This window comes from Boleophthalmus pectinirostris, unplaced genomic scaffold (genome assembly GCF_026225935.1).
Source record: "Boleophthalmus pectinirostris isolate CB_2022bp ecotype Guang Dong unplaced genomic scaffold, ASM2622593v1 HiC_scaffold_13, whole genome shotgun sequence".
In the NCBI taxonomy this organism is placed as follows: Eukaryota; Metazoa; Chordata; class Actinopteri; order Gobiiformes; family Gobiidae; genus Boleophthalmus; species Boleophthalmus pectinirostris.
In genome coordinates, this window is record NW_026571036.1 from 26,535,361 (window position 1) to 26,657,256 (window position 121,896).

The 121,896-nt window shown below is 39.4% G+C and overlaps 1 protein-coding gene across 1 annotated transcript; it reads left to right on the plus strand.

Annotated features, from left to right (window-relative positions):
* The first annotated feature begins 10,411 nt into the window (after positions 1-10,411).
* Positions 10,412-121,165, plus strand: opn8b (opsin 8, group member b). Its single transcript, XM_020918492.2, has 4 exons — positions 10,412-10,481; positions 95,816-96,109; positions 118,825-119,153; positions 120,809-121,165. Exons 1-4 carry the CDS (start codon positions 10,412-10,414, stop codon positions 121,163-121,165), a joined length of 1,050 nt encoding a protein of 349 aa, XP_020774151.2.
* Positions 121,166-121,896: the final 731 nt, after the last annotated feature.

Genomic DNA, 121,896 nt, shown 5'->3' on the forward strand with positions numbered 1-121,896 from the left:
AACTGGACTCTCAGACACTGGATGGCGAGCTAAGGCCTAGAGCTCGAATCAAACTCAGAGTGCAAGCATCTGCCGGTGCGGTAGAAGGCGTAGCAGCCGCTCAACCCCACACACACTCGCATACCCACTGGGCCCTTATTGACTCTGCTAGAAATCACCCACCGTACCATAACCTTCTCCGGAACTCTCTTTTTTTTTTGCCTTTCACATGACCTCCGTGTGGATTATATTAACTTTTGCTGCTGCTCATTAGTGCTTGGACTAAGGACTATAACACATTGAATCCCTCATAGACTCTGAACTTAATCACACAACTGTGCACATCTGTAAATATTGTAAATACTGTCTGTTGGTACACTGTAAATAATAACACCACAACTAAGCACTACAATCTTGTGTAAGTGTTTTCATTAAACACCTCACTTCCCTTCAAGCCGAACCCTGTCTTCTGATCTAGCCCATTACTATTGTTATTATTACTACTACTGCTATACTTTCTATTGTGGCATTGTATAAGTGCTACACAAACATCTAGGAAAGTTACATAGTGTACCATAATTTTTTTTTTTTTTACTGTAAATTATTAATCCATTAGATAAACAAAATATACTTGTTTCTTCCTAGAATATGACTGCATTATATAAAAGAAGTGCAATGACCTCAAAAGAATCAATAGTAATATTTTTTGGTGAATTATATGACTTTGTTCCCACTGCTGAGCGCACACACACAAACCCTGAGCACACACACACAAACCCTGAGCACACACACACAAACCCTGAGCACACACACACACAAACCCTGAGCACACACACACACAAACCCTGAGCGCACACACACAAACCCTGAGCGCACACACACAAACCCTGAGCGCACACACACAAACCCTGAGCGCACACACACAAACCCTGAGCGCACACACACAAACCCTGAGCGCACACACACAAAGCCTGAGCGCACACACACAAACCCTGAGCGCACACACACAAACCCTGAGCGCACACACACAAAGCCTGAGCGCACACACACAAACCCTGAGCGCGCACACACACAAACCCTGGGGCTGATACAGGATACAAGGCTCAGCCTCAGTGTTTATTTGCAGAAAACACCACCAGTCTTTTGCAAACCAAAATCTACATCTCACTCACTATAGTAACACACACACACACACACACACACACACAGCAGAGGGTATTTTTATATCTTTGTTGACTACTTCACTCAGGGCCCGTCATTTTCCAGTGGCTATAAAACTTCTGCATCTGTATTACCTGTTACAAGAACGGCTTGTGCAGTTTTGGGAAGTAAACACATGAACTGAAATAGATATTCTGAATTTACATTTGGAGTAACTGTAATCTACTGGATAGATTATTGCAAAAACGATCATCTCCACCTAAAACCAAAGTAGTATTAGTATTTAATCAGGTAATTTAAACTTTAAATTGCAACACAGTGAGAAAAACAGATGACTGTGCTCCTGTGGTGAGGCATGTGTGATTTTTCCATCTCCAGTTGGTGATAGAAAATGCTTTCAAAGTAGTGAAACACGCATAAAGCGTTTTTTAATCCCATGTCACGTTTTTTACAATTGATTTTATTTATTTATCTTAAATGCAAGTCGACGTAAAAACTACTGCAGGAGCTTTTCCACTTCACAAAGTCATTTCAGTGACGGAAAGGTAAATAATGAGCCAAGGTGGTTGTACGCATTTTGTTTTTTAATATTTGCTTGGTGTGTGAAACTGAAGGAGATGGCCATGATCTCACTGGCAGCAGCAAGATCTGACGCAAGTATTTGTGGAAAACTGTCAAATTTCCTACCAAAGTAAGCTTTAATGGTGTTGGTAATGTGTGTTTTGTAAGACTAGTATTTTTCAATTTGAGACTCTGTGTGTAAAAGTAAATGAACGTGTCATTCATCTTGGTGAGGGCTGTGACTGACTGACTTGCCCTTTATCTCAATAACACGGTATTTAATAGTTCTAAGCAAACAAAGTGTGATTTTGTTTCAAACAGTTAAGCCTGTAATTTGGAGTACAATATGGGCCTATAGCCACACAAAATATTGCAAAAAACAACTCTGTTCTACTGTGGAAGAACATTCTATCAGGAGAGTAACCTTGTAGAACTACTGTATTTTTGGACTATAAAACACATCGGATTATAAGGCGCAATGTCAATAATGCTGAATTCTCTCGTCTGTTTTCATACATAAGGTGCACCGGATTATAAGGAGCATTAAACAAAACAAACGGACGACACTTGAGTCTGATCCTTAGTCCAGGCGTTCATGATCCATCTGCAGATCGTGGTGTAATTTCCCCGGCGTTGTCTCTGTGAAGGTGGATTATGAATGTGAATGTGGCTGGGTCATTTAAATTTGTTTTTTATTTCCTACGAGGATGACTCAAATAAACATTGAGTAATAATGTGTTTAATGCAGCTTTGTGCACATTTGTTTACGTTTTACAAAAATGAAACTTAAAACCACATGGCTCATTTGCATAAACTATGAGCACTGAAAAAAACAGCTCGCTCCTTGTGCCCTGATGTGGTTCAGCTTCTGTCAGACTAAAGGACACGACTCAGTGGAATATGAGTGTTCTTTCTGTGACAGAAGATGTGCTGCTGATGGTGAGTCTGTTCTGTGCTTCTGTCGCATTGGAGATGGTTCATGTGAAACTTTTCAGGGATTAAAAATCTGCACATCATATGCATAGACTGTATATATGTATGGACGTATATTCTCTGTAGAATTTCTCTAATTTCATAAATGCCGATGCAGAGCTATACTTTGCCCTTTATTCTGCGAGGCTCCTGACTACAGTAGTGATAATGCTCCGACTCCGAATCCATCAAGCGGTGCGGCTTTGTAGCTTACCAAAGTCATACTAAAACATTTTGATTGACATTATAACAGATTTTTGAGCACTGTGTACCACATAAAATCAATATATAATCCACATAAAATACGGTATATACAGAGAGCAGCCCATAGAAAGCGTGGCACGACTGGAGGAGAGGCTGAAATCCTGAAGTTTGGACAAAGTAAAACAACCGCTGTGTGGAGAAAAGTAAATAGAAAGGCACTGTAACTCCATCCATCTAGAGTTTGAGAAAAGACTTTGCAAAGTAAAGCTGTGTGTGCATCCTCACAGCAGCTCCTCACAGGGGACTTTGTTTTCATTTTCCAGCAGTAGAAAACTGAAACATTAATCTGTCCACATGACCCCCATGACCTCCATGATTCCACCTTAAAATGACATCAATACATTTATTTTACTGTTCTTTGTTTAAATCTGGACATACACTGAAGAGAGGCAAGAGCAGACTATTTTACAGAGCTCATGATGTCATTAATTTACACCGGAGTTCACTGACCTAGTGCTGAGTATTTTTGTAATATTATCCTGTGGCCGTAGTGAGGCTGGACCGGGCTGACTCTGGTCAGTGTCGGCGGCAAGGGGGGGGCATTTGAGGGCTGTGCCCCCCCTAGTGGCCACTGGTGCCCCACCCCCCAGCACAGGCCATTATTATTACCATTTTAAAATGATTTTGATTGGCGCATTTTACTTCGGGCTCAGGGCACAAACTTTACTGTGACATCAATGATATCACAGTCTCTTTATTTAGTGTAGTGTGATTGGACAACTGTCCTGTCACTCACGTCACGTCACGTCAACCTGCTGCGTCAACTCGTAGCTGCTTCACGATTAGCGGCAGCTGCTACTTTAGCCTAAAGCTCAGACTCAGGACAGAGTCAAAGAGCGACACACTGACAGACCCGCCGCCGGGACCCGGGACTGTCGCTACCGCTGCTGGCCCCGGTGTAGAGTTTTCAAACTACCCCCTTCAAAAATTAGTTAGGGTTAGGGGTTGGGGTTAGGGTTAAGGGGGGTAGCTTGAAACCGTTTCAAATTACCGGGGGGTAACCAGTTTCATCTCTTCATATTGGACAATAAACTTTTGGAAACAGAACCAATGAGAGGAAACATTCTGCTTCAGTCTCTGGAGAAGGTAAGAGGCTGGTTTTCATTAATTTGCGGCAAATCTAAACTTGGAGCCTCACAGGTAAAGAGTGTTACAGTGTTAATAGTTAATAGTGCGTAAATGAGCTGGTGTATATGATGGAGCTGCTCTGGTTGTTCTGTCGTGTGCTGTAGGAGCGGCATCTGTGTTCATGTCTCTTATTGTAGTTTTGCTGACGTTGTTGGGTCTGGGTGTGAGCAGCGTGTTACGTTGTGTTGTTGCGTAAAGTTTGCGCTTGGCTGTTCATTGTGCTCTGATCGATATTGTTCAGCCAATAGTAACCAAAATGTCTGTTTTTGGTATTTGTTATAATACTAAAGCCTATATATATATTACATATATTATTCATAATATATATTAATAATTTTGGCCTTGGTGCCCCTCCCAAAAATTATACCATCAGCCGCCACTGGTCCTGGTTTAGTCCTGGTTTAGTCCCGGTCCCTCAAGTCTCAGGTCTCTATAGGACAGGACAGGACAGGATGGTGTTACCCTCGCGTACCTCGCTCACTACAGCCCTGGTGCTGTCCGATGCGTGGCTGTTTCTAGTTCAGAGGTGTTTTTGACGAGAGGCTGTTGTTTAATGTTTACAACCAGTGGCCTTATTGTTTTTTACTAAACCTCAACCTTTTATTATTGTCTTGTGTGCGTATCGTCTGCCACACAGCCTCAACAACTATTGCAGCTAATAATAATAATAATTTTAATATAATAATGATAATAATAACAACAACACATAATTAGCCTAATACTGTTAAAGAAAAACGTGTTTGATAGCATGTCTGCTGTGTATGACTCCATCGCGTTAAAATATTTCTCAAATGGCAGTGCCCCCCCTGCTGGTGACACCGGCAAGGAAAACATCCCAGCAGCAGTGTTTGTTAAGTTTAATACTCCTTGATACTTTGAGGGTGTTCATAAGCAGATACATTTTTACTAATACTGAAAGTCTTTGTTAAACCTCTTCTTGTAGAAAGTTCATATGAAACACAAACATTTTAATCATCAAAACTGAGAAATGTCAAATGTGTCACATAAAGGAGTTGCCTTCCTCCAAACAAGCAACAAAACTGTAGCACTGAAACAATAATTTAGTAAAATATACCAAAAAATCCTCTTGATATATCGATACTGTATCATCACATTAAATGATATGATATTTTGATATTTTCTGCACACCCCTACAGCTCATTGTGTTTGTGTCAGTTCCTCTCTCCTGTTCTGACGTGTGTGTGTGTGTGTGCAGGTCAGTGTTGAGAGAGGAGACAGTGTGTGGATGTTCCTTCTCCAGCTCTACACCAAACCAGTGACAGACTGCAGCTGCCCGACCTCGACAACATGTGCGGGTACAGCGGCTGAGTCTCTCCTGCTCAGTGACTGTACAGATCTGTGTGTGGTGGCTCTGATGTTCAGGTCTGCAGGTTTGTATGTGGCAGCTCTTATGTTCTGGTGTGTTCAGGTCTGCAGGTTTGTGTGAAGAATCTCTCAGTCGTCCAGGTAGAATCAATGACAAAAGGAGAAGTTCAATTTGTCAACTTGACAAAGGTTTATTTTGGTCAAATATGTTTCACAGCTCGTCCAAGCTGCTTCAGGAGATCAGTTCAGACGCTGGAGGACAATCCAATACCAATAGGCCAAACTAACAAACACAAACTGTAAACAAGTAGGAGTGTTAGTTTCAGAGTAGTTTCAGTGTAGTTAGCTCCTCCCTTCAGACAGATGTAAGACAGTGTCCAGCAGCTTCTGACCAGAACTGAAGAAGCAGCTTGGATGAGCTGAGAAACATATTCAATAAAAAAAACAAAAACTTTTGACCAGTTGATAAACTGAATTTCTCCTGTTGCCTGCAGGTTTTTTAAAGAATTTGTCTCTGTTCCACACTGGGTTCATCTCAATATCACCAGAGTAATGAGCAACAAAGACGAGGTTCCATGTTTAAAGCTGCGCTGTGCAACTTTTTGGTTGAGGGTTCTTGTTTCTATGGATATCTCATTGTTCTGCCTGGAATGTTCCACAGTGTGACTTTAAACTGCTCTACTTTATATTCATTCAATTACAGGTGGTTTTATAGCTCAAAAATACCAAGAAGAACAGATATTTTTACTGTGAGTGGGTCACCTCTCCACAGATCTGACCTGTAACGTGGTCTGGTTTGGTCTCCATGAAGAAAGATTTAATACCATACTGAGAAACATTCACTGCTTGAGACAAAGCAATAACACCTCCATGAAGAAAAACATCAGATCGACCCTTCACCAGAAAAGTTACAACATCACAATGCATCTTAAAGAAAAGTATTCTGTAGACCAACTCATACTTTGGTGCAGTTTGCAGCTTGTTTGGCTCAGGGTGGTTGTGTAAATTGATTTCTTTTTGGAGATAATAACAACAACAATAAAGACCTTTACACAGACTGTTCCAAAAGCGCGAGACATTTTTTCAGACCCTTCTTGGCTACTAGCACAACTCCTAATAACCCAATGTGTGTATTGTGACTGGCCCAAATACCTGAACAGAACACTTTGCTTATGAGATAAAGGAATTCAAATTCTTTACCCAGTAGAAAGGACAGTTCAATTCTAAAGAACAGAATGTGGAAGATCCAGATTTGTACATTCACTGCTCCCTTTACTCTCAGTAACTCAAAGAAACTGCACAGGAAGTTGTTGACTGCCTTTTTAACTTTCAGAGAATATTTTTCATGAATTTGTTGTGTGAATGTTGGAGATATGAGCTTACCGTGCACTAACTGAAAATTCCACTAATATCTATATTCTATAAGAGCCAATATTTCGCTGTTTTTCGCTCTGTTTATGTAGTTTCCTCATCAAAAACAGACCTGAAGTTGCGTTTTGTTTCATTCACACATTTAACACAAAAACCCTGCAGATTTAGGCTGTTCTTCTCTCAAATGATAAACACTCTGTTCCGCCTTGTGATGTCATGTGGTAATACAGGAAGTGCGCCACTGTGTTTTTAAACTCCACACACCATCACGAGAATCATTTACATGATTTCAGCCCTAGAATTACTCATCTCTACCCAATTTAAGGTAAAAGGTCTGTTACCTTTTGCCTTTAGTTCAGTTTAGTTAAAAATACAAACTACCTCTTCCTGATGTCACGAGGTGTAACAGAGCATTTTGAGCTTTTGAGATTGTAAGAATTTATCTTTCATGTACATCTCATAGATTCACACTGACTCACAGTAGCTATAGTAACACGATCATCTTCCCTTGGCATACCATTGGGATTCCATTACCTAAACTGTAGCATATTGCTGACTAAATGCTGCTTACTGGCCTTCTTAGTCTCAAATTGTTGACTACTTGGTCCCAATGGTCTTCATAGTCTCTAAATGCTGTCTAACTGGTGTCTACTATCCTTCATAGTCTCTAAATGCTGTCTAACTTGTGTCTACTGACCTTCATAGTCTCTAAATGCTGTCTAACTGGTGTCTACTATCCTTCATAGTCTCTAAATGCTGTCTAACTGGTGTCTACTATCCTTCATAGTCTCTAAATGCTGTCTAACTGGTGTCTACTATCTTTCATAGTCTCTAAATACTGTCTAACTTGTGTCTACTGACCTTCATAGTCTCCCCACACTTACTTTATAAACCTCCTCCCTTGAAAGCAGAGTCAAAGGGCTTGAACACTCAAAGTTCAGACTATGTTCACGTTTGAAATCATACTATGCTGACTTTTTGCATCCCCCCTGGCCCGTATTGTTGATGGTAAATAAACTTCTCCTGCTTAAGACATCTCATTGGTCTTCAACCTTTTACTTCCACCCTTTCTTGGAGAAGATGAAAACTTCAACAACATAAATGTAGACAGATGATAAAGGGTAATAATAAAGGGTTACTCAACCATGTGTGAATGAAACAAAACTTAAAAACTCCAGGTCTATTTTTGATGAGGTAACATTAGAACATGACTTAATGCCTACAAGAGTTTGTTTTGTGCAATATAAGACCTTTAAACTCAGCTATGCATTTTCATGTACTGCCTCACATCTGTTTTCTGTGGGGGCATTATGTGCGTGAATGAGATGCTGCTTGCTCTCCTGTGTAAAGTATAGGTGCCATTATAGATGCGATGACACGGCCGCTGTGTTGACGTGGAGCCTTGGATCAGCTCTTGTACACGATCTGCAGGGCTGCTTCTCCAGGTTTAAGCCATGTGTGAGTATAATCAGCGATACTTTAGCCTTGGAGCAGAGCGTTTATATTCAGATGTACTCTGTGGTGGATGAAGTACTCAACGTTGTGACTTAAGTAAAAGTAAAGTAGAGATACAGGGCCAAAAGATAACTCAAGTAAAAGTAAAAGTAGCAAAGGAGAAATTCATTTCTGTCAACTGGACAAAAGTTTTAAGGTTTTTTTGTCTGTTTGTTTTTTGATCGAATATATTGCTTCTTCAGTTCTGGTCAGATTTCTGGTGGATACTGCCTTATATCTACCTGAAGGGAAGAGCTAACTACACTGAAACTACTCTGAAACTAAAAGTAAAGTAAAAGTATCACATGAAAAAATCTACTTAAGTAAAACTCTTGAAGTGCAAGTTTAAAAATGCACTTTAAGAGTAAATGTAAAAGTATTTTACAGAGATTTTTTAGCACAGTTTAAGCTTTGAATGTAGTGATTTTGATCTGGAGCTGTGGAGCTAAGTCTCAAGTCCGAGTCAAGTCCCAAGTCAAATACAGGAAAGTCCAAGTTGAGTCTTGAGTCACTGGCCCATAAGTCCAAATCAAGTCCATGTCGTCTGCTTTGAGCTTCAAGTCACTTCAAGTCTTTAAACCAAAGTACCAGATTTTTGCAATTTATCTACATTTTAAACTAAACTGTTCTTTAAAAAGTCGTGTGTCCATACCGGTTTATCAAAACCTGATCCCTGATCCCAGAAGTTCAGCGGGGTCGGGTCTGGTCAGAACTTGGATGGAGACCACTGGGAAAATCAGGAGCCACAGGGGGGCGCAAGTCACAAAAACTGTCACTGTGTCCTTAGGCAAAACACTTCACCCGCATTACCTAATATGAAAGTGGAGTGTGTGTAAGTGTTGGTGGTGATCGGAGGAGCCTATGGCACAGATCGGTGGCCTCATTTCCATCATTTCCAGCTGTGGCTACAGTAGTATCTTCTTATCACCACTGAGTGTGGAGAGAATGAATAATGCTCTGTAAAGCGTCTTTGTGTGTCCAGAAAAGCGCTGTATAAAACTGATGCTTTATTAAGTAACTTTTTTTTTTTTTTTTTCTATAGTACTTTTCACAGACATTTGTCATAAAGCTGGTTTACAGAGCATTAGTATATAATTAATATTACTATTGTAGCCACAGCTGCCCTGGGGCAGACTGACTGAAGTGTGATTATTATTATTACTATTATGGTATATTTATATTTATATAGGAGTATTTATATAAGAGTTGTAGAAATGCAAATTTTTCCTTTTGAAATACCTTTTGAAATGTCTTGACAAGATCTTAGAGTGAATCATTACGGTCACAACAGACAGAATTCAGATTTAAAAGTGCTAAATAAGTTATTTTATCTGCACTGAAATGAGAGGATCGTCTTCTACATAGTTCACTCTGTTTTACTGTATTGTATTGTGTATTACTGTAGTATATTTGAGGACACCATCTGACAGTACTTCATTTACATCCAAAGTAACAAACAGAGAAGTTGGAGGGACATGTTCCAGCTTGTTCCTGTAAAATTAAGCATTGCATTTATCAACTGTAAAGAGAAAAGTATTTTCTAAAAACATATCCTTTTTTAGGAGAAGCAGCAAGACTTCATTTTATGAAATTAAGTTTCAAGTCCTAAAAATTGTGACTCAAGTCTGACTCGAGTCCAAGTCACGACCTGCAGGTCCCCACCTCTGACCAATAGTAACACATTTCATTCTTTTAACCTTAACCTAACCTTTAAAGGTGAGTTGTAATGTAGTGTGATGCAACCTGCTTGTCTCCCTTGTGATTTAATCTATACTGTGGAACATTCTAGGCAAAGCAATAACATTTCAAAGGAGACAAGCAGGTGGCGGACCCTCCACTTGTTACGCAGTGCAACTTCATATCCCAAAAAATAAAATAAAATTAAATTAAATAACTGATTCTCTTCCAGTAAATCCAGCCGAGGCCCCCTAGCGGTCTGTCGGGGCCGGTCTACGCGCAAAGGCTGCCAGAAGCGCGCCTGTGCCCGCGTGCGTCCAGAGGAGCACGCGCGTGTGTGTGTGCCTCCGCGTGCCTCTCCCCCTCCGCGTGAAGACTCCGGCGCGAGCATGTGGATCTGACAGAGGAGCGCCACACTTGTGTCACATCTCAGGAAGAAATCGCACTTTTGGCCGCTCGGTTACGCAGCGCACGTACAATGGACATCTACGTCTCCTCTTTGTCTCCGGGGTTGGATATCGGTACGGGATGCTTTCTGCTTGTTGTCGGTGAGTCAAAAGTGAAATCCCGTTTATTTTTTTCCCACTTTACAAACGATAGTAAAAGATGGAAAGAAATTACGCGCTTTGGCACACGCGTCCAATGTTGCGTGTGCGTAAAGATGGCACAATTATACAAGTTAGCACCTGGAATTCAACTTATTATGAAATATATTTACAATAACTCTACTAAATGTGCAATTATTGAGCTTTTCTTTTAGATTTGTGATTCCTGTATTCACGTAGTTTTTGTCATTTTGATTTATTTTGTAGTTTTGTATTCAGTTTGAAAAGCAACAACACTGACACGTTTTAATTGACTCTGGTGATGATTAATTGTCCGTGGACTTATTTCATTCTGTTTGGACGTGTAGGATAGTAGCAGGCGTATCAAGAGATAAGAGTTGATGTATGGTGAGCGCGTTTGGATCAGCTGAGCGTGAAATTGAACGGTAGCTCGGTTTTTTTGGTTGCGGAGTGGAAACGGTTCGGTCAGGTGTAACCAAGTCCGTGTTGACATGCTGCTCACGCGTGGATCTTCTCGTGTTTGTGTGTTTTGGGGCTTTTTTTCCCATTAGAGAAGCGGCGTGTGTTCCGTACGTGGAGGGACTTGGAGCTCTTATCGCTTTTGTCGTGTTTTAACCTCTGGAAGTCAATGAACAGACGCGTTATTTTTATTGGGACAGGGCATAAAAAAAGGCTAACCGTGGGAAACTGTAGGGAAAACGAATGTCAGAGTGGATGTGGTAAGGCATGGAGGGACGGACTAGAGAATGCTCATCTGTAAACTCTTACAACTGCAAAAATTAGTTTTTACGCAAAATTGACTCTGGTGAGCTTGAAGTCACGTTCTAATGTTGTTCCCTCCTCAAAAACAGACCTGGACTTGTTTCATTCACACATGTTTGAGTAACTCTTTATTATGAGTCTGTCTACATCTCCAAAGCTCAAAATGCTCTGTTCAACCTTGTGATGTCATGAAGTGGTAGTTTTCAAGTTACACTGCCAAAAACCAAAAAGTTGAAAAGACTTGAATTAAGAGAGTTTCTTCATAATTTGAGTAAACTTCACTTGGCAAGTCCAATGAAATAAGAGCTTTTGGACTTAAAATATGAAAATGCATCGTGCTACATTTAAAATAAGAAAAACAACAACTTTTTGCACTTAAAATAAGAAACTAAATCTAACGTTTCTTAAATTAAGAAAAACACCCTCATTCCATTGGTAGATCATTTGAATCGACTCAAATAAAGTCAAATGTTCTTAATTTAAGTAGGGATGTAACGATATCCAATTCTCAAGATACAATATCATCACGGTACGATATTTTTTGTGATATCGTGGGAAAGCTCACGATATGGTGGTGAGGCTCACGATTAGGGATGTAACGATATCCAAATCTGTCGTTACAACATTTTCACAATATACTGTACATCTCACGATACAATATTTATTGCGATATTTTGTGGAGGCTAAACAACTAAAAATGCCTTGACAAGACTTAATCCAAAGAACTAAGACTTAAAAGTGTTAGAACTGTTATTTCTTCTTGTAATATGCACTGAAATGGAGCAAAGGATCATGGTCTATGTAGTTCCCTCTGTCTTTTTTGAGTTATTGCTGCACCATAACTCTTCATTTAAGAAAAGAGACTTGTGATTCGATATATTGTGATGGTCCATGATATTATTGTGAGAACTTTTGACGATACAATATCACGATATTTCAGTTATTGTTACATACCTAAATTTAAGTCATTTTTAACTTACCTAGATGTTGTTTTTCGTTCATTAGAAATTGGCAATTCCAGGGCTGAAATGATCCAAATGATTCTAGTGAAGGTGTGTGGAGTTTAAAAGCACAGTGGAGCACTTCCTGTATTACCACATGACATCACAAGTTGGAACACAAGGAGCGTTTTCTGCTTAAGAGAAGAACTCAGCCTAAATCTGCAGCATTTGTGTTAAACATTTGTGAAAGAAACAAAACACAACTCAAGGTCTGTTCGTGATGTGGAAACAACATTCGAACAAAAATATGATCGTGTATCTCACTTTTTAATATTTCAAGCATCAATGAAATAGTGAGACAATCTCTAAAAGGAGAGAAAAATTAAAAAAGGAACAGGTAATTGCCGTAGTATCAAAACATTTGTGACAATCTGTGACAAAATGACAATATCAAATGTATTATTTAAAGGTGCATTGTGTAACTTTTCGGGTGGAGGGTTCATCAAATGCTTTTCTCCATGGAGATGTTATTGCTTTGTCTTGAAATTTTTAACAGTCCAGACCAAACTAGACCATGTTACAGGTCAGATCTGTGGAGAGGCGACCCCGCTCACAGTCACAATGTCTGTTTTGTAGGTATTTTTGAGCTCTAAAACCACCTGTAATTGAAGAAATGTAAAGTAGAGCTGTTTAATGTCACACTGTGGAACATTTCAGACAGAGGAACAACATCTTCACGGAGAAAAAACATTTGACAAAGTTACGCAATGCACCTTTTAATTAAAACTATTAAAAATGACCTAAAGATTTGAGTGACAATTGATTAGATTAGATTTATTTATTGTCATTATATGAAATACAGCAAAACTTCGACAGAGCAAATCTGTAGCAGGAAAAATGAACAAACATAGACACATCCTCACATCCATACCAATAAAAAAAACATTTAATAAATAAAATAAATAAATTATTGCACTGAGTCCCTTCAGGCCTTGATGTTATTGTCTTTTTCCGTCTGTCTTTTTTTTTTTTTGTGTGTGTGTAGTTTTGTGTAGTGTGTGTGTGGCATCAGGGTTTTGTTTTGGTTTTGTAAAATTTCAAATAAAAAAAAAAAAGAGAAAAAAAGGGAAGGAAAGAAAATAGTCTTCCTCCAAAAACAACTAGTCTCCCAAACAAGAGTAGCTTCGAAAATGATTTGTCTAACTTCTGTGGTACATTTTATTTCAATTCAATTTTATGTCAATTCACGTTTTTTTTAAATATTTGATCCACAACCAACACATTTACATACACATTTTAAGACATTTTTTAAGCATTTTTTTTAAAAATATCATCTAATTGTGTTATAATGCAAAAAAAAAAAATAAAATAATATGCGATGAGATATGAGAAATGAGATGCATTTTTGTCTAAATCAACCACTCCTATTAAAGATGCACTGTGTAACTTTAGGGCTGAGGGACTGTCACCTTCTTGTTTCTATGGAGATGCCATTTCTTTGTCTGGAATGTTCCACAGTGTGACATTAAACAGCTCTACTTTACATTTATTCAATTCCAGGTGGTTTTAGAGCTCAAATATACATTGAAATACAGACATTCTGACTGTGAGTGGGGTCGCCTCTCCACAGATCTGACCTGCAACTTGATCTGGTTTGGTCTCGATTTAATACCATACTGTGAAACATTCCAGACAAAGCAACAACATCTCCATGGAGAAAAATATTTGACGGACCTTCCACCAGAAAAGTTACACCTTAAGTTGCAGCTTAAACTCTGACGATCGTGTTTTTGTAGCTCATCTTTCTTTGTCTCTTTCTTTGTTATTTCTGAACTCTGCCGTGTACTCTTGAATTATGAACCTCTATATTTTCACAGTGAACACGCAAGAAAAACAACAGTCTGTACAGTAGCCTTCTGAACTCTTCTGTCTCATCTCTCCAGTTTATTTGCGCTGACACTGAATTCATAGTGTTGGCACAGAATCTTCACTGTAACCAAATCAGACACTGAGTTACATTTTTGTATTGTGTGGTTAGTTTTGTGTATGCAAAAATACGCCAAGCACCAACTGAAATTATTCCTATATTCTAATGTTGTTTCTGAATAATGGCATTTGTTTATTAAAATATGCTCTTATGTAAGGACCAGTCTCAAAGTTTACTGGAGAAGTGAATGTTCCACAGTCTGGCATGAAACCTTTATATCTTGCATTTATTAAAGGTCCTGTATGGCACAAAAGGGGCCCATCTCATGCAAAATCAACTTTTCAGAGCTTTCTACCTTCTAAGAATGATGTGTGGGCCTTGTATTTGTCGCCCAAGTGGTTTTTAGATTGATTCTGCTTTTTTTTTAAACAAATTGCGGAGTATTTCTGCCACCCTCCCACGTGACAACGAACTAAAGCTGCTACAACGATGACGCTGCAGATACACCTATGATACGTTTGATGTAGCAGAAAACACTTCACACTCAGACCCACTCAGACACAGGGAGAACATGCAAACTCCACACAGAAAGGCCTAATGGACCCAGGGATTGAACCCAGAAACTTCTTGCTGTGCGCATGAGCCACCTTACCGCCAATGTGGTCGTACCGGTTTGTCAAAGTCTGATCCCGTCAGATCTCAGAAGCTCAGTGGGGCAGGGCCTGGTTAGTACTTGGATGGAAGACACTGGGAAAATCAGATGCCACAGGGGGGCGCCAGTCGAAAAAAAAAAACAAAAAACTGTTATTGTGTCCTTAAGCAAGACACTTCACCCACATTGCCTAGTATGAAAGTGGTGTGTGTGAGAGTGATGGTGGTGGTCGGAGGGACCGCTGATTGACATGGCAGCCGCGCTTCTGTCAGTCTGTCTCAGGGCAGCTGTGGCTACAATAGTAGTTTACCGTCACCGGGTGTGGAGAAAAAGAATAATGAATCTATAAATGCTCTGTAAAGCATCTTTTTGACACACGTCTGTGAAAAGCACTATGTAAATAAAGACTTACTTAGTTACTTACAATGTAACGTTATAGTTTTCACGTTAACAACCTATTTTACCTTTTCTTCAGAGATTGGCAATTTAAGATAAGATAAGATAAGATAAGATATGCCTTTATTAGTCCCACAGTGGGGAAATTCCAGTGTTGCAACGCACAATTTCAGAACAGCAGGAAAAGGTAACACAGATAATAAATAATAGCTTAAAATAATTTAAAAATAGACTTAAAAATAATTGCACATGGTTATGATTGACTGGTACATGTTCAGTGTTAACAGTGTTTGTTGTAAAGTCTGACAGCAGCAGGAAGGAAAGACCTGCGAAACCTCTCCTTCACACAGCGAGGGTGAATCAGTTTCAGGTCTGAAATGATTCAGATGATTCTAGTGAAGGTGTGTGGAGTTTAAAAATATGATGGAGCACTTCCTGTATGTGTGTTAAACATGTGAATAAAACTCCATTGTATGTTTGTGATGAGGAACAGTATAACAACATAGAAATCAGTGTAATATTGTCCATTTGAATACATGTATAATATCAAAATCATGCATTTACACTGCGAGTGGGATCGCTTTACCACAGACAAAGGCTGTAACTTGACCAGCTGCCATCACCTTCTTGTCCCCATGGAGATAAAAGCCATACTGCAGAACATTCCAGGCAAAGCGATAAAAAGCATCTCCAGAGAGACGAGCACTTGACTTTACCATGACATTGTTTTTGTGAGAAAGGCTGGCTCTTATTGTTGTTGATGGCCCAAAGCTCGTCCCCGGACACTCACACGACACTGGCTTCTGTTTGGTTTCCACAGTGCCAGAATTTACCCGAAATCTGACGTGTGAGTTGGTGAAAGGTTTCGATTAAAGTATTAAAGGTCCCATATTTCGAAATGTTCTGATCTGTTCTAATGTTTTTTTCCTGATCACGAACAAATCTGGAGTTGTGTTTTGTTTCATTCACACATCACATGCACAAATCCTGCATATTTAGGCTGAGTTCTTCTCTCAAACTGAAAACACTTTGTTCCACCTTGTGATGTCATGTGGTAATACAGGAAGTGCTCCATTGTGTTTTTAAACTCCATACAATTTCACTAGAATCATTTGGATGATTTAGGTCGGATACCTGCAAATAGTTGCTGAAACGGGCAGGTTTTAACGTTCTGTAATTTTGCGGCGGGTAGTGATTACACACGGGCGGGTCAGCTGAATCAAATGAACGACGAACCAGAGAAAATACTTAACGCTCGTCCAGGGCGTCCGTTGCCCTGGAAACAAGTGACATTTCTCGCTCTTTTCCTGGAAAGATGGACCAGGCTGAGAGAGACTTAGAGTGTATTTACTACATAAAACCATCAGCGGAGTTTAGACCTGGTGTAGACCTGGTTGAATCCTGGTTTAGACCTGGTTTAATCCTGGTTGAATCCTGGTTTAGACCTGGTTTAATCCTGGTTGAATCCTGGTTTAGACCTGGTTTAATCCTGATTTAGACCTGGTTTAGTCCTGGTTTAGTCCTGAATTAGACCTGGTTTAGACCTGGTTTAATCCTGGTTTAATCCTGGTTTAGACCTGGTTTAGACCTGGTTTAATCCTGATTTAGACCTGGTTTAATCCTGGTTTAGACCTGGTTTAGACCTGGTTTAGACCTGATTTAGACTCCTGGTTTAGACCTGGTTCAGTCCTGGTTTAGACCTGGTTCAGTCCTGGTTTAGACCTGGTTTAGTCCTGGTTTAGACCTGGTTTAGACCTGGTCCTTAGACCTGGTTCAGTCCTGGTTTAGACCTGGTTTAGACCTGGTTTAGACCTGGATCCTGGTTTAGACCTGGTTTAGACCTGATTTAGACCTGGCTTAGACCTGGTTCAGTCCTGGTTTAGACCAGTCCTGGTTTAGTCCTGGTTTAGACCTAGTTTAGACCTGGTTTAGACCTGGTTCAGTCCTGGTTTAGACCAAGTTTAGACCTGGTTTAGACCTGGTTTAGACCTGGTTCAGTCCTGGTTTAGACCTGGTTCAGTCCTGGTTCAGACCTGGTTTAGACCTGGTCCAGTCCTGGTTTAGACCTGGTCCAGTCCTGGTTTAGACCTGGTCCAGTCCTGGTTTAGACCTGGTCAGTCCTGGTTTAGACCTGGTCCAGTCCTGGTTTAGACCTGGTCCAGTCCTGGTTTAGACCTGGTCCAGTCCTGGTGTAGCCTTGGCAATCAGCTCAGCAGTTGCAGCGTGTATATATTTATGCTAACGACACTGGTTCAGTCCTGGCAATCGGCTCTGTGGTTTGCGGCATGTTTATATTTATAATCCGCCAATGAAACGGTGTAGGTTCAGTCCTGGTTCAGTCCTGGTTTAGTCCTGGTTTAGTCCTGGTTTAGACCTGGTTTAGACCTAGTTTAGACCTGGTTTAGTCCTGGACTATTTGGCTGTCGGACTAATGGGCTGATCCCGATTTATCACAGGCACGGGTAATAATGTTGAAATGTTAACAGGTCCATCAAAGGGCAGTCAAGTCAAAGGGAGCTGTTAACTTGAAAACTATTGTTTCATGACATCACAAGGTGGAACAGAGCATTTTGAACTTTGGAGATGTAGACAGACTAATAATAAAAGTGTTACTTAAACATGTGTGAATGAAACAAAACACAAGTCCAGGTCTGTTTTTGAGGAGGGAACAACATTCTAACACAACTTAAAGCTCACAAGAGTCTATTTTGTATAATATTAGACCTTTAAATATTATTCCGTTTTTTAGAGTTGTAACATTCTTTTGTTGTTGAAAATAGAAAGAGCAACAGTGGTCATTTCTGTGTCTTTTCTCATTCACGTGTTTGCTCGGGGCACTCCAAAATTTCTTCATTAAATAACAGTGTGAATCAGTTTTAATCAAATTGGATTTTGTTTTTCTTTCATGGAACACTTCTTAATCCCAAAAGCCCTCTCGTGTTCCTTTGTACTTTGAATACTCTGAAAATGTGTTTGGTTAGAGAATACTGAATTTAAATATATTTTGTAACATGTTCTGATATATGGTCCTGTGCTCTGAATACTTCGAATACTTTTACACAGAGTTGCGTTTAAATTATAGTGTAAAGACGCAACGTAGTATTAAAAACAGCTTTGTATTTGTTTTATTTTAAAGCATTTCTGATCACTAAATGAAGAAGGAAAAAAATTACATACACAATAAGAGCAGTGTTGTCTATTCTTTCTCATTAATTCTACACAGTTTGAAGTTACTTGACTAAATACTAATGATGGAACAACATCTCGTGAGACTAAGACTGAAGATCTTAATGCTCAATTTGGATTTTTTTGTGAAATCCGAAATTTTTGCGAGGTCGTTCACATTTCCAATTAAATGCGACTTGTATGTGATCTCCAGTGTGAACTTTAAACGCCTAAAAGTGTCCCGCATGTGCATTTGAGGACACGGCGAAATCACACACAGCGAGCGTGCTCAGTGTTTACAGAAGTCGCCTAAACTCTGGGCTTGTCTCCCAAAATCCGGTCCAGTTGTTGGTAAAAATGGACAGGTTACACGTCCACGGCCGCTTCGTTTGTTTGAGTCTTTGGCCTCCTTTGTCTTTGGCTCTTCATTTTTTCATTGACATTGGAGCCAGGACCGTCTGTAGCCACGCTCGGACATTTCTTTGGCATCATTTCAGAAACTGCCCGGTTCTGATAAGACTCCTCCAATTTGGCCTGAATACAGCGATTCCCCCCAAATATGAATTAACTCGCTAACCTCACTTTCCCTCCATTGACAAGACTCTGAGCCTGACGTGTAAGTGGGATGAATGTGACCTGACTGTTCAGAGTGAAGTCGCATGTCAAAAGATTAGATATGTATCTGTTTTAGGAGCACATATCCAAGTTTAAAATCTAATTTGGTCCACTTCAGGCTGCAGTCTGAAGTGTCTTGGTCTAGCCAAAATTGCCACAAAATCGTGAACACAAGAGAAAAACTGTCTTTTTAAATTTTTTCCAAGGTGTTCACATTTGAATTGGACAATTAAAGGGTTACATGTTGGTGAGTTACATCTCTTACAGTTCAAAAAAGCTGTACTAAAATGAAAACAAAAACCTTGTCTAGTCTCATTGTCGTGGACTCTGTCTCGTATCTCGTCTCGTCTTGTGGAAACTGTCTCGTCTCATCCTTATCAAATATTGTAAAGTACTCCTTGTATTTTAGAATACAGCGTTCCAATCACCACCAAATGAAAAAGTAACTGTACCAGAACAGTTACACAAAATTGCTATTCTGAACATGTTTTTTCAGTGCATGTGTTCAATTACTTCCCATCACTGTCCTTATCTCACAGGATGAAAATCAATGGTGTCTGTAATCCTGAAGACAATCCACTGGGGCTTTTGTTACGTCAGCCCATAGTGACGCATAGACCCCCCCCCCCCCCCCCGAGGTCCCCCCAGGCCCATACCAGTCTTTGGCCCCCGAGGTCAGGGATGAGGAGACTGTGCTGCCTATCACATATAATGAAGAGTAAACAGAGAAGATGCTGGAACGATACAGACTCAAGGTGATTGTGTGTGAGTCTGAGTCCACAATGATCTCTTTTGTTTTTTGAACACAGGGACATTAAAAGGCCTCTCATAATAACAAGAATTTGAAGTATGATATATTGATAAAGAAAAATATCTGGATAGGTAATAGAGATAATAGAGAATAAACCGTTCTCTGTGTGACTTATATAAACCTAAATGTACAGTACAGTTCAGTATTTCAGTAGTATTCAGCAGATATGTCAAACTCAGGCCCAGGGGCCAAATTTGGCCCGCGATACAATCATATTTGGTTTGCGAGATCATATCAAATATGTCTTAGAGCTGCCCCCCTCTGCAGCTAGACTGTAGAGACATTATTTATTTAAAATGTTGTTATTATTTTATATTCTGCTTGTTCTGGATTCAATGTTTAAGCAAAACTATTATTAAACATGTATTTGAATAAGAAAAGGTTTAACATTACATATCTCGAAAGAAGAAAAAGCATGCAGATGTTGTTAAAATTTTTCAATAAATATTTAGTTTGGCCCACGACTTAGTCCCAGTTTTTTATTTTGGCACCTCTGTAGCAGAGAGTTTGCCATCTGTTTTTGTCTCCATGGAGATGTTATTTTTTTCCCTGGAATGTTCCATGATATGACATTAAACATATCCATGTAGCGTTTATTCATTACCCAAGACTCAGGACACGCTGGAGGGACTATGACTGGACAGGCCTGGGAACTGCACCTTGGGGTCCCCCTGGAGGAGCTGGAGGAAGTCTGTTATTCCCTGCTTAGACCGCTGCCCCTGCAAACTGGCCCCGCAATGGATGGATTTATTCATTACGGGTGTTTCTGTTGTTTAAAAATACAATAATTCCTTCTGTGAATAGGGGCAACTCTGCACAGATCTGATCTGTAATGTAGCGTAGTGCTGTAAGCTGCTTATCTCCCTTGTTTTTGAAAGATAGAGAGCTCTGGAATGAATCAATTATGCTTTGAATTTTAGTTTGTTTTAATTAATATTTTGTCTCTTATCTTTACAGTAAGTCATGAGTGAAATTATAAACACAAACTTGCTGATCATACTCTGCTTTCCTTCATGGAATTCTGTCATTGTTTAATAGGGTTTGGTGTTAGAAGTACTTTTTACTTCAGTCTAAACTCTTTCAGTCATGATCCATGGGGTTGTAGTCTGTTTTGTTTTGTTTTGTTTTGTTTTGTAGTGCTGCAGAATGACTGAATAAACTACTACTACTTAGGCTTAGGTTACGTTTACACTGAAACAAATCACCGTATCATGGTATCGGAAGCGATCTGCGTCCAAACACGCCGTTTCTGTGTCTGTTTCTGTTCAAGCCTGTTCTATCCACACAGCTTTGAGCATATTTGTTTATGTTTTACAGAAACGAAACTTAAAACTGCATGGCTCATTTGCATAAACTGAGCCTAAAAAAAAAACAGCTCACTATTGTGCGCTGATGTGGTTCAGCTTCTGTCGGATTAAAAAGGATACTTTCTGTGACAGAGGGGTGTTCTGCTGATGGTGAGTCTGTTCTGTGCTTCTATCATGTTGGAGATGGTTCATGTTAAACGTTACAGAGATTATACATTTGCAGGTCGTACACATAGACCCGTAGAACTATACTTCTCCCTTTAACATGAAACCGTCTAAAACGCAGCAGCTGATTTCGAGCCGAGGAAGATGGCAAGTGTAAAAACAGCCAGTAGTTCTAGCTACACTGTTTCCCGTTTGTCTCTGGTTTGTTTAAACTGTTTTTCGCAGTAGCGTCACATGACCAATGTCACGAACCCAGCGAATCAGGAAGGAGCAAGTCACAGTGACGTCAGCGTATCAAAAACTGCACGTTATAGTGCGCTGATGCGGTTCAGTTTCTGTCGGACTAAAGGACACGACTCAGTGGAATATGAGTGTTCTTTCTGTGACAGAGGGATGTTCTGCTGACGGTGAGTCTGTTCTGTGTTTCTGTCGTGTTGGAGATGGATGTGAAACTTTTCAGAGATTATACATCAGGGTCTGGTCAAGTGGTAACGGATTGAAACAGATTTGATTTTTTGAGCTCTTATTCAGAAACTAGAGGGACTATTGAAATAAGTAAAGTATCAGAATGTAGGAAAGAGTTACACTCCAACAGGGTCAAGTTAAACCTGTGATATTCTTTCAAGTTGTTGACAAAAAATTAAAAAACAAATGTCAATAACGGAGGGAATGAAATATGCAGCACTTTTTGGGCAATAAATCCAAACAGTGATAACTAGCGGTTCTCACTTACATATCCTTAACAAACTGGTTTGAATATTTGCTTCATATAGTTTTCTACCATATGGTACAAGATTAGGTTGAAAAACCTCTTACTTTTTGACTAATGAGATTTTTTATTAAGAAAGGTCATGGTAACGGAGGGAAAAGTAATGGAGGGAATATTGTGCAAACAAGTAGAAGGTGCATGATTTTGCATAATTTGTCAACTTTTTTCTTCCGAATACTTTAATATTACTTCAAAATGAAAGGAAACTATTTCTATAAAATATGTCAGTCCTTCCAAGCAAATTTTTATCATTTAAAAAAAATTTTTTTGGGGGGAAAAATCATGTACCTTCATCAACAGTTCAAAGATGGAATAACACAAGATAAGATGAAATACATCCATTTATTTACATGATTTGCAGGTCTTTGAAATTTGGGAAATAATTTTTGTTCCATGTTTCATACATGGTCTGTTTAAAACATATGGAACTTTAGAACCAAAAATGGTACAGAAAAAAGGTCAACAGTTTCATAAACTAGACTACATATGTATCTGTTGAATACATTTTTATATCAGATGCATTAACTTGAATTTTTGGCCTTGTGTTTACTTCTGCTTGACCGGGCCCATCAGCAGGTCGTGAATGAAGACATGAATGGACATATATTCTAGCCTCTTAACATTTTGGCCATGAATGACTTTGCGGCGCACAGACCTACATCAGCATATCAGTGTTTTCAGGCGTCCACACAGTGCTGGATCAGATCTGTACTCAGATGAATTCGCGGGAGCTGGAGGCACCAGATCGTTCCATCTCTGGACCCATTTTCCATCGGATTAGTGTGAACGAACACTGCATCCACAACGAAAACCACTCGAATACCAACTAGTGTGGACGGAACATTAATCTATACATAGCATACAATAACATTTCCATTACATGCAGGTGGTGCACCCTCCACTCCAAATTTGATGTAGAACACAGAAACACATTCTCTGCCAGAGCAAAGAAAAAGTTCACTCAATAAGTTGATTAAGAGGAATTATCGTGACAGCCCTGTATTAGTCAGACTCATTTATTTCAGTGATCCATCTCATCATTTCGACAAAAATCTGATTTCTCTCACCTCAGATTTAATGCTTCGCTCATTGATTCTACTTTCTTCACAACTTCTCAAGTCTCACCTTTTCTTCATATACACATTGTGTCCTCACTTGTTGTATTACTTTCTTTATTGTGAAGTGTCTTTGTGTTACTGTGAAAAGAGATATATATAATCGATGTATTGTTATAATCATTATGGCCTGATGTGGTGTTGTACAAATCCACACTGTCCGTTCAAACTGGACTGAGTTGTTCAATGCGCTGTTACCACGGCTACAAATGGAAATGTGTCACTTGTGAATGTGAAAAGCCTGTTCATTGTTTGTAAATGTCCAAAATATCAGTTATTTCAGTGTTTTAAATGAAGTTAGTCCCTATATTCTACTCAGAGCATTTGTTTATTCGTTGCTATGGTGATGTTATGGTGATGGCCAAAGAGCAGTGATATTGAACAGTGACTGGGCTGTGGCCGGACTACTTCTGCGTTATGGAGTATGAACACATGGCACTTAGGCCCCATCCACACTAGTACGTATACGAGTCGTTTTTGTTGTGGATGCAGTGTTAGTTCACACTAATCTGATTGAAAATGGCTCCAGAGACGGAACGATCTGGTGCCTCCAGCTCCCACAAATTCATCTGAGTACAGATCTGATCTGTCACTGTCCACTGTGTGGACGCCTGAAAATGCAAATACACTGATGTAGGTCTGTAATTCACGGCCAAAACACTAAGAGGCTAGAATATATGTTCATTCATATAAGCGTGTGTCTGTGTACGACCTGCAGATGTATAATCTCTGAAAAATTTAACATGAATCATCTCCAACACGACAGAAACACAGAACAGACTCACCATCAGCAGAACACCCCTCTGTCACAGAAAGAACACTCATATTCCACTGAGTCGTGTCCTTTAGTCTGACAGAAACTGAACTGCACCAGTGCACAATAGTGAGCTGTTTTTTGAGCTCATAGTTTATGTAAATGAGCCATGTGGTTTTAAGTTTTGTTTCTGTAAACCGTAAACAAATATGCTCAAAGTTGTGTGGATAGGTAAAGATTGTGGACACAGAAACAACGTGTCTGGACTCAGATCATTTCCGATACGTTGATACGGTGATTCATTTCAGTGTAAACGTAGCTTTAACCACTGAAGTTCTCACTGACCATGATATAACATATGACATAATAAAATCTGAGTTTAGATTCTGAGTTTTGCTGCTTCGCTCATTGATTCTGAAATCCATGATCTTTTCCCCTGTGATATTTTTTTCCTTTTTTTTCACCTCGTGATCAAATTAGTTTGATTTGATTTGGCAGCCCATGCATGTCCCTGATTGGCTAATCCACCTGTCAATCATCTGAACTCAAAGGAGATTCAGAGGTGATTCCTGGAAACTGTGACGAGGGAGAAGGTTGTAGTCCTCCGGGAGCCACATCTCATAACCCGGGTTTATATCAGGCTCAAAGTTAAGCCCCTCTCCTCCTCACCGTGTTCCTGGTTCATAGAGTCGCCAAATCAACACAGATTTCTAGAAACCCTTGGAAAGATCAATTCTGATGTGACACAGCAAATATCCATGAACAGGACTGAAAAATAAATCACAATGAAATCAAGAACAGCACAGTTACATTTCCTGCACCTTTAAAATCAACAATAATTTAATACTTTAATTTCTCTCCTCTTCCTCCCTCCCTTTCTCCTCCTCCTCTAGTCTTTCTTTCTTCTCCTCTGCCCCCCCCGCTCTCTCTCTCTCGCTTTCTCCTCCTCTCCTCTCTCTCTCATTCTCTCCCTCCTCTCCCTTCCTCCTCTCTCGTCCTCCTCTTCTCTGTCGTCTTTCCTCTCTTTCATCCTCCTCATCGCTCTCATCTTTCCTCTCTCTCATTCTCTCTTTTCCTCCTCCTCCCTTCTCTCTTCTCCTCCTCTCCTCTGCCTCATCATCTTCATCTCTCATCTTTCCTCTCTCTCATCCTCTCCTCTCTCTTATCCCCCTCATCTCTCTCGTCCTCTTCTCTGTCGTCTTTCCTCTCTCTCATCCTCCTCCTCTCCTCTCTCTTATCCTCCTCATATCTCTCATCCTTCCTCTCTCCCTTCCTCCTCATCTCCTCTCATGCATCCTCCTCATCTCTCTCATCTTTCCTCTCTCTCATTCTCTCCCTTCCTCCTCCTCTCTCGACCTCCTCATCTCTGTCGTCTTTCCTCTCTCCCTTCCTCCTCCTCTCCTCTCTTATCCTCCTCATCTCTCTCATCTTTCCTCTCTCTCCCTCCTCTCCCTTTCTCCTCCTCCTTTTATTTTTGTATCTTTGAAACCTGCTCCTCTCCACACAGGCTCATTCCAGTAGTTAGTTTGTATTTCATTAAACCGACTGACGAAACTGACGTCAAAAATCCATTTACATATTTCCCCAAAGTCTCCGAACACGTCCAAAGAAACTACAGAGGCTCTGAGCTGCGCTTGGAAAGACCCGAGACAAAATACATAAAAAATATTGCACCGTTCATGTCCTCACAAGGCTGGTTTTATTTCTTATCTCTGGCAACAGTGATGAAGACGAAGTATTCAGACCGTCCACTCAGATCATATGAATCCTCAGAAATTGGTCTTAAAAATATGAACCACACAAATTCAGACAAATGTGATTAATTGAAGCTTTGTTTCCTCAAATTGGCAATAAAAAAACACAACGTTCACATTTAGAAGCCGTCATTGAGCAGAGTAAAGGTACAGTTGCCACGTTTATATGAGAGCTTTAACACAGAATAAAAAGAATTTGATTATAAATAAAAATGAATTCTGCTTAAAGAAAGACCATTTAATTGCTGATGAAGTTTGGATTGTGCTTGTGTCCATGGCGTAATGACAAACCGAGATGACAGAAAAGCCGGTAGCAGCTGAAGTGTGTGTTTTCTTCCGATCGATGTAAATACATTGGTGTCTCTGTCCAATCAGAACCTTCCCCACCCCCAGACACTGAGCCCAATTACATAAAGACGATTTAACGTGTTTTCCATGTAAACCTCAATTCAGAATTATTTTTTCCATGTGAACTCCAAGGAGAATATTTGAATTCTGAACTATTTAATTCAGAACAATGACTTCAGAATTAAAAAAACATCATGTAAACGTGGCTGCTACAGCCCCAGGCCTTGGATTGTCATTTGTTCTGTGTGTTCTAAATTCCTGCTGTGGGAGTCCTCGTTTGTGATTGGTGGAGCAGGTTGACGCCCACCTCACCTGCAGCCACCTCCCCCTATTTAAGGAGATTGCCCGCACCTGTTCGGGGCTGCTGGCCTTGGAGGCCAGTCTGCCATTTTGTGTTCATGTGTGTAGTTTCGTTTAGTTCTGTTTTGTGTGTTTTTTTTTTATTTGGTCACTCGATTCTGTTTGTGGGCTTATGTGGTTTATTCTGGGGAACTTGTGTTTAGTTTAGTGTGTGTCCCTAAATTTTACCCCTCGTTTTGTGTAAGCCTGCGTGACCCCTTTTGTGGCACAAAACTCTGTTTATTCTGTTGTTCTGTTTCTTAGTTTAGGTTGTTTTCTGTATATTTTAGTCTGTCTTGTTAATTTACCTTTACATTCCTGTTAATTAAACATTATTTAATTTATTCCATTTTCCATCTTGGTTTTAATTTTGTTACTTCCCTCACCCAAACGAGCTGGGTCGTAACAGTGGCCATTATGTAACTTTCTGGAAGTAGTAAGTCACCTGATGATTCCATGCAAATGGAAAGTTCAAAACATACTTACAAATACTCTTCATGAAGATAAGACATGTTTCAGGGATGCACCTTTCCACGTTTTTCTTTTCCAATGTCGATACTTCAGTTTTAAGTATCTGCCAATACCTGACATCAGGGCAGGGAATGAAAATGGAATTAATTTCCTTTAAACTCAAACACCATAAGGTAAAAATTTAACCAAATGTGTTTTTTTAATTACAGAACAGATTTGTTTAATATTATGAGATGTTTTGGGCCAACATGTCCAGTAAATCACATTACACCAATTTATGAACCAAAATAGGATATGGACACATATGATTAACAGATTCTTTGACCAATATTGTCGGTCTTATTTGACACCAAATAAGAGGATTGTGGAGATGTGAGCCCACTCACTGTAAGAACGCATGTTTTGTTTTTTTGTTTTTTTGTTTTTTTTATTTATTTAAAAGGGACAGTGCATATTCATGAACATACACTTGTAAATACTCCAGAATTAGCCCGAAGGCGACTTTTCATCTGCAGTCCCTGGCAGGTCAGAGACAGAGACATAAGAACATAAAACACGACACAATAGACAAACACAGAAGCATGACATACGACACTGACATTTACACAGGAGCAGAACATTAGTGGTTACAGATCTGGTTTCTCTTAAGCCGTTGTTTCAGATTAGTTTTAAATGATCTGAATGTGGTGGAGTCTCTCATAGCAGCTGGGATGTTGTTCCAGATTTCTGTTCCTTGACTGATAACACCTGCTGACTGAAAGTTGTTCGTCTATAAGATATAAGATTGCACAGTCGCCTCTGGTCGAGGCTCTTGTTCCCCGACCACTAGTGCTGGACTTGGGCTTAATGAACTCACCCAGAGCTGGTGGAGCAAGTCCATTTAAGACTTTGTATACTGAGCAGGTGAGTTTAAATTTTAGAAAATTTCCAAAACATAAGCTATTATACTTCTGTAGTATGAGACAATGATGAAAAGATAAAGATTTCCTATCAAATATCTTTAATGTTTTATTTTAGAATATATTTTGGCTAAAAACGTACATACTTTAATCTCAAGCTACAATAGAAATAATAATTTCACTTAGAAAAATTGAACTGTGAAATTAAAAATTTAAAGTGAAATATTAAAATTATTATTAGTGGCAAAATGCACTCCCATTTACCATGCGACCAGGACCAAAAGAAAAAAAAGATCATTATGTAAATCACTGCACTGTGCTTTTTGGTGAGTCGGTTCTTGAGTGATCTCTGCCCGCACAGTGACCGAAACTCACTTAACATTTGTGGGGAAAAATTTTTACATCCTGTTGCTTTTTACTAAAACAACTGAATAAATCTGAATATTTTTTTTATTGTTGCCATGGACATAGTGGACCTTCGGATTTGTTGATCTCTGTTCTGAAGTGTGAAGTACTGCCCTTTGCGTAGCGACTAAAAATAGTCACTTAACATTTGAACAAACCGTGCGTGACGTAAACGCAATGTTGGCTTCCTGTTGCTTTTTACTGAATTGACTGAATAATACTGAGTCACTTCTTTTCTTTTTATTAATTTTTTTTTATTGTTGCATGGGCACTCAGTTTTCAGCTTTGTGTTTTCAATATAGTTTTTTGGCATGAGGTTCATCAGGGGACAAACTTAAAATGTTTCACTGTTTTTCTAAACTTGTGAACTTCCTCTGACACTTGAGAGTTCTTAGAGGAACACTGTTGTCTATTAAACTGTATTGGAACCATGTGTTATATTTTTATTAGATTACAGCCACTGGTCTGAGAATCAAAGAACTGATCAGAGCTACAGACTAAAACAAAGAGGTATTGTCAGATTTACAGAGATTTACAGAAACTTTTCATCAAAATGGCATCGGGTGCAACAAATTACGCGAAACAGATTCTTGTGAGATCGAAACTATGTTAGAATGTTGTTACTTCATCAGAAACAGACCTCGAGTTGTGTTTTGTTTCATTCCCACATGTTTGATTAACTCTTTATTATTAGTCTGTTTGCATCTGCAAAGCTTAAAATCCTCTGTTCCAACTTGTGATGTCATCAAGAGGTAGTTTTCAAGTCAACAGCTCCTTTTACATTTAGGTCAGTAGAGATTTGTGATTCCAGGGCTGAAATGATCCAAATGATTCTAGTGAAGGTGTGTTGAGTTTAAAAGTACTTTTGTCAGTGTTGAGTGTAATGTAAATACTTTTTATAGGTGCAAATACTGTAACGAGGTACTACTGAAAACTTGGTAACGAAATGTAGTTCCTTTTTCAATTCAGCGCAACGTTACTTTTCTGCATACGTGGGCTGGTCCGTTGTCACCCGGGAGGAGAGGGCGCAGTGGACACTCAAGGTCCTGGCGGGAGGAGCTGCACCGCCTCAGAGAAAGTGTGGGCCAGCAACACCCGGGGAGATGTCCCTCGAGGGGGATCTGCCTGCACTGAGCCGTCCCTCGCCCACTGAGTTGAAGCCCACCCATTTACCTCTTAATGGTTTTACTTCTCTTGAACTCTCTCTTCAAATAGAAATTTTTTTGTCTTTTGGGGGATGTTGAGGGTGATATCTAACAGCAGGAAGGCAGCAAGCCCCAGAATATTTTTCAGGATACACCATGTAAAATTTTAGGGTTATTTGACCATGTATGCAGTTACAGTACCTTAATATTTACAGTTGTATCCATCCATCCATCCATTTTCTTCCGCTTATCCTGGGTCGGGTCACGGGGGCAGCAGTCTAAGAAGGGCCTCCCAGACTTCCCTCTCCAAACACACTTCCTCCAGCTCTTCCGGGGGGATCTCGAGACATTCCCTGGCCAGCCGAGAGACATAGTCCCTTCAGCTTGTCCTGGGTCTTCCCCGGGGCCTCCTCCCGGTGGGACATGTCCGGAACACCTCTGCAGGGAGACGTCCAGGAGGCATCCGGAACAGATGCCTGAGCCACCTCAACTGGCTCACCTTGACGTGAAGGAGCAGCAGCTCTACTCCAAGCTCCTCCCGTGTGACTGAGCTCCTCACCCTGTCTCTAAGGGAGCTCCCAGCCACCCTGTGAAGGAAACTCATTTCAAGCACTTGTATCTGCGATCTTGTCCTTTCGGTCATTACCCAGAGCAGGTGAGGGGAGGAATGTGACAGTAAATTGAGAGCTTCGTCTTTCGACTCAGCTCCCTCTTCACCACAACGGTCCGATACAGCGACTGCATCACTGCACCGATCTGTCCTCCCCTCACTCGTGAACAAGACCCCGAGATACTTGAACTCCTCCACTTGAGGCAGAGACTCTCCACCCACCAGAGAGGGCAAACCACCTTTTTCCAGTCGAGAACCATGGCCTTGGATTTTGAGGATCTGATCTTCATCCCAGCAGCTTCACATTCGGCTGCAAACCACCCCAGTGCATGTTGAACGTCCTGGTTTGATAAAGTCAACAGGACAACATCATCTGCGAACAGCAGAGATGAAACCCTGTGGTCCCCAAACCAGACCCCCTCCGACCCCTGACTGCGCTCTAGGCTATCCATAAATACAATGAACAGAACCGGTGACATAGTTACATAATTTCGCAAATAGCTTTTCTTAAAAAGGGTGTTTTTTGGGCCCTGAGACCAAACGGGGCCAACTTGGGGTTGGTCCCTATCAACTTGTGATGGCCCAAGATATAAGAGAACAGGAAATAATAGTGAAAAAAAGGTAGCAAAAAACATCCTGCAGGGTGGACCTGGCTCCCGGCCTAAAAGTTCTTTCAACTTTCCCTTACAGTTCTTGTCGACTATTGGTCTTGTGCAGTATTTAGCCTTAGATGGAGTTTAACACCAAAAAGTAATGACTAACATTAAGAGTTACTTTCCATTGAGGGTAACTAAGTAAAGTAAGGGAGAAGTAACTACTACACTACTTAAAAAAATAACTTCCCCTACACTGCTTGCTGTATCACCACATGACATCACAAGGTGGGGCAGTGTTTTCCGTTTGAGAGAAGAACTCAGCCCAAATCTGCAGAGTTTGTGTGTTAAACTTGAGTGAATGAAACAAACCACAACTCCAGCTCTGTTTGTGATGAGAAAACAACATTACATAATAAAGATCAGAAAATAGCCTAATATTGGCTCTTAAAACAAATGAGCAGAATAGAAAAGGACAGTTGGAAATACAGGACGTGTTACCAAATTTGCCAGGAGCTACAAACCAAACGTCGTTACTGTGAGACTCAAACAAAATAATGCTTTCATTGTCCCAAATCATCAAAATTGAATTATCTCAAATTGTATGAACATAACAGGAAACAGAACATTTTGAAAAAGCTTCTTAATGAATTCATTTCCTTTTTTCATGTGAATCACACACTCAACTCTGACGAAACTATACAAATAAAACATTGCTCGCTCCAAACACTGAATTAACAATAACAACTTGGAAAAACAGTCCACTTTTGTTATGGTTTTTGTCTTGGTTTAGTCCAAAAGTAGGGCTCAAAATAATACCATGGACCATCACAATATACTGAGTTACAACTTTCTCTGTTTAAAAGCATTTTTTAAGTTAAGAACTACATGTACCATGATCCTTTGCTCTGTTTTAGTCCTTATACTGTTTACTCATTTTGTATCCAGTCAAAGGTTTAAGCAGTGAATGTAAAGTTATACAGAGGATCCATAGATGTTCCAGAGTGTGGCATTAAACGTATCAATTAATCCGTCTCCATGGAAACAAGCAGGTGACACCACTGGGCCAAGTTACAGGTCATATCTGTCGAATCTCTAGATGCATCAGTTCATAGTAAGAATGGATGGTTCATTTGATTTATTTTCCTGCATTTTTCAGTTTAATTAATGCCATAATGTGGAATGTTCCTGGTGAAGCAATTACATCTCCATGGAAACTAGCAGGAGGCAGAGACTCCACAAGAAAAGTTACGTAGTACACTTTTAATACATGGTTTAAAATCTTAGAAACAAACAAATAAAGAGGAAACAAAACTGATGTATCAGGGTCCGGTCAAGTGGTAACGGAGGGAAACGGGCAGATTTTTGACATTCAAATGTCTCTTATTCAGAAACTAGAGGGACTATTGAAACAAGTAAAGTATCAGAATGTAGGAAAGAGTTACACTCCAACAGGGTCAAGTTAAACCTGTGATATTCTTTCAAGTTGTTGACAAAAAATTTAAAAATTCATGTCGGTAACGGAGGGAATGAAATATGCAGCACTTTTTGGGCAATAAATCCAAACAGTGATAACTAGCGGTTCTCACTTACATATCCTTAACAAACTGGTTTGAATATTTGCTTCATATAGTTTTCTACCATATGGTACAAGATTAGGTTGAAAAACCTCTTACTTTTTGACTAATGAGATTTTTTATTAAGAAAGGTCATGGTAACGGAGGGAAAAGTAACGGAGGGAAAATTGTGCAAACAAGTAGAAGGTGCAGGATTTTGCATCATTTGTCAACTTTTTTCTTCTGAATACTTTAATATTACTTCAAAATGAAAGGAAACTATTTCTATAAAATATATCAGTCCTTCCAAGCAAATTTTTATCATTTTAAATACTTTTTTTTTTTAATCATGTACCTTCATCAACAGTTCAAAGATGGAATAACACAAGATATGATGAAATACATCTATTTATTGACATGATTTGCAGGTCTTTGAAATTTGGGAAATAATTTTTGTTGGTCTGTTTAAAATGTATGAAACTTTAGAACCAAAAATTGTACAGAAAAAAGGTAAACAGTTTCATAAACTAGAGTACATGCATAATTTTTGGCCTTGCTGTTTACTTCTGCTTGACTGAGCCCATCTAGAAGTTGTCATTTCTATGGAGATGTCATTGTTCTGCCTGGAATGTTCCACAATGTGACTTTAAACAGCTCTACTTTACTTTTATTCAATCACAGGTGGTTTTATTGATCAAAAATACCAAAACAGACATTCTGACTGTGAGTGGGGTCTCCTCTCCACAAATCTGACCTGTAACTTGGTCTGGTTTGGTCTCCATGAAGATAGAAAAGTTTAATGTCATACTGTGAAACATTACAGACAAAGCAATAACATCTATGAAGAAAAGTATTAAAGTATAAGATCCTCCACCAGAAAAGTTACACAATGCACCTTTAAAACTTGTCATTCTTTAGTCTATAATTTAAGATCTTAGTGGTGTATTGTGTTTATAACCAACACTGTGCACTGTTTTACTTCCACAGTTTTTAGTATTTCAGTATTTGTAAAAAGTATGCGGTTCAAACTCCTTGAAATGAAAGGTTCCGTACTACACAAAACTGACTTCAGGAGAGATTGTCAATTCCAGGGATGAAATGATCCAAATGATTCTAGTGAAGGTGTGTGGAGTTTAAAAACACAGTGGAGCACTTCCTGTATTACCACATGACATCACAAGGTGGAACAGACTGTTTTCTCCAGGTCTGTTTGTGATGAGGAAACAACATTAGAACACAGATCATAAAACAGTGTGATATGAGTCCTTTAAATGTGCTGCGTGACATGAAGTGCAAACTAATATTGTGCATTTTGATCTTGAAACTGGTTACAGAACCAAACTTAAAACGCTTTCCTTTTTCTTCTCCACCTTTTGACATGAATCGTACAAGGCAGCAGTGGGATCAAATTGTTGTTTTGCGAGTCTCAAGTAAGTCTCAAGTCTTTGACCTCAAGTCCAAGTCAAGTCTCAAGTCAAATACAGGCAAGTCCAAGTCGAGTATTGAGTCACTGGGCCATAAGTCCAAGTCAAGCCCAAGTCGTCTGCTTTGAGCTTCAAGTCATTTCAAGTCTTTAAACCAAAAAAGTACCAAATATAGCTTTGATTTTTGCAATTTATTTGAATTTTAAACTAAACTGTGCTTAAAACTCTGGTATATTTATATAGTTGTAGAAATGCACATATTTCCTTTTGAAATGAAATGTCTTGACAAGATCTAAGTGTGAATCATTACTGTCAGAATAGAAAGAATTCAGATTTAAAAGTGTTAAATAACAGGTTTTTTTTGTTTTTTGTTTTGTTTTTTTGTCTGCACTGAAATGGAAGGATCATGTTCTACGTAGTTCCCTCTGTTGTACTATGTTGTATTGTATATTACTGTAGTACTGTTTGAGGATACCATATCACACTACTTCAGTTACATTCAAAGTAACAAACAGAGAAGTGTTAGTGACATGTTCCAGTTTGTTCCTGTAAAATTAAGCACCACATTCATCAACTGAAAAGAGAAAAGTATTTTCTAAAATCACATTTTTTTAGGAGAAGCATTAAGTCTTAAGTCACAGACCTCAAGTCCAAGTCAAGTCCCAAGTCTTAGTCCATTTTATTAAGTCAAGTCACAAGTTCTAAAAATAGTGACTCAAGTCTGACTCTAGTCCAAGTCCCGACCGCTCGAGGCAAATCCTCAGTGAGTGAACGTGATATTGCTCTGACTACAGCTGCTGTGATGGTTTTATCTAAGGGACTGAAGCTAATGATCCAAACGGGACTGAGAATGAGTTTTTGTTGACATGTTCATACACCGGGCTCAGTGGAGATTACAGATTATCGGCAGGTTTGCAATTACACAGACAGAGGACAGACTGAGCGTCACAGGCTCTGACTCCACTGGGACCTGCATTAAAGAGCCATATGACACTGTTTTCTGATCTGTGTTATAATGTTTTCTCATTACACCTGGAGTTGTGTTTTTGTTCGTTCACACATTAACACACAAACCCTGCAGATTTAGGATGAGTTCTTCTCTCAAACTGAAAACACTCTGCACCACCTTGTGATGTCATGTGGTGATACACTGTGTTTTTAAACTCCACTCACTAGAATCATTTGGATCATTTCAGCTCTGGAATTGCCAATCTGTACAAAAGGTTAAAGGAGCTGTTATCATAAAAAAAAAAACCACTACATGACATCACAGGGTGGAGCAGAGCATTTTGAGTTTTGGAGATACAGACTCATAATAAAGTATCCCTCAAACATGTGTGAATGAAACAAACACAACTCCAGATCTGTTTTCAATTCATTTCTTTTTTTTTTTTTTTTTTTTCATTTTCATTTCATTTCTTTAAATTTCTTTCTTTCATGAAAGATGAACATAAAATAATCATGTTTCATACTTCTATGTGAATGAAAAGGAGCAGAGAAAAGTATAGACTGTAATCTCCTTTTCACACAAAGTAAAACATTTCTAACACTTCAGCGGTTCCAACTACATTTATAAGCAACTTATTTACGTGACATACACAATCTGAAATACCTGGTAATGAACACAGAAGGACAGTTCATACTTTTTAGCTCATCATGTTTGACATTTGAATAGATTCGGTAACAACATTTTGTGGAATATAGGACTTTTCTACCTGCTTGTCTCCATGGAGATGTTATTACTTTCCCTTGTTTTACTGCCATGATTTTGATTTACTTTTCATTTTAATTCCTGAATAATATTTAATGTGCACATAAGAGAAGATATGTGCTTTTATTTTGGTAGTCAGCAGGCAGGAACTGTTGTTGTTTTGTTCGGTTCCGCTGGACCCCTTGATAGAGATGCAAGCCTGGTTGAGAAGCAGTAATGTGGCGGCAAACTAAGTCATTTAAAGTTAAAATAAAGTGAATAAACTTATGTTAAAAGGTCATTCTACCTCTAAAGTATGGGTCAGCCAGCGAGGTATGTTTTTCGTAATTGTTCATGTCTTTATTTTGTGTCTTTTATATTATACTTTTCTCATTGTCATTTATGTTAATTATTTTAGTTCGACGGTGGCGTTGGTGATATTGGTGGCATCAGAGACATCCTATAAGTCTCAAGATTGTACAAGCCACAATAAAGATTAATCAAGCCATCAGTAAAAAGAATTCTTTACTGACTATACGAGGAGGTGGTGTGATACCTTGAATGTTCCATGCACTCCAAAAAACAATAGTTAAAATTACCTAAATTAAGAAAATTAGATTTAATTTGAGTCGATTCAACTTGACAAGTAAAATGATCTACCAATTGAATAAGTGCTTTTTTCTTCATTCAAGCAACATTCGATTTCATTTCTTATTTTAAGTGCATAAATGTGTTTTGTTTTTTTTTTTTTTCTCATTGTAAGTGTAGCAAGATGTATTTTCATATTTTAAGTACAAAAAGTCTTACTCTACTGGTAGATAATTTTACTTGCCAAGTGAAATTTGCTTAAATCATGATAAAACTTTCTTAATTCAAATCATCTTAACTTGGCTAGATTCTGTGAATAGGGGCGCCTTTCCACAGATCTGAACTGTAATGTAGTGTAGTGCTGTAGCCTGCTTGTCCCCCTCTTGATAGATACATTTAAGACAAGCAGGTAGCAAACCCTTCACTAGAAATGTTACACAGTGCATCTTTAAGGCTACACCACGTCTCCATTGGTCGTTCTTAGAGTCTGTGTGTTGATATTATTGTTGAAAGGGCGACTGAGCCATGTATTTTAGTAGGCTCTTAGATTTTATGGTATTTTTACAAGAAGTTGCCAAATATTTCCACGTCTGCTGCGAAGTTATTTAACCACAGAAGAATGTAGCCACGTAGAGCGAAGGTTTAATATTGCGCTAGAGGACAGGTTAGAACACTGGGGTGGAACTTACTGTTTAAAGGTTAGAACACGGAAAAGTTTTAAGCGCGTTATAGTGATGTTTCCTCCTCAAAAACAGACCTGGAGTGATGTTTCGTTTCATTCGCACATTGGAGTAATCCTTTAAACACGTGTGGATGAAACAAAACATAACTCCAGGTCTGTTTTTGATGAGGAAACAACATTCTAACGCAGCGAGACACTCACAATGTCAATATTGTGTAATACTGGACCTTTAAAGTCTGACATTAATCTTGCAGGTTTGCGGAGCCAATTCCAAACAAATAAAGATAAGGTTCGACGTTTGTGGATCGTAACTTTGGAGATTTCTTCCAAAAACAATAAAAGTCCCATGGAGTTATAGGCTCTGGCCCTCCGTCTGAGTTTATGACATTAAGAAATTCTAGAGAAATTCGTGAGCATAAACTAGTGAATCTTCTGACACACTGCTGTGAATGATGGAGTCTGGTTTATGCGGCGCCACACGATACTCAAAACACTCTGAACTGACTCCGGTCTCTGCCATCAGCCCCTCAGTTCCAATTTAGATCCATGTTTAATTCCAAGTTTCAGTTCAAAGTGTTACTACTATGTAACTTTTCTGGTGGAATGTCTGCAACCTGCTAGTCTCCATGGAATTGTTATTGTTACTTTCTTGATTATCGCATTTTCCGGACTATAAGTTGCTCTGGAGTATATGCATTTTCTGAGTGGTGCGACTTAATCAAGAAGAAAAAAACATATAGAAGTGGCACTTTTGGGGGGAAATTTATTTGATAAAATCAGAGACCAGGAACCGACATTTCCTGTTGAAAGTGAAGTTCTAGTAATAAGATTATAAAACAAAACAACAGACTGTTAACGTCACACATGAACAGTTCTTCAGATAAACTATAACATAAACAACAGAACAGAACAAGTTTAACAAACTCTCCATCTCACTCCAAATCACTAAATCCATTCAATTCTTCATCCTCGGTGTCACTTCTGAGCAACTCGGCCTCGACCTCCGGAGGTAAACAGAGCTTCTCTTCCTCTTCTGTGTCGCTGTCGTCAGACTAAGCATCAGTTCCAGTTAGAATTATTCGGGTCTTTCTGAATCCCGACAGGATGGTTTTCGGTGTCACTGAAGTCCAGGCTTTGTCCATCCATCCAGTGACTTCAGGAAAGTTTCATGGTGCATCCTCCCGGTGTCACAAGTTTCTCTCTCACTCTAAACTTTCTTTCTGCTGCTCGATTATCTTTTTCAGCTGCAGATTTCACGACTTGCAGTTTGTAATCTGCAAAATATTGATTTTCTTTTAGGGGACATTTGTGTTCAGTCTTCTCAGTCGTCTTTATAAGTTTGTTTAAATGTTAAATTGTTCAGTGGTGCAGAAGTAATGTTGTGATCGACTGACATGATACAGACAGGACAGAGGCTCTTTCTGCAGGAGACATGTGCAGTAGAGTGAAGTGACAGTGGTACAGGAGGAACAGGAGCAGCAGATACTCACACACAAGACTAGAACCTCTCCACGCTTCAGTGTCAACACTTATATATATATATAAGTTGCACTGGATTATAAGTCGCAGGAAACACCCAAACCATGAAAAAAAGTGTGACTTATAGTCTAAAAAAGTATTCCACAGTATAGAAATAAACTTACACTGCAGAAAGCAATATCTACATAAGTTAAAATGACTCAAATGAAGAACGTTTTACTTTTTTTTGAGTCGATTCAACTTGAAAAGTAAAATTATCTGGAATAAGTGGAATAAGTGTGTTTTTCTTACTTCAAGCATTATAATCGTATTATTACAAGCAGGATGTATATTAATTTTTTAAGTACAAAAAGTCTGGCAGATTGATTTGACTTGTCAAGTGAAATTGACTCAAATCATGATAAAACTTTCTTAATTCAAGTCATCTGAACTTGGATAGATTTTCATTTTTTCAGTGTGGTTATCACAACGGAGACAGGTTAGTGGTCAGATCTATGCAGAAGTAAGCCCAATTCATGTTTTTCAAGGTAATTTTTGACAACTGCAAGGGTCAAAGATATGTTTAATGCCCTACTGTGGAACATTCCAGGCAAAGAAATAACATCTCCATGGAGACAAGCAAATAATGGACTCTCCAGATTCATTGTTACATAGAGCACCTTTAAGTTTCAATGTAGACTAGACAAGGGAAATTACTTAGAGACTCAAAAAATGTAGCTGGTAACTTAAACTACCACTACATGACATCACAAGGTGGAACAGAGCATTTTGAGCTTTGGAGGTGTAGACAGACTAATAATAAAAGCTTACTCCAACATGAATGAAACAAAACACAACTCCAGGTCTGTTTTGGAGCAAGTAACAGCATTATAGCATGTCTCAAAGCACAAGAGTCAATTTTGTGTTTTATTGGACCTTTAAAAAAAAAATTGAACCTCATTTGTAGGTAATTGTAGCTCCTGTCCATCACATCTGCATGAAATGACCTTGAAATCTGGCAACCCATTGTTAACAGCGTATGGGGCCATTATAGAAGAAAAAGAAAATGTGAAAAGGCGGGAGTTCAATAGGGACATGTACAATCTATGGTCATGGTGTTTTGTGTGAAGGTACAAACAGGTCACTATGACATCAGTGCTACAGATGAGGACACGTATTCAGAAGTAGTATCAAAAATCAGATACAAAAATTAATATCGAAACAAATTTGAGCAGGTATCGATACTAAAAAAAGTCACATTGACAGGACAGACATAAACCTTTCCTGAATACCAGTGAGGTTCATTTGGTCTTTTGATAATTTATGTTTTTAGGTTCGTTTTTCAGACCGAGAGTTTGTTTTCATTCCTGACAGTTTGTTCTGCTCCCTGCGCTCTTCCTTCAGAGTCTCGTGATGTTGCTGTGATGTGTCGATAAGCTTATTTAAACAGGTTTTGTCTTTCTACCCGTGGAGGCAGGACGGCAGCGCCACCTGCAGTCTCACTTCCTCAGAACAGTATCCCAGGTGTGTGAGAGTAAAAAAGCCTCTTGTCCTGGTTTATCGTCCCGTTGGCACGTTTCCATATTTCGATTGCTGCTTTAATCCAGTCCAATCCTAGCCAGACTGGAGTCACCTAGGCTACGTTCAGACTGCAGGAATTAACACTCTATTTGGATTTTTTTGTGAACTCCGATGTTTTTGCGAGGTCGTTCACATTTCCAATTAAATGTGACTCCAGTGTGAACAGTAAATGGCACAAAAGTGTCCTGCATGTGCACTGACGACGTCAACCGCAGCGAGCGTGCTCTGTGTTTATGGAAGTTGGCCAAACATGGACGCGAGCATTGAGCACCTGGAGATTTTAAAGTTCCTCTCGTACCGGAGCCAGAACATGAACATCTTACTTGTTGTTTGGCTGTGGCGTTTTGTGGGACAGTCCATTGAAAGGAACGTGTGGATGTGGAGATGTAGCCAAGAGTGGTGAGTGGTGATGTGCTTTGCTTCAGTGACACAGAGTTCATTAACAATTTTCTCCTACTTCAGCGCAGAATAGTGACGTTTGTGGTTTGTTGGTAACGTGTAGGTGGATGAATGCACTTTGGCCGTTCACACTGAAGTCGCATGTCAAAAGATCGGATATGTATCGCTTTTAGGAGCACATATCCAAGTGGCCTGGGTCGCATTTGAAAAAAATCATTAAAAGATCAGGTGCAGGTCACATAAGGGCCAAAAAATCGGATTTGGGTCACTTCAGGCTGCAGTGTGAACGTAGCCCTAGGGCCTCCGCTCAATTTCATTTTCCTCCAGCAACTAGGTCAGGAATCAGAATACACTAGACAGTTCGCAAAAAACGCGGAAGTTCGAGTTCGGGCACCAACCAATCAGCGAAGAGTCATTCATTCTGTGTTGACAATGATTCCTGAGATCGAAGATTTAAAGCCGGCGCAAAGAAAATGTCTGGTGAATTTTATCAAGGTTAAAGTCGTTATTGCCCTTCTTGCTATAGGGTTTGGGAACCCACCCCGTTAGCGGTGCATTACATACGTCACGACCAAATAGCAGCGATTGGTTAAATAAAAAAAGTACCTGTCTATTGCGAACGAATCCTAACACTGCGAGGTTAGACGGTCTTTACAAAGTGAATCAGGCTAGTCCAATCCATCACTTGGACAGAGGATGACAAACATCATCACTGGATTAAAGCAGCAATCGAAATACGGAAACGTGCCCATGGGACTGTGAACCGGGATGAAGGGGCTTTTTTACTCTCACGCACCTGGGATACTGTCCTGAGGAAGTGGGACTGCAGGTGGCGCTGTCGTCCTGCCTCCACCGATAGAAAAACAACGCCAAAACCTGTTTAAATCGGCTGAGCGACACGTCACATCAACATCACGAGATTCTGAGGAAGAACACAAGGAGCAGAACAAACTTTCCTGAATAGCTTTAGAAATAAGTAAGTAAAGTTTATTTATCAGAGCTTTTCACAGACAAAGTGGAGGTCACAAAGTGCTTCACATACAGAAGATCAAAACATCAGAAGATACATTCATAATCAAATCAGTCATAGCAGCTCTAAACCTGATGAGGCGGAAATGCTTGTTCAGAGAGAAATGTTTTTAGTTGTTTTAGTGTCTAGAGAGCGCAGGTGAGGAGGCAGTTCTTTCCAGAGTTTAGAGGAGACGCTTGAAAGAATCTGTCACCTCACATTTTAAAGCTTGTCCGCGGGACCATAAGCAGATTTTGGCTGGAGGACCTCAGGATACGGGCCGAGTTGTACGACATTATCAGATCTGAGATATCAGCAGGAGTTTGGACCCAAAGGTCAGCTCCAGGATCTTAAAGTGGACACAAAAAAGAACATCGTGCCACTGTGAGGATTTTAAAATATGAGTGATATGCACTGGTGCGGGTCAGAAGCCTTGTGGGAGATTAACACTTTAAAATGATTTTGAGCTGGATCGGAACAAGTATAAGAGCACACAGAGTAGAGCAGTACACATGGAGCACTGTCGAACCTACTGGACCACTGAGGATTACATACATAAAACACACATGGAAACAGAAAAGAAAGTACTGTGATTTAATGTTGAAAATCACATTCTGTTGTCTAAATAAAGAGTGTTTTTATTATCATCATGGTATTGGAAGCAGTAGCAGTATTGTGTATCAAAATCAAGGTTGTAATTTTAGTATTGTGAAAACAGTATGAAAAAGCGAGATCCTTTCAGTTCACAAGCAGGAACATTTGTACATGTATTTCTATTTATTGTTCTGCTACTGCTGCTGCTGCTGCTACTGCTACTACTGCTACTACTGCTACTACTACTACTGCTACTACTACTACTACTACTACTACTACTACTACTACTACTACTACTAATGCTACTACTACTACTACTACTACTACTACTACTACTACTACTACTACTACTACAACTTCAACTACTAATGCTATTACTACTACTACTACTACTACAACTTCAACTACTAATGCTATTACTACTACTACTACAACTTCAACTACTAATGCTATTATACTACTACTACTACTACTACTACTACTACTACTACAACTACAACTACTAATGCTACTACTACTACTACAACAACTACAACTACTAATGCTACTACTACTACTACTACAACAACTACAACTACTAATGCTACTACTACTACTACTACTACAACTACAACTACTAATGCTATTACTACTACTACTACTACTACAACTACTAATGCTATACTACTACTACTACTACAACTTACTACTATGCTACTACTACTACTCAACTACTAATGCTATTACTACTACTACTACTACAACTTCAACTACTAATGCTATTACTACTACTACTACTACTACTACAACTTCAACTACTAATGCTATTACTACTACTACTACTACTACTACTACAACTACAACTACTAATGCTATTACTACTACTACTACTACTACTACTACAACTACAACTACTAATGCTATTACTACTACTACTACTACTACTACTACAACTACAACTACTAATGCTATTACAACTACTACTACTAATGCTATTACTACTACTACTACAACTACTAATGCTATTACTACTACTACTACTACTACTATGCTACTACTACTACTACTACTACAACTACAACTACTAATGCTATTACTACTACTACAACTACTAATGCTATTACTACTACTACTACTACTACTACTACAACTACTAATGCTATACTACTACTACTACTACTACTACTACTACTACTACTACAACTACTACTAATGCTATTACTACTACTACTACTACTACTACTACTACTACTAATGCTACTATACTACTACTACTACTACTACTACAACTACTAATGCTATTACTACTACTACTACAACTACTAAGGCTATTACTACTACTAATGCTACTGCTACTGCTATTACTCCTACTACTATGAGTACCTTTAACCCAGTCTACTGACACTATTACTACTGCTACTACTACTACTACTACTACTACTGCTACTACTACTGCTACTGCTACTACTACTGCTGCTACTACTGATGCTACTACTGCTACTAATACTACTACTACTATACTAGGGTGACCAAACGTCCGTTTTTCCCCGGACATGTCCGTATTTTGCATCCTGTCCTGGGCAAATGTCCGGGTTTTCAGTACCGCTCATTAACCTGAGCATCTCTCGTAGTTCTCTGTGACTCAGAAGGAGCGAGACACAAACAGTCGGTCAGCCTGCAAGATATCGAAACACAAAAGCGCATTTAACAATGACTTGTACAAGAAATTCTCCGTTTTCCATCCCAGTCGGGACAAGTGTGAGTCCATGTGCACAGGTTGGGAGGTGAGAGGACAGTGTCCCTCATTTATTGTGGGGGTTACGTGAAATCCGCGAAGTAGTTAACTTTATATTTTACAATTATTATATCTGTGTTAAGGCTGTAAAACCCCTCACCACACACTTTATACACTTTTCTCAGACACCATGGACTGAACCAAGACTAAACCAGGACTAACCCAGGACTGATTCCAGGACTGAAGAGGAGGACTAATCCATGACTGAACTAGGACTAAAACAGGACTAAACCAGGACTAAACCAGAACTGAAACAGGACTCACTGTCAGGACAGGCTCGGAGGTGACGCAGGAGAATGGACCGGCTCAGCTCCACACTTCAGAGGTAAACGCGGCAATTGCCCTATCGCGCTTTGCGGCCAAACTGCTCGGCGTTCTCTCTCTTAAATCCAAGATTAGTCCTGGATTAACCCCCCCAAGGTGTTCGGGTTTTCACAAATGGAAATATGGTCACCCTATACTATACTACTACTATTGCTACTACTGCTGCTGCTACAACTACTACTACGAGTACCTTTAACCCTGTCTACTCAATCTATTACTACTACTGCTGCTGCTGCTACTGCTACTACTACTACTACTACCAGTACTACTGCTACTACTACTACTACTGCTATTAGTACCGCTACTACTGCTACTACTACTAGTGCTACTACTACTACTACTACTACTACTTCTACTGCCTATTTATTATTATTAGATTATATAATGACTGGACAGTTTGTTCAATTACTGTGTTTTAGTTGTTGTCGCTACTTAATATTAAGTCCTAACAACAGCTTAAAGGTCCTGCATTACTGAAACAAAACACAACTCCAGGTCTGTTTTTGAGGAACATCTAACATGGCTTACAGAGAGTATTTTTGTGTAGTATAGGACCTTTAAATCCTAACGCTTTATCAGTCTGAAAATACAAAAAAATACAATATGTGATAATTAACATTTGCATAGCTTATAATTCTGTAATTGTTCAATTTTTAAAGACACATTATCGTCACTTAATTAGAATAACTGTTTTACATTTTTCTTGAAGGTTTTTGTAAGGACATTTTTCCATTGAAAATCAGTTATATTTTAATTTGCATAATTGCAAAATTGAGGACATAGCCTGAAACTGATGAATAATGGACATATATAAAAAAAAATGTACACAATGACAATAGTTTATCTATGTCCATTGATTTAGTATTTGGTTTTAAAGGTCATGTATTGATTCTTGTGAGCTTTAACCCTTCAAGACCTAAGGGCAGTTTTAGTACATTTGTCCTCACTTGTATTTTTTAATTTTTTAATTTTGCTGTTAAAACTCCCTTTTACCCCCTAATGAAGTATTATACATCCTTTTTTTTTTCAGTGCAACCTGTTATTTCACAATCTGCTGCTGTAGTTGTGTCAAATGATTGCAATAAAACATACAGGACCAGAAATACAATTGAAAAAAACTGAAAATAAAATTCACACTCTTTCATACAAAGCTCACAGCAAACATGTATAAACAACTTTTGGACATAAAAAAACAAACAAAAAAAAGCTTAATTTATTGCCTTAGCTACAAAAAAAAAAAAAAAAAAAAAAAAAAGACTTTCCTGGTGTCAATCATGGAAACAGCTGGTGTCAGGTCCAGGACACAGAGCCACATCACTTCTTGCATTTCCATGAAGTTTATTACTTTTGGATTTGGACCTTTGGACTGAAATAAACATTTCAAATAAAAATAGCAATGGATGTGCAATTACACAGACCAAGATGTGTAAGTTGTCATTTATTTGAGAAAAAAACTGCACTTAGAGCGACTTTTTCAATTGTTACGAACACAGACGCTCAGAGCATCGACCATTTTGACTCACTACACTCTTTGACAAAGTTTGGCCCAATTAAAATGGACGGAGAGTATCAGTTTAGTGGAAAACAAAGTTCCTATTGGACACTGTTTTTCCCTACATCATCATGCAGCGTGTGACGTAGGATAATGACGGAAATATGGCGTCAGTTTGTAAAAAAAAAAAAAAAAAAACAAGCTTCTTTCTTTGATGATTGGAAAGTTATGCACAGTTATATAAAACATATTCCCAGGTATCGTATATGACACCGTCGATTTGAAAGGGTTAAATCATGCTACAATGCTGTCACCTCCTCAAAAACATAATTGGAGCTCAAAATGCTTTGTTCCACCTTATGATGTCATGAAGTGATAGTTTCTAAGTGAACAACTAGAACTGAAATCATCCAGATGATTCTAGTGAAGATGTATGGAGTTTAAAAACACAGTGGAGCACTTCCTGTATTACCACTAGGGATGGGTATCATTCAGGAGTTGCCGATACGATACATACCTCGATATGTAGGCCACGATATGATACATATCCTGATACAGTGAGCTTACAATTCGATACGATATATTTCAAATTGATTCGATACGGTAAAAAATAAACAAAAACTTCTTGTTACAAAGTGAATATGAAACACAAACATTTTAATCATCAAAAATTGTGAAAATGTCAAATGTGTCGCATAAACGAGTTTTTTGACTCTGAACAAACAACAAAACTGTAGCTGTAACAAAATTATTTTGTAAAATAAACCAAAAAATACTCTTGGTGATATATCAACACAACAGCCCACGATATCGATACTGTATCATCACATTAAATGATACAATACATTTTGTCGATTTTGATATTTTTTGCACACCCCAATTTCCACATGATGACATCATAAGGTGGAACAGAGTGTTTTCAGTTTGAGAGAAAAACTCTAAATGTGCAGGGTTTGTGTGTTTGAATTTGAATGAAACAAAACACAACTCCAGGTCTGTTTGTGATGAGGAAGCTACATTCTAGAGTAATATGTTCCTTTAAAGTCCATTTGTCGCATTATTTTACTGTATCTCCATTGATGTAAGCATTAGATTTAAGTGCTGATTCTTCGTGCACATTTACCAAAAGGTTATCCATGGTGTCGCATTGATCGGGGATTGGAGAAACCACTTCAGATCATGAGCAGTGGAGCGGAGACCGAGGTCACAGAGAGAGAGAGAGGGGGGAGATTCACAGTCTGTGCTCAGATTAAGAGCTGCTATTGAGTGACTTCATTTGACATGCCTGAAGAAATGTCCCCTCCTTCAGAGAACACATTTTCATTTGGTTCAGAACAGTTGGAACAAATTGACCAAAATGGGCCCCAATAAAAAGTTTTAGCGAGATCAGATTATTGGATAAGGTCACGAATCTCTCCACAAAAGCACAAAATAAAAGTTTCAGTATCATTTTGTCCAAATATAATAATAACCATAATCATAAGACTTAATAAAGCAGGAAAAAGACTTATCATCATGAACTAACAGGTGACCAACAATCATTCAGGGTGAGCAATGTAAAGCCTGTAACTTTGTTAAAAAAATAAAATAAAATAAACATTTTGCATGACATTTACAGGTAATGTGCATGATAAACTACATTTTCTTTGTATGTTCCATGTAACGTTTGTATTCTTTAATTATATGTTGCAGTTAAAAAAACAAAAAAACTAAATCTGAGTCAGAAGGAGGATATGAACCCAGGATATGAATCCTTATGCAAGTCCAGTGACTTACCTGTTGAGCTAACCAGCTGTTACCTGTGAATGGAACAATAGGAGATGTTGAGGGCAGTTACAAGTACGTTGGTACTTGAAGAGGCAACAAGGAAAGTAGCTACAGGATTTTGCAGAGTAAAACTCTTTTCACATCATGTATGGTCACTGTGATATCAGTGGAAGAGTGGTATGTCTTATTACTGTGTTTACCCCCATGCTGCCCAACACACACACACGTACACACACACGCACGCACACACACACGCACACACTGTGATAATTTTCTCTCACTCTCATATACACACAACACAGCAATCGAGTTTAAGGAAACAAACATTTCACTTGTTTTTCTATGATTCTGTGGTAAAAATGATTTTTCTCCAACACTTGTAAGGATATTGTTTGTGGGATTAGTGTCATATTGCCGGTTACACAGTTTTATATGTTTCATGCTGCACATATTTACCAAAGATCTTGCACCTGTTTTCACTGTCATATACAAATCTTTAAGATTCAGATAAAACATGTTAAAATGGTGTATGATTTGTCTATATCTTTTCCATATGGGTAAACCTGAATCATTGTAGTTGTTGGTTGGTTTTAGGATAATTATGCTGATATCATTCTCCCAAAGCAGGGGAAAGAGACAGATTTTTCTCTTGATTACATTGTGCTTTGGCCTGTGTTACGGCCCTTTGCCTTTAACTTTAGCTTTTGTTTGTAATTTTGTTAAACTTGTCTGTGTGCCAGCAATTTTCAATCTTCCCCATGCACTCGTCCTGTGAGTCCTTACTCCTGATTGGAGGACTGGTTGCTCGTCTCTACCTGGGGGTTTGCTGCTTGCTGGTTTCTGATTGGTGGGGAAGCTTTACACCTGGTCAATCCCGCCTCACCTGAAGCCGCATCGCCCTGTTTAAGGAGACACTTTTATCCTGTTTGGGGCTGTGGGCCTTTGTGGCCTTTGTGTGATTTTGTGTGTTTGTGTGTCTTTGTTAAGTCTCTGCTCTTGACTTTGGAAAAGAGGCACTAGTTTATTATTTAATGTGTCTCTCGTTTCTGTTTCTGTTGTGACTCTGTGTTCTGAGATGCTCGTTTGTCTGTACTGACTTTGTTTGTTTTGTTAAGTCCTGTATTATATAATTAGTTTTCTCAGTTAACCTTGACCTTTGTAAGTCTTTTGTCTAAAACCTTATAAATTACTTTTTCTTTATATATTTTTTCTTTGAATTTACCTTGTACGTTCCTGTTAAGTAAATTACTTCTTGAATTTTTCCACCTTGGATTGGATTACTTCCCTCACCCTAACCGTAACAGCATGAAATATCCAAAAGGTAAATTCATAAATGTGAATTAAGATTGGACCATAAAATGTTGTAATGTCATCTGAAATCCAGCCAGTTTCCTGCTAACATCACTTCCTGTGTATTGTTTCTGCTTCCGTGCTGTATATAGATCACACACACACACACACACACACCTGTACATTCTATCACAATACTATGGCCTTGGACAGCCTTCAAAAAGATGCCAACTGAATGTGAATATAGACGAGGTTAGTGAGTATCTTTAAAGGTGCATTGTGCAAGTCTGTGGAGATGTTTTTGCTTTCTCTGGAATGTTTCACAGTATGGCATTAAACCTTTCTATTTTCATGGAGACCAAACCAGACCAAGTTACAGGTCAGATCTGTGGAGAGGCGACCCCACTCACAGTCACACTGTCTGTTTTTCTAGGGATTTTTGAACTATAAAACCACCTGTAACTGAATAAATATAAAGTAGAGCTGTTTAAAGTCACACTGTGGAACATTCCAGGCAGAGCAATGATATATCAAAATCTAAACCTAAACATGAACAGTTCTATTCAAGTCCTCCATAGTCTTGAATATACTGTCAGAAGAACATATTTTAAAGAGGAATATTATGAAAACAAAGACAATGTATTGACCCTAAAGCAAAAATCATTCATAAATGTACAATATTATAAAAGGGCCCATATTAGGCTATTTTCTGATCTACGTTCTAATGTTTCTTCATCACAAACAGACCTGGAGTTGTTTTGTTTCATTCACACAAACCCTGCATATTTAGGCTGAGTTCTTCTTTCGAACTGGAAACATTCTGTTCAATCCTGTGCTCCAGTTGCTTCGTGTACGTGCTGCTGAGAGCTTTAATTCTGAAGTAAGTGGGTGGTTTATTGTGATTTAAAAGCTAAATTCATTTATTCCTTGATCATGTAAATGTTTATTGTTGTTAAAAATATCCCGGTGGTTCAGTTCATGCTCATTGTGTCGTCCTTCTGACGCGATCCGGACGATCCGGCTCCACCAGTCCTGGCGTGGGACTTTCATCCACGTCTCTTTGGATTTGTGAGCGGGATGCGGGAGTGGGCTGAGGTAGAGCAGCCTCACCGGTGTCGGCGGCAAGGGGGGGCATTTGAGGGCCGTGCCCCCCCTAGCGGGCATTGGTGCCCCCCCCAGCACAAGCCGGAAAAAAATCCCTTTTAGTTATTATTATTATTATTAATGTATTAATATTTGAATATTAATATTTTAATAATGCATGTACAAACTGTAATTTCAATAAAATAAAACGGGGAGATGTATAATTTTGTTTGCGTTTGCATAACACGTTAGATTCCGTCAATGCTCATTTGGTCACTGAGTAAACTTGTTACATTTGATTTGAGTGTTTGTTGAGCTGCAGCGCGCGAACACGCAGACAGTTTGAATCAAAAATAGACTACTTGACTGTGTGTTGCTCATTTACTCAGTTTTTCACTTTCGCCAAAAAATGGATTTACGAAAATGGCTTAGACCTCCTCCGGTCACCACCACCAGTAAAGCGATGGATAGCCGAGATCGAGATGACTCTTCTGTGAATGCTAGCTCCCGACAACCACCTACGGAGATAGCCAGCGCAGCACCGGAGCAGCGACCTTCAAGCCCCTCAAGCCAGCAGCGAACAGTGGTGGTCGATGATCTCGGGACTGACAGGCCTGTCCAAACTGTATTAAATCACTATCCTGTAACAGTTTACAATGGCAAAGGGCGATCATTTGTTGGTAAATGGTTTCACAACAGAGAGTGGTTGGAGTACAGTGTGAAGGCAGACGCAGCATTTTGTTTTTGCTGTCGGTTGTTCAGGAGCACAAGAAAATCTGGATCATTGGATGCCTTTGCGAGTGTGGGCTATAGTAACTGGAAACAGGCTATTGCTAAAGACCGTGGATTTCATCAACATGAAACTTCAAAAGACCACATATCTTGCTATGCAATGTGGAAGGAGAGGGAGATGCGTCGCAATACTGGGAGTGAGGTATCAACCCTTGTAAATACAGATCAACTTAACAGAAACCGCTATTATGTGGGCTCACTAATAGACGTGATTGTGTTCTTGGCTGAAAACCAATTGCCACTACGGGGGAAGCTTGACGCTTTTGATGATATGTCGGAGGGGGGGTCTGGACTTTTCCTTTCCATGCTTGATTACACCATCAAAAAGGATCCTGAATTAGCTAATGTGACCAAGACTATCCCTCGCAATGCCACTTACACCTGTCATGACATGCAAAATGAACTTATAAGAACACTGAGTGATGTGGTGACAGAGGCTATAGTGGAGGAAGTTGGTGAATCCTATTACACTTTGTTTGACGGAACACATGACCCCACAGGACGCGAAAACATTTCGATTGTGTTACGATTTGTGAACGAGTATTACGGAATTACAGAGCGTTTACTGTGCATCGCTACGGCCCAAAAAGGTGACGCACAGACATTAACTGACACCGTTCTGTCCGAGCTTAACAAGGTTGGCCTGGATTGCTCCAAAATTCTGAGCCAGGTATATGATGGAGCCTCTGTTATGTCAGGGAGACGTGGTGGTGTTCAGCAAATTCTTCAGGAAAGAGTTGGACGTGAGATACCGTATGTGCACTGCCTCAACCACCAGTTGCATTTGGTTGTAGTTTCATGTCATGTCTGCAGAGCCCGCGGTTTCGGATTTTTTTGAGGTGTGCAATTCCCTCTACAAATTCTGTAGGAAGCCAACAGTTGCTTTGCATTATAAAGGGGCACACCTGAAACGTCTTTTAGAGCAGAGATGGACAGGGCATCTTGCCACTGTTTCAGTTATTCTTAAGTCATTTGATGACATAAAATCAGTTCTGACCGATGCTGACACTGTGCTGGACTATGGCGCAGAGACGAGAATGGAAGCTGCAGGACTGCTGCGCGAAGTATCAGAGCCAAGCTTCATGTTCCTTGCCAACTTCACCCACAAAGTCCTGGCTCTTTTGGACCCACCAAACAAGCTTCTCCAGAGAGAAGACACTGATCTCCTGACAGGTTTAAGTGTTGTGGCGAGTGCAACAGTATGTATTAAAAAACTCCGTTGTGATGAAGAATTTAGGAAGATGTTGGATACTGTTACGGGCACCAAGGAGACACCCAGGCTCAAACGGGGACTCACAGAGAGCACACGGATGGATGGTTTCATCGTTATGGAGCCTACAGGAGTACACCGAGCCACAAGTAATGATGACTTGAAAACTGAATTTAGGAGACTTTACTACAACACTATTGATTTGGTGGTTGGGGAAATGGAGCGTAGATTCAGCGAGCGCAACTCTCAACTGGCAAGCGCACTTGCCGCACTTAATCCAGAGGCCGACAACTTCCTTGATGTGAAAGCTGTGAGGCATATTCTCGACCTGTCACAATCGACTGTAACCGACGCTGAGTTCGAAGTTGCTAAAGAGTTTTTAATGTCACAGAAGCAAGCAACAGGGGGAAACTGGACCATACAGCACATCATCTCAACGTTCCACATCCAACTGAGTGGCATGCCCAGTGTGCTGACTGCTTTCAAACATGCATTAATGTTTGGCGCATCAACAGCAATGTGCGAGAATTCATTCTCCACTATGAGAAATGTGTTTTCGGAACACAGACGCACAATGCTACACGAGAGAAAGGCCAGGTTGGTGCAGCTTGCATTTGAGAAAGACTTGACACGCAAATGCGCAAACGAATGGAAGGACAAAGTACTCAGACGTTTCAGCACTATGCCTTCTCGTCGCCTGCAACTCTTCTGACTGTAAGCCCTTTGTTTATTTTACTTCTTGCCAGCCCTGGTTTTCAATATAAGACCTACTAAGGAGATAAATTGTTGATTGACGTTTGCTGGGTCTTGCATTTATGTTTTGTAGTAGGCTATGTGACTGTCTGAATGGCCATGTGCCAGTGCTGCCCAGTGTGTAGTTGGGATTTTTTAAGTGGGCGTACATGATTTTTATCTGAACCAGGAGGACTAAACCAGGAGGACTAAACCAGGAGGACTAAACCAGGACTAAACCAGGTCTAAACCGGGTCTAAACCGGGTCTAAACCAGGACTACACCAGGATTACACCATTCCTACACCAGATCTAAATCAGGACTAACACAGTACTAATCTTGGACTTCAGAGAGCGAGAGCGAGCGAGCGAGCGAGACAGACTGAACCCCAGCTGGCACCCTGCTCCGCTTTGCTCCGTGAGGCGCGGAGCTCTGCGCTGGTTCTTTCTGCTGCGGTCACCCAAAGGTCTACGCGGGCGCACCTCTGGGCCCGACAGTCAGTCCTGGTTTAGTTCTGATTTAGATCTGGTTTAGTCCTGTTTTAGTCCTGCTTTAGTCCTGGTTTAATCCTGGTTTGGTCCTGGTCCAGTCCTGGTCCCTCATGTCTCAGATCACTATAGGGCAGTAGTGCAGATATCATGAGCCTATGCAGGTTGTTTTCACCATTGCCAATAACTCCGGTTTGACATTTAAGTTGTAGCTATTTTATATTTGTTATTTTTTATATCTCACGTCGGTAGAAGTTGGTAGACAGCATACCCCCGCGTACCACGCCCACTACAGCATGGCTACTTCTTGCCCGATTGCGTGCTTGTTCGTCTACCACACAGCCTCAACAACTATTGTAGCTAATAATAATAATAATAATAATAATAATAATATCAACACATAATTAGTCTAATTCTATTAAAGAAAAACATAATTAGCCTAATCCTATTAAAGAAAAAACGAGTTTGATAGCATTTTTGCTGTGTATGACTTCCACCGTTAAAATATTTCTCAAATGGCAGTGCCCCCCCTGCTGGTGACCCATGCCCCTCCAGTAGACGTGCTCTGACGCCGACTCTGAGCCTCACACTCAGTTTGGCTTCTTCCTCTTTTCTCTGACACTCTTTCCTTCTCCTCCTCAGCTGACAGACGTAAAGCGTGATGAGAAAATTCTCCAGCTGCTGCACAATTATCATCGAAACCACTGCGGAAAAAGTTTGGATCATGTTTGTGTCCGTGGAGTAACGACAAACTGAGATGACAGAAAAGCTGGTAGCAGCTGAAGTGTGTGTTTTCTTCCGGTCGACGTAAATACATTGGTGTCCCTGTCCAATCAGAACCCTTCAGATGCTGAGCGGAATTAAATAAAGATGATTTAATGTGTAAACCTCAATTTGGAATTATTATATCCATGTAAACTCAAAGGATAATATTTTAATTCAGAACTATTAATTCAGAATTAAAAACATCATGTGAACATGGCCAGTGTGTTTCTAAACTCCATACACCTTCACTAGAATCATTTAGATCATTTCAGCCCTGGAACTGCCTGTCAAAATGCATTGCTAGGCTACGTTCAAACTGCAGCCTGACCCAAATCCGATTTTTTGGCCCCTATGTTCCTGTATCTGATCTTTTAATGACAGTCTGAACAACACAGATCCGATTTTTTCAAATGCAACCCAGACCACTTCGACATGTGGTCCTGAAACCGATACATATCTGATCTTTTGACATGTGACTTCAGTGTGAACGGCCAAAGCGCATTCATCCACCTACACGTTATCAATAAGCCACAAACATCAATATTCTGCACTGAAGTAGGTGAAAATTGTTAATGAACTCCGTGTCACTGAAGTGAAGCACATCACCACTCAACACTCAAACCCACAAAACGCCACGACCAAAAACCTCGTCCTTCTCCTTCTCAATCTCCTCCTTAAAACAAGTAAGTTGTTCATGTTCTGGCTCCGGTACGAGAGGAACTTTAAAATCGCCAGGTGCTCAATGCTCGCATCCATCTTTGGACAACTTCTGTAAACACAGAGCACGCTCGCTGCGGTTGACATCATCATGTCCTCCAGTGCACATGCGGGACACTTTTGGGCAGTTTAATGTTCACACTGGAGTCACATACAAGTCACATTTAATGGAAAATGTGAACGACCTCGCAAAAACATCGGGTTACACAAAAAAATCTGAATTGAGCGTCAAGTCCTGCAGTCTGAGCGTAGCTTTAGTTTCTGTTTAATGCCATATTGTGGACATGCTCTGCGATGCAATATTGTCTCCATGGAAACAAGCTGGTGGTGGACTGTGCATTAGAAAATGTACAGCTTTAAGTGCAGCTTTATAGAAGATAAAGTTAAATACTGAAGAATCCTTAATTATGCTGCCATCATCTAAAACTTCTTCTGTCCATTTAATCGAATATAGCGCCCCCTAGCTGACCTCTGCTACTCCTTCAAGTGAACTCATACATTACATTAAAGCATTTAGACTCTTACAGTGCAGAACGTGAAGATGATGAGCGGCTAATATATGCAAATTCTTAAAATGGGAACAAATAAGCGACACTAAAAGCAATTTCCAGCCTTTTGTTCATAATCCACTTTAGTCTCAAGAAGAGTTTAACATGGCCTGATTATATTAAATCAACTGCCAAGTCATCACTTTTATAATGTCATTTTATAAAAGACGTGCAAGTCTGATGCCAACCTGGTCCTGGTCCTATGTATTTCGTAAAAATGTATTCTTGTAAACTTAAAACTTGTGAACTTTGTTTGAGTAATCCTTTATTATTAGTCTGTTTACATCTCCAAAGCTCAAAATGCTCTGTTCCACCTTGTGATGTCATGTAGTTTCCAAGTGAACAGCTCCTTTTAACTTTAGTTCAGTAGAGATCGCCTGTAGCTGGGTTTCACGTGACGTCACAGGGCTACGTTTGTCAGCACGCAAAATCAAATGGAGGGCAGGAAGTGAACTGACTGGAGGAAAATGCCGATGTGTTGTGTAGTTTACGGCTGTGCCAATTGTTCTAACCAAGAGAAGGAAAAGCGATTTTTTTTAGAGTACCGAATATAGTCGTCCACAAAGGTCAGAAATGGGAAAAGCCGACAGAACAACACCGTAAAAAGTGGATTACAAACCTGTTTGCGGTCGGGACGAGCAGAATTCGCTAATTCTCGTGTCTGCAGTGACACTCTGACAAAGGTTTGTTACAAAGCTAAATTGTTTTTTTGTGGTTTAACTAAACATAAACGAATCATTAACGACTAACGGCTAAAGACGTTTGTTGACATTAAATAGTTCAGATAGAGGTTACTGCCGATACACTGCAGTTTTTCCCATAATACACATAAAATAAGAGAAACACTCACCCCGGCCAAGACCAAACGATGATCATCACGCAGGCGTTTTGCACCAAGGTTGAGGACCCATCCACTGACAAAAAAAGTTCTATGCCTCCAAACTTTTGTACGCCTTCATCTGTTGTCTGGTGTAGAACGATGTCTGAAGAGCTAAATAGTTGGTGATCTCCTCTGCCTCGATTGTCTGCAAATCTTTTACTTCGGTTGAAAATTCTCTCATTTTCAATAAGATGGGGTCACGCCCAATATATTTGTCGACTAACTGCTCGTACTTTTGCATTGCTAAATCCTTACAATAAGAACTCTTCTCCATATCTGTGTTCTACAGAGCCGTGTTTGTCGTATTTGTCTTCACTTCCTGCCCTCCGCCTGAAATTCACACATCATCGTGATCACGTGACTGAAACCCTCCTATTCCTGGTCTGAAATCATCCAAATGTTTCTAGTGAAGATGTGTGGAGTTTAAAAACCACAGTAGAGCACTTCCTGTATTACCACATGACATCACAAGGTGGAACAGAGTGTTTAAACTTGTGTGAATGAAACAAAACACAATACCAGATCAATGAAGATAAAAAATATTATAACAAAGCTCAAAAATAAATGTATTATGGGGATACTTTTTTAAGGACTTATTTCTGATCTATGACATCACAAGGTGGAACAGAGCATTTCAAGCTTTGGAGATGTAGACAAACTAATGATGCAGAGCTACTCAAACAAACTCCAGGTCTGTTTTTGATGAGGTAACAGTATTCTAACATGACTTAAAGCTCACAAGAGTCAGTTTTGCGTGATATAGGATCTTTAAATCTTCACATTCATTCACGCCATCTCAAATAAACATCAGATTTTGTTTAGAAAGATCATTCCTTTCAGGTCTCACCATAAAAATGTGAAAGTTATACTGCGGTAACCTCGGGCAGGTACACTTTGACTTTCATTTTTATTGTACCTTTTGCAATTTTGAGCAGTGATGTGTAACTCTGAAATGAAACGGTGTCTGTTTCTGTGCCGGTTTCATTATTTCAATATTGTGGCATTTCGTGAATAAATTCTTGCATTAAGTTTCAGGAAGAGCATAAAAATATTCTTTATCTATCTTGCAGGCTTTTTCCAAGTACAGTTTTTATGAAAATGAATCATACCTACGAATTTTAAGTTCTAATTTTCTCTGTAACTTTTCTGATGGATGGCCTGCAACTTGCTCGTCTCCATGGAGATGCTATTGCTCTGTCTTGAAGGTTCCACAGTGGCAAAGTTTACATGATGTTTTTTCATTCCAACTTAATTAAATAGTTCAGAATTGAAATATTCTGTACGTCGAGTTTACATGGAAGTAATAATTCTGAATTGAGGTTTACAGGGAAAACACTTTTAATGTATTTTTGAACATAAAACACACCTATAATTGCACAAATCCATACTGTGGAACATTCAAGACAAAGCAATTACAAACAAATGGTGGACCCTCTACCAAAAAAGTTACAGAGTGAATCTTTAAGTGGAGACGGGGGCCAGATTAGATTTTTTAACCGGGTTTATGCTTCATATCTTTGTAATTACCAGACCTATCCACATGAAACAAAAACTGGCACAAAGTTCAACATCTTCTCTCAGATTAGATTTTGTGTGTGTGTGTGTGTGTGTGGGTGTGCGTGTGTGTGTGTGGGTGTGTAAATGGTGTCTTTATTGAATCACAAATGCTTTAATGTTGTCAGATCTCAGAGGCTAAGCAGGGTTGGGCCTGGTTAGTACTTGTTTGGAAGACTGCCGGGAATACAGTGGCAGTGGTACTGTTGCTGTGTCCTTAGGCAAGACACTTCACCCACCTTACCTAGTATAAATGTGGTGTGGTGCAAAGATTGGAAGCCTCACTTCTCGCTTCCTCAAACTAGAGGTCTGCTCGGGACAGAATTTTGAGTCCCGCTCCCGCACTGTAGAGTACCGCGCCCGCCCACTCCCGCAAAGAATTGTAATTTTCAGTCCCGGTCCCGCCCACATCTGCAATATTTTGTCCCACTCCTGCCCGCAAGTCCCGCAGGATGGGAACCTTTGCTTTCTTAAACTCTATCAAACACGGAGAAGCAAGAGAAATTGGGCTGCGTATGAGAGGAGGCGCGGTGGGCGATCCGGCGGCATGGTTAAGTCCTGGCTAAATCCTGTTTTAGTCCTGGTTTTAGAGCTGTTTTTAGACTTGGTTTAGTCCTGGTTTAGTACTGGTTGAGTTCTGGTTTTGTTGCACAGGCAGCACAACGTACGGAAGGAGGGACTGTTCGCACGCTGTACGGAAGGAAGGACTGTCTGTGCGGCGTAAGGGACACGGGGGGACTGTCCGCGCGGCGTAAGAGATGCGGGGGGACTGCGTACGGGAAGGGGGACGGTCTGCTGCTTAAAATGTTTTTATTAATGCCAAATAAAATCTCCAGCACAAATTATGCATGATATTCTTACATTCATCTTTTTTATATTTAACTTTATACTCATATCTAGTTTGCAGGACTGCAGTTTATCATCCTTCCCGCCCACTCCAGCGTTGTTTAGCCCCACTCCCGCCCGCGCCCGCAGCGAGCTTTCAAAATGTGTCCTGCATCGCAGTGGTTTGCGTCGGGTCCCACGGGTCTGCAGGGCTCTACCTTTAGATGAGATGAGTTTAGATGAATGAATGAACGAAAAATACATTTAAGTACTTTGCATTCAGGGAAGTAGACATGGGGAGGACAAAGGGCTCTGCTGTCCCGGGCTTCAGGGTTTTAGGGGCCTGGAATTGAACCCTCTTTCTATTTATTTATATTAAAGGTGGGGCCATGTGAGACTTCTTGCCCCAGGCCCCCAAAATTCTGTCAACGGGCCTGTTTGCAGGTCTTGGAAAAAGGTCTAAAGGTGCATCTGTCACCTTCTTGTTTCTATGGATACATCATTGCTCTGCCTGAAATGTTCCACAGTGTGATATTAAACAGCTCTACTTTACATTTATTCAGTTACAGGTGGTTTTATAGCTCAAAAATATAGAAAAACAGACATTCTGACTGTGAGTGGGGTCGCCTCTCCACAGATCTGACCTGTAAGTTGGTTTGGGCTCCATCAAGATAGAAAGGTTTAATGCCATACTGTGAAACATTCCAGACAAAGCAATAACAACACCATGAAGACAAGCATATGACGCATCCTCTACCAGAAAAGGTACACAATGCACCTTTAAGATTTGTGAATTTTCAGTCGGATGTTTTTTTTTTCTTTTAAACTCACGGTATCACAGAGGAGTGAAGAGGGGAGAAAATGCCAGACTGGCATCAAAACACAGGGCATGAGCAGGAACAGTCTGCAGGGCGTGTGTTTATCTGGAGTCAAGACAAAGCTCTGAAAATATAAACTCACCCAAACATCCAAACATCCAAACAAACTCTGAGCTGGAGGTCAGCTGCTCCGCTCAGGTCAGACTCTCTGTCTTCACTAAGAACAGGACAGCACTGATGTTTGTGCTAACTGGACAACTTCACTTTAAACTCTGCAGAATATAAAGAAAACATCCAGGCTTTTTCTGTTGTCTGCCTATAGGTTCAATAAAGGCTTTTGCAGATCTGCCTCCTCATGACATCACAAGGTGGAACAGAGCATTTTAGAGGGCAAAATAACTCTTTTCACATTGTATCTTCTGCACATTAACAAGCACAATTTGGGTTTTGGAACATCCATTACACAATAGTTCTGAAATCTTACTGATTTCTTGGAGACAGTCACAGACCAGGAACTATGAAAGGCCGACTATTGCTCATCCCCCCGCCCGTCCTGAGAAAGCACAGGCTCCGCCCTCCAAACGTGACGTAGGCGACGAGTGAGCCGCCCTTCCTCCGCCCATCTCAGGGAGGGAGGGGGAGACAGAAGCAGAACTGGGCAAACTTGAATTCTATAATAATGTTTGATCAAATGAGGAGGTCATAATCTGTACAGGCGACACTAAACATCAGTGGTCGTAATGACTGAGGTGTAATCGCCATCTTGTTATCGTGCAGAAGCATTGAAGACAACTCACTAGAATAAAATGATGCCCAAGTCTGTTGTTAGTATCAATGTCATGTCGTAGGACTACGTAATATTGGTCAAACTGAAACAGGTAGAACAAGGGAGATGACATGTAGATTGAAATTATATGTCGGAATAATCTTCAAAAATAAACGATGCAGTTTGCTTTTAGTTCTCTTCAGCGGTTTACTAGAAACTTACAGATCAGGATCGCCATCACTGGACCCTGGTATTGTGGGAACAGCATCCTTTTCCAAAGTGTCGCTTCTGCTTCATTGTAAATCCAGTTTTAAAATAGTCATAGTTCTCAAAACAGTCTTCGGTGAAGTGTCGCCCGCAAACAAAAATATTCTTGGGGACCTTTTTGTCTGTGTTCCCAGAAATAAATTCCAGCCACTTAGCACGCCTTGCTTCTTCTGTCAGCATGACAAATAATTTCGACTTGCCATCGCATCCAAATACGCACTTTCTCCACGAGGACATGGTTACAAAAAAAAAAAAAAGAAAAGATAAATAACACAGCAGGACAGTGTGTGAGTGGATGGAGGTGGTGGGTCGGGGGAGGGAGGTGGGTGTGAAGTGCTTTCTGCTACTTCAAACGCGTCATAGGTGTATCTGCCGCGTCATCGTTGTAGCAGCTTATTTCGTTGTCACGTGGGAGGGTGGCAGAAATACTCAGCAATTTGTTTAAAAAATGCCGAATCAATCTAAAAACCACTTTGGTGACAAATACAAGGCCCACACATCACTCTTAGAAGGTAGAAAGCTCTGAAAAGTTGATTTTGCATGAGATGGGCCCTTTAACCTTTGGAGATGTACACAGACTAATAATAAAGGGTGTAAACGGTGTGTGAATGAAACAAAACAACTCCACATCTGTTTTTCAGGAGGTAACAACATTCTAACATGACTTAAAGCTCACAAGAGTCTATTTTTGCGTAATATAGGATCTGTAAATGTAATACTCTTTTCTCTTGTTTTATGTGGAACAAATTGCTGTCAGACGTTTTTACTCACTGCAAACCAATACTGTTTATGAGGACAATAAATCACTGTACTACAAACAAAATACGCAGTTTTGAGCTGAATGAAGTGGGCTTGAAAGGTTCTTTATTAAGTCATGTTAGAATGTTGTTACCTCCTCAAAAACAGATCTGGAGTTGTGTTTTCTAAAAGTAAAGCCCAATTCATATTTCATAAGAACATAAGAAATTTGTTCTTGTTTTTGAGGTGATAAGAACAAGAACAAAGTTTGTTTAGGCTCTGACATTTCATAATTCTAAAGATATTCTGCTGCCAAACTGCCCGGCCCCCTCGCTCTGCATCTCCCCCTCACTTTGCCCCGCCCTCTTGCTTTGCCTCGCCCCCTCACTCTGCCCCGCCCCCTCACTCTGCCTTTTGGCTTTCGCAAACTTGTCATGGAGATTGCACCAGACTTTTGTACACTCCACGTGTACACTTCTACGTCCAAGATTAAAATGTTGGCAATCTCCCACCATGAATTTCTTGCCATTTGATGTCTTTATTTTCAATAAGCGTCGTGTCTTGCAGATGTTTGTATTTTCTCAACAGTTCCTCCAGATGTGACTCTAAATCACCTTTTTTTTTTCTTGCTCTGCACCGGTGAGGAAACAGATAAACCATATAAATAATCAATCGGAGTGAAGATGTCGGACAGCGCTGTCAAACTGCCAAACAAAGTTCTGTTCACCTGAAGTGTCGACAACAAGTTGCAAGAACTGTCCAGCAGGAGCTGGACCTGCCCTGGGTGCAAGAATAAAGTTCTTATGTTCTTATGAAGTTTGAATAGGCCTTATTAGTCTGTCTACATCTCCAAATCTCAAAATGCTCTGTTCCACCTTGTGATGTCATGTAGTGGTAGTTTTCAAGTTAACGGCTACCGTTTCACTTTAGTTCAGTAGAGATTGGCGATTCTCTCTTTGATTGATTACTTCAGTGGGTCAGGGAAGGAGAATATTTTCTTAATTATTCAGCCAATTCATTGTTTTAAAGGCTCCATATTACACTATTTTCTGATCAATGTTGTAATTTTGTTTCCTCATCACAAACAGACCTGGAGTTTTGTTGTGTTTCAACTTGTGATGTCATGGCGTCATACAGGAAGCGCTCCACTGTGTTTTTAAACTCCATACACCTTCACTATATATATATATATATATATATATATATATATATATATATAATATATATATATATATATATATATATATATATATATATATATATATATATATATATATATATATATAGGCTGAGAGATAGAGATAAAAAAGAGAGAGATATGGGAGACCTCCCTGAACAGAATCCAGTCACCATCACAGTGGCAGACATCCAGGGAAGAGTCTCAGGTATGAAAAACTGGACCGCACCGGGCCCGGACATGATCCATGCGTACTGGCTAAAGAAGCTCACTGCCCTCCACGAGCGCCTGGCAGCACAAATGAACCAGCTGCTAAGGGATGGGACTCACCCTGAATGGTTAACCCAAGGGCGTACGATCCTGATCCTAAAGGATCCTTCAAAGGGTGCAGTCCCATCCAACTATCGGCCAATAAACCTGTCTCTCCACAACATGGAAGCTCATGTCAGGCATCATTGCGGCTAAGATAAGTGGGCACATGAATCAATACATGAGTGCAGCACAGAAGGGTATCGGCAAAAACACCAGGGGAGCCAAACACCAACTCCTGGTTGACCGAAACAGTCGCCCGCGACTGCAGAACCCGTAAGACCAACCTGTGCACTGCCTGGATTGATTACAAGAAAGCCTATGACTCAATGCCACACACATGGATCACTGAGTGCTTGAAGCTGTACAATATCAACAGGACTCTAAGGGCGTTCATTGCGAACTCGATGCGGTTGTGGAAAACCACCCTTGAAGCCAAGGGGAAGCCACTTGCACATGTGTCCATCAAATGTGGCATATACCAAGGAGACTCACTGTCCCCACTACTGTTCTGCATAGGCCTGAACCCTCTCAGCCAAATAATCGACCGCACTGACTATGGATACCGACTCAGAAACGGGGCCACCATCAGTCACCTCCTCTACATGGATGACATCAAGCTGTACGCTAAGGGTGAGCGAGACATCGACTCACTGATCCACACCACAAGGATCTACAGTACAGACATTGGGATGTCATTCGGGCTTGAGAAATGTAGCAGGATGGTGACAAAGAGAGGGAAGGTAGTCCACACAGAGGGGTGTCACTCCCAGAGGGAACAATAGCAGACGTTGAGAACAGTTACAAGTACCTTGGTATCCCACAAGCAAGTGGCAACCTCGAAGAGGCAACAAGGAAAGCGGCTACGGCCAAATACCTGCAAAGAGTGAGGCAAGTCCTTAGAAGCCAGCTCAATGGCAAGAACAAGGTGCAGGCAATCAACAGCTACGCCCTGCCAGTGATCAGATACCCTGCAGGGATTGTAAGCTGGCCAAAGGAGGAGATACAGACCACAGATGTTAAGACACGAAAGCTCCTGACCATGCATGGAGGGTTCCATCCCAAATCCAGCACCCTGAGACTGTACGCAGGCTGGAAGGAAGGGAGCCGAGGACTAGTGAGTGTGGGAACCACTGTCCAGGATGAAACATCCAAGCTCCTTGAGTACATCAAGGACAAGGCCCCGGCAGATGAGGTGCTCAGAGAATGTCTCAGACAGTGGGGTCCAGAGGAAGAGGTGCTGGAGGGACCATCATGGCAGGACAAACCCCTACATGGGGCGTACCACCGGAACATAACTGAAGTGGCTGATATCAAGAAATCCTACCAATGGCTTGAGAGGGCTGGTCTGAAGGACAGCACAGAGGCACTGATCCTGGCTGCTCAGGAGCAGGCCCTGGGCACTCGAGCAATAGAGGCCCAGATCTACCACACCAGACAAGACCCACGGTGTAGACTGTGCAAAGAGGCTCCTGAGACAGGTCCAGCACATAACTGCGGGGTGTAAGATGCTGGCAGGGAAAGCATACATGGAGCGACATAACCAAGTGGCGGGCATAGTGTACAGAAACATCTGTGCAGAGTACGGGCTGGAAACCCCAGGATCAAGGTGGGAAACACCTCCAAAGGTTGTGGAGAATGACCGAGCCAAGATCCTGTGGGACTTCCAGATACAGACTGACAGAATGGTGATGGCGAACCAACCAGACATAGTGGTGGTGGATAAGAAACAGAGCAGAGCCGTGGTGGTTGACATCGCAATACCAAGCGATGGTAATATCAGGAAAAAGGAACACGAGAAGCTAGAGAAATACCAGGGGCTCAAGGAAGAGCTGGAGAGAGCCTGGAAAGTAAAGGCATCAGTGGTGCCTGTGGTGATCGGAGCACTCGGGGCTGTAACCCCCAAACTGGAAGAGTGGCTACAACAGATACCGGGAAAAACAACGGACATCTCAGTCCAGAAAAGTGCAGTACTGGGAACAGCAAAGATACTGCGCAGAACTCTCAAGCTCCCAGGCCTCTGGTAGAGGACCCGAGCTGAATGAGGGTGAGAGACCAACCACCGTGGAAGGTGAGAAACACATTTTTATTTATATATATATATATATATATATATATATATATATATATATATATATATATATATATATATATATATGTATCACACAGTGTTGGGGAGTAACGGATTACATGTACCACCGTTACGTAATCAGAGTACAAATTATGAGTAACTGTATTCCGTTACAGTTACTGTTTCAATGAGTGGTAATTGGATTACAGTTACTTTGCTGAAATAAGTGGATTACAAGGCGGTATTTTCCTGTTTTCACATTTTGTGCTACATCCCATTTATTTATTTTTTTATTTCGGTAATTCCACTCATTGCCGGAAACCCAAACAGAACGTGCGCAATAAGAGCGACGTAAACGTCATGTTAAAGTTGGCGGTGTCAGTCACACAGTGGAAGCAGCAGTGCATTGGTAAAAATGCATTTGTGTCTTGGAAATTCTTCTCCTGATGTGAGATATATATATAAAAAAACAAATATAAAATCACCTACAACTTAAATGTGAAACAGGAGCTACTGGCACTGGTGAAAACAACCTGCATAGACTCATAATATCTGCACTACTGTCCTATAGTGACCTGCGACATGAGTGGACACACACACACAAACACACACAAACACACACAAACACACACCTTCATCATCGTCATCAACCTGAGAACCCGCGGACCACGTCTCCTTCCGTAGTTACTGCGCGGACACCGCCGTCTCATGCGCCGCGTGTGGACCGTGTTTTCTCGCGTAAACCGCGCTTCCTCCTGTGCGCCTCTAAACCAGAACTAACACCAGGACTAAACCAGAACTAAACCAGGACTAAAGCAGGACTGAACCAGGTTTAAACTAGGACTAAACCACGACTAAACCAGAACTAAAGACCTGGTCTAGACCTGGTCTAAACCAGGTCTAAAAATCAGGACTAAACCAGGACTAAACCAGGTCTAAACAACATGACACCTAACAGTAGGTTGACATAATTTAAGGTGATCTCATATAAAAAATAATTTCTCTATCAATAATATTTTTTTAATATGGTGAAGGAAAGACTGATCTTGTTACTGTCTTTTAACAGACAAAACCTCTTATATTAAGATATCGTGGTCTTTGTTTCTCTACAGCAAACAGTTGCTTATTCATGGAGACTTGGGCTCAGACAATTTGAAGACAACAAACAGAATGTGGTTGCTACATTCATGTTGTTTAAAAAAACATGACAATATCAAGTAATCCAAAGTAATCAGATTACGTTACTCACTTTAAATAATTTAATGGATTACGTTACAAACTACATTTTGGGGTGTGTAATCTGTAATCTGTAGGGGATTACATTTTAAAAGTAACCTTCCCAACACTGTATATATATATATATATATATATATATATATATATATATATATATATATATATATATAATTCAGTAAAATCTACCAAAAAATACTCTTGGCAATATATTACAGCAGCCTACAATATCGATACTGTATCATCACATTAAACTATACGATATATTGATATTTCAATATTTTTGCACACCCAAGGGATCAATACATGTGTAAGTTTTTCTTTAGAGATGCAAATGGTTTTATAATGCTCTCCTTCGTGATTTGACTGTTCTGTATTGACTGTTGCTGTTAGCTCGGCCCGGTCTCTCTTGAAAAAGCGATTCTGAAGCTCAGTGGGTCCTCCTGGTTAAACAAAGGTTAAATAAAAACTAAAAAATTGCTATTCTTTTTGTCAGACGGGAGAGTTTGTTTACCTGTTTTACGTATTTCAATTCCTTCCTGTGGTCTTCGTCAAAAGTGTTACGTGACGGTGTAGTGACGTGTTTTGTGGGCTGCTTGACATAGTTTTGCGAGACAGAAGAGGAAGTGCACGCTCCCTACTGTCTGACTGTGTGATATAAGGTTTAAGCTCCTCCTCGATATTTGCTCCTTGGACCTGGTTTGATCTCGAGGGCCTCTCTGATCCCGCCACGGTGCTTGTTGTTTGTTTCTTTCATTTCATTCTTCCAGGCCATAATGTGGTTTCGTCTGGAGAATCCAGAGCAGCTGATCGTGATGAAATCTGTTGATATTTTTAGGCCAATATCAGACACCAGGGTCAGATTTTTGATTATTTCCCCCAAATGATGTAGTTTCAATGTATTATTTTTTTGACTACCTTTTATTTACCTCAAGCTTTGTAGTCACTTTCTTTGTTCAGATTATTTTGACTTCACTTTTTTTTTTTTCGTTCAGAAGCGTTACGTAATAGTGTACTGACGTGTTTCGAGGGTTGGCACTTGGTTTTGTAAGGGGAAGTGCACGCCCCCTACTGTCTGACGGCGTCCCATTTGTGTGATCTAAGGTTCAGGCTCCTCCTCAGTTTTCGCTCCTTGGACTTTGTTTTTACGTCTTGAACCTGGCTTGATCTCGATGGGCGCTCTGGGGTGGTATTTTTGCTTTTGGCACGGACGAGCTTGGCATTGTTCCTGCTCTACTTGTTCTTTTATTGCTCTGGTTTGTTTAACGGCCGTTTCCTTTTCGCACTCTTTGAAGTTCTTTTTCCGTGTCCAAGGTCACAGGAAAGAGTCAAAACATGTAAATCAGGTAAAGCGATTCTCCTGTCTGACATAATCACCAATTCTGTTTTCTTTTGCTTATCTGGGGCCTGATCGTGGGGGCAGCAGTTTTTAAACAGGGACTCCCAGACTTCAATCACCCCAGACACTTCCTGCAGCTCCTCCGGTGGGACCCCAAGGCGTTCCCAGGCCAGCCCAAAGACAGGCTGTGTCCGAATGTCCACACTATTTTCTACTTGGGGCTTAAAGTAGGGGTCGTGGCATTGTAAAGAGTGTCTGAATGTCCACTGAGTGAAAATGTAGTGCACTCAAAATTTCCCACAATGCACCTTGAAAAGTAATGTGGTCAATATAGACTACAATGCATTGCGAGCGTCGGAAAAACAATGGCGTCGAGTAGTAGTGTAGTATTTGAGACTGATCTTGATCTTGAGACCGGCCTCGAGACCAATTTTTTACGGTCTTGGTCTCGTCTCGGACTGAAGCACATTTGAACTCGGTCTTGTCTCGGTCTTGATGGCGCTTGGACTTGGTCTTTTCTCGGTCTTGATGGTGCTTGGACTTGGTCTTGTCTCGGTCTTGTCTCAGTCTTAATGGCGCTTGGTCTCGGTCTTGTCTCGGTCTTGTCTCAGTCTTGATGGCACATGCTCTCAGTTTTATCTCGGTCTTGAAAGCGCTTGGACTCGGTCTCTTCTCGGACTCCAAGTCTGACACTCGACAAGCACGATCATATTTTACTTATTTATAAAAGCTTTGATGTATATGTGCCAAAAGAACTGTAAAATACAAATAAATGTAGGAAATGACAAAGATGGTCTCGATTTGGTCTCGATCTTGACCTTTAAAAGTCTCGGTTTTGTCTTGATCTCGACCTTTAAAAGTCTCGGTCTTGTCTCGATCTCGACCTTTAAAAGTCTCGGTCTTGTCTCGATCTCGACCTTTGAAAGTCTCGGTCTTGTCTCGATCTCGACCTTTGAAAGTCTCGGTCTTGTCTCGATCTCGACCTTTGAAAGTCTCGGTCTTGTCTCGATCTCGACCTTGAAAGTCTCGGTCTTGTCTCGATCTCGACCTTTGAAAGTCTCGGTCTTGTCTCGATCTCGACCTTTGAAAGTCTCGGTCTTGTCTCGATCTCGACCTTTGAAAGTCTCGGTCTTGTCTCGATCTCGACCTTTGAAAGTCTCGGTCTTGTCTCGATCTCGACCTTTGAAAGTCTCGGTCTTGTCTCGATCTCGACCTTTGAAAGTCTCGGTCTTGTCTCGATCTCGACCTTTGAAAGTCTCGGTCTTGTTTCAATCTCGACCTTTAAAAGTCTCGGTCTTGTCCTGGTCTCGGGACCCTGTGGTCTTGGACTGGTCTTGGTCTCAATTATTGCAGTCTTGACTACAACACCAGCGTCGAGCAACAGATGTTTAACTGGACTCAACACGACTGAATGAAAGTAGACAGGAGCTCTGGTTATTGGACTGCAGATCCTCTTCCTGAATAAAACCCTCTTAAATAAACCTTTATGGCAGTGTTAGTGTTATCTGCTTTTGCTCCAGCTGTTAATAGATCGATTATTACCATTTCCATTTCAGACAAAAAGGAAATAATCCAGTCTGTTTATGTGAAATCCAAAAACTTGTATGATTATTATTAGTCTATAATACTTGTGTCAGTCTGATCTGATCATTATTTATGACACAATTTAAGTTTTAGCAGAGTTTAGCCTTTAGACTTTTTATCCACCCAGATGTCGGAGTCACGTGACCTGAATGTAGCGAGCTGTGTGTGTGAATCTCTGTGAACGAGTGCACTATAGAGCATTGTTTCCCAAAGACATGCTATTATATCGTTAAACAGTTTAAAGGACCTTTATTATTCTGAAATGATCCAAATGATTCTAGTGAAGTTGTATGGAGTTTAAAAACACAGTGGAGCACATGACATCACAAGGTGTTTATATCAATGGTTGCAATTCTGATAAAGCTGATTTATAGTGTGGAGTTCCTCAGGGTTCCATATTAGGTCCTTTATTATTTTTATTGTACATAAATGATTTATCTTATATATCTCAAGATCTTACCCCAATAATGTTTGCTGATGATACAACTTTATTTATATCCAATTCAAACATTAACTTTCTAATAAACCAAACTAATGTTGCATTATCTGCTTATAACAAATGGTTCAAATTAACTAATTATCTCTGAATGTCAAAAAAACTAATTATATGATATTTTGTGGTAAAAAAAACATTTCCAACTAACCCTAAAATCAAAATTGATTCAATTGAAATAACTCGTGTCTCATCCATCAAATTTTTGGGCGCCATTATTGATGATAATCTAAACTGGAAAGAGCATGCTGACCAGAAAAATTAACAAATCTCTTGGTATTATAAGAAAAGTTTGTAAATTTCTGGACTCAAAGTCTATACTTACATTATACTAAAGTTTAATTTATCCCTATCTGTGATATTGTAATATAGTCTGGGCAAGCACTTTCTCTACTACTCTTAACAAAATATTATTGGTGCAAAAACATTTAGTTTGAATTGCAACTCATTCTATGCCACTAATATTGTCTGCTCATTTATTCACCAAACTTAACATTCTTAATATTTATGGGATTCATATTTATCAAATTTGTATTTTTATGTATAATTCTTTACAATTCAACAACGATATCTGAACATTTCACATTTTATTTTAAAACCAATGAAGAGATTAGATACAAAACTCGTCAAATTCATAATTTTCATGTTCCATTTGTCACATCAAGAGCTCAGTTTTGTCTACGATACAGAGGCTGTAAATTCTGGAGCAGTTTTCACATCTGGTTAGTGACGGCAGATCAGAGGCGTTGTTTAAAAAGAGTTTGAGGAAATGTTTGATATTTCATGCTAATGTTTCATAATCCTTCAATGATGGATGTTTTATTGTCTTTTAATCCATGTTTGAATCAAAAGAATTTTATCCATGGTGTTTAAATGTCATTTATATATATATATATATATATATATATATATATATATATATATATATATATATATATATATATATATATATATATATATATATATATATATATATATATATATTTATTTATTTATTTATTTATTTATGCACAATTATAATGCCAAATTTATAATGTATTCATATATCTATAGTGTGTTTCTTTTTATTGTCATGTTATATGTGCAAAATAAATAAATAAGGTGGAATGGAGTATTTTTAGATTTTTTTTTTTTATCAGAACACGCCTAAACCTGCAGGGTTTATGTTAAACATGTGAATGAAACAAAACACAACTCCAGGTCTGTCTGTGATGAGGAAACAACATGATAACAAATATTTTTAAAATCTTGTAATATTGGCTCTTTAAATATCATTGTGGTTTGAAATTGTTTGAAGTGTTGAGCCTTATCACTGATGTATTTCGTGAGCCAGAAGAAATATAACTCAGGGCCTTTACTGAGTAGTTGATACTTACAAGCCAATAACACATCTCAGAAAGAGGCTTTTTCTGCAGTTTTTCAATAGTCAGATTTTCCATCTCTTCACTGTACAAACAGAACACAATGTCACCATTTCTCTCCTGAAAAAAGTCCAAAATACTATTATTATGTCATAAAAGCACCTGTTATTTTCCACCATGATACGGACAAGGGACAAACAATTATATCTACTTTTTACAATTATTTCTCCAATAAAAATGTGCAAATCTGTATCTTTAAAGAGCAAATTTTTTCGCTTTTTTTTTGTTTTTTTTTTTTGGTTTCTGTTGTGCTATTAATGTTTCAGACCTGGAGTTGTGTTGTTGTTTCATTCACACACCTGCATATTTAGGCTGAGTTCTTCTCTCAAAGTGAAAACCCCGTTCCACCTTGTGATGTCATGTGGTGATACAGGAAGTGCACCACTGCGTTTTTAAACTCCACATACCTTCACTAGAATCATTTGGCTAATTAATTTCAGCCCCGGAACTGCTGATCTCTACTGAATTGATGATAAAAAGTTGCTGTTAATTTGAAAACTAACACCAAATGACATCACAAAGTGGAACAGAGCATTTTGAGCTTTGGAGATCTACTTTAAATTACAGTTGATCTGAACAAGAACTAAACCAAGACTAAACCAGGTCTGAACTCGGACTGTTCCTGCACTTGTAGACCTCAGAGCGTCTGTATCGGCGCTGGTACGTGGGCCGCAGTTTGAAAACTTCTCCAGTATAATGTGTGTATACATGAGAATGAAGTACTTTTCTCTCTTGTGTTCTTCTCTCTTGTTTGTACTCCTGACCTCACTATTTTCAGCCCACACAAAGAAATGTGCTGATAATTACATCAACAGTACAACATGTTTGGAACAGGACACAAAATATCACACACTATTAATAATGAACAATGGAACTATTATTTTTAACACAGAAATAATTGGTACATTGGGGACTTACTACTACTACTACTACTACTACTACTATTACTACAACTACTACTACTACTACTACTACTACTACTATTACTACAAGTACAACTACTACTACTGCAACTACTACTACTACTACAACTACTACTACTATTACTACAACTACAACTACTACTACTACTACTACTACATCTACTATTACTACTACTACTATTACTACTACTACTACTATTACTACAACTGTTACTACTGCTATTACTACTACTACATCTACGGCTACTGCTGCTACTATTACTACTACTGCCACTGTTGCTCTTACTACTGCTACTACTACTACTACTACTACTACTCCACTGCTGCTACTACTACTGCCACTGCTACTGCTACTACTACTACTACTGCCACTGCTGCCGCTGCTGCTACTACTACTACTACTACTACTACTACTACTGCCACTGTTGCTCTTACTACTGCTACTACTACTACTACTACTACTACTACTACTGCTGCTACTACTACTGCCACTGCTACTGCTACTACTACTACTACTACTACTACTACTACTGCCACTGCTGCCGCTGCTGCTACTACTACTACTACTACTACTACTACTACTACTACTGCTACTACTACTACTACTACTACTACTACTACTACTACTACTACTACTACTACTACTGCTACTACTGCTACTACTACTGCTACTACTACTACTACTACTACTACTACTACTACTACTACTACTGCTGCTACTATTACTACAACTACTACTACTGCTACTAGTACTACTACTACTAATACTGCTACTTCTAGTACTACTACTACTGCTACTAATACTGCTACTACTGCTACTTCTAGTACTACTACTACTAATATTGCTACTACTGCTACTTCTAGTACTACTACTAGTGCTACTACTACTACTACTACTACTACTACTACTACTACCCCTACTACTAGTAATAGTCGTAGTAGTGCTGCTGCTGCTGCTGCTGCTACTGCTACTACTATGGCTAATACTACTACTACGACTACTGGTTCTATTATTTCATTTGTTTCTGTGTCAGAAGTAAACCAGGATTAATTCGTAGTTGTTTTTTTTTTTGTTTTTGTTTTTTTGACTTTTGGTGGTTTGGGGCTCCATTCATAGCCTGGCTTGTTTATTTGTGTATGGCGTGTGGAGTTTGCACGCTCTCCCTGTGTCTGAGTGAGCTGCCTCTGGGTATAGTAGTTACTGAGTTTTCTTCATCAAACTAAAAAGAATGTAGTTTTTAAAAGTATCTGCCCTTTGCTTTGATCACTGCTCCTGCCGTTTCTTCACTCTGTTAAACTGTCAACTGAATGGAGATGTTACTGCTTTGTCTGGAATGTTTCACAAAACACCTTTTTATCATCATGGAAACCAAACCAGACCAAGTTACAGGTCAGATCTGTGGAGAGGCGACCCACTCACAGTCTGACTGTCTGTTTTTCGAGGTATTTTTGAGCTATAAAACCACTTGTAATTGAATAAATGTAAAGTAGAGCTGTTTAAAGTCATACTGCGGAACATTCCAGGCAGAGCAATAACATCTCCATAGAAACAAAGAGGTGACAGACCCGCAAACAAAACAACAACTTTTTTTGCTACATAATTCTATAGCTGGCATCATTTATTTCATGTTTTCCGGTGTTTAAAATGTAGAGATTCTTACGTTTCCTATGCAGAGTTGAGCTTCCTGTATGCCTAAAAAGTACTAAACATAAAGAAAAATAACATTAAATAAGGAGATGCACCCACATTTTGGACTGGTAGTGTATTTTATTTGATTTATTCCAATATTAAAGACCATTTTCCATGTGTTTAATTCCAGCCTGCAGGCAGACCATTCCGAGGGGCTTAAAGAGCACATGACACACAGGATTCATGTTTTTCAAATTATGACTTGGTTTGTTGGGATCCGATCTGCACTAAATATTTTCATCAGTTTGTGGAAAACAGTAAAAAAAAAAATTACAAGAAATAGGCCCACTCCTTCCAAAATGCAGGGAGTAATTTACGCACAAGGAACAAAATAATAAATAAAAAAATAAATAAAGATCCTCTGCTGTGGTGTCATTTAGACAAGCTTTGGGTTTGTTTGTCTGGTTTCTAGATAACACTTCTGTGGAATTACCTAAATTATGCTCATAGTTAAACCGCTAGCTGCCACGTTTCAAACAGGGAGTGAACATGGGGACGCTTTCGGCTCCATCCACTCTGGCTCCAATTGACACACACACATTGAAAAATTGTCGCCTCTCTCTGTAACTCAGGGGTGCTCACACTTTTTCAGCATGCGAGCTACTTACAAAATGACCAAGTCAAAATGATCTACCTAATACAAAGCCAAGCAAACTGCACTGAAACACTCTGTGCCCCTTTTTGGACCCTCACCCACAGTTTGAGAACCCCTTCTTTAAGAGAACTTCCTCTGGCACTTTACACAAAACTGTGAAAAAAGTGAAGGAAGATTTTTAAACCTGTTTTTTTAAACGTTCCAAACTGGAGTTGCATTCTTTTCTGGTTTTGCAGTGATATTTACCAGCCTCTGCACGTTTACCAAACCAAACGCACATCGTGACAGAGATGCATTTGTGCACTTTTGTTAGACAAACTTCAGCCAAATGTGGCAGTAGGTCTGTTCTGTAGATCCGCTCTATGCTGTAGACCTGCTTTGTGCCAACACTGGAACACAAATTTAGACTGGTTTTTGCTTCACGTTTGGTCTTGCTCTTCTAATCAGCCGCACTGTGGGAGGGGCTTGTGTTCGCTGTACGCAGGAAGGAGCGAGAGCGTGAAAAGGCGAGGGGCGGCGTGCTGACGTGAGGCAGATGGACAGGTAGGATGTTTAGGAAGTTGAACCTGCCCTGTGATGCACGCTGGTACACGAGGGCACACGCTGTCGCAGACGAGCCGTGCATAGGGAGCGTGTGTGTTTGTGATGTGCCGTAGAGTCTCCGCGGGTTTCAAATGAGCGCACAGGCTGCACTGAGACGCCCCACACGCTCCTGCACCCGCTACAAGTTTATTACCAACAGCAGCGGCCGTAATGAAATATGATCACACTTGTTGAGTGTCAGACCTCGAGTGAGAGACAAGACCGAGTCCAAACGCGATCGAGTCTGAGACGAGTATTAAGATACTCGACTGGTAGATCAGGATCGACGTATTGAGCACCCCTGCTGTAACTGCTGCTGTGAGCCATTTCCCTATTGGTTACAATGTACTTTCCCATGAAATATCTAAAAGGTAAACCCACAAATGCTGAACTTGGTATTTTCAATTAGTGACTAGAGAACTCACTGTATTACAACAGAAATGAGCATTTTAACAATATTAATTTTAGCTGCACCTCATCTATATTAATTAACAGTGTTGGGAAGGTGACTTTTAAAATGTATTCCCCTACAGATTACAGATTACATACACCAAAATGTAGTTTGTAACATAATCCATTAAGTTACTTAAAGTGAGTAATGTAATCTGAAAACTTTGGATTACTTGATATTGTCATGCTTTTTAAAACTACATGAATGAAGCAACCACATCCTGAAAATTCATGTTTGTTCAGTATTTACTTAACCAGATTAAAAATATTATTGATAGAGAAATGATTTTTATATGAGATCACTGCTGTCTTAAATTATGTCCACCTACTGTTAGTGTCATATTGTATTAGTTTGGTCTTAGTTCAGTCCTGGTTTAGTCCTGCTTTAGTCCTGTTTTAGTCCTGGTTTTAGTTCTGGTTTTAGTCCTGGTTTAGTCCGGGTTTTAGTTCTGGTTTTAGTCCTGGTTTTGTCCGGGTATAGTCCTGGTTTAGTACTGGTTTAGACCTGGTTTAGTCCTGGTTTAGTTCTGCTTTAGTCCTGGTTTTGCCCTGGTTTTAGTTCTGGTTTTAGTCCTAGTTTAGTCCTGGATTTAGTTCTGTTTTTTGTCCTGGTTTAGTCCTGGTTTTAGTCCTGGTTTAGTCTTAGTTTAGTCCTGGTTTAGTCCTAGTTTAGCCCAAGAAGTAAAACAGGAAAATATCGCCGTGTAATCCATTTATTTCAACAAAGTAACTGTAATTTGTACTCTGATTACGTAACTCTGGTACATGTAACCTGTTACTCCCCAACACTGATAATTAATACTGTCCTCTAGAACACTGTGATGTCATCTGAATTACAAAATAAACATATGCTGCATTGCTTTTATTTTACAGGTGTTTTTTTAAGTGACATTTTTGACACTTTTCATTGCTTAGTCATAACATAAACTCTTACTAGTCTGACCAGCTCATCAAAACAATGCTATTTACAGATTTTTATTTTTATTTTTTTTTTGTACAGAAATACTATTAATAATTTGCAGAATTTAGTTCAGTATTTTGGCCTCCACAATATTTTCTGTTTCTCATGTGGCCCCATGGAAAAAAGAACTGCTTACCCTTAGTAACTGTACCTGTATGGTTTACTGTATGGTTGCTAGGTAACAGTTGTATGGACCTGCCCCCACAATAGAACTAGAATCATATCTGAAAGATGAACCCAAGATGGCGTTGTATTGTTTTCAGTGGTCTGTGCTCAATATTGTATGGGCCCTAAAAGGTTTACTCTTCGTCAATATGGGAGAGTTCCTCCCACCCATGTGACGTCTGAAGCACGATGTGGAGTGTTTGGACCAATCAGAGCTAGAGTGGGGCTAAGCTAAGTCACTTTTAGGTGCTTTGAGGATAGCGTGACCATTTGTCCGGATTTTGGCCAGACAGTCCGGTTTTAGAGCCTTCTGTCTGGACCTCCATTTTGCGTCCTCATTTTTGACATTTTGTCCTCATTTCGGACCTTCCATTGCCACCGTTGCACGTATCACCACAAATCCCCGCCCATATTGCACCTGCGATGCTGTGATAGTCAGTGTTGGGAAGGTTACTTTTAAAATGTATTCCCCTACAGATTACAGATTACATACCCCAAAATGTAGTTTGTAAGGGAATCCATTAAGTTACTTAAAGTGAGAAACGTAATCTGAATACTTTGGATGACTTGATTTTCTGTAGAGAAGCAAAGACTCGGATATCTTCAGATAAGATGTTTTATCTGTTTAAAGAAAATAAAAAGCCCAGTTTTTACTTAACCGTATTAAAAATATTATTGATAGAAGAGGAGGTGACACGCAGCATGATTTAGTCCTGTTAAATCCTGTTTTAGTCCTGGTTTAGATCTACTGTAGACCTGGTTTTAGACCTGGTTTAGTCCTGGTTTACACCTGGTTTAGATCTACTGTAGACCTGGTTTTAGTCCTGGTTTAGACCTGGGATCAGTCCTGGTTCAATCCTGATTTAGTTCTGGTTTAGTGTCTGGCAATGAGTGTAATTACTAAAAAAAAAAAAAAGGGATATAGCCCAAAATGTGAAAACAGGAAAATACCACCGTGTAATCCATTTATTTCAACAAAGTAACTGTAATCCAATTACCACTCACTGAAACAGTAACTGTAACCGAATACAGTTACTCATAATTTGTACTCTGATTACGTAACTCTGGTACATGTAATCTGTTACTCCCCAACACTGGCGATAGTAAGGTTGGAAACTGTTTACTGTTCAACAAAAGCAAACACCAAAAAAGAAGACATCCTTCAAACATACATGGTGCTCAGAGCATCGTTCAGAGCAGTAAGTCAGAGCAATACAAAAGCCGATGTGATACATAATCATCTTGCTTGTTTCGAATAATAATAATAATAATAATAATAAATATAGCCGCAAGCGGCGATGATCGGCCCTCGCGTGCGCTCACGCCGCGCCCCGCAAACGCCGCGCCCGCAAACGCCGCGCAAACGCCGCGCAAACGCCGCGCCCCGCAAACCCGCCCCCCAAACGCCGCGCCCCCGCAAACGCCCCGCCCCCGCAAACGCCGCGCCCCGCAAACGCTGCGTCCCCGCAAACGGCGCGCACACACTGACCCTACTAATCCTAAACTTAAACCTTACCCTAATCATAATCCTAACCATAGCCCCAACCCTAAACCTAAAAATCTGAAATTGAATTTTCTGCAATTTTCAAAATATGGCCAAAAAAAAAAAAAATCCAAGATGGCGGACTTCCGGTTTGTAAAGGGGCGTGGTCACAATATACATTTTTGTTCTTATTGGCATGATGCATGTGGAGACCAAATTTGGTTTGGCTATGCCAACGTTTGTGTAAGGACGTCCCATTGGCAAGGATACAATTTTGGCTTTTTGCCATGGCAACACAATGTAAATGGGATGTGAGCATCATTGAGTTTTTTAATCGAGACCATGTCGCAAATGTGGATACCAAATTTTGTATATCTGTGACAAATAAAACCTTATTTTTACATACAAATGTTCTAGGGGGCGCTATTGCACCCATTTTTGTATTTTCTTACATCAATCTGTTCAGGGTTGAGGTGTGAACTCATGATTCAAATTTGAGTGAAATCGGCCAAAGTTTGTGCAAATTATCAGTCGTTGAAGTTTGATGGTGAGCCCCAAAAACAAACCTGAAATTTGCACCGTTGCCACGGCAACACCGTGTGACCTTTTAAAAAGCTTTTAACAACTTCTAATGTCCCACTTGTCTAGATGATACAGAATGATTCTGTCTGGGTCAAACGCCCAAGGACAAGTTGGTTCAAGTACGAGGACAGGTCACACGATCAATCCAATATGGCCGACTTCCTGTTGGTTACCTAGCAACCGTGTAATATACTTTTTTGTTCCTATTCCCATGATGCATCTGTGTACCAAATTTGGTTTGGCTACGCCAAAGTTTTTGTCGGGCCTATTGGCAAGGGCAGATGTTTGGCCTGTCGCCATGGCAACACGATGGGAAATGGCATGGGGTCGTCATTGACTTTTTTGATCAAGACCATGTCATGAATCTGTGTACCAAATTTTATATGTCTCCAACAAAGTAAATGTTTGCACTACCATGCAATTTCCCTAGGGGACGCTACTGCGCCCATCTGAGATTTTCTTATAAAAATGTGTTAAGGGTCGGGGTGTCAATCAACGATTCAAATTTGAGTGGAATCGGCCAAAGTTTTGTGCCAGAATTTGTAGATTTTACCAATGGAGAGTTTATGCCATCGCTATGGCAACGCCAAAAAAAATATGACATGGATGTCACTGACTTTTGGATCAGGATGCCAAAAGGGAATTTTGTGCAAAATTTCAGAAATTTTTGAGCAACTATTTGGGAACAAATGAATTTTTTCTATATTAAATTTTGTTTCAATCTATAGGGGGCGCTAATGCACCAAATTAATAATTTTCACATGAAGTAGCTTCAGGGCAGAGAGTTTAACAAATGTTTCAAATTTCATTGAAATCGGAGTTCGTTTGAGCAAATGGGAGCAATTTGTAAATGTCCAAAATTGTGTGCATTTTTTGTTGCTTCACTGCTCAGAGATCGTAAGACGTGTGTGAACAATTTGGATAACTTTTATTGTTCTACGTCTTGAGATGATGTGGACCAAATTTGAGCTCGTTCGGGTGAACGCCCTCGGAGGAGTTCGTAACAGCTTAGCAAATTTTAAGCTAATATTGCTGCCCCCTAGTGGAGCACACGGTGTTGGTGTAATAATATTTTTTCCTTGTCTTGACATGATCGACTTCTGTGTCCAATTTCATGATTGTACGTGCAAGTTTTTTTTTGTGTCATTCGTATTCCCTAATGCATTTTTGAGTCGTTTGGTGGCGCTGACGAGCCATTTTATTTATTTTTGTAAAATGGAAATAGCCAAAACGTAGGGAAGCACGAGTTTTACTAGATGGCCAAATTTCAGGACTTTTCGTCATTGTTTAGTGGGTGAAAAATGGGTGAGTTGGTTAGGAGGAAAATAATAAGAAAGAAAGAAAGAAAGAAAGAAGGAAAGAAAGAAAGAAAGAATAATATTCCGGTACGAGAACAATGTTCCGCTTTTTTTTGGCCGACAAACTATACATTTTCGGAAACCTCAGGCGCATTGCTACGTGATGGCGAGGGTCCCTGCTCACTACGGGCGAGTCACGTCGCGCCATTCCATTTTTCGGCCACTTGGAGTTTCGCTATGCGAAACTAATAGCCCCTTCGCCGGCCTTCGGCGCTCGGCCTAATAATAATAATAATAATAATAATAATAATAATAATAAACGGGTGTATAGGGCTGTTTTTAGCCATTTTGTAGTTGAGCTCAGTTCTGGTAGTGTCCTCACTTTTGGGCTTAAGTGTCCTAATTTTCAGAGTCATGCTGGTGGTCACCCTACAGTATTTGAGAATTTAGACATTTTGTTAAGTTGTAATGTAATATAATTAAAGGGATAGTTCGAGATTTTTGACATGAATCTGTATGGCATCCCTTGTGAGCAGTGTCGTGCATCCACACTGACTTACCCCCGACAGCGTCTGGGATGAGCCGAGATACTGGCCATTTTCGGTGCTGACGAAAGTAATCCGGCAAGTTGGCTGGGGACAGTTTGTGTCTTGTTGATAACGTGTAGGTCGGATGAATGCGTTTTGACCGTTCAGACTGAAGTCGCATGTCAAAAGATCAGATATGTATCCGTTTTAGGAGCACATATCCAAGTGTCCTGGGTCACATTTGAAAAAATCGTATCTGTGTCGTTCAGACTGTCATTAAAAGATCAGATACAGGAACATAGGGGCCAAAAAAATCGGATTTGGGTCACTTCAGGCTGCAGTCGTAAATGAAGTCCTCATTAACTCTATTGTACAGCTGTAACATAACATTGGTGCACCTTTAATTAAGAAACACTTGCTTTACTTCGCTGGATTCTCTGTACTCTGTGTGTATTAGTGTCTGCTTCTCTAACCCCTGAGCCCCCTGCTGTGACCATCTATCTGCAGCTCCCTCAAGGACCTTCTTCATAATAACTGCTCCACGCTCTCTCGCTGTGCGCTTTCAGATTCAAAGCCATGCATTAAACTCCCTTTTAACATCATTAGCCATGCTTTTCAGTCCTGGGGTGAGCGCTTTACCACATATTTCACCATTTTCTCCTATATTTTTCTAATTGTACGGAGAAATACGAGACACATTGAATAATATGAGCAGCTGTGAGGCCGTATGATGTAACCTTACAGATTTAGAGTCAGGTCAGGTGCATTGTGTAACATTTTGTGTAACCGTCAAATGCTTTTCTCCATGGAGTTGTTATTGCTTTGTCTGGAATGTTTCACAGTATGGCATTAAACCTTTCTATCTTCATGGAGACTAAACCAGACCAAGTTACAGGTCAGATGTGTGGAGAGGAGACCCCCCTCACAGTCAGAATGTCTGTTCTATTATTCATGACCCGAACTAATGTTATGGTCATGAATAAAACAGAAGGAACTTGTTCATTCAGACTGATTATAGAAATAAAATTAAAAATGGATTTCATGATGTAGATATTAACATAGACAGAGAGATTTGTGGAGTATAAATGTTAGAAATGTAATCTGTCAACATCTGTAACATTCGAACTGCACAAATCTCTCTGTCTTGTTAATATCTACATCATGAAATCCATTTTTAATTTTTATTCTACAGTCGATCTGAGTGAACAAGTTACTTATTAATGAATTAGTTACTACTTATGTTTTATTCATGACCATTATATTAGTTTAGTTCAGTATGTCACTAATGCGTCGTCATCGTTGTTTCCTTTAAGTTTTCGTCTTTCTTCCTTTGATAGTTGTGGATAAATTCTTCATGTTAGAATGTTTATCCTTTGTGAACCTTGTTGGTTGAAGATTTGGTGATGGGGCAGATTGGAAAATACGGCAGACATTTACACAGATATTTTGCAATAGAAAAGAATTAACCGCAAGTTACGTTTACCCTACATCCCGCCATTGTGAAAAAGATCTATTATATTATATCAACTTTTTTTTTCTTGTTAACTTTGAACCTAAGCACCAATAATTGGAGGGTCTGCTCTGTAAATATCGTGAAAATTTTTTTGGACATTTTAGTGTATGTACCCTTCATTTTTTGATAGAAAAATTTTGAAGATTGAAACATTTCTTGAAGTCTTCAGTGGGTTGGGTAAGCTATCAATTAATGTATTCCAGATGCAAAGAACACATGTGGTGACAACATTCAGTGAAAAAATCATTCTTAAAACACATTTTTGTATGATTTTGGAACAATTTAATGCAAAAAATAAGGCATTTACTCACTTTTTCCAATATTTTCAGCTTTACCTCATTGATAATCAACTATTTCCCTAAGTTGTGATGACATCAGCCAATATGCCATTCTTTTCACCAAACAGTATACTCATTCCACAGAAAAAATTATAAAAATAGCTTGACAGAACACCGATTAGCTGAGACTGCTACAGACTTGCAGTGTTTTGAAGCTTGGAAATGTTAGTTCATGAGTTCAAGAGGACAGAGGGTGGAAGCTCCTCTGCTGTTACTCTGATGGAGCGTCTGTGTTTACTGCTGCACACATCGATCGTAGACGCACTGAGGGGAGGTCTCACTCTTTGACCAAGAGTTCAAAACATCAGACGCTGTTTGAGATCAGTCACAAATGGACTTTGGTCCCAAGAAGGATCAGTCCAAGAAGTCATCGTCCAAACTTTTTTCATCAGGAGCCACATATCACTCAGACGAAGCAGAGGCTGATGGAGAGACAGAGACTGGTGCTCAGGACAGTAAATAATTAATGGATAGTGAATAGTGAAGTACAAGGATTTATAAATATTAGAATGACACACCAGATCTTCATTCAATCTTAGCTCCTCAAAAGCACACGATACATTTTTAATACCAGTGTCACTGAGCTGGATTTTCAAAAAGATAAACTTGCAGTAAAAAGTATTGTTAAGATCATTTGACCGATCCACCTGGAAGCCTGAGGGACAAAAAAAAATTGGTCTGAGCAACACATTTGGACCCTGGGCCACAGTTCGAACATGTCTAATCTCATTTCACAGTGCAGTGTCGTAACAGTGTTCATCAGCTCACTCAGACATGTACTTCAACTGATTCATCCATTTCTGAGGAATACTGGACTGCATCTGAGTGCATTATTTATTTTATTTGCATTGCATGGTGCCATCCTCTGCATTACGCTCCCTCAGATCTGCTGACCAGGCTCTGCTCTCGTTCCTCAGTCCAAGAGGAAGCTCAGAGGAGACAGAGCGTTTCTGTTGTTGGACCTAAATTATGAAATGAGTTGCCTATTCACATAAGACAAGCTGACTCTCTTCTTGTTTTTAAATCACTTCTTTTCTTTGGCTTTTACCTAGTTTTGAGGTCTATACTGTTCAATAACTGTTGTATATATTTTTTCATTGTATTATACATTATATTTTTATCTTTGTGTACAGCACTTTGGTCAAGGACAGTGCACAGACAACACTGATCTCAAAGAGAAAAGATGCTCTGTGCTAGAGTCTTGTTTTAACGTTCTGGAATTTTACGGGTGGGTATTGCGGGCGAGTAGTGATTACACACAGACGGGTCAGGACTAAATCAGGACTAAACCAGGACTAAATCAGGACTACACCGGGACTACACCAGGACTAATCTTGGACTTAAGAGAGAGAGAGAACCCCGAGCCGTGGAGCAGGGTTTCCGCAAAGCGCGATCAGGCGACGGCTGCACTTATCTTCATGGGACACGGAGTTCTGCACCGGTCCTTTCACCTGTAGTCACCCAACAGTCTACACAGGTGCACCGCTGAGCCCGTCCCAACAGTGAGTCCTGGTTCAGCTCTGGTTTAGTCCTGTTTTAGTCCTAGTTCAGTCCTGGTTTAGTCCTCCTGCTTCAGTCCTGGAATCAATCCTGGGTTAGTCCTGGTTCAGTCCGTCGCGTTTGCGGCACAGAAGTCCGGCATCTTTGTTTCTTCTGCTCAGTGAAGCCTGTGAAGTGATGACAGTTGTGGCGTCTGTGAATTTGTATTCGTACTGAAGAAAGTGTAACTGTTTAATTTCATTTTGTGATTGTAATTCTTGAAGTCGTAACTTTTCAAGTCATATTCTGATGGATGCTTCAATTAGAATTATTTTAATTTGTGTGTGATTTATCTCGGGTCTGGATGGGTGTGGGTTTAACTGTGACATAATTATGGGTTAATGGGCAAAATGGACCCCTGCAAGACTGTACTTTGTGCCAGATTAAGTTACTCAAACTAAAATCAAGCTGTTTTCACCTATCCCCTATCCCAGCCCACATACCTGTACTTGGTTGTAACAGCAATTACATGAACAGTTAAGATTTGTTAATCGATTGTTAATGTTGTGATTGCAATGGTGAAATACTTCAGTTTGATCAGAAAGTCAATTAGGTCATTTTTAAAAGGCCTCATACACTATTTTCTATATTTTGGTTCTTCTCTCAAACAGAAAACAGTCTGTTCCACCTTGTGATGTTATGTGTTTTTAATCTCCACACACCTTCAATAGAATCATTTGGATGATTCAACATGTATTCTCTGGAACTGCCAATCTCTACTGACCTAAAGGCTGCAAACATCACAAGATGGAACAGAACATTTTGACCTTTGGAGATGCAGACAGACTAATATAAAAGAATTACTCAAATGTCTGAATGAAACAAAACACAACTCCGGGCCTGTTTTTGAGGAGGGAACAACATTCTAACATGACTTAAAGCTCACAAAAGTCCATTTTGCGTAATACAGGACCTTTAAATCAAGTTGTTTAGATCTATTCACCATATTCCAAAAGTTTCAGTGTGTGACGCCAGCATTATTCAGGTTGTATTATTTTGTATGGGGCCGATCTTTACAGCCAACAGTTCAATACGGAAGATAAAGCTGTTTTAAAGCCTCCAGAGAATCAGTGAGGTGTTTACTTGTTGGTGCACATGAACATTTAACATTGTAAACAAATGAACCAATTTTATGTCATATTTAAGATGCAAAACGTTTCCCAGATTCTCCATTGACAGGATTCCCGTTTAACTGGAAGTGCCACCACAAAAAAGCGCTGTTTAGGAGTATTTAGAGACAAAATGGGCAGAATAAGGTGAATACTGCAATTCACAAAATGTAAAATGTTGATCTAATTACGATTAATATAGATAAATAGTGTAACATGTCTTTCTCAGTCTTTGCTCCTGTCTCACTGTGAGATCTGGAACCAGGTTTTGAGCAACAACACAAGTGTTCCCCCAGGTCAGATATCTTCCTTGGCAGACAGATGACATTGTGCAGTGGATATGCAGCTTAAAGGATTCCAGACACAACCTCACTTTATTAAACCTGAGCCTAAACAGTTGGTTTACTGACAAAAAACTCTTATCCGTGACGAAATAAGAGCTACCATTACAGTGAAAAGAATCCACCTTAAAGTTCACAAAATTGACTCTTGTGAGCTTTTAGTTATGTTATAATGTTACGGCATCAAAAACAGACCTGGAATTGTTTCTTGTTTTATTCACACATGTTTGAGTAACCCTTTATTATTAGTCTGTCTACATCTCCAAAGCTCAAAATGCTTTTTTCAACCTTGTGGCAGTTTCAAGTCATCAGCTCCTTTACCTTTAGTTCATCAGAAATTTTGTCGTTGTTTTTAACACAAAAAGTGTTATTTTAACTATTTGAAAGTGAAATGGGGGTTGGAGTTGGGGTTATTTGCCAGAGTTGATATGGCTGAAGATAATTCAACTTCCCTTAGAGTTAATTCAACTTCCCTTAGAGTTAATTCAACTTCCCTTAGAGTTAATTCAACTTCCCCTTAGAGTTAATTCAACTTCCCTTAGAGTTAATTCAACTTCCCCTAGTGTTAATTTAACTTCCCTTAGTGTTAATTCAACTTCCCCTAGTCTTAATTTAACTTCCCTTAGAGTTAATTCAACTTCCCTTAGTGTTAATTTGGCTCCTCCCACCCACCACTTCAAACTCCCACAAGAGATGACCAGTTTGAACCAGTTTTGTTCATAATTTCATCTTAAATTAACTCAAATAAAGTGTAAAAATAAAACATCTCTGTGTGTAGTTTAAGTTAAATCAGGATAACTTTACAAAGTGTTATCCGTTTACTCTCAAAACATTAATATAACTCTATAACTTTGGTCCAGTTTTACTTAATTAACATTTCCAAATATGTTAAATTAACTCTAGAACAGATTGTAACACTCCACTTTTTGCTCCGGCGAGGGCATCCGGTGTAAACAAATGCCAAACAAAAAGAACATAGAGACATTACACACTGCACATTATCAGAGAAATGCAGAAATGACAAGTTATCTGTGAAGACACTGGAGGCTGTGCTTTAATTTAAAATGTGACTGAACCACACGCTTAAGACAGAACATAAAGGCTGCTTGTTATTTTTAAACAAAGTCGTCTTTCATTGAATTCATTAATCTTGAGGACTTTTCTGGGTGTCATGCAAGCAATTTAAGTGTTATAATTGGATTTTTTGGCAAATTAACATGGGATTTTCTCATCTTTAAAAGCACAAAATATTATGCATTAGTATAAAACATCCATTCACGGTGATAAGTATCGAGACTATACTACTGTCCAACTATTGTCAGATATTATTGTCTGTTTTCTGATCTGTTGTAATGTTTCCTCATCACAAACACAAATTTAGACTGAGTTCTTCTTTCAAACAAAAAAACGCTCTGTTCCACCTTGTGATGTCATGTGCTAATGCAGGAAGTGCTCCACTGTCTTTTATACTCCATACATCTTTACTACACAGCAACAACTGGAGGCTTAAAATGTCAGGGTCAAATATTTCAGAGTTGTTTTTAACATGTTTAAAATGTGTTATTTTAACTATTTGAAAATTAAATGGGGGTTGGAGTTGGGGTTATTTGCCAGAGTTGATGTGGTTGTGTTAATTTAACATCCCCTCGTGTTAATTCAACTTCCCCTAGTGTTAATTCAACTTCCCCTAGTGTTAATTTGGCTCCTCCCACCCACCACTTCAAACTCCCATGAGAGAAGACCAGTTTGAACCAGTTTTGTTCATCATTTCATCTTAAATTAACTCAAAGTGTCAAAATAAAACACCTCCGTGTGTTGTTTCACTAAGTCAGGATAACTCTACAAAGTCTTATCTGTTTACTCTCAAAATGTTAATATAACTCTTGATTTTGGGGTTAAACAGAAACTTTGGTCCAGTGTTACTTAATGAACATTTCCAAAAATGTTAAATTAACTCTAGAACAGATTGGACTCATAAACTTTGAGAAAATGTTTAAATTGGTTCTGTCAGAGTCAATTTTATCATCACACTTTTTGCTGTGAAATCATTTGGATAATTTCAGCCTTGGAATTGCTAAATCTACTAAACAAACGGTAAAAAGTAGCTGTTAAAACATCACAAGGTAAAACAGAGCATTTTGAGGTTTGGAGATGTGGACAGACTAATAATAAAGAGTTACTCAAACGTGTGTGAATGAAACAAAAGGTCTGTTTTTGAGGAAGTAACACCATAAGAACATGGCTTTGAGCTCACAAGAGTCCATTTTGTGTAATATCTATCTTATATTAAATGTATTTGCTGGGTTTCAGATGACATCACAACATTATAGGTCAATATTATTTATTACAGATGGGGGACAGCTAAAATCAATATTGTCCAAATGCAGATTTTTGTTGTAATACAGCACGTCTTGGGTCTAGTCACTGATACAAATGATCAGATTCCATATTTGAGAATTAACCTTTCATGACAAAATACAATGTTATTAAGGTCTCATCCACACTAGTATGTATTCAAGTCATATTTGATGTGGATGCAGTGTTCGTCCACACTAATTTGAGAGACTGAACGATCTGGTGCCTCCATCTCCCGCAAATTAATCTGAGTACAGATCTGATCTGACACTGTGTGGATGCCTGTAAACTGATACTCTGATGTAGGTCTGTGCGTCGTGAAGTAATTGATCGCCAAAACACTAAGAGGTGAGAATATATGTCCATTCATATAAACGGTCTGTGTGTACAACCTGCAGATGTATAATCTCTGAAAAGTTTAACATGAACCATCTCCAACACGACAGAAACACAGAACAGACTCACCATCAGCAGAACACCCCTCTGTCACAGAAAGAACACTCATATTCCACTGAGTCGTGTCCTTTAGTCCAACAGAAGCTGAACCACATCAGCGCACAATAGTGAGCAGTTTTTTTGAGCATTTAGTTTATGCAGATGAGCCATGTGGTTTTAAGTTTTGTTTCTGTAAAATGTAAACAAATATGCTCAAAGCTGTGTGGAGAGGGAAGACTTGCGGACACAGAAATGACGTGTATGGACACAACTCATTTCCAATACAGTGAAATGCGGATTTGTTTCAGTGTAAACGTAGTCTAATAGGAGAAACAGGCTCTGGCTCAGAGAGTGTGACATCATCACATTCTACATGTTTTTTTAAATGGAATTTTCACTGATTCTGTTTCTCACTAATCCATAGACTGTCTTCTGCAGTTCACAGTTAAAACCACTTACCATCCACCCGCCCGCCGGCGGGCGATTTTCCCCAAAAAAATGTTCACTCTGTATTTTCACCTTCATTATTGTTTTCACTACTGGCATGCCATACATCGTTTGAAAGCTTAATTTCTCAATAAAACAACCATATCATTTATTTTATGCCATACAACGAGCCCAAAACGCTATAACTTAAAAATTCACATCATAATCAAAGAATAAAATACGTGTTTCTTTTGAGCCGGTTCTGTCGGTCCAAAACGCGTTCAATCCATGAAAAGTTGTACTCAATAAGTCCATAATAATCCACAGAAAAAGAATATCAAGTTGTTTTTTCCATAAAATAATTCCATGTGGGGAAATAATCCAAAAAACCCTCGTCCGTATGAATCGATGGATACAATGATATGAAAAAAAGTTTCTCTTCTCTCCCTTCTTCCACTGCGTTTCTAGCAGGTTTGCTAGCACTGTTGGGTACGCTTGTTTTCCTCACACTCTTAGCTTCAAAATGAGACCCTCCCCGCTGTTGTCGGTGCCGTGGTTTAGCTGGGACAAGCCGCTGAATAAGCTAACGCACCCATCTACTTCCTGACTTTACGCACGCGTCATCAGTTTATTTACGGGAAATCTCTTCAGTCATTGGATCTTCCAGAAAGTGATTGACATATTGTTTTAGCCTATCACTAGAGCTTTCAAACGGTGGGTGGGACATTCAGATAGTATTTGAAACGGACGCGCGGTGTTTACAGGCGTTACAGAGAGGGCACAAGAAGCGGTGCGGGAGGGGCCATATTGGGCAGATCTTTGCACTTGGAGGACAATTTTGGCTACTTTTAGGTTTTTTTCTTGAGAAAACATGCCTAAAGCTCAGAAGGAATTAGTATTATAATAATAACAATTATTATTATTATTATTATTATTATTATTATTTTGGCACAAATTTGGCAATCTTGTGCCGAATTGTCATTTTGTTTACACAAAGGCTCACAGCATCAAAACCCTTTGTCTGAAATTCTACACAGTTGTTGCCAACAACTTGAACAATGAGTGTAGTGAGTCACAAATGCCTAGCATGAAGTATGCCCAAGCTAAGGCCTTTATTTTTTTCTTTTTTTTTTTTTTTTTTCAAAGCAAAAAAATAAAAATTTTTTTTTCAATTTTAATTGACTGTACTGTAGGTTAGGCAGCACTTACAGTCTTCATGTACAGATCTACAGAAACTAGAAGGCCTACGCTTTAAAATGGTGCCTCACACAAGCATGTGGGTTCTAAGGTTTTCTTTTAATAAGCTATGGCATTTGGGTATGTAGTGCTATTGTGCACACACCAAAATGAGGTGGGTGGTAACAGGTTAATCAAGTCCCTACAGTTAGTTCCGGTTGACTCAAAGGTCTGCTGTAATGATATCTCTGTGGAGTTTTGAAGTGTGAAGAAATGTTAAAGGCACAGACCTGATTTTTACAGTCTTAAAGGGTCAAGATTACTCTACTTTCGGATGTATTTCTTGTTCTGATGTTGTTTCTTCATCATCGGTGTATCATTCGTTCATTCATTTTTCAAAATAAAACCAAAAGAACAACAATTTTCTTCATTATTTGTCTCCAAAACCAAAATGGAAAGACAGATAATGATTAGTTTTTTTCAGTTTTCGATTTTGTGTTTAAAGGAATAATAGAAAAAAATAGATAACAACGATTTCCTGTTTCTGTGACTTAAACTGTGATGCCGGACTGAACCAGGACTAAACCAGGACTGAACCAGGACTAAACCAGGACTGAACCAGGACTAAACCAGGACTGAACCAGTACAGAGTGTAGGGACAGGCCCGGAGGTGCACCCTCGTACATTAACAGGAGATCAGGACTGACACCAGGACCAGACCGGGACTAGGACCAGATCAGGACTCAGACCGAGACCAGACCAGGACCAGAGCAGGACTGAGACAGGGACCAGACTGGGACCAGGACTGAACCCGGACTGAGACAAGGACCAGAGACCAGGACTGAGACCGGGACCACATCGTGATTGAGACTGGGACTAAGACCAGGACCAGACCAGGACTGAGACCGGGACCACATCGTGATTGAGACTGGGACTAAGACCAGGACCAGACCAGGACTGAGACTGGGACCAGCCAGGACTGAGACCAGGACTAAGACCAGGACCAGACCAGGGCTGAGACCGGTTTAGTCCTAGTTCAGTCCTGGTTTAGTCCTGGTTCAGTCCAGCGTCGCAGTTTAAGTCACAGAAATGGGAAATGGTCATTATCTATTTTTTTTCCATTATACATTTAAAGACAAAAACGAAAACTGAAAAAATTCATCTTTATAAATTTCTTTCATTTTGGTTTTGGAAACATATAATAAAGAAAATTGTTTTTTTTTTTCTATTTTCATATTTTTGGTTTTATTTTGAAAAACGAATGAACGAATGATACACGGACACAAACAGACCTGGAGAACAAAACACAACTCCAGATCTGTTTTTGATGAGGTAAAAACATTTTAACATGGCTAAAATCTCTTAAGAGTCACTTTAAGGTTATATAGGACCTTTAAGAATTGGACTCTTCCATTTTATTTTCCAGTGGGCTTGATAATATGGAGTTCTGTGGTCTGAGGCGCTGTATGAACAGACGTTACATAGAAAAATAAAATCATTGACCTGTGACGACCGAGATGTCCTGAGGTCCTACCACTGACTCTGACCCAAGTCAAAAATAACTGCTCTAGAGTTTACACGTAATCTGCTTTCTTGGTCAGGTGGAGGGTCAAGCTGTCCTCCAGGGAAATGCATGTTGTAGCATAGGCCTCAGGTTTCGTAAATGTAAATTGTGTAGAGAATAACAAAAATACAAAAATATAAAACTGCTAGAGAGGATGGAGATAAGTCTATGTAAATCTTTTGTGGCTTTTGGTTATGCCCATATATGACTGTATAAAGTAGTAAAAAGAAGTCACAATGCAAGCAGTTATAGGCGAGTTTCAGCTGACGTCATTGTTATTAAAAGCCCGCTTTGCATGCTGGGAAATATTTTGGTCGGAGGCAAGAAACACGGTAGCGGTCAAACACAGTGCGTAACCTCGTGTAATTTATCCCCGATAATGGTAAATTTCAAATAGAAGCACGGAAGAAGGAAAATGTCTTTTTCGTATTCTGAGTGAAAAGAACCGCTAACGGTGAATTAAATGGCTTTCAAACATTCGCAGAGCAAATGTAGAAGATCCTAGCAAACCGTGGACTCCAACAAGTTCAACAACACATCAAGACTCTTAGGCTGCGTTCAGACTGCAGCCTGAAGTGACCCAAATCCGATTTTTTGGCTTCTATGTGACCTGTATCCGATCTTTTAATAACAGTCTGAACGGCACAGATCCGAATTTTTCAAATGCGACCCAGGCCACTTGGATATGTGGTCCTGAATCCGATACATATCCGATCTTTTGACATGCGACTTCAGTGTGAACGGCCAAAGCGCATCCATCCGACCTACACGTCATTAACAAGCGACAAACGTCACTATTCTGCGCTGAAGCAGGCGGAAACCGGAACTGTAAAATCGCCAGGTGCTCAATGCTCGCGACCATATTTGGACAACTTCCGTAAACACAGAGCACGCTCACTGCGGTTGACGCATGGGGTTGACGTCATCGTGTCCTCCAGTGCGCATGCAGGACACTTTCGGGCCGTTTACCGTTCACACTGAAGTCACAGACAAGTCGCATTTAATTGGAAATGTGAACGACCTCGCAAAAACATCGGATTTCACAAAAAAATCGGAATTGAGCATTAAGCCCTGCAGTCTGAACGTAGCCTTAGAGGTTTTCATCTTTTCTGCTGTGAATGGCCCAGGAGTTTCCACCAAGTCATTGTGGATATCGCTGAAGTGAAGATTTGACCAGGTAGTTGGCGATTCAGACCAGAAATTTGGTTTGGTCCACCTTTTGTCGGGGTTGAAAAGGGTGATTTGTCGTCCATCGATGCTTATGACCAATTTCTGGTCAAGTCGTCTTGGGTCCTCTGCCGTTAGAGTGGATAAATAACCGGGATCAATATTCTTTACGTGCTTTCTCACTCCGTCCGTCATGTTGAATTAGTGTTTCTTGCCGCCGACCAAAATAATTCCCAGCATGCAACGCGCGCATTTGTCATCATTGAATTTATTTTATTTATTTGAATCATTGTCATCATTTGTCAACAATGAAACTCGCCTATAGGAGCGACTTTGGAGCCAGTTCCGTATAAGGAATTTATTTACGGACAAAGTAGTGAAAATAAAAACTCAGAATCATGTATCATCACCGGAGCATCAGGTGACAAATTCTCAACTGTTTTGAAAATGGGACTAGCTGCATTTAAAACACAGAAATAACTGATATTTGAGACATTTACAGATAGTGACCAGGCTTTTCAGACATAACATGGGGGAAAAAAGTACTGCAAAAAAAATGTTTCATAACCAATATTCTCAATCATGGGTAACAGTTTTTGTGTATAAAAATATTCAAAGCCAGTGGTGTCAAACTCCAATTCACAAAGGGCCAAAATTAAAAACTGGGAATAAGTCGTAACCAAACTAAATATTTATTTATTTTAACATCTGCATGTTTTCTCTTCTTTCCAGATATGTAATGTTAAATTTTTCTTATCAACATAAATGTTTAATAATAGTTTTGCTTTAACACTGAATCCAGAACAAGCAAAATATAAAATAATAACAACATTTTAAATAAATAATGTTTCTATAGTCTATCTGTGGCTGTGGGCAGCTCTAATACATATTTGATATGATCTCGCGGGCCAAATATAATTATATCGTGAGGCAAGTTTAGCCCCTGGGCCTGAGTTTGTCTGCTCTAAGCAAATATAAGAGAAAAGTCAATGTAAATCTTTCATGGTTTTCGGTTATACCCTAAAACTGTATAATTTGAAAATATTCTGCAGTGTCTATTCATTGTCTTTGTCATTTGGAATATGGAGCAGTGGGTTTCTCTTTGGTCTTGGTCATCTTGGTTATTGTGCAGTTCATAGTGTCTCAAAATATGCATTCTCCCAGTAAGTATCGTTTTTTTCCCAAAGGGCTCATATTATACTAGTTTCTGATCTGTTATTTTTGTATTTGTATTTGTTTGTTTCATTCATAAAGTATAAAAAGACATTAACAGTATCATAACATTAAACACACAAGAGATGAATGAAAAGAAGCAGAAAGAAGAGTCGCGTTATGGTATCTGCCCTGTGGTAGAAATTTAGATTGTGGAAAGATTTCTTTCAATCTGTCTTTGTGTAAATGAATGTGATTTCTACATGAAACCCAGACCAGTCATTAACATGTGAAAAGGTTCATCAGACACAACTGTCTCCTCCTTCAGGAAGTCCTCTGTTGTCCTCAACTGTATGTTCATTTAGCACCAGCCTCTGAAACCAAAGTCACTCTGCTTTGATATATGGGTCAAGCAGAAGTAAACAGCAAAGCCAAAAATTCAAGTTAATGCATCTGATATAAAAATGTATTCAACAGATACATATGTACTCTAGTTTATGAAACTGTTTCCCTTTTTTCTGTACCATTTTTGGTTCTAAAGTTACATATGTTTTAAACAGACCATGTATGAAACATGGAACAACAATTATTTCCCAAATTTCAAAGACCTGCAAATCATGTAAATAAATGTATGTATTTCATCATATCTTGTGTTATTTGATCTTTGAACTGTTGATGAAGATACATGATTTTTAAAAAAAAATGTATTTAAAATGATAAACAATTAGCTTGGAAGGACTGAGATATTTTATAGAAACAGTTTCCTTTCGGACCCATGTATGTAACTTGTATTTCTGTATAAATATTCAGAGCTCAAATGCTCTGGGGCAGATACTGGGGAGAGACTCTGGAAGAATGGGGTTGGGACATGCTGCTGGTGGAGAGAAGCTGTTGGGCTGTGGCCAGGGCAGGACTAGGCACTGTCCATATTTGCTGTAACAAGAATAAACTTTGGTCTATATTCCAAAAACTTATTGGGCTTCGCAAATGGATTCATTATTTATCTTCAAGACATATATAATTTTCTGCCACAACATGCCCCTTTTCCCTTTTCCAGACAAAACATCAACAATGAGAGTTACTTTACTATATGTCATCAATATTTTTCATTTCAATTACTATTATTAATTAAATGCAAACAGAGATCATCACTTTTATGCGCAACAACTTTCTTTTTCATACATACACACTGCACTGGATTTTATGTGTGTGTTTTTTTTAATGCCATCAATGTACTTGATATTTTGATTTCTTTGTTAAGACTTTTCCATAAATGAACTCCTTTCACAGCGATGCTTCACTCCATAACCTTGGTTCTTAATCTGTTTTTTTTTTTTTTTTTTAACTTTTTCATGTCTGTTCCTTTTAAATTGTAGTGCTTATTCTCATTTCAAACTGTTCTTGAATATTTATAGGTAACGCTCTGCACTTTGCTTTATACATGACTTTGAGAATACTTAAGTCAACAATATCAAACATTTTCAACACTTTAGGTTGAACAAATAAAGTGTTGGCTGGTTCTCTATAAAGACTCTTGATGATCATTCTCAAGGCCCTTTTCTGTAAAATAAATAATATAGTGTCCTCATCACAAACTGTACCTGGAGTTGTGTTTTGTTTCATTCATTGGGTAAAATGTAGGGACTAGCTTCAAACAAAACTTGTGGAGAATCTCGGCCTCAAGTGGAGGAGTTTAAGTATCTCGGGGTCTTGTTCTCGAGTGAGGGGAGGACGGAGCGTGAGATTGACAGGTGGATCGGTGCAGCGTCTGCAGTGATGTGGTCGCTGTATCAGACTGTTGTGGTGAAGAGAGACCTGAGCTGAAAGACAAAGCTTTCGATTTACCGTCAGTCTACGTTCGTCTCCTCACCTCTGGTCCTGACCTCAACAAGATCACGGATACAATGTTAAAAATGAGTTTCCTTCGCAGGTTGACTGGGCGCTGCCCCTGTGACCCGGCCCCAGATAAGAGGAAGAAAATGGATGGATGTTTAATAATTTCTTTGTATATATGCAATAAAAATGAAAAAAATATATATCAAAAACAACAAAAAAAGCTTCCTGTAAAACACAAAAGTAACAGAAAGAGACAGTGAACAGGTTTTTCAGACTCACAGGTGAGACATAACAGTTTGGAGCTGTGAAATAAGTGCATTAAACAACTTGGAGTCGTATAAATAAATAATAATTGAAAGAGTGATATACAGAGAGCTGTCCATTCAATAATTAATGCTGTGATCTCGGATCATCTCTAGAGGACATGTTATTGTGTATGGATTTCAGAGGCTGATATCTCGTCCTTTTGTCTGTCCGGCTGCAGGAATAAGGCTCAGCATCACGTCTGACAGTTACTACAAAAGCTCAAATCCACCCTTTATTTATGGAAGCCTCTTACTTTGCTTTAAGCCGTTCTTCCCTCCACAATCAGACTGATGGCCAAAGTAAAGTACAAACTATTACTGGCTGTTTTTTGTTTGTTTGTAGTTGTCTTGAGTTGGTGTAGTGGTCACTCACTGAAACTTCAGCGAAAAAATCCCTTGTGCCCAGAAAGGATTTTTCCAATAGAGCGCAATGTCATCACAAACTGCTCATGTTCGGCTGACAGGGACTGACAGAGGCTGACAGGGACCTACAGTTTTCAGAAAGCTTGGATTTTGTGGTGATTTTTACCTATTTTTAGATCATAAACCTTTTCACAGCTCAAAATCCTTCAGTCGTCTTAAAAACAGCTTTTTAATCATTAGCTCCGGCTCCGCTCTGTTCTTCTCGTGCTGATTGGTCAAAGCGGATCATGTGATACATGAGGTCGTGCTCCTTGTGCGCGCTTTCGTGCATTTGCATGTGCCCATGTGAGAAAAGAGCACTACATGTTCAGAGCATGTTCAATGGGCAGGGAGCCACTAGAAGTACCTCACCTGGCTAGACTCATCTGGAGACATGTGACACTGAGCTCGACCCTTTGACTTGAATGGGCGACCATGTTTAGACCCTGGGACTTGCTCTCACTCCACTCTGGTGTTTCAGTATAGTTCATTCCCAAGTATTTCCTCTGGAAGGTTTTCTGCTGCCACTTATGGTATAAAAGGTCTGTAGCATCTCAAATGTCCAGAGGTGGCTCAGCTGGCCTCTTGCACAGTCTCCATGGACATGAGAAAAACAAACAGCTCATTTCCCACAATCCAACAGTCTCTTACTTGTGTCCTTTGAGCTGCACATGCTGCACTTCTTGGTTAAAATCCCATGATGTGATGTTAAAAACTCAAAGAGCTCTAAACATAAAAAGTTTCAAAAAGAGCTCAGTGTGTGCGTCAGGAGGCAAAAGTATTTCTTAACTAAAAACACTTGAAAGAAAGTTCTCAGACAGAGTCTGGCACAGTCCTGCTGATGTTTGCAGACTTGGTAATCGCTGCGATTTCGGCCTGAATAGCATTTGTTGTTCTTAAACTCTCTGTAACAGCGCTGTACTGTAAACAACATGCATGGATTTGAATTTAAATGTGTCTCTCTGGAAAATTGTGTTTGCTGCACTTATGTGTTATTTCTGCTTCTTTCTGTCTCTTTCAGCCGTGTTCTCCATTGTTGGAAACCTGCTGGTCCTCATCATGGCGTTCAAACGATCTTCTAAAATGAAGCCGCCGGAGTTGCTAAGTGTGAATTTAGCGGTGACAGATCTAGGAGCAGCCATCACCATGTACCCGTTAGCCGTGGCGTCGGCCTGGAGTCACCACTGGCTGGGAGGGCACGCCACCTGCGTGTACTACGCCATGGCCGGGTTCCTCTTTGGCGTAGCGAGCATTATGAACTTGGTCATCTTGGCTATAGTGCGCTTCATAGTGTCTCTCAACATGCACTCTCCCAGTAAGTACTTTTCATTCCAATTACTTCATAGTATCATTAAAGGCCCATATTACACTATTTTCTAATTTGTTATGATGTAGTTTCCTCATCACAAACACACCTGGAGTTGTGTTTTGTTTCATTCACGTGTTAAATGCAAAAATGCTGCCGATTTAAGGTCAACACTCACTACAGGAGAATTTGTCCGATTTATCCTGCGATTTGCTTCTCCCTGAGTTCAAGGAGGCGTGACCCGTCTTTGTGTCTTCATGTGCGATTTTGAAGCCGCTGCGCTCCTCGTGTTTGTGTATGTGTGTGTGTGTGTATGTGTGTGTGTGTGTGTGTGTGTGTTTGTGTATGTGTGTGTGTGTGACTCTGTCAGATCATAACCACCACCATCAGCAGCGCTACAATAACAGCCAATAAAACAGAGAATCAGGAGTAGAGAAATGACGGACACAGAGGTGCAAGACACAAACTCTTAGACTTGGACTTTGACAAACTTTATTGATCTACAAGGGAAATTATTTGGAAAAGCATGGTTGAAGTCACCAGAAATCAGTATTGGAGCCTCCGGGTGTTTGGACAGCAGCCCAGCGACCACAGTGTGTATCCTTTGTATCTGCTGACGGAGGGACGTAAACTCCAATGAACAGGACAAAAGTAAATTTCCAAAGTCAACAGTTCAATGTCCGGTGAACAGATGCGCTCCTTCATCAATAATATGGCCAGGATTACACCACCTCTAGTTCACCAAAACAGCAATCCTGCCGCCCTTCTTCTCAGTCTGCACGTACAGTCTTAAAGCCTGATACAGATGCACTGTTGTCCAGGAAGTTAGTATGAAGCCAGGTCTCTATGAAGCACATGATACTGCTGACAGCGTACAAACATAAAGAAAATAGCAAAAATATGTCTTTAAAGTTAAAGTGCAGCATTTCATCCACGTTATCTACAGAATTTGTCCTCTGCTTTGAAGATGTGGGCAGAGTAATAATAAAGGCTTACTAGAACACAACTGCAGGTATGTTTTTGGGGAGGTAACATTATAACATGGATTAAAGCTCACAAGAATCTATTTTGCATAACATGAACCTTTGATGGTGACAAATGAATCTGCATTAAACAGCAATTTTGTGTATCCATAACACAGAGAGATTGTGTTTTAGAACTATTTTTAATTTCATCACAAACATCTCAATATACAGCAAGGTCAACAAAGCAAGTACTACACCACCAAAGGAATTAATAAGTAGAAAAACCTGTCACATGGACTTAAACTTATCTTCATATATTTACATGACATTATAGAAGAGAAAACGTTATAGAAGAGAAAATGTGCTGAGGGAGATTAAAGGCCTGAATAATGCATGGAATATTACATCTTTACAGGGCTGCATATATTGGGACTTTCTATTGGAATCTCATAAAGGCTCATTCATATTATTATTACCTATTAACCACAGGGTCTTCTTCATAAACCTGTTGTTTTACCCTTGGGCAAGACACTGCACATCATATCTGACATGACAACTAGATAATAGGACAATAGATTCTTTGAGCAGCCACAGCAAATTGAATTCAGTAAACTGGAGGGAAATACTGTCCAAAGATTAAAGGGTCCATCTCATATAAAATCACTCTTTTCACATTGTATCTTCTGCACATAAGCACAATTTCTGACCAAAAGACACTTTTCCTTGATAGTATTACACAGTCACCGTTGGAGCTGCTCTTGTTGATCTGTTCTGATTTTTTTTTTTACAAATTCTTGTAGTGGGACAGGGACCAGACCATGTAAACATTTGTACACAAGAATAGAGTCTGCAGATTTGTTTGTTTTGTTTGTTGTCCCAGCCTATTATGTTGTGTTTCTTCAAAATATTGCAGTGATGGTGGGTCTTTGGTTTTCATTTGATTTGATTTTGTTCATTTCATTTGATTTCAGAGTGCTCTTGCATGCAGGATCCTAGATACTCTGAGCGGGCTTGCATCTCCACAAACCTGGCTCTTATTTGGCCTGGGGGAGGGCCTTCACTTGCTTGTTTCCATGGAGATGTTGCTGCTTGTTGCTTTTTTATAATCTTCCACAGTATGGCATGAATATATCTCTGTGGAGAATGTTCTGAAGTATAGTTTTAACTTCCATGGAATCCTGCAGGTGATGTTCCACCTTCAGAAAGTTACATATTATATCTTTAAAGGTCAGGAAAATAATATTGAAAACCATGTTTATAGACAAAATAAAATTGTGATCGATCAATTGGTGGGTTTCAGATGACATCAGAACCTCCTATAGGCCAATAAAATTTAATGGGGGTCTGTGAAAAGAGTTATTTTGTATGAGATGGGCCCTTTAAACAATATTACTTTTAGCTTTGTATCTTCTGCACATAAACAAGCACAATTTGGGTTTTGGAACATCCATTACACAATAGTGCTGAAATCTTACTGATTTCTTGGAGACAGTCACAGACCAGGAACTATGAAAGTCTGACTATTGCTCATCCCCTCGCCCGTCCTGAGAAAGCACAGGCTCCGCCCTCCAAACGTGACGTAGGCAACGAGTGAGCCGCTCTTCCTCCGCCATCTCAGGGAGGGAGGGGGAGACAGGCGTGCACCCTGATAGTGGTAGGAATAAACTTTTATTCATCATGGAGATACAGCTCGTTCAGCCACATGTGTTGGACCCAGAATCGGACGAGGACTTTGAGGTGCACGAAGCTCAAGCGCCGCGTCCACATTAAGTGAACATTACTGATTGGTAAAGTATTAATAAACACTAGTAGATAATCTTATTATATCGTGTTCACTGCAGTGGAGAACAATGAGCTTATGCTGTCACTTTTGTTTAGGTGTTCATGTGGGAATTGTCATGCGGAGGCGGTGGAGGTGGGGTGGAGGCAGGTGCGAAGCGCATTCAGTTACATCAAACGTGTCATAGGTGTATCTGCCGCGTCATCGTTGTAGCAGCTTTAGTTCGTTGTCACGTGGGAGGGTGGCAGAAATACACTGCAATTTGTTAAAAAAAAACACAGAATCAATTTAAAAACCACTTCAGCGACAGATACAAGGCCCACACATCACTCTTAGAAGGTAGAAAGCTCTGAAAAGTTGATTTTACATGAGATGGGCCCTTTAAATATTAAAGAGCTTTAAGTTGTGTTTTAGTGTTAAAACTTAATCAAAAACAGACCTGGAATTATGTTTTGTTTCATTCACACATATTGAGTAGTCCTGCCTTATTAGTCTGTCTGCATCTCTAAAGCTCAAAATGCTCTGTCCCACCGTGTGATGTCATGTAGTGGTAGTTTTCAAGTGAACAGCTCCTTTTACCTTTAGTTCAGTAGAGATCGGCAATTCCAGGGTTGAAATCATCCAAATGATTCCAGTGAAGGTGTATGGAGTTTTAAAACACATTGGAGCACTTCCTGTATTACCACATGATGTCACAAGGTGGAACAGTGTTTTCTGTTTGAGAGAACTCAGTCTAAATGTGCAGGGTTTGTGTGTTAAACACGCGTGAATGAAACAAAATACAACTCCAGGTCTGTTTGTGACGAGGAAACTACATTATAACAGAGATCAGAAAATAGTGTCATATGAGGCCTTTAAGAGAAGTGATAAGGCAAGTTTATCTGTATAGCACAATTCGTACACAAAGTAATTCAAAGTGCTTTACAGAATAAGAAATATGTTAAAATCACAATAAAAACAAATAAAAACATAAATAATCATCATAAAATTCAAGATTAAAATTAAAAAAGAGAGAGAGACATTAATTACATAAATTGGAGAGAAGAGTGCGAAATGAAAACCTTTCAGTCATATGCACAGTGAAACAGAAATGTTTTGAGCCTGGATTTAAACAGCGTCACAGAAGAGTCTGTCTCACATGTTCAGACAGTTCCTGATTTTAGCTGCATGAACCTGAAACTCTGACTCTTTGTGTTTAGTCGTGACTCTGGGCACCAGCAGGAGGCCGGTCCCTGAGCTCCTCAGAGTGCGAGATGGTTCATATGGCACTAACATGTCAGAGTGGACTTTGGTGCTCGGCCATGAAGAGACTTGTACAAGCAGAGCTGCTTTAAAGCATTTAAATACTAATCAGTATTACTGTTGTCACAATACAAAAAAGTCAAGCTCAATTCCCATACTAAGGACTCAGAAGTTCAAAGTTCTAAAAAAAGTTTATTGTCAGTTCTTCATACGAAAAACATATAAAGAATTAAAATTGTCTTTCTCACTCCCATGCATAAAATAAATAATAACTGTAAATAGTGCAAAAGTGCAAAACAGTCTTTTTTGGGGGAGTCAAGGGGGGTCTGAGTCCAAGTGTTCTTTGGGGAGTTCTGTTCTCAGGGAGATGCAGATTCCAGCTTCCTGGCAGCCTGCTGGTTATAGAGAGGGGAGAGTTCAGCATCCTAACAGCCTGGTGGATAAAGTGCGGGAACAGAGCCCCCTGTAGCTCCTCCCAGAATTAGGAGGATTCTCCCAGTAGAAAGTGATTTTCAACATTAAATCAGAGTACTTTCTGTTTTATTCCCATGTGTGTTATATATGTGTAATCCTCAGTGGTCCAGTGGGTTCATAGTGTCCATGATCGTATATTAGTCTATGTGCTCTTATACTTGTTCTGATACAGCTCAACATCATTCAAGAAAGGTTCATTTCTGCTCTGTCAGTTCGACTTTTTTTAGTATTTATTCCCGCTCAAACATACTGTAGTTTCGATAATAGTTTTAGCATCAATTCATATCTGCTTTTCGATACTTTTCACAACACAAAAGACTATCTGTTAACATGCTCTGCCCAGATCTCACAGTCTGTCCTAACCTGACCTGAAATAGCAGATGTCATCCTAGGAATTTTCAAACTTTTTTAAATACATGCGGGAGAATTGGAATATTTGGAAATCTGGAATATAAAGTGATAAAACTAATGGAAGAATTCAGTGATTTTCAGAACATGTTGGCATTTTTATTCACTTAACCATTTAACCATTTAACCAGGAAAGCGCCAGACAGTGAGACTCCATACAGACGTCTTATTCAATTCATTTGACAGAATATGAGTTTACAGTGAATCTGACACAAAACCAGCTCCTGTTTGTTACTTAAAGGTGCACTATTATGTGACATCATATGACATCATATGCTCTGTCTGGAATGTTCCAGTGTGACTTTAAACGGCTCTACTTTACATTTACTCAATTACATGTGGTTTTATAGCTCAAAAATACCTCGAAAAACAGACATTCTGACTGTGAACGGGGTCGCCTCTCCACAGATCTGACCTGTACTTGGTCTGGGTTTGTCTGCATGAAGATAGAAAGGTTTAATGCCACACTGCGAAACATTCCAGACAAAGTAATAACATCTCCATGGAGGAGAACACCAGAAAAGTTACACAATGCACCGTTAACTGTTGTTCATAGTCAGTGGGGTATGTAACAAAGTAAAAGTAGTAAAGTACTGCATTAAACTGAAAGTACACATTTGAGGTATGTGTACTTTACTTAAGTATATTTTACAGTGGATACTTTTTACTTTTACGTCACTACATTTGACAGCAAGTATCTGTACTTTCTACTCCATTTTTGAACTGGACTGAAAAGTAAAAGTATTTTTGTTATACTGTAGTTTGAGATCTGCTGAAAAGTCCTGGGATTTTTTTCACATTTACAGTTTAAGCAAACAAAATACAATACAAATAGAAGCTGGAAACCGTTGAACAAAATTCAGCACAACCTTTATTAAAATCACTACAATTGAAGCTGTTTTAGATCTCAAAATCTGCTCATAACACGTTTACTTTACTAGATGTTTTTCATGTGATACTTTTACTTCGACCTTTTTTACTCCAGTATCTGTACTTTTACTTTAGTAACAAAATGGATTACTTCCTCCAAAACTGCACATGATGATTTAGTGTTGTCTGCTGTTTATAGATTTTTTTTGTTTGCAAAGTAAGGGAAAAATAAGTTAATCTGCAACTTAAAAAATCTAAACCTGAGTATGAGCCTTAAAAGGGCCTTAAAGCTGCATTGTGTAACTTTTCTGTTGGAGGGTCAGTAATATTGTAATGTAACAAATTAGTTTAAAATGACAGTAATAAGTAATAACGCATTAGAATTTTGAAGTAACTTGCCCAACAGTGATGACATTATAACACAGATCAGAAAATCGTGCAATATGGGCCCTTTATATTTTTATGGTGACAACAGAAAAGTTACATAGTTAACTTTTATGTTTTCGTGCTGTGACAAAAGAAAAGTCCCTGACAGCTCCATAGACACAAACACTACACTTTGTCCGATGGGGCGGCAGGACAAAGGTTCAGAGTCAAAAAAATATTGGAGCGGCTCCACTGTGGCCACAAAACTGCACCAAAACAAGCCTGAAGACTTTAGACTGGTACAAGCTGAAAAGAGCAGAGTTTGACCTTAGAAGTCAACTCTATTTTCTGTTTTTTATGGAAAAGTTGTTGGCAGTTTCTAAATTCAAAACTTCAAAATGAAACTGTGTAGAATTGCATGAACTCTTGAGCTTTGGTATACTTGCTTTGTGTTGTAGTTATTCACATTTTTTTCACAGCTGATGTCATCAACATTCGCCGGGGATTTGAAGTTAACTGTAAGCACTGCTCTGTCTGGCTTTTTTTAAATTTTTTTTATTAAAGACAGCAGAACATAACATTCAAAAAAACAAAACAAACATCAATGTTTAACAATTGAAATATTCAACATAAAAACAAAAACATAAAGCAACAACCACAACACCACAACAAATACAAAAAAGCCCCCCCATTTCCCCCAACCACCCACACCAACACAAAGTCAAAACAATATAAATGTGATAGTGCAACATAATACACCGCTAGGCTCCCGAACATTGATACACTGCGGCCAATTTATAATTGAAGTTCCTTTTGTCTCTCTTCCTTCCCTTTTTTTTTTTTTTTTTTTTTTTTTTTATTATAATTTTTTAAATGTATTAATCCCTATACTCAAACTAATATTTATTTTCACCATCATCAGTTCCCCTCATCATCTTTCACCATATGTCACAATCTCAAAAAACATAACCCTAAAGGCATTTCTTTTTATTAATTATTATTACTGTTATTATTATCACTATTATTCCTACTATTATTTCCAGTACCTTTCATCACTATTACTATTTTTATTATTATTAATTATTATTACATCCATAATACCTATTATTATCTCTACTATTAAATACAATAATTACAACAATAATATTTCATTATTATTATTATCATTATCATTGGTAGTAGCAGTAGTAGTGTCAGTAGTCCCCAATAGTAGATATATGAATATTATATAGATCCCTACTTTAAATCTTTATGACCGACATCAGTTTTATAAGATATATTAGCATATATATCACATACTGCTCTGTCTGGCTTTGTTAGACTTTAATCTGACCATTATGTCAACACAATCAGAGAATGAAACACAGATTTAGCTGGAACTAGAACAGCTGAGATGGTTTAGTGAGTTTTTAAGTCCATCACTCTCACCTTTTATGGATCACAAATGCTTATAGTGATCACTGGCTCCTGAAAATGTGCTGATCCATTTTCTATTAGTTTTTGTTGTTGTTTTTGAGTTTTCAGAAGATCTAAAAACTGTTTTTAATCATTTAGATCATTTTAGCGCTGTTAAAATGAAAACTACTGCTTCATGACATCACAAGGTGGAACAGAGCATTCTGAGCTTAGGAAATGTAGTCAGACTAAAAATAAATAAACTTAAACTTGTGAATGAAACAAAACACAACTCCAGATCTGTTTTTGATGAAGCAACAACATCTGAACATGGCTTCGAGCTCACAAGAGTCAACTTTGTGTAATATTGGACATTTAAGGATCAACAATTACACAAAAAGTGAAATATATTACACAAATTAAAAATAATACCTTATACCATTATTTAAATACAGTTATTTTTTTAAGGAAAAGCCCCTTGAGGTGAGTCACGTTTTTTTCGAGGGGCATCCTTCGCATCCGAAGAATACAACAACAAGTCACAAAATACAAACAAGCAAAACAACATATCTAACGAACAGAAACACAAAACAACAAGACAAAATACAGAGACACAGATAGACATTAAACATACACCACCATCAATATAATGGCCAAACAGATCCGTCACTAAAAGCAGTCACATTGTGTTTTAAGATGAATGAAAAGTCTTTCTTGACTCTGTGGAGTGATGATGTGGAGAACAGAGAGTTTGGTCAATTGTTCCAGTCTGATGGTGTTTGAATCTGAATGCTCTTCGTTCAGTGACTGTGGAGGTCTTGGGTACCACAAAGGAAGGATAATCAAATTGTCTAAGTGAGAACGGTGATGAAAATGAAGCAAAGTATTGTTGAAGGTAAGATGGACAGAAAAGAAAAATGCATTTAAAGATTAACTGTAACCAGTGAAAGAGCATTCTTGCATTAGGAAGAAACCAGTCCAGTGTTTCATACAGAGTACAGTGACAAGTGACATATTGACATTGCAAAATTAATCTACACAAACTGTTGAAGGAAACATACAAAGGACGTAGGTGAGAATCAGATGTATTTTGACAGATAATATCAGCATAATCAATTATAGGTAGTGATGGGCAAATGAGATGGAGCTCTGGAGCTCGTTCTTTCTGAAACAAATCACTCTGAAGCACTGCCTCGGAGTTTGTCTCGCAGCAGCCGCTCACGTGACCAAAGTGTGGAAGTGTGGGTCCCTCCCCCTACTGCTTCACTCTGCGTGTCAATCGCTTCAGTGTATCGAAGCGTTTCATTGGCTCAGCGAATGTTCCGCTCTGTGATTGGTTCAGAGTGCTTCAGAGTGTTCAGCGCACTTCTGTAGTATAAAGTATAAAGATATACAGTATAAAAGATGCACCAATATTTCTTATAAATGTTGGGTAGTGAGGAGTATTGTGTGACGTTAGTGGTGATTTTTGGCGACTTTTGGCGACTTTTGGCATTTGTTTCATTTTCGATGGCATCTACAAGTGGAAAAAAGTGATCCATGGTTTGGGATCACTTTGATCTAATTCCACCTAACAAGGTAACACCTATTTTCTTATTTACAGCTGTTATTTATGTTGCTCTTTACATATTATTTTAAATCATCATTATTATTGTTGTTGTTGGTACAGTGTCGCTCTGCACACAAGTATTGTCTTACACTAACAATACTTCATCGATGCTGAGACACCTGCGTGACAATGGTTAAATTTGTCCACTAGAGGTCAGTGTTTCTCCGAGGCCTCAGACACGTCGAACCATTTGAGACAATATTGCGACTGAGGTGTCAATGCTTCACGAGGCTCCATTCACCCATCACTAATTATAGGTAATATTAGTTGTGTAATTATTCATTTCCTTATCGGAAGAGTGAAACACTTAGCTGAACGGTATAATTGATTAATTAATTACAGTCATATTTTACTGTTTCTGTATGCGAGTTGCCTTATTATAAAATCTGTTTTTATGTGTTGTTAGGACACAGTCTTGCACTGTGCAGTCCTGCTCCGCTCACTCCCGCAAAGAATTGTAGCCTAATTTTCATTCTGTTCTCGCCGCATCTGCAATAAATCTGCACATGTCTGATCTGAAAACATCACGACACAAACACAGAACAGACTCACCTTCAGCATCAACATCCCTCTGTCAGAGAAAGAACATCTATATTCCACCGAGTCATGTCCTTTAGTAGAAGCTGGACCGCATCAGCGCACAAGAGTGATTTATTTATTTTTTCTCCGCTTAGTTTATGCAAATGAGCCATGTGGTTTTAAGTTTTGTTTCTGTGAGACTTGCGCAAAGCTGCATTAAACACATTCTAATGTTAAACGGACTAATGTGGCTCTAGAGTGGTGATGGTTTATGTGTTGTAAAGTTGAATTTATTTATGCAGATTAGTAACAGTAATAATGATGATACTTATATAAAAACATTAATGAGAGTATGAAAATAATGTAATAATGAATTCAAATGAAAATACCTCAAGTTGAAGCTTTTCTCAGCAATTTTTAGGTGAGATTAAAAAATAGATTAATTAGAATAATTATTTACAGATCATAATTAATTAATCACTTAATTTTTTTTATCACTTGACAGCACTAATGATTGACATGAATTACAATTGACTTTTTAAATGACAGAGTCGATGTGTGTTTTGAAAAATTCCACTGTAAGTTTCACAATAGTTTATTTTATTTTTCATAATAGATGCAAATGACATACTCAACTGACTTTTCCTTCAAAACAACTATTTTCAGTATTGTCCAAATGTAGTAGTTAAAGAGGACACTGCAATTATAAATAAGATATATAAGATGTATATAAAGATGTTTTATATATGAAATCCTTTGCTTAAACTGTGTGAATGCAAATGCCACAACACATCAGAGACACTTTTATGTAACAGAAAACCAAGTGAACAGTGAAGAAGAAGAGAACAGATTGAGCTTCTAAAAATAAACAAGTGGTGACAGAGAATCAATACATGGACACATATTTCTGCCAGGCGGGTTAGAAGACTAACTGACCATCGCTTTAGCTTTAAATTGTGTAAGAAAATGTAGAGATTCTTTATGTCATGAGGTGAAACAAGTGTGAACTCCTAATGAGCACAGAAAGTGTCAGGGCAAGTTCTACACGCACGAGTAAGAAGAAGAAGAAGAAGTAGAGATACATTAATGGTTGGACACTGGGTTCCTGGAAGCGAATTTGTGAATCGTAGGATGGTAGTAGACTCCAGTAGTACTCTACAAATTCTGACAAGTAAAAAAATCGCTATGCACAATACAAAGCATGTCCATGAAGAAGATGTAAAGAAGGTAGAAACAGCATCGCAAAACCAACCCACAGCCTGAACGTGAGATGATGTTTTCATGGTCAAATGAAAAAGCCAGTTGGAGGAGAATCATTCTAGCCAATCAGACGTGAGGAAGGTGATACATTCCCCTCCAGTCCTACGATTTGCAAATTCTCTTCCAGGAAAAGATTGACACTCTAGAGCATTGTTGTCAAACTTACGGCCCGGGGGCCAGATCCGGCCCTCCAAGACCATTAATCTGGCCCTCGGCTGATTTTCTACAAAAATATTTTGGTGGCCCCTCCCACCAGAGCAGCACAAATGAAGACTTGTCTCTTTCCAAACGCTCTTAAAGGACGATCGTTTTGACTGTTGACCATGACACCCTCATCAGAAAAATGTCCAACATGAGAAAAGTGGAGCCGAGTGCAGGATTTTCCAAGAAAAATTTATTTATTCCTATTTGCATACAAGTTCATTTTAAAACATTGTGTTGAAATTGTATTTTTCTTAAAGTTTCAGGTTGTTCATGATATTATAATATTTTGTAAAAGAAAGAGTTCATCAATTAAAGATTTCTGTAATAGATTTGCATTTCTCTGCACAAATATTTGAATTTATTGTTATTTTTGGAGTTTATATGACATGAGTTTTCTGATCCGACCCCTTTGGGATCAAAATAGGTTGGATACGGCCCCTGGACTAAAATGAGTTTGACACCCCTGATTTAGAGTATTGTTTCTCAAAGCCTGGGCCGCAACCCTCAGGTGGGTCACAAGAGATTTTTGGGGGTTCACCTTGTCACGATCTGCATGTAGATCTGTGATATACAGTTGTGTACAAGGATCTGTGATATTATCGTCTTTCTGGATCAGCATACTACATATTTGTGTGAACTGGGATTTTCTGTGTTCACAAAAATGAATCCAAAGCACAGAAACAGACTGAACACTGCTCCTGATCTGCTGCTGTGTCTCCTCCTGCACCCGGACTGAACATACTACAAAAACACACACAGGATCAACTATCTCTTTAGAAATGTTCAAATGTTAAGACATGTTTTGTATCATTTCTAATCTTTTTGTAATTATTTTATAGACTATTTTGTTCTGATATTTCTGGTTCAGTTGAATGTTGAAAAGAAAATGAAAAGTTCTACATTTAGTATCCAAACAGGTGATTTCTGGACCCTTTTATTGTTGCTTCATTGTTTAAACTTAAGTAATATTAATAGTTCAGAGACACGATCGCTCAGTCAACAATAAAATATCCTCATTAATGTTCAATAATGGTCAAACCCACCTTTATTTTGTGATTTATGAATAATATCTATTGACTTGGGTTTGTGCCTTTTAAAATATGGGCCCCCAGAAAAAAAGTTTGTGTAACACTGATGTAGAGAAGAAGTTATAGTAGTTTATTGATACTCTGCAGTGACGTTATGCTCGGGGTGTTCTGTCACACATTGCTCTTTTAGGAATGTTCAGCAGTTTCCATGGAGACACAATACACACATTCGCAAACACTGTCAAAAATGTTTTAAGATCGTCTGAAAAACTCCAGGAAAAATACAAACTGGATTTCAACAGCGCATTTTCAGGAGTCTGTGATCGATACGAGCGTTCATGGTCATCTTTGCGAGTTTGATTTTCAACAAAATGTGATCGTGACTGACTGAAAAACTGTTCATTAATGCTCTCGAGCTTGTAACAGCACAAATCAGTTAAAACTAGTTAGTTCTACAGATTGTGTTAAAATAAAACGAATTAAAAAAAGATTAAAGTCTAACTTGAGTAACAGAGCTTCAGACAGAGCTGTGCTTTCAACCCCAAGGAATGTTGATGACATCAGCTGCAAAGTATGAATAGTAGTATTATTTTTGTATTTGTTTTTATTTATTAAAAGGACAGTGCATATTAAAAAAGAAGATAATGTAAGAGACAAACATGAACTTAAATAAATATGCAGGATTGTAGCCAAAGCTCATTTTCATCCTTAGGCGACATTTATATGATGACGGTCTGGACAGAAGACGCAAAAGTGGCATCACGTCTTGACTTTTTGTTCCACATTTAGACGAGCATTGTCGAGAGGAAATCTGTGTGCACACGGTGACGCAAAAGTGTGTGGAATTCGATTGGGTATGCATAGTGTTGGGAAAGTGACTTTTAAAATGTATTCCCCTACAGATTACAGATTACAGACCCCAAAATGTAGTTTGTAACGTAATCCATTAAAATGAGTAATGTAATCTGAATACTTTGGATTACTTGATATTGTCATGCTTTTTAAAATTACATGAATGTAGCAAACACATCCTGATAGAGAAATAATTTTTATATGAGATCATTGCTGCCTTCAATTATGTCCACCCTACTGTTAAGTGTCATATTGTTTAGACCTGGTTTAGTCCTGGTTTTAGACCTGGTTTAGTCCTGGTTTTAGACCTGGTTTTAGACCTGTTTTAGTCCTAGTTTAGTCTTAGATTAGTCCTGGTTTAGTCCTGCTTTTAGTCCTGGTTTAGTCCTGGTTTTAGACCTGGTTTAATCCTGGTTTAGTCTTGGTTTAGTCCTGGTTTAGTCCTGGTTTTAGACTTGGTTTAGTCCTGGTTTTAGTCCTGGTTTAGTCCTGGTTTAGTCCTGGTTTTAGTCCTGGTTTAGTCCTGCTTTTAGTCCTGGTTTAGTCCTGGTTTTAGACCTGGTTTAATCCTGGTTTAGTCTCAGTTTAGTCCTGGTTTAGTCCTGGTTTTAGACTTGGTTTAGTCCTGGTTTAGTCCTGGTTTTACCTGGTTTAGTCCTGGTTTTAGTCCTGGTTTTAGTCCTGGTTTAGTCCTGGTTTTAGTCCTGGTTTAGTCCTGGTTTTAGACCTGGTTTAATCCTGGTTTAGTCTTGGTTTAGTCCTGGTTTAGTCCTGGTTTTAGACTTGGTTTAGTCCTGGTTTTAGTCCTGGTTTAGTCCTGGTTTAGTCCTGGTTTAGCCCAAAATGTGAAAACCGCCCTGTAATCCATTTATTTCAACAAAGTAACTGTAATCCAATTACCACTCATAGAAACAGTAACTGCAACTGAATACAGTTACTCATAATTTGTACTCTGATTACGTAATCCCGGTACAAGTAATCTGTTACTCCCCAACACTGGGTATGCATGTCAGGTGGTGCTGTGATACACAATCACACAACACATGTATGTGACATAAACATGTACGCGACGTGAGCAGATCTGACCAGAGTTTTGCGTCTTGGGCAGTGTAGACGGAAACACTACGGCGGAACGTATTCCACTTTTCCACTCTGGAGGATGGTTTCAGATTTTTGTCTTTTTCAGCCCCAAAAATTCTGTCACCGTCTAAACAAAAGGCACTTCTGATCAAATATTTTGTCATTTTTACGCTTGTGTAAACAGGCCCTTAGTTCCTCGCTGGATCAAGACCACAAAACTCACACACTTTATAAAACATGACAAAAGTCTACAATACCTGCTCCCACATACAACTCAAACATGTATCGTATTTTCTACACTATAGGACACGCTCATAAGCCTCCAACCCCATCAAAAAACGACTGCGCGCCCCACAATCCAGAGCGCCCTATACACAGATCCACTCAGGTGTCCCAGCACAACTTCAGCAAACTGCAAAGCCGCACCACCCGCAGTGCATGCAAACAAACAGTTTATCGCCGTGTGATAAAATAAGTTATGATGCTAAATGAACATTAGTGAGGGGGATATGTCCATATGCGTAAATGATTAGAAAAAACGAGAAGAAACATTTCAAACTTCAGTAGCCGGACATCCACTCATACCTGATTGATACACCTATCCCCGCCCCCGAGAGAGTCTGAAATCTGCTGAAATCCTCCAAGACACTGACATGATCTAGACAGGAAGAGACTCTTTCTGCAGGAGACATGAGCAGTAGAATGTGGGGAGAGATGGGGGTGATGCTCCGAGGAAGATTCTGTTTGATTGTGTTTTGAACAGTTATTTTGCACTTCATACACACACCCTCCTCGTGCAAAACACATGAAGAAATGCAGATGATGAAGCTTTTAAGTTAAAGGCGACTGATGTGGCTGTGGAAGAAGGAAACAGCTGCTGCACGTGAGCTCGACGTCAGTGAGACGTTGGTTACGGCAGTGTGACGAACTGACTCAATGCAAAAAGACGACAAAAGCTTTCAGAGACGCCCTGAACTTGAAAACGTTCTTGAAGACGTGGACACCTGCGGCTTATATTCAGATGTGGACTATTATGTACAATTTAAAAATGTTGTTCAAATTTAGTTAGCGTATATTGAGGTGCGCTCAATAGTCCGGCAAATACGGTATTCCATTGGTAGATACATTTCCTCGTCAAGTTGAAACTACTCAACGTCAGATGTTCTTAACTGAAGTCATTTTAACTTAACTAGACATTGCTTTTCACTGACTCCATTGCTTATGATAGTGTAGAACAGGAGTCTCCAACCTGTACCACGGGAGCTTCCATTTGCTCTAAACCCCCTTCCAAGCAACTCGCCAAGGGATTTTAGAATTATTCTATTGTGCTGAATAACAAAAATGTGGTTAATTCCATGCCTGTTACCATTGTAAATGTATCATTTTGAAGCCCAACTGAGTGCACTAATAAATGGACAATGGTTTATGTTTTATTGGCGTCTAACTGCACCCAAAGGCTCACCCTCTTTCTTCAAATCATCTCAATTTCTTGCAGCTGCTAAAATGAGTAGCTCTTTCGCATTTTTGTTTTGTAAAGGAGCTCACCGGAGGAAAAAGGTTGGAGACTCATTATTTTGGTCTTAAAATGTTCATATTAACCCGCTCTACATGTTTTTATTTTCGCTTTGTTGTCCTTAAATAAATTCCTATTCCTAATATGGACCTGGCTCCAAATTGGCTCCTATAGCTGCAAGCCTCAGTGAGCTTCATTTGACTGGAGCTGAACACTGTGGGTGCCGTCACACTCTCTTAGTCCACTTCTTTACACAGTCTGTGTATGATATTTAAATACAGTTGAATTGGAAATGAGTTTGCAACTAACAAGCAGAAACTTTAGCTCATTTGCGGCGCGATCCTCTTAACTCCTCAACAAGTTTGTGATCAATGCCGAGCCGATGGTCCATGCTAAGCTAATCTGCTCTGTGACATTTCAGTGCAGTGGTTTAATGATCCCAGACTTCCTCCCTCAGAGCTCCCTCCCAGCTGCTGTGTGGAGAGAAGTGTCCTCGGGCTTTCTCTGAGCGCTTTTTCTCCCCTTCATTACACAGTTTATGTTAAAGCTCCACTCAGGCACTTTTAGAACATGAGGCGTCACTGTCTATTGGACCAGAGTCTCACATAATCCACTCAGATTTGTCACACACTGAACTGCAAAAAAAAAAAAAAAAAAAGTGTGTGAAAAAAGTCAATTTTTTTTATATCATTGAATGTATTGATTTCATGACAAGTTGGTCACTGCTGTAAAATTGAAACTGAGCATCCTATATTACGCAAAATGGACTCTTGTGCAAGGGTGGAAAATAACAAAGTACATTTACTCACATTACTGTAACTGTAACTGAGTAGTTTTTATGAGTAATTTATAATTTTTTAAGTTGTTTTTAAAATGGGACAAAATGTACTCAAGTAAAAGTAAAATGATCTCAGTATTTAACTTTATTACATTGGAAACCACCCTGAGTAAATCAGAATGAGAGAGACAAAAAATTAAATGTGAAAAAAAACAATCTACCCTAAATGAAAGTAAATTGCATGAGCTCACACATGCATTTTCACTCTAGAATGTACAGTCATTGTACAGAAGTGTTGGTCTGTCTTGGATCAACTTGTATGATGTTGGTGTCGAGCCACAGGTAGAGGTTGACATGGACGATATACAAGCATCAAGAATCTCGGACTTCCGGTCATTGCACAATTCATACTGGGAAGGATTTTCCAAAAAAGTGAGCATCAAACCTCCATGTTTGTTTTCCCAGTGGGATGTGTCTATTGTCAAAGTCGATCTTTTCAAGTCTTTTAAACCATATCACTTTTGTTTCTGGTTCTGATATTGTCATATTTTAGTTTTGGGATTTGGACATCTTAATTGTGTGGTTGTTGGATCCTAACAGCAGAAAACGGCTCGAGAAATTGGTTTGCGAACTCCATAGATGCAAAAGGGAATCAGATGTGTGTGACTGCAAACCTCTGTTTAAACTATTTCCCTTCCCAACGGAATTGAAAAATAGTGAAAGGTGAAGGCGATGGGCAGTATTGGTCCACGGGAAGGACTAAAAAGGTCATCTTTGTCTGCCTAAATCGTCCTGAGTTTGCAGCGAACATTTGGTATGTGGAGCCATCAAAGCAAAACCGTGATCCCTCACTCAGTCTTGGTTACGAATTTAAAAAGTCAACGCCAAAACAAGAGGCACCAACTGTTCACCAAGAAACACCTTCCACTGCAAAGAGACCAAGACTTAATGTTGCTGTGAAACTACAAGAACAAGAAAGTGCAGCTCAGTCTGTTTGTCTTCTGTACCTCTTGATTAACAAACGGGATCCCAGTTTGATGGTGCTCCACACAAAATGTTTGCTGCAAACTCGAGATGATTTAGGCAGTCAAAGGTTTTCTTTTTGGTCCTTCCCGTGGATCAATCCTGCCCATCGCCTTCACCTTTCACTATTTTTCAATTCCGTTGGGAAGATAAACAGTTTAAACAGAGGTTTGCAGTCACACACATCTGATTCACTTTTGCATTTATGAAGTTCGCAAACCAATTTCTCGAGCCGTTTTCCGCTGTTAGGATCCAACAACCACACAATTAACGATGTCCGAATCCCAAAACTAAAATATGACAATATCAGAACCAGAAACAAAAGTGATATGGTTTCAAAAGACTTGAAAAGATTGGCTTTGCCAATAGATGCGTCCCACCCTAAAATCAAACATGACGGTTTGATGCTCACTTTTTCAGAAAATCTTTCCCAGTATGGATTGCGCAATGACCGGAAGTCTGAGATTTTTGATGCGTGTATTCAAAAAGAAGGTGCATTAAGTAATTCTCAAGTGGAAAGTGAAGGAAACCCTTGTCCAAACCTTGAGCAACTATTCTCTATTCACAAAATAGAGAATAACATTATAATGCAAGTGTTAAAATAGTAAGTGTAAGCTCAGTTGTCTTTAAAATGTATAAAGTTTGTACTGAACAAAGTTTATATCTCCTAAAAGTTGATTAAAACAACTTTTGCTGGATTAACTAAGTAAGTTTTGCTCAAATGACATTTTAACTGAAGTACTTTTTTACTTTTACTCCAGTAGATTTTTAAATGGTTACTTTTACTAGAGTAGGAATTAAGCAAAGTAACGATACATTTACTTAATTACAATTTCTCTGTACTTTTTTCACCTCTGCACTTATGAACTTTTAACTATCTTATAAAGTTTCTTCATCAAAAACAGACCTGAAGTTGTGTTTTTTATCATTCACATGTTTGAGTAATTCTTTATTATTAGTCTGTGTGCAGCTCCAAACCTCAAAATGCTCTGTTCCACCTTGTGATGTCATGAAGTGGTAATTTTCAAGTTAACAATTACCATTTACATTTAGTTCTCTAGAGATTGTCAATTCCCACACTGAAATTATCCAAATGATTCTGAAAAGTGAAAGTGTATGGAGTTGAAAATGGAGTGGAGTGCTTTTTTTTATCACCACATGACATCACAAGGTGGACCAGAGTGTTTTCAGTCTGAGAGAAAAACACAGCCAAAGTGTGCAGCGTTTGGGAGTACGTAAAAGTTTATCTAGTAAAGCATCTGACCTGCAGGAGGCGCTAGAGTTAAAATCTTCTTGCGTTTTACCAAAAAATTACCTGCTCTATATGATGCCTTCAAAGACCCTGGGAAATTGAAAACATGGGCCACTAAAACATTGACATTCTAAATTCAAGGGAAAAAAAGAAAAGAAAAAAACTAACTTACTAACTAACTTACATGGTTTTCATTGTCGTAATCATATTCATTATTATTTTTTGTCAGAAATTGTATTGCTAAGTATTTAATTTTCCTACTTTCACTGAACGCATCATTAGAGGATTGATTTAAGACATCTGCCATTTGCTGATAAAAAATAAATCGAACAAACGAGGCAAGGCAAACTGCAACTGTAGTCTGAAATTCTTGAAATGTTAATGATAAGTTGGAAAAAGAAAGTCATAAATTAATTAAAAAGTTCCCACTGAAAAGTACGAACAAATCAATATCAATAAGGGAAGTCCTGAACTCGTGAAAAGTTGTTACATAGTGGTACAGTGAAAGGTTAATGACGTCCCCTGAACAGCACATGGATCATTTGGGGCTGACTTGTATCTCTATTGATTTCTTACTGTATATTTTATTAGAATCTGCTGGGGTTAGATTAAGTTCTTATTAAAGGTCCTATATTACGCAAAATTGACTCTCGTGAGCTTTAAGTAAATTCAGAAATGCTGTTAGCTCTTCAAAAACAGACCTGGAGTTGTGTTTTCTGTCTGAGAGAAGAACTCGGGCTTTGTGTGAAGCAAAACACAACTCCACGTACAGTATGTTTGTGATGAGAAAACTACTTTATAACAGAAATCAGAAAATATCGTCACCTGGAAATTAGAAACAGAAATTGCAGCACCTCATAGTATTCATTTTTTGAAGGTCCTTTTACCTTTAGTTCAGAGGAGATTGGATGATTCAAATGATTCAAGTGAAGGTGTGTGGAATTTAAAAACACAGTGGAGCTCATCCTGTATTACCACCACATTTGGGCAAGTTACTTCAAAACTGTAAAACAATATTACTGTGTTTAAAATGGAAGGCGTTACGTGACTATTACAGCACTTTAAGTTACTCTCACCACTCTCAGAATAAGTGTGAAGAGGCTGAACTTTTGTGCCGTGTGTGGACTGAACCAGGACTAAACCAGGGCTGAACCAAGATTAAACCAGGACTAAAACCAAATAAAACCAGGTCTAAACCAGGTCTAAACCAGGACTAAAACCAGGACTAAACCAGGGCTGAACCAGGATTAAACCAGGACTAAACCAGGACTAAACCAGGACTAAAACCAGGACTAAACTAGGACTAAATCAGGACTAGACCAGGACTAAACTAGGACTAAAACCAGGACTAAACCAGGACTAAATCAGGACTAAAACCAGGTCTAAACCAGGACTAAACCAGAACTAAAACCAGGTCTAACCTAGGACTAAACTAGGACTAAACCAGGACTAAAACCAGGTCTAAACCAGGACTAAAACCAGGACTAAACCAGGACTAAATCAGGACTAAAATCAGGACTAAACCAGGTCTAAACCAGGACTAAACCAGGACTAAATCCAGGACTAAACCAGGACTAAAACCAGGATTTAAACGGACTAAAACGAGGACTAAACCAGGACTAAACTAGGACTAAAACCAAGTCTAAACCAGGACTAAACCAAGACTAAACTAGGACTAAACTACTACAAACTACATTTTGGGGTATGTAATCTGTAATCTGTAGGGGAATACAGTGTCTGCGCTGTAGCGGCTGATTTGAGTTCTGACCATGTTTATGTGAAGATAGAAAAACACCTCTAGGTCTCTCAAATGTAATCGTTGTTTACAGTTTTCATTACAGCAGCATATTACTGATCCTACCCAAGGGTTAAATAGACAAGTACGCAGATTACAAATGTTAAAAAAAACACAAACGCTCGCCTTCATCATGGACACAATGAGGCTGAAGGACCCTTAGACCCCAAGACAAGAGGGTGTAATGGGCTGGACAGTAACGACGCATGATAAGGCTGCGTCTCGAAAAGCTTTTACCGGGCACTTACTGATGGTAATTCTATAATGCATTTCTATTGGCGGAATGTTCAGCTGTTTCTATGGCGACACATGAGCACAGGTTCATAAACACAGACGAAAAAGTTAAGTCTGAAAACTCAACAACTCAACAAAATGGATTTAAACAGCACATTTTCAAGGGTCTGTGATCGATACGAGCGTTCATGGTCCTGTTTAGGAGTTTGATTTTTAACAAAAATGTGAGTTTAAAAGCACAAATTAGTTCATATGTTATAATTAGAACCAAATCAGTTTTTTTTTCTGGTCAGATTGTGTGAAAATAAGAGCTCAGATTAAAGGGACAGTCTGGAATTTTGGACAAAGGATGTCATTTCCTAGTGAGCCAGAGTGTTGGAGACGTGTGGAGACACTTTTTGAAATATTCCATCCAGTCCTTGTATTTGCGGAGGTCACTGGTGCTAGACTAGTGCATGTCAATGGTCATAATTGTATAAAAACTGACAATTTATGATACATCAGTAAACTTACTGATTTTAATTATTTCATCACAGGAATTCAATTAATCATGACGATATTTTATATATTTTACTTAATTTATTTACAGAAATAGGACTTCTAACTTTTAAAATAAACAAAGAATTTCTTGTACAAGTCATTGTTAAATGCACATTTGTGCTTCAGCATGTTACAGACTGACCGACTGTTTGTGTTTGCTCGCTCCTTCTGAGTCACAGAGAACTATGAGAGACGTAATGGCCCCAATGAACGGTAATGAAAACCCAGATATTTCCAGGACAGGACGCAAAAAATGGACACGTTTGGTCACCCTACATTAGAATCCAGATCAAACGTTGGTGTAATATCGTCCTTTTAAATCTGCTCTTTATCAACACAGCAAACTCTATATCGAACACTTACTGTATTTGGAAACTGTGTCTCAGATGACATGGCCCTGACTTGTGGGGTGCCTCAGGGGTCAATCCTGGGCCCCCTGTTGTTCAATCTCTACATGCTGCCATTAGGCCAGTTAATAAGCAGCAATAACGTGTCGTACCACAATTATGCAGACGACACTCAGATCTACGTCTCTCTGGCAGCAGGAGACTATGGACCAGTGGAGTCACTTGGTCACTGCATCCAACAGATCAGTGTGTGGATGCAAAACAACTTTCTCCAGCTAAACTCTGACAAGACTGAAGTCATAGTGTTTGGTCCACAGAAACAAAGGGACAGTGTCAGCAGTCACCTCCAGTATCTCTCTCTAATACCTTCAAATCAGGCAAGAAATCTAGGGGTAATAATGGACTCAGACTTGAACTTTAACAGTCACATAAAATCAATAACATCTGCAGCCTTTTACCATCTAAAAAACATAGCAAAAATCAAAGGTTTACTGTCTAAATCAGACTTGGAGAAACTTATCCATGCATTTGTCTCCAGTAGGTTAGATACTGTAATGTTCTGCTCACTGGTCTCTCCAAACGAGCTGTGAGACAGCTGCAGAACATCCAGAATGCTGCAGCTCGGGTCCTTACTCGAACTAGGAAGTACGAGCACATAAGTCCTGTGCTCAGGTCTCTGCACTGGCTCCTGTGCCTCAGAGAATAGACTTTAAAGCAGCTCTGCTTGTGTACAAGTCTCTCCATGGCCGAGCACCAAAGTACATCTGTGACATGTTAGTGTCATATGAACCATCTCGCACTCTGAGGAGCTCAGGGACCGGCCTCCTGCTGGTGCCCAGAGTCAGAACTAAACAAGGGGAGTCAGCGTTTCAGGTTCATGCAGCTAAAACCTGGAACAGTCTGAACATGTGAGACAGACTCTTCTGTGACGCTGTTTAAATCCAGACTCAAAACATTTCTGTTTAACTGTGCATATAACTGAAAGGTTTTCATTCCGCACTCTTCTCTCCAATTTATGTCTCTCTTTTTTTAATTTTAATCTTCATGATTATTTATGTTTTGATTTGTTTTTATTATGATTTTAATGTATTTCTTATTCTGTAAAGCACTTTGAATTACTTTGTGTACGAATTGTGCTATACAAATAAACTTGCCTTGCCTTGCCTTGCCTATTTCTTTTGTGTGCACAGAGGAGAAGATCAGCTGGAGGAACGTGAAGCTGATGTGCGTGGGGATCTGGCTGTACGCGCTCTTGTGGGCAGTGCTCCCTCTCCTGGGCTGGGGGCGCTATGGTCCCGAGCCCTTTGGCCTGTCTTGCTCTCTGGCCTGGGGGGACATGAGGGAGGAGGGCTTCTCTTTCGTCATCTCCATGTTCGTGTTCAACCTTCTCCTCCCCACCGTCATCATCGTGGGCTGCTACTTCGGGATCTCCATCAAACTCTACGTCACCTACAAGAAAGCAGGACTCAGCTACAACCGTATGCCCAATATTATCAAGCTACACCGCAGACTGCTCATAGTAAGTCACTCGGTATCACCTGGTTGGTTAATCCGCCTGTCAATCACTCCCTCTGAAATCAGGGAGACAGGACGCGGCTCCAGATCCACTCGTCTTTATAAAGTTCAAAGCGTGTGGTTGTGTCTGGTCAGGTAAATAATCTTACATCTTTGCATTTATCATAGGTGACGTGTTAATGAATATGATCGTTGCCTTCTTTTAATTAAAAACTGTGTTGATTAGATACAGGATACAGGATATTACACTTTGGGCAAATCTGCGTTAACATGTTTTGTCACCTTGACCACATATTTGTCTTCTACACAGGACAGGAGTGAGCAAATCTGACTTTTAACTATGATGGTGTATGGTTTTGTATCCATAAAACGGGGGTGGGCAATTCTTTTGTCCATGGGGCCACATGAGAAACAAAAAATATTGTGAACTCAATTCTGCATAATAATTTTTCTTTATAAAAAGCAGTAAATCACGTTGTTTTGACGAGTTTATGTGAGGACTAAGCAATGAAAAGTGAGGTTGCCTTACAAAAAATTTAATAAAAAACACCTCTAAAATAAAAACTGGGACTACAATGAGGCTAAAGCAGGATTAAAGCAGGATTAAAACAGGACTAAACTAGATTTAAACAGGATTAAAACAGGACTAAAGCAGGACTAAACTTGGACTAAAACAGGACTAAAACGGGACTAAAATGGGACTAAAGCAGGACTAAAGCAGGATTAAAGCAGGACTAAACAAGATTTAAACACGACTAAAATGGGACTATCAACAGGACTAAAGAAGGACTAAAACAGGACTAAAGGAGGACTAAAGAAGGACTAAAACAGGACTAAAGGAGGACTAAAGAAGGACTAAAACAGGACTAAAGGAGGACTAAAGAAGGACTAAAACAGGACTAAAGGAGGACTAAAGCAGGACTAAAACAGGACTAAATAAGACATAAACAGGACTAAAGCAGGACTAAAACAGGACTAAAGGAGGACTAAAGCAGGACTAAAACAGGACTAAATAAGACTTAAACAGGACTAAAACGGGACTAAAACGGGACTAAAACAGGACTAAAGCAGGACTAAAACAGCATTGAAACAGGACAAAAGTAGGACTAAAGCAGGATTAAAACAGGACTAAAACAGGATTAAAACAGGATTAACACAGGACAAAAGTAGGACTAAATTAGGACTAAAGCAGGATTAAAACAGGAAAAAAACAGGACCAAAGCAAGACTCAAAACAGAACTAATAGGACAGTACAGACATAACGACTTGCAACCGGGCAGGGTAGGGTGGGGTGGGGTAGGGGAGCTGAGTCGACTCAGCGTAGGTAAGCAGCCACGTGGCGCTGGATACAACCTACGTGCCCACCATGCTGGGTGGGACAAAGCTGCGAACTGTGGAAAAGCGCCCGCCCCCGTGAAGTGCCAAGACAAGAACACTGAAAAACTGTTGCCTCTGTCTCTGTAACTGCTGCTGTAAGCCTCGTCATTTTGGTCTTAAAATGTTCATATGTCCGCTCTACATGATCCTGGTGTTTTAAATTTACTCCTGTAACTTCCACCCCCATAAATTTTATTTGACTGGACCTAAACGCTACAGGTGACGCTTCTTCCGCTTCCACTTAGTCCCTTTAACTCACCTCCATGTCTGTTCTGTTTGCAGATCGCGGTCCTCATCAGCGCCGGCTTCATCTGCTGCTGGACTCCGTACGGACTGGTCAGCCTGTGGTCCATCTTCAGAGGCAGTCGCTCCATCCCCCCCGAGATCAGCCTTCTGCCCTGCATGTTCGCCAAATCCTCCACCGTCTACAACCCTCTCATCTACTACTTCTTCAGCCGGAGCTTCAAATCCGAGGTGAACAAACTGCGCTTTTCGTGGCACGGTCGCGAACTCTGCCACATGAGAAACTCCATTGACGATAACTCGATTTACGTGCTGGGGGAGGACGGGAAATCCAGAGCGCCGAGGCCCACTTTAAAGGAGTCAACAGAGACGATGATGGCGACCACGGTGGGCTGAAGAACAACTCAAGGACTAGAGAACTGTCTGAGCGGAAATCAAAACATAAGTGAAATATAAACCAGCACTGTGAATGATCTAGAGGGGCACTACAACTTAAAGAGGAGGTATTATGCGTTCATCTGGCATTTATTATTTTATATTTTGGTAATTTAAAGATCCTACATTACACAAAATTGACATATGACACATTTAAATCAGGTTAGAATGTTGTTACCTTCTCAAAAACAAACCTGGAGTTGTGTTTAGTTTCATTCAATCATGTTCAGGGTTCCCACTTTTTCACTGACAAAATTTCAAGAACTTTTCCATGACTTTTCCATGAGCTAAAGTGAATTTTCCATGACTTTACGGCACCTGCATGTGTAGAATTGATCAAACTTTTAGGGCTAAATATGAAACCCTTTTTATATGGTTTGGGATTATAGTTTTTGAACATTCAAAATCCTGTCAGTGCATTTATTGTAGTCTTTTTTAAACAAAAGACGCAGACGGTTCACAAATAATCAGAATAGCCTCATGAGAACTTAACAGAACGCTGGAGTTGCGGGAAAGATATGCTTAAATTTCATGACTTTTCCAGAACTTTCATTAAATTTCCATGACCATGAGAACCCTGCATGTTTGAGTAACCCTTTATTATGAATCTGTCTATATCTCCAAAGCTCAAAATGCTCTTTTCCACCTCGTGATGTCATGAAGTGGTAATTTTCAGCTTCCTTTTGCCTTTA

What these genes read in the sequence shown, in the direction of transcription:
- opn8b (XM_020918492.2), top strand. Translation starts at nt 10,412, where the DNA reads ATGGACATCTACGTCTCCTCTTTGTCTCCGGGGTTGGATATCGGTACG. An exon ending in ATGCTTTCTGCTTGTTGTCG is followed by an intron (nt 10,482 to 95,815) that starts GTGAGTCAAAAG and finishes TGTCTCTTTCAG; the next exon opens with CCGTGTTCTCCATTGTTGGA. An exon ending in TCTCAACATGCACTCTCCCA is followed by an intron (nt 96,110 to 118,824) that starts GTAAGTACTTTT and finishes TTGTGTGCACAG; the next exon opens with AGGAGAAGATCAGCTGGAGG.